General features: G+C 39.4%; 1 protein-coding gene across 2 annotated transcripts; it reads right to left on the bottom strand.

Annotated features, from left to right (window-relative positions):
• Positions 1–4,178: 4,178 nt before the first annotated feature.
• Positions 4,179–74,957, bottom strand: LOC139687978 (lateral signaling target protein 2 homolog). 2 transcript variants are annotated; one of them, XM_071585362.1, is made up of 11 exons: positions 74,787–74,957; positions 22,882–23,028; positions 22,364–22,495; positions 20,925–21,253; positions 19,684–19,855; positions 18,133–19,592; positions 10,120–10,215; positions 8,395–8,499; positions 7,754–8,043; positions 5,481–5,716; positions 4,179–4,510 (listed from the first exon to the last, which is right to left on the bottom strand). In XM_071585362.1, exons 1-11 carry the CDS (start codon positions 74,820–74,822, stop codon positions 4,373–4,375), a joined length of 3,141 nt encoding a protein of 1,046 aa, XP_071441463.1. In that variant the 5' UTR covers positions 74,823–74,957; the 3' UTR covers positions 4,179–4,372. The 2 variants fall into 2 exon arrangements, with proteins under 2 accessions (XP_071441463.1, XP_071441462.1); XM_071585361.1 differs by having other exon boundaries at positions 8,395–8,502.
• Between the last annotated feature and the right edge of the window lie 69,222 nt (positions 74,958–144,179).

Genomic DNA, 144,179 nt, shown 5'->3' on the forward strand with positions numbered 1-144,179 from the left:
GATATGAGGCTCATCTGCTTATAGTCAAAACCCATGGCTTTCTCACCTGAAAATGATTCACTATTCATTGATCAGAAAAAAATTGTTATTCAGCCTCCCTTCATCAAATACTCAAGATCTTTTTTGAATTTTCAAACGGGACTTTACCCTTCATGCCACCAGTTTTTAAAAAACAATATTGATTTGTTGTACACGGTAAGTACAACAAATCAATCTTCCCCAAAGTAGAAGGCCTGAGTCAATTAAAAAACATTTATAGCCAAATGGATACATTTACTCAAAAGTCTTCCAAGTAGCACCCTTAAGCATCTACACTGCCACTGCCAGCAGGTTTTCCACGCCTCGCATCGCCTTCCACCTTGCAGAAGGTGGTGCTGGGAATGCTACTTAACTCCCTTGTTACTGCCTGTTTTAATGCTTCCACTGAACTTCGCATGGATTTGAGGTTTGGGAAAGGAAGAAGTCTGCTGGAGCATTGTCTACAAAAATTTGGATCCTCACTCACATGGTCGTGAAGCTCTTGGAAGATTAGTGTGCAAGTTTCCTTTTGTTTATCCGAGAGTACTCATGGCATCAACTTCGCACACACTTTTCTAATGCCAATGTTTTTGATCACAAGTCGATGCATACTATCTTTAGGGATGCCAAGTTCATCAGAAACTATAAGAACACAAACTGGAATCCCCATCCAACAAAGCCTTCACTCTTGCAAGATTTTTGTCACTTTTTGAGGTTTCCTGAATGTTCGACATCCTCATTCAACATCTTCTCTACCCTCCTGAAACAACTTGTGGCATTCAAAGTCACCCCATCTACTCATGGCGTCCTAGGTATTATTATTATTATTAAAAATCCATATGTCCTGATACACAGTGTCCGGTGGCACACAAGTCCCAAATAATCACAAAGGTAAATTCAGTAATTTTACAAAAGTACACCTTAAGTGAACTTTAAAACAAAAATCTCTTTCACAATGCAAGAAAATCCCCATCTCATTAACATCAATCAATCAGCAAGAAAAAAAAGATAAATAAAAAAAATTAAGCTGTTATATATATTCTACACCACACATCAATCAAATTATTACATATATTCCTCGCATATTTTCTTAAAAGTATGCACTCTGTTAGGAAAGGGCTCTAATGCAACAATTTCAGAGTGTAAAAATCATTCGCCTTGACTGGGATTCGAACCTAGATCCCTCAATATCCAGTCAAGTGCTTTAGCCAGTTAATCTATCGAGGCGTCCTCTTAAACTCTGAAATTTTTTGGGCTTTTAAAGAAACAAGATGTTGTGACTAAATGCCGTACATACAATGTCACAGGCATTCGTAGTCGTGCGTGACGCGCCACAGTCCGCGAGGTTAAAGCCAAATTTAAACACTTAGGCTGTTTATACCTTGAAAAATTCCAAAGAAACTGTGGGAGATGCCACAACAGAAACTTTTAACGGAGTCATCCGCTAATGTGCATTTCAATGCAACAATTTCAGAGAGTAAAAATCGTTGCATTGAAATGCACATTAGCGGATGACTCCGTTAATTGTTACTGTTGAGGCATCTCCCGCAGGTTCTTTGGAAAAGGGCTCTAATATTTTTGCAGGTAAGGCGTTCCAATCAACAATTATTTTATTTTGAAAAGAAAATTTTTTTATTCGTTCTTTGTGCCTGGCATTTTACCTTGAATTTGAGATCATTTCTCCTTATAACATTTCGGTTCCCCGCCTCTTTCCAAGATCTGCCCAAGCTTTCTCCCCCTTCAGAATGCGGAACATTCCACAAAGTCTGCTTATTTTCCTTCTAGTTTGTCGAGGTTCCCAGCCCAGGGTTTTTAGCATGTCAGACACACTCTCCATCCTCCTATGCTTCCCCAGTACATATTGGGCAGCCTTTCTTTGTACTTCTTCCAGTTTTTTGATATGTCCTTCTCCATGAGGGTCCCATACAAGAGATGCGTACTCTAAAATTGGTCTTACCAGGGTCGGATTTTCCTTAGTTGTTCTAACACTCCCTTTGAGGTTTCTCATCACCCAATGAAGAGTTTTGAAAGCTTTCTGAAAGATGTACTCCCATATATAGTGGGGGAGGAGAGGGGATTGCTGGGAGAAATCATAAGGTGGCTGGAAAATAGATTAGAAGCATATTGATTGGTAGTAGGATGTTGAAGACTTCAATCGAGGGGAGGATGTTAGGCAAATGAGGAAAGGGCAGGATTAGGATAGGGATGTTGGACGGGATGAGGGAGGAAGGAAGTATTCAAAGATGAAAGATACAAGCCTGTTGTAGAAAAGGATGCTGGGTTGTGTTTTGTTACAAGAAACAAAATATTTATTTGGTAGCTGTGTCTGTTTAAACTTACCTTAACCAATAAAGTACCTAATAACAATAATTCTGTGAAAATACTTGAACAAAATTCAAGAACAATTTTCAATTAAATCTTTCTCAATACAATCCCAGAATGTGCCTTATAGGGAGAAAACTTTATTTACATTCGGATACATACCTAATAATGAATCATATAAAGTTATTGATAAACCAGGAAAAGCACAGAAAATATACAACAAAAAATGTAATAATCTAATTAGGTTAAGTGCCATCAATAAAATTAATGCCCTTGTAACTGTAATAATTTATTAGTGATGACTACAAAAGTACATTACCCAGAATACAATTTTTTCTTGAAAGCTATTAATGCCAAAAAAGGCTGTTTGCTTAATTATTCACTAACCTCAACATATTTACCTAATATAGGCAAAATCAAAACAAATACATGTCATTTAAGACAGATAAATTTACATAGCATTAAATAAATGCTTCGATTGTCAAAAATCATACACCTCTTTAAAAAAAACTCACTCTCCATCAAGAAAATCATGTCTTTCCATTAAAATAAAAATATTATTAAACCAATAATACATGACTTGTGTGCAATTTACACTATAAATGTAGTAACAAAATTATAAATCATAATTATTTAGCAAGCTTAATTTAACAAATTCGCTTCACTTGAATCTAAAATAATTACCCAGCGAACCAAAAATGAATAACATAACAAATAGTTTAACAAGGTCTGCGTCCCAACCACAGAAAATTGAAAAACATTTGAGCCAGGTGCAGCAATAGACAATCATGTAAAAAGAATGGCCTAGCATTTAGACCAAGGAATGACAGCATTACGGGTCAAAATTCAATGGGTATTACATACTTTGTGTGTACATTTTATTCAATAATAAGGCATTTTAATTTCTCTCAAATCACAGCAAATTAAGCTTATGGACTTATGTATAGATACATAATATATATATAAAATATCACAATTTCATTTTCACCATGAGTTCAGAATAGGTAGAAATTCACTGGATTTATGGACAACATCCTAAAAATGGTAGTGTTGGGTACAAACTCTATGCACTTGAATATATTTAAAAGGCATATGTGAAGACATAGTTTGTAAAGTATTTTGAGTAAATGACTGAATCCACTTCATCCATTACTATAGTGATACATTTTACAAATGAATAGGGGATTTTGAAAAACATTGAAGCAAAATTGAAGTCAATTAGGCCTCAGGATTCCTCAATGTTCAAAGCATTTTGATGATGGGAAATTAACCCATGAGCTACCGCCGGAGCTTTAATTTTCATGCAAATCAAATGAAAATGATGAATCATGGAAGGAAAAGACTCAAATGAAACTTTTACCATCCAAAGTTTCATCTGGCAATACAGACTTATACAAAATTAAAAATGTCACCATTAAAACATCCAGTGAAGCTACTATATCCACTTCATGCAAATATTGTGTACCCAAACCACCTTAAGAAGAACCTCTGGCATCCAAAGCTTTATTGCTTAGTTGTGGCTCAAAAGCCAAATCTCTCAGCAGTAACATGGGTAACTATGATGTTTTGACATGATGTTATATACATATACATATATATACATATATATATATATATATACATATATATATATATATATATATATATACACACATATATATATATATATATATATATATACACACATATATATATATATATATATATATATATATATATATACATATATATATATTAATATATATATTTTATATATATACAGGTATACATATATATGTGTGTATGTATATATACATACATATATTTATATTTATTTATATAATCTGTATAATATTTACTGTATATCATGAATAAATAAAGTTCTTATTTTCAGTACTTTTCAGAAGTGACATTTCGTAGATTTTTATACTATCTGTAGTAAAATAATAAGTCTCAATGTATTAATTAATATTCTCACAAGCTATTCAGGCACAATGTTATCAACATAAACCCCAACAACCTCCATCAATAAATTTTACATGAGGCAGTGTTCTCAGGAGCGAGAAGGAATTTCTTCAATAGTAAATGGAGTCACCTGATACATAAAGCATCTGTTGCAAACACGAACTGGTTTCACATGGCCATAACGTGGTAAAGGAACTGAGTTTGAACTGCATCTTGCACAAAATACCTAAAATAATACAAAAAAATTAATTGCTTTGAAAAGAGCACAACAAGTTTATGCAGGCTGGAATAATAACTTCAGACATTGATCAATGGACAACAGACACTCAAAATTTTCATATAATTGATCCAGCATTTACTGGATACCATAAACTTTTTCTGAGAATTAAGTTTAACTATTCGTACTTTCAAAAAGAATGTATTTACCCTTACTATTAAAGCATAGGATTCATCCATTCATAGCATCCAAAACTTTAAACAACAAGCTATATGATGTACATGAATCACGAAACTTTATGTTGCTTAAGACTTCAGCATCATAGAGTACAAAACATCCATAGCAAATTACTCACATAATAAAACTGATTTCTGTTAAAAGGTATAAAATGAACATTGGGTTTAAAATGATATATGTTTTGATATAGTAATACTGGAACTTTGGCTAAACAACATATTCATAGGAATAAAAGGAATAGGAGAGACCTTAATGATAGAAGGATTGTAATCAGTACTAATGACATATTAAGCATAACATGAACAGTTAATTCCAAGAAACCCTGTGAGATGCCGCAACGGTAACTTTTGATAAAGTCATCCACTATATCCACATATGCATTACAATGCAAAAATTTCTGAGGGTTAAAATCATTCGCCTTGACTGGGAATCGAAACAAGATCCCGGTCTTAATATTATAATTAATTTTTTTACTCTGAAATTAATTTTTTAATAATTTTTATACTCTGAAATTGATGCATTGTAATGAACAGTTAACTTTTGTGTGTCTTTCACGAATAATTACTTTTTTAGCAAAGCAAATCCAAACAATTAATAGCAAAAATGTGATGCAAATATTTATATAAACAACCTTCAATTCTGTAATAATTAACCATCATTAGTATCAAATATATTTGGAAATTTTTTCGCAGAATTTTCATGAATTTTGAAATGAGTGAAAACAAGAATTATGTTCTCCCACCTTTCCACAGTTCCGGCAGTGGTGTCTACGGCGGACAACAGTAAAGACTGCCTCACAAGACATACACCTTGGAGCCAATTCATCTGGAACCCAAGGAGGAGGCAATTCAACAGTTCTATTTTCCATCCTCTCTCCTTCATCTAACCCATTCACTGACGATGATGGCATGGATGACAGGAGGGCCTCCTCTGCGCTTTCTACATGAATGCCATTGGGAGGTCTTGCTCTTGTATGATCTGCCATCAAAAAATGAGTACAGAATGTTTGATTACATTGACATTACATGACCCATGCGTGAATGCAGAGTTATTTCAAACTTCATAGATCCACCGCCACTGGAAACAACCCAGACATTTTTTTATTGGAGAGATTGTAGACCACCCAAGAGACTGTCAGAACTACACTGATCAGAATGGCACAGGGACGATAATTACTATGGACGTGATCAATTAACACGGCAAAAAAATAGATTTGGGAGCCAAAAAGTGTCCTACTGACAATCTTTGACGGCTGAAATTTTAGAGATTTCTACATCAACCAAATATTGGGAATTTACAAACAGTTAAATCAAGTTATATACTTATTAAGTTAATAGGAACACCTTTAATGACAAAAAAAGCCTACAATAACTATGCACTAGGAATCATGTCTGAACTTTTACCACAGAGAGCCAGAAAACTAACCATGAAATTATCTCACCTTATCAAATACGAAATTAAACCTTAAAAGGTGAAAAACATAATGTATAAAGAGTTTTCTTGCTCCTAGAAGAAAAAATATTCCACAGGCTCCTATTATTTAAAAGAAATGTAGTAACAGCAAACAAGAGCAGGTCATAGACCAGATTAAAAGCCCATAAAATATTATTTTGCCCTCTAAACCAATATAGAAAAATCTATTTATCTTGAATACTTTTTTCAACCTACATTCTTGTTCAAGGTATAAGTTAGGCATACATTTTTTGGGGAAAAAGGCAGTCTTAAAGTGGCATTTTATTAATATTTTAACCAAAGAAAATCCACTGTTAAATTAGTCCGCTCAGATACACTTTTAATGAAACATGAAAATTGAGGTCAGCTCAAAAATAAACACACATTACACTCATTTCTTGTTCAAAAAAATGCCTGGCAATGCTATGAAACATTGAATTAATAATCATTTATAGATAATAATCAGCAGTAAAAAATAACAGTCGTTATCGATTTTGATGTACTCATTATAAAACATACCATTTGATGATTCATTTTATTTTTAAATTTTCAGGCCAGCAGAAAACAAAAGTCTGAGCTGGTCTAGTGTACAACAAGTGTAGAGTAAAAATGGCCTTACATCGATCATGGAAAGATAAACAGTACAGTAGCATTTATTAAATAAGGCCTGCCTTTATAGCATGAAAAAAATACTGATAGCAACAAGCAGCTGAACTTCCAGTTCAATTCTTGACATTTGGTAATTTTGGAATAAATTATGAGTGCCTCTGTATGACACCCAAATACAGATTGGAATTTCAACAAAATATTAGCCACCCTTGGTTTTGGAATTAGGCCCCTAACCAGGGGAAACCAGTACACTCCCAAAGCATAAAGAATTGATCTGCCCAGTTTCATACTTTTGTACTGTACTTTACAACTTACTGCTGATGTAAAAATGAAACTTCTGTAGATGGTGCCTCCAGGCAAATAGTTCAGGGTATCAGTGTTACAGTAGCATACAAGTAAGTGGCAAGGAGAAGCAATGAGTTACCCATGGAGGCTAATTTAATATAAAGATGTAAAAGTCATGAACAATAATTCCATGATTGGAGGATGCAGATATTGGAGGCTTTTGAGATGTGGGTGTGGAGAAGGATTGAAACAGTGAAGTGGACAGAAAAGAAAACAAATGAAGAACTAAAAGGGATGGTGGGGGAAGAGACATGAGTGCACGGGGAAATCCAAAGGAGGAAGGAAAAGTAAACAGTCTTTGGTATCACTAGGTAGGGACAGGAAAGTTAGACGCAGAGCATTTTGATTAGTGATTTTATTGGAATACAGAAGACTGTGATAGAAGAGAGATTTTCAGGCAGGTGAGGTAGGTAGAGGCAAAAGGGTAGGCATGTTAGATAGAATGAAGGGAGGTAGAATTGATGAAGAATTGAAGAAGGGTGCATTAAAGGGTAGGGCATTTAGTTATGTCTCGTGGGGTGAAGCTTAGAAATGTAGCAGTAGTTTGTATGTGCCCTTCCCAAACCTACCTTAAAAGGTAGATTACCATAAAAAGTGTCACCAGCATACCTTCCATTGATTCACCAGTCAGTTCTTCAATGACACCATTGGAAACTGTCTCTCCTGAACTTGAGACTTCACCATTGAATTCTTGGTTCTCTTGACCTGGTTGACTCCTATTTTCTCCTGCGGGTGGCTCCTCTTCTTTTTTCTCCTCTTCTTGGGGCGAAATTGGACTTGAATTAACTGAGAACACACATTTGAGAATATTTCTGAGATCCCCTGCAAAGTTTGTCTGCAACTGGTCAGCGACTCCGGCCACGTAAACAAATAATCTGTGCACCAGGTCTTCACTTGATCTAAAGAAAATTAAAATTGAATAAAATTTAGAAAAAATATTGCATTATATAAAACAACAGAATGATCTTTAAAAAAGTAAATTTTATAAAATTTTAAATATTTGCTATACTTTTCTGACTAGTTTAATTTTTATTAATCTCCTTGATCTTAATGCACTATTTCTTTAGACCAAATGAAGAATTATATCATTTGGCAATGGACAAAAAATGCACTATTTAGATTTTAACATTAAGCACATATAATGTGCAGGTACATGCTATAGTGGAAGTAACTTCCACACAAAACAAAACCTTAAACATGAAAAAATAAAAGCAAAGTCATTTTTGAGTAAGACTTGCTAAGAAATTTACCTGAACTTAGCTCTAGCTTCATTCCGCTTGGCAATTTCAGCAGCTTGCATAGCAAGAGCAATTTCTTCATCATCTTGGCATTCGGAATTATATGAGGATGTGTCACTGCTGAATAACAAGATATTTAACTTAAATACATTTACCAATTTGATTTCCCTCTAATCTAAAGTAAGTACTAATTCTGCATCATTTATACTGCATACACTATGTCAATACAAGTTCAGTATACTGGTACATACAGTTGGGACATAAAAGAATGTTTTGCTTTTTAAAACATTTAATTAATGATATTAATGAAATAACCTAGTTTTGATTTAAAAATTAAGCATATATAATGTACAGTTACATGCATATATGATTAGTTTCTCAACCATGTGATGCTTTGCAAAGAGCAGAGCTATTCTCTATATTTCCTTATGTGATATAAGAGAACTCCTAATGTCACATTAACACACACTAAATTCTGACTTTCTGTGTATTGCATAACTGATGGTAAAATCATCAAAAAGCTGAGTTATTCTCTATATATCCTTATTTCATATGGGAGAACACAATATCACATTAACACTAAATTCTGACTTTATTTGAATTGCATAACTGATTGTAAAATCAGCATAAAGTTCCCTATTTTCAGAGGTCACATACAAAGAAACTAAAAAGAGAGAGCATATCAGAAGCATGTTCCTATGCTTGACTCCCAATTACATATACAAATCTCTTTTTGTATGGCTAGATATATAAATTATACAGAAGTCAATGCCCTATGCCTAGTGCTGCATATCTAATTTTGTGTAATTATTTAAAACAATCAATAATGCTTTGATACAAAAAGGAAGAGGCATTAAAGGTCTCCAAAGCTGACCCTGCCATACACAATAATGGCCATGATTCAATACTTGTCAACTACAGCTCTTTGCTATCTCAATTGCTGGAAATTGAGTTCGATAAGAAACCCCATTTGTTTGCTAAGAATATATCATGTAATTCGAGATGCACATACTGAATGAATGAATATATTTGAAATTTAATTGTTTCTCAAAGAAAGTTGTTGAATTTTGATATAAATACGTAATACATATTAAAAAAATGAAATTCAGAGGAACTTCTTTTTAATGTTTTCTAACCTTTTTTAAGTTCTGGTGACTCGACTACATTAATCATGGCTGCTGTGGCAAGGTTCAACTGATGAGGTAGAAATGGAAGGCTTTCAAACTTGATACTTCTGTAGAAATGCAGGCAGGCACTACTACTAAATCATTCATCGATTTCAAAACTAATTTCATTATACTCCAACATACAACATGTATTTTGCTAGATTTTAACTATTCAAATATGATTTATGATGGAGAGAGGTGGCAGTACATGAAAATTATCACGTTTGAAGTGGATTCGATAGTGAAAAGAGAAAAAGGTTTCAAATGCTGGCTTTCAAAGGGAAGATGAGGCAACTGTGGTGGAATTTGGAGTAAGAGGAGAAAGGAGCTAGGGGTCAGAAACGAGTGATTGACCATCAACTTAAGATAGACAGATGGACATATGAAGAAACATAACTCCATCTGTGTACATAGAACATGGATTTACAGTTCCTTGAAAAAGGTCAAGGCCAAATATGGTACAATATCTAACCTGATGAATTCTATACATATATATTTTAGTTACAATATTTCCATAACTTTAATAAAGATACCAAAATAGTATAAATTAAAAAAAGTGAAACTGACTCACCTATCAGTACTGGCTGTACTGTGGCAACTGGAGAAAGAGGAAGAGTAGCTTCCACCAAGCTCCTGAATGTGAGTAGGCAATGGTACAGCAAGACTTCTAGAACAAAAACAATGGACAAGAGTTGATTTAATGTAAGCATACATTATTAAAACTACTTGGCTTTACCCTGAAATTGATCAGGTTTTTGTCAACAAAACTCTCAGATCATAGCATTTCGCAAGCCACATTAATTCTTTGCGAAGAGGATACTGACATGTTTGTGAGTTAATAATCAATATTGCTAATGAAAGTTTCCTCTCAGCCACTGACAACAATAAAAAAATGTATGATGTAACAGCTGTCATCCGTTAGGATTTCATTGAAATAATAGTAGATACTTGTTCACTAAATGCATCAATCAAGCACTTAGAAAATGTTTATGCTCATTTATGTCTGGGATACATAGACAGTATATTAGAATTAATATATTGAGATGCATAGATAATATAAATGCAATTGCTTCATTCCCTACTGAATTTATGTGCCTTGATCAATCAAGTTCATCACTAATGAATATTTCAAAAATCTTGAACAAGTTAGAACTCCTTCACGTAACATTCTTTTAAGTTGAGAAGGAACCATCACTGAAAAAAGAGGATTTTTCATTGTGAAACTATACATTGAGTTTTACTTACATTGATGATACACGTCCATTTATATACCAATCATGAGGGAGAGGAGGAGTGGGTGAGAGAGGGGGGGGAGAAGGAGGCAAAAGAAAATGGAGTTGCGATTGGCGTTGATGGGGAGGGGGGGTAACTTGTGGGGACTGTGGTGCTATATATATATATAGGTCAAACGGGGAGGTCATTAAAAACACGGGCAGAGGAACATAAACGCTGTTTTAGAACTTGTGACCTCAAGCAATCACACTTCGCTAAACATCTATGGGAAGAAAACCATGGGAATGATTACAACCCGGAACTGTTACACAATAGTGAAAAAGGAATGAGGATGGACAAGTGGGAAGAGCTTGAAATCAGAAAGAATTTAAAAACGGGTCATTTGGTTAATGATTTATTGTTTGAATACCTCTCCCCAATCCTGGAAGTACCCCTTTCCCTCACAGATTGACCCGACAAAACCCCCCTACCCCACCCCACCCCACTCGAAACCAACCTAGCACCTGTCCTGACGCTTAACACCCTTCTCCCCCCTCCCCATCAACGCCAATCGCAACTCCATTTTCTTTCGCCTCCTCCTCTCCCCCCTCTCTCACCCACCCCTCCTCTCCCTCATGATTGGTATATAAGTGAACTGCGACTGATTTATTTTGTACCTGATGATGACGCTTGAGCGTTGAAACCGGTTGTATGCTAATAAAGGACAGTGGAAAGTTACTTTGTATTCTTAATTTTATTAAGGTAAAAAAACTTTATTTTACTACAAATGGAATTGAATTAAAATGACTTGGATTTCCTAAATTATACTCATCAGACCAGGATTTTTAAAGCTTTTTTATCATTTCTTTTAAGGAAAATAAGGGCATTAATTAGATGAATATACTCTAATGAATGATATATTATCATACCGATTAATGAGACATGAGAAGTTATATATATTTCAAATGGGGAATAAATTTGATTCCGTAATTGTATGCCAAGACATTCATTTCTATACAATTGTGTATGAAGAGTTGGTTAGTCTGATTTTACTCTCCCCTTTCTTTTCAATTAACCTTCTGAGTAGCAGTGATAATTTCCAAAATATGGCAAAATTGCACTTGCATAGAATTATTATCATTATTAAAATGTCCTCAAAATTTCCAGAGCAAGCAACATTTTATTTCACGTACTTCACCCACCATCAATCGATTTATATTTAGGTATAATTTAAATTGCAGTTATCAGTCAGATCAGTAAAAGTTACCATGTTGTTTATATCCTAATCATGTGAATACAATTGAAGAGGCCAAGAAATTCGGTAATTTTCCCCTCCTGTATCTGTGATAATACAACAGTGTGCACCTGAGGTTAATTTTTTAATAGTAGAAGGGAGCTGAATATCATGTATAAACAGGCAATAGATTTGTAAACATTGTAATTTTAAATCATTGAAAAAAACCAGGAAATAATGAATTTTTAAATTATTTGAAGCCCAAACACTCTAAACTCGCATCTTGAACAGCACAAGCTTATAAACTCAAATCAAACCTAAGCAGAAAAAAAAATTAGGTTCCCTAAGTTTGAAGGTGGTATTTGAATACATTAAATTATGAACTTATGGATAAACAAGGAATATTTTGTGATTATCAGCAATGGAAAATGCTCGAGATATGGTTAAGAAATTCATTGAATTGATATGTGAACAATTTAATCAACATCTATGAATATTTAACATGCTGGCAAAAGCCTTATAACATGCTACTCTATTACCACATATACGTTATTAACATTGATGCATTTAATTTTTAAAATATGCTAGAGATAAAAATAGAGAGACTCACTGGTATGAAAATTTGGTGCTATTATTGACACAATGAAGAGAATTTTTTGCACTGTGCCAAAATAATATTGGAAGAAGTAGCACAGGACATGAAAGGGACTGTAATCTAAACTAAGTTCAATGAGTTTTTATTTAAGCAATATATGGAACTGGATAATATTGTAAAGAGCGACAAGGTTCAACAAACTGAATTTTTAGAAACAGCGGGCGTGACACTTTATGGAGAGTGCCACAGATCTAACTCACTGTTGGGTTTTTCTGATCATCTACTGGAATGAGTTCCCCATGGCACACAAATGATATTTAAACTTAATGAGTTATATCATGAACTTAAAAGTTAACTGATAAAATACTATTTGTAACAAAATATTTTTCAGCAATTATATGAAAATGAGTCAATAAAACAGTAAATTCTACTCTTCTGCAGATTTAGATGTAATAGAATTTGATTTACCTAGCAAAATTATGAGTAATGACAAACATGTTCTTTTTCATTAACTCGCAAACCTTATCATCATCCACATGTCATCAACCACAAATTACACAAAATAATGGGTAAGATGGGATTACTGAGGTTGATTTAAAACAATTAAATGACAATTGACATTCATATTACAATTAAAAAATTTTACATGAATAAAAACTTAATTTTGGCATTGATTTTAATTTAAAATATCTTGTTTCTTAGTTACTTAATGAATACACCTACTAATGTAATAATTCAAATTAGCAAAACAATATATGCCAATTGACAACTATGTGATGTCAATATTTGTATACTTTCCATGCACCTATGATGAAACACAAACAAAGTTTTTTTTGGAATCCCAAAAATTATAATGGATTTAAGGAGAAAAGTTAACACAGCATCAAGAAGAAGATATATAATCTCTCCCAAAAACATCATAGTTGACCCTTCCTCTTATGCTGTGTTAGTCTACGTGAAAAGTATCAAAAGTGAAACAATATGATCACAAATTCTCACAATTATTTTGCTCAATGTACAGTAAATGCTTCACGGTGGCTATTGATTATACCTTTTGCCACTGAGAATTACACAGCAGGATGTTATAACTCCACATGCAGATTTCACATAATTTGTAGCGCCAAAATAATGATCTCATTATATTCCATAATTGTTATAATATGTAAAATATAAATATGTAGAGTATAAAGTTGTAGTTATCAAATGATACAGTGAGAAAAAAATCACTTAGTTTATTTTTAATACACTTTTTATTAAATGGAATGAACTTCCAATTGATTATTGAAACCAATGCCAATATTTATTTGCCCTAATCAAACAAAATTCATTTCCCAATTTATGCATGCTTACTTTACATCTTGTGGCTTCACAACCATTATTAGTTTTATGACTACCAAAATTTCTCAAAAGATTCGCTGAACCCAAGAACCTATTTACTTGCAAAAAGAAAACAATAGCAGTGAAATGATGAGTCCTTTGATATTTGCTTCCATGCTTATGTAACAAACAGAATTCGCCCACGATATGCAGGAACCCCATCTATATAAGCCATTACAAATTATTGTTTGTTGCAAAATTACACAAATTCAAAACTCAGGTTTCAATGCTTGAGCATTATCATCAGGTGAATGACAACCAATCACTTAATATTGGTGCTAAAATACTGAAACATAAGCAATGCTTTATCTATTCTTTTGGTTTTGTAAACAATAGCAAAAATTATAATTATCATATGAGACAGATAATGTCATTTTCCAATAAGATGATTTTAAATAAATGCAAATTACAAGTCCATAGTCATACACAGGGAAGAGTAATACGTTAATTTAATAGTATTTATACAACTTGCACAGCATTTGCCCAAATGTTATTTTTTTAAATAAAGAAGTGGGTGAATGGCTATAATTCATACAGAGAAACCAATAATTAATTATGGTTTGGTATACTTATAAGTATGGGTCGTGGTAGTCCAGGGGGTAGAGCGTTAGACTACTGACCGGAGGATCCCGGGTTCGATTCCCGGGCAAGGCACTCTGGGCACCTGCAGCTCCACCCAAGCTATGTGATTTTTCGGGTACCAGGTCTTCCTGGGAAACCATAACCGGCACAGGGAAAGGAACTGGCCCCCCTACCCTGATGTGAGAATTTTCACACACCGTATAGGGTGATCTCTACCATAGGGTACTGGGTGATCTCTACCATCACCGACCTTCGGGTTGATTACTATCTCTACCATCACCAACCGACCTTCGGGTTGATTACTGTGTTTATACTTTTTTTTTATACTTATAAGTGATAAATTTCTGATGGATCTTTCCAACTATCTATCCCACAATGCCTTCTCAAGTATATTATTCTTCCAATCCACGTATGTACTATCTACCTCCTATCTTGCCATCTAAAATACATAAAATTTTCTTCCTCCTTCCTAACATTCTACTACCTTTTACAGCCATTAAATTTCCATTAGTTCTCATTATCTATTCATTCATATTTTCTAACTGTTATGATTTTGCCCTGGCAGCCCTCTCTTTTCCCCTGCTATGCCAAGCAATTTGCCATTTCTCTTTCTTTTCATCCCAATAATTTTCTCCGTTCTTCACAAGATTTGCACCTCAGAAACTTCATATGTGCACAAATATTCTTTTCTCATAGACCATATTTCACAACCTAACAATGCTAGGTTCCCTATCAGATTTTTATCCAATCTTTCCTTTTTACCTTACATTAACACTTATTGCTCATTCCCTCCTCTTTTTAAAAGCTATTATTGTCAAGACAATTTTCTCTTAATACGCTCATTTCTATCTACAAATACAGCCCATGTATGCAAAATTTTCTAAATGCTCAAATATATGCCCTTTTACTTCAACGCTTGAATTAAAATTCCTACACGCATTTCTAGAAAATCTCATTAATTTCATTTTCTTAATCAATCTTTATGCTGAGCCTCTCACAATAATCCAGAAAGCCACTCTATAAGAATGCAATATCATTTCTCTCTGGGTAAAGAATGATCATCTGTAAATGTAAATGGAATGATAAATAATACATATTTCAATGAAATTAGTATCATAAAAACCTATTACTTTCATTGCTATCTTTGTTTGCTAGAATGTAATGTCCAAGGATTGTGTGAGGCATGAAAACTATTATTTTGCCAGTTTAAGCTCCTACCTGCCCAATGTCTCATAGAAATGTTGGTTCACACTAATTCGGTGCAGCGAGGGACCAGCTACACTTTTGAGAGGTGTGAAACCATTCCAAGCTATGTAAATGTTAAATTTTGAGTGCCAATGAAATGGACTTTGCTTTCCTCCCTCCCCTATTTTATGATGAGATAATGGCTAACTTAAGACTTTTGAAAGTACTACTACTTCATACTTACAAACAGCAAAATTATACCTGTCTAGGGGGGGGACAAGATGGAAAGAGATTTGAAAATAAATAAACCATATTTCTGTATCTAAGTCTGCCAGATTTATACAGTATACTACCTTGATCAAAAATTTCCCGGAATTTATTCAGAAAATTAAAAATATAAGTTTATTCATCTAAATCTATATTGTCCCCTTCAAAGTAATCCCCATCGACTGCAACACACTTATGCCAGCGCTTGATCCAATCCTCGAAACATTTTTTATATTCGGTTTTCGGTATGTCCATCAGTGCTTCCTGCGATTTTTCCATTACTTCCTCTCGGCTGCTAAAACGCGTTCCCCGTAATGGTTTTTTAACTCGATTGAACAGAAAGAAGTCACAGGGAGCCAAATCAGGTGAATTCGGTGGCTGTTGGATGGTATTTGTTGCATTTTTCGTCAAAAAATTACGAATAATGATAGCACTGTGCGACGGTGCGTTATCATGGTGCAAAATCCACGAGTTTTCTGCCCACATTTCTGGTCTCTTTCGGCGAATTGCTTCACGCAAACGTCTCATAACGCCCAAATAATACTCTTTGTTTACTGTCTGGCCTTCTGGCAAAAATTCATGATGCACTACACCGTTGTAATCCATGAAAACCGTCAGCATTGCCTTCTTTTTTGACTGAAAACGACGTGGTTTTTTTGGTCTCGGCTCATTTGGTGAACGCCATTCACTTGCCTGATGTCTGGATTGCGTGTCGTACTCATAAACCCACGTCTCGTCTCCAGTAATGATCCTTTTGATGAATGTGGGATAGGATTCAGCCTCGCAAATCATGTCTTTTGCGACGTCAACACGGTCTCTTTTTTGCATGAAATTGAGGTCTTTTGGAACCAACTTTGCTGCTACACGACGGAAACCCAAATCATTAACCACAATGTCTTGGGCGGATCCATAGGCAATGTTCAAGTCCTCCGCTATTTCTCTGATGGTTAATTTGCGGTTATTGACCAACATTTCTTTTACTTTATCAATTTTTTCACCGACTTTCGATGTCGATGGTCTGCCACTGCGTTCATCATCTTCGATTGACTCACGACCACTTCTGAACCGCTCGTGCCACTGGTAAACGACCGTTTTTTTTAGAGAATCGTTGCCGAAACACTTTTCCAACATTTCCAACGTCCGTGCGCCACTAAATCCGTTTTTTACGCAAAATTTAATACAAGTTCGTTGTTGCAAATTTAAATCCATTTCTGAAATTGTAAAAAATCGCCAACACACACAGACATAGATGTACTCTTGGCTACGTAACTTTTGCAAATGTCAAGTTATGACACTAAGATTTAAAGGGAATATCAACAACAGATGTACCAATTTAACAAAAAAAACAGAACTCAAATCGGAACGATGGGAGCGCCACACGGTGGTTATTCCGGGAACTTTTTGATCAAGGTAGTATGTACTACTCCAGCTGTAGTAGCCTTTACTACTATACATGGTACCCTGCAAGCCACCGTTAGGGTGAGTGGAATGGGTAAGTAAAACTGACAAAAAATACTATTTCCCTAAAGAGGTCGTATAATGTTATTCTGATCCCTTATCATTCATGGCAAAAATGAGACATTTTCAATCTATCTGTTCTACACGTAATTCTCTAATTTTATTTACATGATCTCTCCTATTGCAGTATGATGGGACTGGTGATACATTTTTAACATCATCGCTAAAGAGACGCCATTCCAATTTATGCAAGAGATTTTATCTGTAATTTAACCTTCCCTCCGTGAGTGTTTCCCAGCCTAGCTACTCCAATATTTTGGATACAATACAAAGTTTTTCATAACAACGTTTTACAAATCTAGCTTCTCTATGCTGCACATGATCTAGCAAATCAAAAAGTGATACGAAAATTGAACTTCTTCCTAACAATGAAAGTTAAAGATAGATGGACTCGCAAAGGATTTAAAATAATGACTGATGCTGTACAATCACAGCAATTTTCCTCTGAAATCTTTGGTTGCAAATGTTTGTCGGTGTCCCTGAACATAAGGTTAATTCTCTTTTTACACTGAAAATATTAGCTGTGTACACAAATTATTATCATAATATGGATCTTATGAAATTAATTATATAGTGTTACTAAATAATTGCGTGTTAATTTGAAAGTAACATACCTTACAGCATTTCCAGAGTTTCCTAGGGAAGAAATCATGGGTGATTCCGTCTTTTCAGGAATTCTAGGACTTCCTTTAACACCACGTGTCTTGCGCCCACTAAGAGATTTTTTCCTAAAAGATGCGGCAGCTCGACTCCAGGTCATTTCTGCAGATGGGCGTGGCCTATTTGAGTGGGCGGTTGACCCACTGCTTCCACTACACACAGAGCACTGACCCTCCCCCAACACTTGACCTCCAACCCATTTGACACTATCATCCACACCTGTAACACTAACCAAACCTATCCTTTTTTTACCCTTTTTACAATCATCCTCCCCCATTCCACTCCTTAAAACTTCACCATTAGACCTGCTGATAATTTCACAGGGAGCACTGGGATTTTCTGACGTCCTTGATGGGAATTCTTGGGCATTTGAGGACAGCAATGTTGAATCACATGAGCAAGGAATGATGGGAAGGGACCAGATGGGATGCTCATCTGGATAATGTGTTGAAGATGAGGGCAAGCATTCGCCCCCACTATTGTCTTCCTGGCTTGCTAATGGACCATCTGGTGAACGATCAGAAAGGCTAGCCGAATCACTGGCTGCCACCCCTGAGTCAGGAGGTGAATGAGGAGGCTGTCCTTCAGCACGTGCTATCACAGGGGCTTCTGATTCTGAGAGTGAGGGTGATGCAGATGGAGTTTGGGATGACGTGGTGGATTCTTGTGAGCAATTGTTTGAGTGGAGGAGGTTCGAAAGACTGGCTTGTACCGTGTGCATCGCATGGCGAGCTACCATATCCTCCTGTGCATCAGATTCGGGAAGGGAGTCAGGAGCATCCACAAGGCTATAATTGGAAGATGCAGCAACCAGAGCGTTCATGGAAACTTGATTTGCCATTCTGTAACCGGTCACTGCTTTGACTAAGGAATTGGAGGATGACGTGGATGCAGTCGCTGCTGCTGGAATATTGACGATTTGGGAGACCGAGTTATCACTCCCCTTACGACGACTGAAGCCTTCCTTTGGTGTCAAGTCCTCATCATCGTCACTCTTATCATTTTCCTCCTCCTCTTCTTCATCTTCCTCCCCAGATTCTCTCATGTTCGAGACTGGGGAATCCCAACCATCCATTTCTTCCTCATTGGCCCAAGCTTCTGTGGCATTAGTCACTGTGTCCTCTTCTTCCTCCACCACGTCCTTCCCCTCAGCAGGCATCACACCGGACGAAGAGTAGAAATCGGAGATGAACTGCTTGCAATTCGGATAATCATTGTAGAACTGTGTGATGAAGTCATCCATATCAGGGTATGGATCCAAGGCACCATTTTCATTCTGACCACCAGATTCTGCACCCACGGGATGGCTAAGGTAATCAGGAGGCTCTTCAGCTGAACACAGGAGTTTTTCCAGGGTGTACAGCTCTCGCTTGTTCAAAGTCCATAAGAGTTCCCTAATTTGGTGCAGCAAGTTCTGGAAAGGAAAAATTTTTAACATTCAATCTACATAGTTTTGATGGCAGAATATGAAAATTATTTTTTCTTTCGTCCCATGGGGTTCGTACCCTGAATGGTCTGAACATTTCAGACATTTCTCCAAAGGGACGGTCGATGCAGAGGGGACCATCAGCGAATATTAGCAGGCCACTAACTATAGCAAGTCGAGGAATTGTAAACATAAGTGCTGGGTCATAGTCATCTACCATATCCTGAGTCAGCAGCTTCATTTTCAGAGCCCTTGAGAGGAAGAAAGAAGTAATATGAAATTAATCATAGGATAAAAGTAATAGGTGAACACCACTATTATAACCGAACATTGCTATTTTTAATGGGGAAAATGATTACAGACAGAAAAGGTTGGGTTTCTGGAAATATCACTTATTTAATTAATCAAACATATAGTATTGTTACAACAAGAACATCATGAAATATCATTTACTTGAGAATCCTTATGCAGAGATAAAAATTCCCTCAGTCTCATTGAATCGGTCAATGGCAATCGAGGTGAGGAGGCAGATTTTGCTTATCCCAAGTTTTTTTTATTTATAGCGATTAGCTTCAAAGAGTTTTTACCTTAACATTGTTACTCTCGTTTCATTCACAAAGCACATGGCGTAATGCACACTTTTTTATGCAACAGGTTCTGCATTGAGTTTTTGCATGGCCATCTTACCCCGAGATGATGTGATTTATTTCTAATAAGTGCATTAATTTCCAACGCAAAATTTGCATTCTCTACTTTGCATTAAAACTGTATTTTATTTACACATTTTTCCACTTAATTTGGTATTTTAAATTAATTTCATGTTTCACATTCATTTTTACTTTCATATGTCTAGGAAATTGGTTGCAGAGTGTGCACAGTTGCAAAACCATGCACATAAAAATCTAACTTCATTCTGATTTCATTCAGAACATAATATTTGGCAGTTCACATAATTTAGAGATGCATTGTTTAAAAGAAGAAGAAATACAAATGTCCAACTGATTGACAAATTTTTGTTGAGGATTTACCCCATAGCCTTATAAAGATATAACTGACTTTTGCAATCCTTCTTTCATGTTGATTTATGTGAAGTAAACTTCCAAGAGCAAAACACCCAACATAATTGAGGCAGAATATTTCAATAATATTTGGAAAGCATGAAATACACTCAGACTTCAACATTTAATATTCAAATATAAGGAAGTGACAGTCTGCTTTGCCAAAAAATATATTTAAGTGAACAATTGACTTATTTCTACAAAACTCATTATGAATTCTTTATATACATAAAAAATAATTATAAAAATGCTATATACCCACCTTTGCAATGTTTCAGAAAAGAGCACAACAACTGCCTGTTGCAACTCGTATTCAGAAGCACTTTTAACAGGTACCATTGCACTAACATAACAAAGTTCAAATTCAGCAAAAAGTTTATCAAAGATCCGCAATGATTCACACAAATGCTCTCCACTTGGGGTTTCCACAACAGAGGCTAAGTCTGGAGGTGGTCTACCCTTGCTTCTAAAACACTGCTCCCTTAATTGATTCCTAATGTTTTGCAGAGATTTTGTTAATGCTTTTGCTAGAGGTCTCATAGAAGCACTTTCCGTCTCACGGTTCAATATACTAGATCCAGCAGCAAGGCACTATAAAAGGAAAAAAATGTAATTAACAGTGTATAGGAACATGAATTAGGGTATATAATGTTCACCGAACATAAACTCACTATTAAAATACTGAAATAAAATAGTAATAATTTTCCAGCATGATTTTATTTATAGATGTAATAAATGATGAACATGTACTGCAATGCACAAAGACTACAAATCAGATTTTGTTCAATACCTTTTCAATTCTTGATTTCACTCTTTATTTCTTTAGATATTAATGCATTTATGTGACAAAGATGTTTCCCAGATTTTTTTGTAAAATGAAGAAATATTTGTTTTATCAATTTAATAAATTTATCTATTGTTAAATATATTGGGAATACTGAAAGCCTCACTGAACTATCCCCATCCCATTTTGTACCCCACTGCCAGTCTTATTTCATGAATTAGTACCTTCCATATAAACTCCCTCTCTCCCTCCCCATAGACCATTCCGAATAAATACCTTTAAAAATGATAACTGATGTGCATAATTTATAATCGGTAATTTGACAATTACTTAAAAGCTGGGAGCAAGGAAATACTTTCCATAATTGGGGGGAAAAGCATGGTTTTATTTCACAATGATCACTTTTCTTGGTTTCTTGGTTTAATTTTAAGTTCAATATGAAGAACTTCCACCAAGTGATGCCAGAAACTGTTTTATTTATCAATATCGGATTGATTTTGAAACATCAGCTAAATCAGAGAAGGTTCTCCAGTCATGCTCTGAGTAAGTGGGGGCAGAAATAAGATCCCAGTGTGAAGTAATGGTGAAAGGTGAAGGAAAGGTAAGCGGTGAAGGAAAATCAGGGGTAGGTGTGACATGAGGCGAGGAGAACAAGAAAAAAATGACACATGCAATGGGTTTACCCTCATGCTAAGACTAATTATATGGACACACTGAGTCAGCACACACTTAAAATTGTCAAAGACAGAGTTCAAACCTGGACTTGGATGATTGCTAAGAGCTACTGAGGATAGCAGACCAAGAAAAACCAGAGGTACTAAATTATATCAATACTGTATAACCATTGACTGTATACTACCGATTATACTGTCTTTCATGAAATATTATATTTGAGCAATGCAATAATGGTAATGTACCTCAGCTCCAAACCATAGTTGGCCTGCAAGATTTTCTTGCATCACATCATCAGGGAACTTAACCCTGAAATCTCGATTTGCTCTTTCTCCAGGGATTATTTCATCCATTATTCGATTGCAAATGGTGAGAACCTAGAACGGAAAATGAGACAGGGATATCAACCTGCATTTCATAAAAGAAAACTTAGACAAGGTATGAATGAATGTGACCTAAATTTCAGGTAATTTTAAAGCACACAAACATTTTAAATTGCAAAGCATGAGTACCTAAATGTCAAAGTCATATATATATATACATATACATATACATATACATATACATATATATATATATATATATATATATATATATATACATATACATATATATATATACATATATATATATATATACATATACATATATATGTATATGTATATATAATTATATATAAATATGCTAATATGCCAACAGACATTTACAAATATAGATGAAATATTTTAACAGTGTACTAATGATAAATAAAAACCATCATTACCCTATCTTGGCAGAGCCTTAGGTGATTAACAAGCATGGTGCATCGTTCAGGATCTTTACGCCCATCAAAACTGTCCAGTTCTGATGCCACAAAAAGGAGTGCTTCATCCGCAAAGAAGAATTGAGCCAGTAGTGAGGGGTCATCTTTCTGTTAATGAAATAAAAATAAATTTGCTTAGCTATCGATGAAACAATGTGTATTTTTATCAAAAAAATCCAGTTATCATTGGTTTTAATTAAGATAGGGAGCTAGAATGTATATATATACATTTGTAAGGGTACTAATTCAGAGTATATAAAAGATAAGACAAAGATTTACATTTTTTGGCCATGTCAAGGTACACCCAAAAATTTGAATCCATTTTATTGTGTCTCTGGGTTCAACCCAAAAGTTACAAAATTTTCTCCTTTCTCCTGCCCACCTTTCACTGGCCACTTGATTGTTTCCCCCTCCATAGCTCCTTACTCCCATGTAAGCCATTGTATACATTCCTTCCATGACAATCCCATCACTCCAAAATGTACAGTAATAAATGATTCTATGTGATACAAAGAGGCATTTTAATTTTATTAAATAAAAGTGTCTTCACCAAGGGTTTTTGTATGCAACCCATACAATGACTACATAAAATACTATGCAATACTATCCTATATTATTAGATATAATATACTAATCAAATTAAAATTTTGAAAATCATAAATGTGGTCTCAATAAAATTAGATCCCTTAACATTACTATAATCCCAAATATGTTTTTGTATGGAATAACTTTTTCCCATAGCCGCACAGGAAATATGTGAGATAACATAAATCAGAGCCAACATATGTAAAATAATTTTTATTATGAACATTTATGCCAATTTCACTGATTTAATTTATTATTTAGTGACTATCATACAATTGTATAATTTTCATTCTAGAAGATATTGTCACAAAACGATTTATAAAATATGATCGCTCTTTTGAACTATATTTGCTTTTGTTCAACTATTGGAAATACATGGAAATACGTGATCAAAAATTTCCATTAGTTCAAAGACTATTACGTGTCGGTAGGGAAATTTTAACACTTTATAGTGTTCTATCATACTTCCGTGACAGGGTTCGCGTGTGTTGTTAGTCGCATAACAAGTTTCATTCCCCTCCTCCTAAAACCCTATCACCTTGACTACGGCCACTTACTTACCCGCCTTTAGCGATTATGATGAAAAGTAGATAAACACCTTCTAAAGGAAGGTCGGCAGAGCCTTTATGAAATACGAAATAATCAACGTCGAAGAAACCCATCACAGACCGGGGAAAAACGCAATTCAGTGCGGAGAAACTCTTCATGAACCAATGCGGAGTTGAAAGCGGGTGGATAATTATTTCCGATTACGTAAAATATTTCATATTTCCCTCAACATTTTATTGGTCGGTACCAAAATAATCCCACTATGCTGGCCGGCAACGATAGATCTAATTTCAATCTGCACAGGAAAAATAGCCATGAATCCTGGTTATAATGATAATTCACGTACTCTTTCCCATCAGCATTCAATAATAATGCGTACTAAATGACGCCACTTAAATAATGAAACGCAGGGCACCATTAAAACGTGCCGTGGCCAGGTGCGGATCGTTGTTATTAAGCATGCGCCATAAATAAATGCGAAATAATTAAGGCGGACGAAAAACCTCCAGTGAAATTGAACGTGCCATTATTGTTACTTTCAGAATGCTCTTAATAGGAAAGAGTGGAAGGAGACCGCAAAAAGATTTCGGAAATTTCGTAAATGACTGTTGCAATCAGTGCAAAAACAGGTTTGGCGGAAGTCATGGAATTTTTTCCGGGAGAAAGTAATGAAATGAATGCTGAAAATTTGTATGCAGTATATCTTATCTGCTTATCAGCAATTGGCTATTGTTGTACATATATGTGTTTTAAAAAGAAGTTGCCGTTTTTAATATGATAACTACACGAATAGAATGAAGTTTAAGCATCAGAGAATTATACTCGTGGCTTGGGTAGTTGCCTGACTATTAATGTTGTATTCCTAAAAAATGTTTCGTTTTTCGAGAACAGCCGTTTTAATTTATGACGCGTTCTTACTTATTGTGAGCAGTTTTCCAGTAAAAACGGTGTTTGGAGGAGTCGCATCACATTTTCCCAGTATTTGTGGAAACATCACTGTGAATCGTCGTTGGGAATCACTGCCGTGGACGACGACGCTAATGTTGTACAAACAAGGCGGAGCGAAATTCGCGTTAACCTAAAATCATATCCAGGCATACATTCGGTTTAAAATCTCCGAAATAAGCTTAACAAGGCGGGATTTAATAAAGAGGCACCTTTTTACCATCAAACTAAATGCGCACGCTGAGATAAAAAACTCACAAGGGTCGGAAGCTAAGAAAAACACAAGGCTCTTTCTCGTCGTGACGCAACGTCGAGTTTTCACTTTCACTTCCTTCATCTTCCAGAGGGTCATCGCTTACGCTCAAATTAAGACAATAAGGTCAGCAGCCGAGGAACGTTAGTCACAATGAATCATGTTTCTGACTCCGATCCTCGGATGGTGTTAAATTAATGCAAGAGTGCGACGGATAAACAATGATCACGAGAGGAACGTTCTGAAATCTATCGCGAAAAACATACATTTTTCTTAACAATACCATAAAATTTGGTATGAATTTTTCCAAAAATCACATTAAACAGGAGAGGAGGGCGGGTGGAAACCCAACGGGTTGAGGTTTATTAGGTATTTTATCCAAGGTTCGTCCCGTCCTAGAAAGTGATGCTCACTCAGTTGTCCAGCTTGATTATAAATTAAAAATATACAATATTTTCTTGTTAACTCCTGAACTCTGGGTCCGCTGACCGACTGATCCCTTTCCCTAGAAGAGTAAGCAAAAATGCATCAAAACCAAGTCAACGGGAGAGGCTGATACACCACCAACGACCAACGGAGTACAAATCAAATTCTAAGAAACTTCGAGGGATGCCGCAACAGTAACTTTAAGGGAGTCATCCGCTAATATACATATTTTTTAAAACTAGAAATCAGTCGCAACTAATGAATTAAATGATATCTGATTGGTGCAACGTACGTCACAAAGATGACATCTTGACAACATCTCAACGAAATAACATGTTATGCACGTCTCGTGTATATTGCCAAACGAATCAAAGACGTTCGAAGAGTTAAAACGTTTCCGGGTAGCCAGCAATGCGCCGATGCATTGTCGATTCTGCACTAGAAGTTAGGGCGTGACTGCGGATGACTTCACTCATTGGTAGTTAATGTCCGAGAAGTGAAACAATGACGATCACAGAATGAGAAAAATACACCAAGGATGCCCAACATTTTAAATTTCAAGAAAAAAAGCAGCTGCTTCGGCGAACATGAGTTTCGGGACTCGAGGTTTCATCACCGCTGTCAAAACCTCCCGACTTTAATGCATGGCGACTTCACATAATTTCCCGAGATGGGGGAATAAGGGTGGTGCAAGAGGGAGCTAAACTACGTGGAAGCGGTTTCGTGCAGTAATCCCACATCAAGCAGTCGAGAGTGTTCTGCTAACGTGGAGAGGACGGGGGTGAGCAACCAAAGTGGCTTGCCCTATTTTTCCACGTCATTAACTAGACGAAAAGGGTGGGGGGAGGGGGGGGAAGGCATTAGACCATTGGGGTAGTCCCGACCCAGAGTGGCTTCGAGGAAAAATGGGGTGTGGCGCCAGCCTCATCGAAAACATCAGTCGATTGGCTGTTGCCGTCAAAACAGCGTAGGGAAGAAGAAAAGTTTCGTTTGGATTGGACGTCCTCTATGCCACTCATAGACCCCACCCATAACTATGATTCTCACAACTACATTCGATAGCTATACTGATGCGCATAATGTATTACGCATTACTTAGATAACATCACTCTTGGCGCAAGCAGACTTAGGCGTTCATCGAATGAAGTGTTTCCTCGACAGTAAGAACAAATCCGAAATCCTTGAGCACAAGGTTCCACTGATTCTTTCACCATTTTTGCTACCGCAATAATAATTGTAAATATCAAAGGTTGGCACGTCAAAATAAACACCATTCAATCATTCCAGGCTATTTGTTATTTCATTCTTGAAAAGCTGATACCAATCAAAGAACGTTAGATGCTGAATTTCATCCAGTGATTTACAACGTAAACGATTAGTAGACTAACAAGAAAACGAAAATATGCAAAACGAAATAAATGAATACTTTGAAAAACATATCTTGATCAACTTTTCACTAGCTACCGAAGAATCTTTTAGTTTCTTCTAGTAAATTAAGTATCGCAAAACACTAGAGGGATGTAAGTTGTTAAACTTATGAAAAGTTTGAGCAAAAGAATAGAAGCGTGAAAACCACAGATTAACTTATTAATTAATCAACCTGTTGTGTTACGTATGCAGGTAATACCAGGAAAGCGGGAAATCATTAACACATTTTTAATGATAGCAACTCTGCAATGCTGGACATGTCCTCTCCTCCAGGAATTAATTTTTGTGCGTTAAACTTTGGCAACAAATTAAGAACATGAGGGGGGGGGGCAGAATTCCTCGATAGGTTAATAAACAAAGAGAGTCCATTGATTATGGTAGATGACTCGCAAGGACAAAGTACATAGAGTAAGCGTTCAAAAAATACGAAGGAGTGGAAGAAATAAAATCGAAACACGTTACGATTGTGGGATGCCACCAGACAAAGAAGTCTTAAGACGCGAGGCCAGTGAGGCGGCAGAGAAAAACGGAGTGTCCGCGCAGGGCTTCCAACTATGCAAATATAAAGCGTGTTTGTACTTTTCTTTCCAAGCGGTGGAGCGGATGGAAGTTGAGGAAAATCAACATGGAACCCTCAAAACGCTGAGAAGTTGTTCGGTTGAAGATAGAGGGACGACTCTCGCATAAGCCACCAGATAATACAAAGGCGGTTGCGTAATAGGAAACTTCCGGTTCATCGGTTTTAAAACAATGAATATGATGTTTAACAATAGGAATTAAATTGCTGTTTGGTTCACAAATTCACAAAATAATAATTCGTGGAAAGTAATTATGTCATTTATTGTGCAAATACATTTAAGAGTTTCTTACATAATTTATAAAAAAACCGCTTCTGCGGCAATCTTCAATTAGCTGGCTCGATCACAATGAGCTGCAGTGTAAACTTGCTGTGTCTCTACATCTTATTTGAGCAATTTTCATGGGAACCATACCAATAAATATCATGCACAACGTCACCCGAAAAAAATTGAGACCCTTAGGAAAAAATTAAACGAAACAAGGTGAATAGTTTCTTGAAGAACGCCTTTGGTGAAAGGGTTGCGAGGACACGGCTGTTGAAACGCGCTCAAAATGGATTAGAATTGGGAAAGCCGCATTTAAAAAAAAACAGCTGTTTACAAAATACAGGGTGTGGCGCTTAAATCCGGACAAATTTCAATTTGAATTTCTCGCCGTATCGTAGTTCCACTGGAGGTCGCGATTGGCGTTTTTGATAGGTTTAGGCATCTAGTAAAGAGTCAAACTCAAAATGGCCGATATGTTACACACAAGTGAGGAGTAAAGTCGAAGAGCCGCTATTATCTACAGCGTTCGCCCAGTGAAATAGTTCCATTCTTCTGGTACCCCAGAACAACTGTCTACGATATTATGGCTAAGTATAATCCTTCGGAGAAGTCTGGGGAAGGTTTCGCTAAAATGGCGGGGAAATCTCGTTCGAGAAGACGCGTGCTTGTCCGAATTTAAGCGCCGCACCCTGTATATCAGATGACCACTCGCGAGAAATAATCATTGTTCTTCTGGTAGAGTCTTCATCGATAAAAAACGTGTTGAAAAGGAAAAATTATACATGAAAACCTTCATAAGAATTTAATAAAACAGTTCGTACATCGCGGCCAAAATTTAAAAGAGGAACACAAGGCACTTATGTGAGGCGTCTTGAACTTGAACAACCGCTTGTGGCCTTCGGTTGCAATATAACCCCAAACTGATTGGGATTACAAAAGGGAGGGGTATTTGCAAAGACAGTGCAGTACAGAAATCATCGATATAAAGAAACACACATAACTCTTAAGAATTTATTCTTTGCTCCGTAAATATCGAGAAGGCGGTCTGCAGAGTGCATTGCGACTGATTTATGTGCGTATTGCAGAAAATTGGGTTAGACAGGAGTATTTGGGAACTAATCAGAAACCTACACTTTCATGTATCTAACTGCACAAGTGAGGGTAGCGGGTGGAGAGTCGAGATGGGTAGTGTTAGCCAGGAGAGTAAGTTTGCCTATTATCACCCCGTGTTTTTCATACACTCGCGAAAGAAATTGTAAACAAGGCATGGGGAGGGCTGGAGCAGGAATAAAACATGCGGGGAATTGATTAAATCAGTTCAATTTGCGCACGGGGTTGCAATCATTGCTGAGCTCATTACAGAACCAGCGGTAAAGAGGCATTAAATGAAACTCAATCATAAGATAAAGAAACTAATGGGGTTCTCAAGAAATTTGAAGGTTGAGTATTAAGGTAGGGGGGTCTTACACTAGAGTAGGTGGAACTCTTCACTTATTTAGGAAGCGTTTGAGAAGAAAATATCTGGAGAAGGCTTTCGGGAAAATTGACGGGGATAAAATTTTCCGTATCCCAAAGAAAGTTGAATGAACCCAAGGACACGAAAATCATGCACGCTCCGCAAATAGACTAGACGGTAGTAACTCGATTGGGTGAGAGCAAAAAGAAGCTAAAATGAATGAGTTAGGCAGGGTTACTCATCACTACCCTTGATACTGAATGCGCACATTGAGAAGGCAGTGAAAGAGATCGAGGTAAAGGTATTGGCGCACGAATACACCGAGATGGAATAAGCATATTTTCTTTGCGGACGACATAGCTGTACTAGGTACCAGAGAATAATAGCGACCTGACGAAGACAGAGATACAGCCAATAGAAGCTGACTAAGGGGGGGGGGTGTCAAAACTCGTGATAAGCAAGAACAAAAACAAGGCAAAGGTCTGAAGTCGAAGCATGAAAGATAATCTTGAAATAGGACTAGGGGAAGATATACTAGAACGAATGGGGTAAACGAGGAATTTTGCTAGCGAAGCAGCAAGATCACTGAGGATGAAAGGAGAAAGGGGCATACAACAATCGCCGCGATACCGTTTTTCGTCGGGTAGTAGGTTACCAATCGACTCTACTCTTGGTCGCCCGTCAAGATCTTCGGCACGAGTTCAGCGCAGATATTTCGCATCGCCAAATTTTCAGCGATAATGATGTTCACTGTCATCTTATCAATACGATCTGCGATCATGCGCACACTCAACCGACGCGACGGTCTGAATTCACGCACGTGCCAGTAAAAAATTGTAACCGATACTTTTTATACAAACCTAGTACGATGTAGTAAGCAGAAAGGTGACGATGTCGAAGAAGGCTTGTGATGAAAAGTAACAATTGGTAATACGAAATAGTAGTTCTGTAGACAAACGAAAGCTTTTCACAACAACTGATACGCGGAAAATTGATGACACGAAGATGATACCGACCACTTGAATATTCTTAAAAAACAGGACTCACATTTCTTAAACGTTTATGCTTCATCATCAGTCGTGCAAGAAGAATGTTTATGCCGCACGTGTGTGTGTGCTCGTGCGAGGCAGGGGGGGAGGTTTGTAATGATGCCAAGGCGTTGAAACGCACATTGTGTTTGCAAGGGAAAACAATTGGAAATTAAATTGACGCCGCGCTGCTCCATCACGTCACTCTTGAATACTATATGTTCATTTAATCATACATGAAGTTCACTCCTCTATGGCTGAGAGTCGTGAGCGATAGGATCAGCGGACAATGGAAGATTGGGAACGATTTAGAAGTGGAGCAATGGCGAAACTAAAATAAACAGAGTAACAAATGAAGAAAAGCATCGAAGAGTTGGCGAGGATGGATGGCTATCGAAGACACAAGAAGAATAGGGAAACTTACGGCGCGTCTCTAGAGGTTTAACGAGGACCATGTATGTACGTAGAATGTAAGGATGGCTCATGTGTGCATGAATTGAAAAGGATGAATGAGCAGTACAAGGTCTGTCCCAAAAGTAGTAGGACTGAGTCGATTAAAAAAAAAATTATTGCCCGAATTGATACATTCCCTCGTCTTCGAAGTAGCACCCATTAAGCGTGCGTCCACACACCACTGACAGCGGGTTTTCCACGCCTCGCCTTTTGGAAGGTGGCGCCCGGAATGCTATAAAGCTCCCTCATCTCGGCCTGTTGTAACGCTTCTATCGAACCTTGGTGACGCCCTTTCAGCACGGATTTGAGGCGGGGAAGAGGAAGAAGTCTGCCGGGGCATTGCCTAAAAAATTTGGATCCTCACTCTAATGGTCGAGAAGCTCTTGTCAGATCCGCGCGCGAGTTTCCTTTTGTTCCTCCGAGAGCACTCGCGGCACCAACTTGGTACACACCTTTCTCATTTCCATGTTTTCGGTCACAAGTCGATGCACATCATCTTCAGGACTGCCAAGCTCATCAGAAACCATGCGAACACTTAATCAGCGATTCATGTCCAACAAAGCCTTCACTCTTGCAAGATTTTCGTCACTTTTTGAGATCTAAGGGCGTCATAAACGTTCGGCGTCTTCAACAGCTTCTCTACCCTCTCAAAACAACTTGTGCGACCCAAAAACACTCAATCTACCCATGACGTTATCGCCATAGTTGCATTGAGCATGCCACGAGCCTCTTTCCCGGTTTTGCCCAGTTTCACGCAAAAGTTGATGGCGTAGCGCTGTTCCAATAGCCGGTTCATGACGGAGCGTAACGAGTTCACATTATGGACGTTTCGCAAACGAACGATCCGCACTCCGCAAAGGTTGGAAGCCAACTGCCACCGACCCCCAGCCTTTCCTGAGACTCCCGTCTCTCGTATTCAGCAAGAAAAACCGCCGCCCGTCCGTCCTTCTATCCGGGAAAAAATAAGTCACTAATTTTGAGACTGACCTTGTTGGTGATACCAGTTCAATAAATAATGAAGGGATGAAAATAAGGTCACGTAAGTAGATAGCTTGGAGGACTACAAACCAATGCTCCGACCCCATGATGATGATTTGATGAAAATGGGAACAGTATTAAGGGCATTCAAAGAAGAATAGCGTTTCAGAAGAAGATTTTACAAAGAGAAGTTGATGACAAGTACAATAAAAACGTAAAAAAAATTGGAGAACGCTTTGCTTTGGGGTGTGGTTTTGTACGGCAACGAAACTTGGGTGTTCATGCTGGAATACATGCAAGGATCTCATGCTTTCGAGAAGTGCGTGGGGAGAAGAATGGAAAAATAAAATGAGTGTAAAGGAAAACAAACAGGGGAACGATAAACACAGTCGGAGAAACGAGAGGGTTGTCGGAGGAAATTCGAAGAAGGCAGGAAAAGTCTTAGGAGGATAAATATCTTTAGAATGGAATGTTGCAAACCTATAATAAAAGGGGAGAAAGAACGGAATAGACATTTTCCACGAAATTAAGGGAGGTATTAAGTAATTTGAGCTGTAAAAGAGGATAATGTAGAGCTGGATTTTAGGGTGTGTAGCGTTGTTTAAAGCCGGACTTGGAAGTGTAAGAGTGCTTCCAGCGCACATAAAAACCTTACTTCCGACTGGTTGACCAGTACTAATAAAAATACCTCAATTCTTGTGATCAATTGAAGAGAACCGGTAGGACTATAATTCCAAACGTGCTAAGGAGTTCATCCCATTTATTCCGACCCACTCGTAAGTTAATTAACTTTGCAGGAAAATTCTAACATGCTCAGTGTCAACATTTTGATGAGAATATTGATAGAGTGACATGATATTCCAGATAAAGCCGAAATACGATCCATAAAAAAGGTAGTCATATCTTAAACTTAAGGATAGTTTCTTAATATAGTGGCCGTGCAAAATCCAGGGACCACTGGTCTCGTTCGGATTTCCATCTTCGGACAAACCAATTCCGTCTCAAACAAGATCACGTCTCGACATCGCGAATGAGCCTTTCTTGGAAGAGCAGGAAAAATTCTAACGTCGTACGGGATGAGCCAAAAATGCATTTACGCAGACCGAAGGAATTTCACCTCACTTCCTTAACGCGAGCGGGAAAACCGGTTTACGTTCAAAGTCCTAGCGCGGAATGCTGCGTGTCACGTCTGCCATTTAGTGAGGAGCTCCTTTATGCGAACAAACAAGCCAGCCGAGATCCAACAGTGTTCTGGATCGAAAATCGCTCTGCATTTCAAAAATTGCACGGGGTAACATAAGGGCCAAATAACTACTTGTATTCCATGGTGTTGCTTAGGAATACCCCGGAGAGAATATCGACGAAAAGTCTTCCCTAGCAACGCATCGCTTCGGCCGAATTCGGGAGTAAAATGCGTTTTCGGAATGCACAGGCGGGAGCGATCTATTTCAACGGTAGTCTTCTTCGCTCTGGAAAACTGACAAGCCCGCTGAAGAGACAATTTACTAAAAAGAAGAATAGACACCCGAAAATGACTGGAACCGCAAACGGCAACAGTCATATTTCTAAACGATTATTGCGTATACATGCAAAAATGCATTCTTTAAAATACCGCACTAAAGAACACTTAATCTTTGCTCCATTCGATAGCTTAATTAATTTCCTCTGCCATCGGCTCTTACTAAAAGTTTCCACGTAACATTACTCCTACTTTAATTTGTAAGAAATAATTTGTCTGATGATCTGATACATTTTAAATGCCTAATAATTTAAACATTTAAATAAAACTATTGCTTATGACGAAATTTAGTGCAGTGTGGGAAGACGAGGCCAAGTGGAGAGCGGCAGGGACCAAGGTCGAACTAATAAGAGGTTCATTTTTTCACGCCAATGAAAAATCAATGTGACCCGCCCAGAAAACACAGACTCGCATGATTTCATTGAGCGGCACAGATATGCACGGATCGTTGGAACTTCTGTCCGTCTCTCCAAGGGTGGGAATATCTTCGGGATGAACGATTTGGGTGTAGGGTGCATTCCTTCCTCGAGGGAAGCGTTAATACAAAACTTTCAGCATAAACTAGCCTAAGCTTTGACATAAAAATATCAGGGTCAAAAAGTGAACGTTGAAAAAAATATTTAATTTTTTTCAGCATAATAAAATCTTCTTGGATCTTGGTATAATTCTACATTCTCAACCGAGTAATTTCTGCACTCAAGAAGCACAATAAATCGCACAGAGAGAATGAGCGCAAATTAAGAACCCTCTACGCGCAAGCCTTGTATCAGAAAGTTTGACCGAGTAACACTTCTCTGACCCTTTCCATTGAACATACAAACGTGTTAACGAAGGATTACGGAAAGCTCCTGTTCCAATTTCGACTTCCCTACAGGCCCACGGCGAGATTTAAACCATAGTCTATAAACATGCAGCCTAATTCGATCGCTCGCTAATACCCCTTTTCACTATAATAATAATAGTAATACCAATAATTCGGATTTACTCAGGCGAGATTGAGACTGTGGAAGTCCCTTCTTCCATCTAACTCATACTACGTTTACATAGGATTTTTGTGATGCCTATCAGCCTTTCAATTATTCTGATGGCTATTTGACAATTCCATCAATTTAATTAATAAATTACTACCCTCAAACATATCACTCTGGTTGTACGATTTTACCAGAAATGGCGGTGCTAGAGTGTGCATTCCTCTTGAGTCCGATAAGAGGTTACAAGTACAGCTACAGGTCGAAATATTTCTCCATAGTTGTGTCTCATGCATGCTGCGTGACTTTGCTCGTGTGCTGTACATGCCTGGTGTGGATACACCCCCTGCCGCGCATCTTCAATTTCATTGTGAAGACGTGGGTGCCATCGAAGGGGACAACACTAGGCCATATTAGAGAGAAACACGGGTAAATTGAAAATATTTTGTCTTAACTCCGCAATGAGAAATTAAAAATGAACACCACAAGTGTTAACGGCAATTTTAAGCCAATCTGTTTCTCTGTTACTATCGAATCTCACCCAGTCACGAACTTATCAGTGAATTTTACAACGCCAAGTATTCGTACACCCGAAGGCGAGGGGACAAACAACCATTTTCTACTTGCTTATCTAAAGGCGTCCTTCATCCCATGAAGTGACAAAATAAAAAGCAAATAAACCACGGGAAAACGGTATATTTGAAAAGGGAATATTAGAAACAAAAAAGAAAGAATATTGGAAACATCGCGTCAAAAAAAATTGATAAAATTACTGAGCCTTTTAATTAAATCTCCCTAAAACGGATTAAAAACAGAAAAATCGATTTAGAACTAATTAAATAAACAAGACTCCATTAATTTCCACTCACATATTTTCATTTAAAAAAACCTGATTAAAAAAACAGTGTCATCATCAAATGAGTTTTATTACGAGGGTCATCCGGAAAGTAGTACCCGTTCGTGAAATAAAGACACAAAAGTAAATATTAACAAACATAAAAAATTTTATTTGAAAGAGGATACTTTAAACTACTTCTCAACATAATCTCCAAGCAAATTAAGGCATTTGTCATAACGTGTGACAAGTTTCTGTATTCCTGCTGCATAGTCCTTCGCCGCCAGCTCATTGAGATACGCGAGGGACCCATCTTGCACAAATTTTTGCATAATGCAGATGGTGTTTAACAATTTCATGAACAATTGTCCGAGAAACATTGGGAAAATGCTCACAGATGTCATCAATTGTGACGCGCCGATCGTTCCTCACGAATTCGTCAACTGAGCTCACCAGTTGGTCTGTAATGACAGACGGTCTCTCCGAACGCTCATCGTCGTGTGTGTTCCCCCTCCCCATGTTGAAGTTGCGACACCACCGCCGAACAGACGACTCGTCCATTACATTGTCTCCATACACCTCCTTTAATTGGCGATGAATATCACATGGGCGAACGTTTCTTGCATTGAGGAATTTAATCACTGCCCTCACTTCACAACTGGCGGCGTTCTCAATTTTTTTAAACATTGTAAACAATCACAGAAACAACACAGGCAATGCTAGCGTCACGCAACTTGGCTCAGAGAAGGCAGACAAGCCACTGAAGCTATCTGACCTCGTCCAGCGGCTACTCGCGTCGTCAGCACTTCATGCGGCACGAACGGGTACTACTTTCCGGATGACCCTCGTACATAATCGAGTTTGAACTAAAAACTGTCCTCGGCATCTGATAATTAAGAGTGGACATGGATACAAAGACATTTTTACCCTATATATGACTTAAGTTACTCAAATGTAACGAAATAATCGATGTTTAAGCTTCAAGAAGTAAACTTTTGCGTTGCTATAACAAATGGATTTCACTTTGTGGCTTCGGAAAATCCGATGAATTAAATAAAACTGTTCGTTTAAAATAAACTCGAGTAGTCTTCCTCCATTAACGGTTGGGCAACCCCGGCCCATCATATGCACTCGTCCCGGCATCATGGATTCGTTAGTTCAGGAGCAACAGCGGGATGGGAAAAGATTAGTTAGATTAGAACTTGGAGGATGATAAGGTGTTTTCGATCCGAAATATGTAAAAAATATTTACGCGGAGAAAATAAACAGGTTTCGGGCGCAAGTAAGAGTACATGCTCACAACATTATTGACCAAGGAGTTTCGACAGAGAGAGTCGAATGAAACCGATTTGATTCATGACGACTATCTCACGATCAAAAACTCGCGGGAAACGGGAAAAGGCAGCAGTACTTATCAGGCTGGGTGGAGACGACCGACAGTTGAGGTCTTTTGCGCCATTAGGGACGGTTGGGTAATTTGGTGGAGGCAGGATGTTCAGGGAACGAGGGAAGAAGGGTAAAAAGAAACCCGGCGTTTTCATTTGGCCACTCTCAACAAAGGAGTTCTCGATTCAGCCTTCCTCATGACGGATGGGGAACTCCCCTTTTAAGTGCTCTCTGCACGACCCCTAAAACTTGGGATCGGGACAGTACTGAGAAATTCAGACACCGCCAGGATTCGAATACCTGCCACACACCTCTTTGGCAGATCGCGGGGTAATGTCGTCGATATCAATTCGAACCCGGGTCATCATGGTGGAAAGCCGGTTTAAACAAGCTACTGTACCGACCCGATCCCCACGGGAAAAGGCGTAGCATCTTATCTGCGGTCTATTACGGGATGTTGGCGTGGGATAATTCGCTAACAGTTCGCTATACTTAACAGGGCGTCTTTTGAGATGGACGTGATATGCGTATCTCACCGCTTCAGTTTCGCAGTTCCCAACCGTCCGGAGGGGCAGTCGGAGAATGAAGGGGAACAATGGGACATAACGGAAACTGTAACTTCCACGAAACCGTTAACGCAAGAAAAACGTGAGCTTCAGGGAAAGCGCCACCGGCAAGCAACTCTTGGAGGAAGTGCAGAAGAGCGCACATACGGCGGAGCAGCCTCCCCGCTCCCGTTCCATGAATCACGTGATCATGCAACGGCCGATTCGTCAAACCATCACTGTTATATTACGACGGCCTGATTTAAGAGATTTGTGGAAACTCTCCATCGCTTTGATATTTATTTCGTATCACCACCCGCACGTTGCTCAATTCCAAATCTTCGCTTTGTTCTCCACGCGTTTCCTCTCAAGCCATTTTCACTCGTAGGCGACTTTGACTTCATGATTTCTTATTCCAGGTATTCTGAAAATTTCAATACAGCATTCGCTTGAAGTGCGGTTTATAGCCTGGGACGATAAATTAAGTCTCCCGAGCTATTTTTTGGATGTAATCCTTTAAGCTGTCGATTTTACCATGAGCACTCTCTGAGTAATAAAACGTTCATTTGAACAGGTACTTACGATTCGGATGCTGAGTAAAACGGATAAGTAGCTTGATTTTTCCTCATCATGCTATTTACATGTGTATCATGTGCTGTTTGATCATTTGAAAATAAAATATAATATGAAAGCTTAAATTTGTAGCTATACAGGTATACCACGGGTGGAGCTGAAGCTAAGTTACACCTTTGCGTGTATTATATCACGACGATCACAAATGAATATCCATCGTGATCTCTACCAAGGCGGTAATTTGATATAATTTCTATATGCTAAGGCGTTATAAAATAAAGCTAATGCATTTATTTATTTAAAAAAATTAGGATGCTAAAAAAAATAGCTGGCAAATTCACGCAGTACCGCTAACGTCTCCTCATATTATTTTTTTCGTCATATTTAAAAAATACTTTTTAATCCCAAATTATTTTACTTTTCATTCAGTTCATCCCAGGGCCACATACTCACCGAACACGTGTTTGTAAAATATGAAATAAGATTACAGTCGATGAAGTATTTTTTTTCAATTTTGATCCCATTACAACTTTGGTTTACTTAGTAATTGCAAATAAGACCCCAAATTAACTCTAGAACACAGAAACAAAAATCAACAAGTTGAATTAATCGTCATCGGCGCTGCATTTTCCACTCGTGACAAGTTACCACGCGAAAAATTGCAAACATAGTCAGCGGAATAAAAGGATCGCAGCAACGCATCCGAAGTAAAAAATTGAAATATCTCCGTTTGAGCTGACTCAAAATCATTTTAGATAATTCATAACGCACAAAAATTGTCCGTAAAAGACATAAAATTATGGAATATGATTGAAGTTTCTTGCGGCGTTAAGACTGTCACGTTCAGACGCGACTACTCTTAAGATATGATACGTCATCTTTTTGTATTTTTCAAACATAAAAGAGTTCATTAAGATGCGCCCTTTCAGAGCCAAGGTGTTTATGATTATTAATTCGACATGATGTTAGTGCTAGCAGCATATCCACGCATTTTATTTAAAACTGTTTCTTGTAGGCATTGGAGATAAATGACACAAAGGCGCTTATGATATAAGTGTTGATGTGCTTCATAAGATTGAAATGGAACAACAATAGAACATGTAAAATAAAAGCTAGCCAAAATGCAAGCAAGTCAACACCTATTAGATGGCCCAAGGCGATTGATCGTGATGTAATAATCAGATTCTCAAATTCAGAGTGATGACGTACGAGTGATGACAGAGAAGTAGGTTAGCATACATTTTATTGGCTGCGACATGGCCAGTGTTTCTCATCACGTGAGCAGATGGGAGGTACAGTTTTCGTATTCATATCGGTTTCAACAGGCGAACACTGCAGGTAACAAGACGATACGGGGAAAATCACCAACGTTTGCAAACCCCAGGCACTTGCCTGAAACGTGATAACACTATGTGTACCAACAGCGTGATTTCAGAGGTAATAAATGTCGTCATTCGAGTTTATTACCCGAGTCCAAACAACAAGGAGCTCAGCCAGGACAAGGAACTTCTTCGGCATTAACTTCCGAGCACCTTCATACACAAAACACTTGCATATCGGTACACCTTTTATCTCAAAAATGTTTATTACGTGACCAACGACCAAGAAACTCAAGTGAAACCTTAAGATGAGGTCGTTCGAAGGACGTGAATCATTCTGCAAAAGCATTTCGGTTTCCCTCTGCGGCGGGTGAAGCACACATATGATTGTGATTTTATGGACTAATGTAGTCCATTACACGCATCATTACGTGGACACTCTTCGGGACAAGAAAATATTAGAGCAGACCGTCACGGTATTAAACTATCCCTTAAGTTATTATTCAATAATACAAATCTCTAAGAACTAACCCAGTTTAACGCTTCAAAATAAGTATAAGTACAGAGAAATGATGAAAAATAATCAGTTTAATCCTAATTTCAACGCACAATGTATTCGCTATGTAATGTTTTACCAGAATTAAACATACATCAGTTGCTTTCTAGACACCTCTGGTGGCCCTGGCACGACTGAAATTAGATTTATTTTACGTGTCTCACGGTTTGAATCACTCGAATTAACACAGCACTCACATCCGGAAAATACCATAATCTGCCACCATTGGGTTGGCGGAAGGACGATGACTAGCCCGGGCGGCTCTAACTATAAGAATATTGCCCTGATTTTATTTTATACTAACCAATGAAACAGACACTGAAAATAAGATTTCTAATGATGAACACAGTTACAACGACATTACTAACGACTGATCGGTTCAAATAAATCTATTAAACATTTTATGATTTTAAAAAGGCATTCATGAACTCTTTATTCAAATACCTGCCCGTTCAAAAACACCAATATTATAAGTGCACCATTAATTCTGAGACATAAATGAAACAAAAAGTTAGCCCTATACTTACAAACTTTCCACCGATCACGCCCAATACCATAACTAATGTATTAAGTAAACCACGCGATTTTACATCGGTGGAACAACAACTCTTTTCCGAGTTAACTGCTCCTTCCTTGAATTCCTCATATCTAGATCTAACCCCGATGTGAAGCCTTGGCGAACGGAGGAAAGCATCAAAAATAGAAATAGGGATGAGAGTAATTCACTGGGGCCGACACGATCTTGTCAAAACAAGCGCTACGGGCCATTGCGCGCGAACTTCGCGAAGAAAAAAAAATCCTCTTTTTTTCCAAGTCGTCTTGAGAGCCGCAGACGAGGAGCTCTGTTATTCTGGCACATAGCGGGTATATTTTGGAATAATTTCTTAACTAATACGACCATGCAGCTGAATTTGATTGCGGGCTTCTATGACCTCCGCTCTATCGGGGTTTAAGCTTTGCATATGTAATTTGAGGGACGTCGTGCAAAAGTATTGGCATGCTTACCTAATGGCAGACCTCTTATCATTTCATCTACATCAACACAATACCCCGCAAGCCGTCTCGAGGACGGCTTGATCATTTTCGGAGAGTTGGCAATAGTCAAAGAGACCTTTGGGTTGATTACTCCAGTAATAGGAAAAAATGAATGAAGGAAAAATGAAAAATTAATAGGAAGAAATGAATGGAAAAATGCTATCCTACTGGCTACAGAAAATATTTATTCGTCACAGCATCGAACTGTTTTGACAATTGCAATGATCACTGAGACAGAAAAAACGCTGACATTTATTTTTTCAATCAATCTAGTAAGTTACCGAAAGGTGTTGCTCCAATTTAGAGACGGATGGGCTATTACAAAGTAAAATTCATGCCATTAGACGATCGGAAACCTACGAGCGAAATATTTTCCTAACGTCCATCTAGAGCAAGCAGGCAAAGCAAAAAAAAAATAGGAAGCGGTAGGCGAACATTCTCTGAATGAATAATACAACTAACATTACTTGAAACCAATCCATTGCCGCAATCATGAATATTTACTGCTCCAGTTTAATGAGCAATATATTCCGTAACTAAACCAGTAATAACGTTTCGAGATAACATCTATCGGGGATTAAAAATGTTAAAGTGGTTGTCAACATCAACAAAAACCTGACTCCCGTCTAATATTTTGCAGAGCTCCGCGGGGATGATGGATAAATCCATGCGTAGTGCTTGCATATATGCTAACAGCAAGTGAAAAAATAAAAAATAATCACCAAGACATGGAGTAAACAAAAGTTTTCCATGAACTAGGCAAAAATAGCAAAGAAAACAGTAACAATCTGATCACCTGATAAAAACTCCAATCAAGCATTAGCACGAAAAAATATATCCCGCTATATTTCTTCAATTCCACCATTAAGGAAGTCTGTTGAACGACATCGACACATGATTTACAAACCTCGAGTCAGCTTCAAGGTAATACGGTATTTTACCACATCAAGAGCTTCTAGAAATTCCCGATTCCAGCGCCCTTACGGACGCATTATAAAGAACCTGCTTTAATTGCGAAAGACTTGAAAGAGATGAAACTTATTTTAGTCATTTAAACTAAATTCCACACATCTGAATGCATTCATAGAAAGGGTTTGATTCATAGAAATTTAATGACCATAACTACTCTCCATTCAGCTGATGACTTTGACGTGACCTCGTGGCGGGAATACAACTGAAGTATGCAGGCTAGGAAATGCTCGACTTTTTGCAGTTTTCAAAATAGGTTGGAAACGAGGCGTGGGAGCCGTTTCAAATCTCAGATATTATTTTTCGGTTGCATTCCGATCCCTTCACCGATGAATGCCATGTATGGAGCTCTTCAAGTGCACACAGTTCTCCATTCACTGGACGGAAGGTTAAATTGAGGACTTTTTGGCGTCTTCCGTTGGAAACAGGCTACTGCTGGCATCGGGATTCTCGTCGTCCCCTCCCCCCCTTGCCTTCCACTCCCATCCTTATACTGGGCTTCGGATTCTGAGCTGCCGAATAACCTTGAATGTTCTGAGACGTGACAAATATGCAAAGACCTGCTTTCAAATAACATTGATTCTTTCAACCGTCCTGTTTTAATTTTTCATTCAACTAACAAACAAAGTTCCGAATAACCTTGAGTTCATCGGAACGGATGATGCATAGTAAAAGAGCGGTCAAAACGAAATTCTCTTCGAAATGAAATTTGATTCCAACCATGAGAGAATCGGAAATAAAATGTGTAGCGTGTCAACACAAACTATTTAAAATGAACCCATCGATTGATTAGTTTTACTTCATATATTTTCGGTTTTGAATTCAAACGCGATCTCTAGTAGAATCGAAACCAATTGTTTCAAAATATAGACAAGACAACGAGGAAGGCCTACTTTCCACACGTATGGAAGGAAATCGGAAGTCAATAAATTATACCAGAAAAGTAATTCTTACTTATAACAGAAACACAAAAACAGATTTTCTTCGATTCGACATCGCTGCATAGGTAAGATTGACACCGACTTTTAATCATGAACAGCATTCTCTCAGTCATTTTACAATGTTCACGTATTATTCAGAAAATAGCAATTAATCCATAAATTACGTTATTTTGATGGTCGACACTAGCAATGTGGAATATTTTTTGCACCGAAAGATACATATAATTTTCCTTGGATTACAGGTACATAAAGATATACCTGTACATAAAGAAATATATACAGAGGATGGCGTAAAGTAAATAAAATAAAGGTTTCTGGATTTCTATCACTGACGGGAGAAGATTATAAGGAATGTTATACGCTTGAGGATATATTACGAATTTTTTGCCATGTAAAGCGATTGAATCAAGAAAATTCCAAAAAAATTGCGAACACATTAAATATTACCGTCAATGTATTCAGATTACAAATAATGTAATTTAAGCTGAGCCATTCGTTAGTTATACCAAAAGTCGACGCATGGATATACTTCCGTAATCTTTGTTAACGCATCAAATTTAGTGTCTTTTCTCTGCACCAACACGAAGGGTCGACACAGACAAGCGAGGTGCGAATTAAAAAGAGACGAGAGGGTGCCAGGCTGTCATAATTACGCAAAACAGTCTACGTGACGGTGGCCGGTGGGTACCGTCTCAATCAAAAGGCCATTGGATCATTATTTTCCATGAATTTGGTCATTAGCAACGAGACGGTTTTTTTTCTCTCTCGCCCACGGTAAAGAAGAAGAGAGATTATATGGATACTTTGATAGTCAGGGCAGAAGCAGGGGAGGGGCCTGATAGGGCGTGGGGTGTCGTGGTAACAGGATACTCGGTGCGAGAATAACCCCTAACCTGACCTAAGAGCGTTCCACACAAGGGAGTCAAGAAAGGCGAGTGGTGGATGGATGGAGGCTTGGCGTTCCAATAGGCTTTAACAAGAACAGGTAATAGAATCTAGAGAAACAAGGGATTCGGTTAGGGCAGACTAGATACACACATGGATGCATACAAAATGAATAGAATATGGGTAAAAGATAATTAAGGTGCGTACGAAATCTATGTATTTATATATTCCATTCCACCTTAAAACTTACCCATGATGATACGCTACCAGCATTTGGTAAAATAGCAGGGTGATCATAGAAAGATCAATTCATTCACGATATCCGTGATAATTTGACCTGAAATGCAAGTCTGATTTCGGTCGGGGTATTTTCACTTGATCCAAAAATCGAATTTCATTCACGGTTCAACTCAAGATTCAATTCAATAAAATTAAGTTATAAGTTGGGATTTTTCAAAACTATAACGTGGTATCACAAGAAAACTGACAGACAACGACGACGTAAAATAAGAATAAACAATCAATAAATGAGAGGACATTTTCTCCTCATAAGACGTAATCACGATCAATGGAAATATTTTACCGAGTTATACATACGGATAATTCCGATCATCCAGCAGGTGTTTTATAAATCAGAAAAAAATGAACAATAATTATTTGAGTCTATTTTTAAATTTGCACTGATTTGAAATGTTTTTTTTAAATTTAGACTGAACGACGCCGTCCACGAAACATTCTGCTTACGCCAGCGAACTAATTAAACAAATAATTTTTAAATAACTAACCTTTTTCGCGGCTCGTGTGAATGTGAAAAAAACGTGTGAATGAACTTATTCATTTTGGCGTAACTCGCGCTACAAACATTAAGTGTTCAATGTCAAGATTAACCACCTCATAAGCAGCGAGGGCTGCATTACAACTCGATATGACTAACACACCTCTGCCAGAGAAGCGGAACTGTGCAGAGAGAAATGCTCGCTTAGTAATATTTTTTTGACAATCAAAACGACGATCAATTAAAATAATGCCTACTTCCCCATCATGTAAGAGTTTTACCGGGTCATTAAATTTCATGCTGATTCCTTACCATACATATTTGGCAAACATCATGCCTACTAATAACATTCAGTTGAAACGGAAAGCATCAAAGGTCATTATAATGAACTCGTTGGAGCAGTGTTAGGAAGAGTGGATTCCGTACAATGACAGGTGGCTAGGACCGATGAGTACCTACACGATTCGAATTTTACCTGAGAGCTTGAGAATGACTATTGTCAATTTTCTTCGTCGAGAAACCTCGACTTTTCAATGGGTAAGTATCGAATTAAAGAGTAGTATATCTTTCGATAAGGGCAGAACCCGATGTGCTTTGGCTCGAGGTATAGATCAGTGCTTACGTTATGAATAAAGAAAGAAACATGATGTAATTGCACCACATAATCTCACTGATCGCGGGGTTACATCAGTCGCGCTCAGTAATGACTAAAGACATGCTTATATTAGTATTCAGATGGAATTGGCTGCACTGACTTTCAGGCTAGGCAGTAGTACGTAGTTTATGATCCGCCCAATGACATTTTACAATGTCGAAATTGAATTGGTTGTTCGAATATATGAGTACTAACATATAAATCCAGACGGTATTCGAAACCAAACCTTTTTACGCTATGCTAAAGTAATCAGAAGATTGAAAGAATTAAGCAAAAAAATAAAACACAAAGCAAGTCACGTAAAAGACGACCGAAAGCAATCGATTCTCGAGCTGTTAATGGATGATGATAATGATATTTTGCTGTTTACCACCAACTATTGCCATCTGCCGAAGGAGTGGAGTTCACACCAATGTCGCAAGTCCAACGGAACGTGAAGTCACACATTAGGACTAAGGAGTCAAGTTAATTCCTCCGTGCTTTCCCCGATGAATCCTCCACTCGGAAAATCGAACGATCGCAGACTTGACTGAAGGCATCCAGATATCCATGCCAGATTAGAGCCACAGATCCCACGATCAACAAACGAGTGATACTTTCCACTGGATTACCCCATGCCTCCGATGGCTATGCACGTTTGATTGATTGCTCTATTGACAAACTGCGAATTTATAAATAAGAAAGACAAAACGAGAGGGCACATTCACGGATCAAGACGAGTATTTTAACAACCTGCATACTGAATCGTGTGGGGTGTGGTAGTCCAGTGGGTTGAATTCTGGACTACTGACCCGGGTTCTCGGGTTCGATTCCAGTTGATACCTTTCGGCACCTGGAACTTTATTGAGCTCCAAGCCTGATGTGTGAATTTTACAAGCCGCATAGGGCTTAGTATGAAGTGAGAGATCTTCTCTCACCTATTCAACCCACCTTCGAATTGATAACTGTGGGATGCTGAATTCAAAGATGCTGGCGCAGTGATCCATTTGAAGTTTTCTAATTAACCATAATTTTTAAAAGTTTGTAGGTAGTCACCGCCGCGCCGAAATTCGGGAAACCGTTTAAACCGTTTTTAAGTTGGCATTCCATGGCTGGCAGACATAGGGTTTGTCTTAGATATAAGTTTGTTTTACTACGCTATGGTGAGTTTAGTGCGTGCAAGCCACTGAATGCCAACATAACAAACGAATTTACCGTTTCTCAACTATCGATGACTGCTCACAAACTTCTAGAAGTGGTAGTATATTGGTGAAACAAGGATAGCGGTAAAGAGCGAGAGAGAGCTAGACAAGATTGAGACCTTGGAGATGTTAGTGTAGAGTAGGTTGGAGAAAATAAAATGGAAGATCACTACATGAGGTGCTAAACAAAGTTAGAATGGATAAGTTGCTCCCGGATACCATCCGGTGCGAGGGAAGGGACACTGACAAAGGCTACTGAAGGGACAGCAATGTGTGAAAGGAGAAGGAAACCAACGAAGTAGTTCGGGACAGGAACGGCTTGAAAAAACGCCTTTGTACGGGACTCGCTGGTTGGCAGAACACCGTATACTGATGATAACGCATCAATTTCAAACCACAACTGGCAAGAACAATCGGCTTGACGACCGCACATGAAGAAGGAGACATTTCAGGTCGATACGTGGTCGACGGGAAATCGCGGTCCCGAACAGATAAGGGCGTGCATGCGACGGGGTCGTGATTGAGGGGGGAGGGAAGAAGAATGGAGGCGGACTATGCACAAGTGGTCCGAGATGGACAGACCACCCACGAAACGGCCATCGGAGAATCACCCGGCGGAGGAGCGCTTTTAATTAGCAGATTGATGCCTCGTGGGCCGCGGCATTGGAGGGAGGGGGAGGAGGAAGGGAAAGGAGATGGAGGGAGGAAAAATGACTCCTATTCCGTGCCCACGCGCTCGTCATCAGCCGGCTGTGTCAACATCAAACGACCGAGAGGTGAAAAGCGTCGGCGGAAAATAAGTCGGCGGAGAGAGAGGAGGGTGGTGGAGGAGATGAGAACGAACTGGTACAAAAAAAAGGTACATCCCGCCACCGAAATGCTTTTAAGAAACCAACACTGGACGATAAAAATAAGAATGCCGGCGCTGCCGAGAGAGCGCGGACCCGGGATTGCGGGTGGGGGTGGAATATAGAGAGCGTAATTTTTTTATCCGACACTCGAAACGCGACAAAAGGCACTAATTACTCCCGCTCGGGACGAAAATAGGAGGTGATCACTCTCACCAAAAGCCCTGCCGCTGAGGGCACGATGAAAAAGTCTCATACCTCTTATTTTTTTAAAAACATATAACTTGCCCAATTTCACCCTCGCAAAAGACCTCCCAACTACCTCATGGCCGCGGTTGATTATGAAGTGTCCCCTGATGATAATTATCAACCTTAATTGGATGTACGTCACGAAGGGGAAGGAAAAGGAGAAGTGGGACCACAGCCGAAGGACGGCTATTCGACACTCATTGTCCACGGTCTATGGATAATATGATCCCGTGATGAGCCTTGAACTGAAGTGACCAACGTTTATCTTACATTTTGCATTTAGCCTAATTGTAATTATTTCCCCGGGAAGGTACGCAGCAAGAGTTAACACCGGGGGTCTCACGGACCAAGCGGTCAGCTATTATTCGTGGATCGAGGTGCTTAACTTAGCTGCCACCCAAATGACCTCTAGAAAAATAATTTCTGGACCAAAATGTTTTCTAAATCCCCACGCTGAAAAAAACTCCAAACAGGAACATGTGCACTTAGCAATAGGCGAACAGATTTAAAAAGGTAGTGGAAAATTCCCACTGGTCGCCGAGGGCAATGGTTTGTTTCGTGCCGAGCACTCGTCATTAGCGTGGGAGGATAGGGAAGAAGAGGGGAGGGAAAGAGAGTGGAAAGGGACAAACCCACTTGATTAAAAATATCCGCACTGGGAAGAAGGGCGGGTTTCCCAAGCTCCTGAATGAGAAAGATGCTGGCCACCCCTGTTTTTTTATCGTGGACGGCACCGTGGGGTGGATTTTGGAGGAAAATAAGCGGAAAGGGATTGATACAAGAGTGGGAGTGGTTGAGGGCAAGGAGGATTAGGGTTGAGAGTATGCAGAAAGAGAAAGGCCTCGTCTAGCCGGGAAACTGATTCATGCCAACCCATTCAATTTTCATCCGCAATTAGCATGCAACATTACCAGTTACCTTCAAAAATCAGACGATGTATTGACGAATACATTGAAAAAATAGAAATCCAGTCTTAAGTCAGTTCTTAGAGAGATATACTACTCTTCGACAAAGCAGGAGAGATTTTATTTGGGAAAATGGAAATAACATTTCATCCCTATTGAAGTCATTTCTCCAATTTTTCCATTTGAAAACCTATCGACAAAGAGTAGGAATAAACTTAAGATTGATACCATTTACCATACAACAAAATTGCTATAGTGTCAAAATAAAACTGTAACTATCGAACTCAATGAAAACTAATGTGTGTTACTGTTTAAAAGGATTTTAAGTTCTTGATAAAATAATAAGTTAGGATAGTAAATATGGGCGTGGTAGTCCAGTGAGTAGAGCGTGGGGCTGCTAACCAGGGGGGGGGGGGCTGGCTTAGGTGATGAAATTGATCACATTCAGTTCCACCCATTCTGTGCTGTTTGTCGAGTACCTGGAAGACCACAGAGGGCCCGAAAAAGGAAATGACCCTACACGCAGTATTGTATGAATTTAACACGCCGTTCAGCTAATCGTTAGTACAAGTGAGCTTCGCTCCTATCCTCCCTGAACCTCGCATATCAAACCAAACTTCGATTAGTCAACTGTGGTTCGTTTTTTGGCCCATTAAAGACATATGCAATGCAAGACAATGTTGTTGTACGACTTAGCACACCCATTCGCAGATCACGTAAGTGCCTCAACATCGGTAAGGCAAATAACGCAATTGACACCAAAAAAAATGATTCCAATTAAAGGCAATATTACCAAATATGTATGATCTATTGACCACTTAAAAAAAACCTGTAAAACTCTTAACTGTTGACTTCACGCCAACTTATTTCTCTTTGACTGAGTTCGTAAATCTCAAGAGTATTCGTCCAAATAACTCACTGCAAAGGGAACTATACTCTTAATGAATCAAAGAATATGATTTCAAGAAAATAAACATCTTTTCATCATTATTGGGCGAGAATATTCAGAAATTGGAAATAATAAAGGATTGGTTCGAAAATTAAGAACTTAAAGAGTTACTATCAAGCATCGTCCGCGAAAATATGAGTCCCTGTATTTATGACCTCCTGTAATTTTGCATTGCTGATCTAATGAGCCATTGTGATTCGAATGATTAGTTTCATTTCAGGTATGAACTCACTATCTCTAATTTAAAAAAAAAATCAATCTGGATTTTTTTTTAACGAATATGAGATGCAACAGAGATCGGAAAGTATTGATGGGAGAGTTTTCATGATTCTATTATTTTCGAAAATCGGAAATCTCCATTGCTGAAACTTTTCGAATGCGAAGTTTCTATATCAGGGGGGAAACTAAATTTGAGAAAATGATAGCAGAAATGAGTTGATTTTAGAGCTGAATAAATAGAAAAAACAGTAATATATTAATTAAGTCAAAGATTTTTCAGAATTGGCTAAAACAGCTCGAGTACAAGTGCATCGTAAAAAACATGACTGACCCCAGTATTTTGAAGAATTCGCAGACTGCTCGCAAGAATGATACAGGGTTCGTCCGGAAAATAAGTGTACCGACTCCTGGGCTGGGCGCGCCGCTCCAGGCGCGCCCAGCACCGCTCTGACGGGCTGCGATTGGAGGGGGATATGTTGGCAAGCGACGCTGAAAAAGGCAGTCGGCTCTGAGCCGTGGTGTAGTGAGGAGCTCTGTTAACGCGAACCTCCACGCTCGACCCACGTCACGGAACGCGATGCCGAAGCAGCGTTATTCCATCAAATTTGCGGTAAAGCTTGGGAAATCGTCTACCGAAACTGTCGGTATGATTAACCAGGCTTACGGGGAGTCAGCCATGTCCAGAAAAATGATCTTTCGGTGGCACAAGATGTTCGTGGAGGGCAGAGAAGAGGTCGACGACGAGTCTTCGAGAGGTTCCCGATGATGCCTTCGCGGGAGCGTTCCAGGAATGGGAACGCCGCTGAAACAAGTGTATCGACTCACAAGGGTCCTATTTTGAGGAATATTAGCTTAAGATATGTAAAAGTGTAATAAATTTTTTTTCCTGAGCTCAGTACACTTATTTTCCGGACGAACCCTGTAGATGACGTGAAGACAGATAACAGGGTTTTCTCTTCGAAAGCTAACAACCATTTTAACTTCACCAAAAATAGCGACTTCTTTCTGTGTTACAATGGCGCATTAATCAGTGGTTATATTACATTGTTTTTGTCCAGTTTTTGGATTCCCAAAGTAAATAAAAAGGAAACATGATGCGAAAATTTAAGTATTTGCTCCGAAAGTGAAAAGAGTATTAGTCCTTCCACAGCAGATACTCCCCATCCTGGTTAAGGACTTGAATAAGCCAAACCGCTGTGTAGTAAAACAAGTGGATGGATAAAATATCTTGACGACAGCGCCAGCGGCTTGACTGTGAATCGGGACATCGATTCCTCTGCAAGGAGCGAGACTGGAGTGGATATTTTGACTTGCGCATTGTAATGAGCAACGAGCAAAAGAATTCGTAGCACTTACGAAGCAATTAGCCCATTTTTAAAAAAGATTTAAAAAATATGGATACGATCTCATTAGGCCTATTGTCGTCCAAGATTGATGAATAAATCAGAGGTCACAGTACTCATGCGGTGGAAATTATCTAAAGAAAATAAACTAATATTTAATCCATAAAACGCATATTGAAAAAAAAATTGAAACACCGAATGTTCATTCTAATTCCTTGGAACATTTATTGATGGCAACCTCTGGCAGAAGATTTTCTCTCTCACACCATTGATTTGAAGTTAAACAATTAACTTTTTGATGCATTTATTCTTCAGAATAGATAACCTCTTACGTTCCCTGTATCTTTTTGGAATTTCTAAATGGATTTCTAAAATGGACTACCAATAAGTGCAGGTAACCTACTTTAAAGGCATAATACCTACAAAAGGATCACTATCGTCGAGTAAGGAACAAAAGTTTACAAAGAAAGTCAAATCACTAAAACTTCGGAGAACAGTCTTTGGTTTCCCGCTGGGTAGTAGCGTTGGTAAGCACCTATTTTTTGACGGCCATGTCTGACATCATATTTAGGGTTAATAAGACACTTCACCTTGAAGACGATGGTGGACTTAGTCCGAGAACTCATAATCCAGTGCTTTCATCGGGAAGACCTTTGACTCTCCTAAACACCTCGGCTTGTGTGGAGAACGAATTCGCGCAACGCATTAAGAAAAGAGGCACGAGTAAAATAAGGATCCATACTTAAAAAGCCAAAGACGTCACTTTGTGGGACTTACTAATCATTTTCGAAATAAAAATATATTTGTTAAGTCCACTTTAAAATTTCACTAACCAACCTATGTTTAACTTAAGGTCATTACTTAGTGGAGCTTGAGAGTGAGTTTCAATTTGGTACCAATAATTTTCTTTGTAATGTGAAAACCGCGAGGTGAAAAATGAAAGAGGATTATTGATTGGAGAGGAGAATGATGTGAGGACGTATAGAATGGTCTATTCGAAGTTTGGATCAGCATCTGAGGAGCACCTGGCAGAGGTGGTGGGTAGGAGAAATATGACGGTTAGGATTAGTTTGAAAAGGGAAAATAGGATTGTGTAAAACAACTCGCACTCTGGAAAAGGAGGTATGGTGAAATTATGAACTAAACGGATAGTTTACTCTATTGGTGACTCACCTAATATAATGCCATGATCAAAATATCAGTTGGTTTCCTATTTTGCTAGAAGAATTTTTACATGGATTCCCTCTAGACGAAGCAATAATGCCTCTATTGTGTTCGTCCTTTATACGTGTTCCTATCCCTTTTCCTTATATATTTTTCTGTATATATGAGTATTTATTCGCCGTTTGGCGGGATTTCGTGTTTGAATGTGTATTTGGCCAATGTGGCTCATCTCTTTCTTCTGGCTATGCGTGCCACGAAACGCACTGTTCTTTTCCTGTATGATGTTGTATGAATTCTAACCACTGTCCTTTCCTCTTGTGTATTGTCTATTTCTCCTTTGGTGGGTGAAACCCCCCTGACGCCATCTCTTGGCTAAAGAATCGGGGCGCTTGGCGACATATAAGACCCACGGATCTCAGGGTAAATTACATATCCTCGATAGCTGCCTTGATAGCAGGACGTGCCTGTGTTCACCGAGTGTCTAAAATCGCCGGCGTCCGAGGCTTCGGTCGCCGGGGTTTGGAGAGCGGCACTGCCGGACTCTCTCGGAAATCGAGGTTCCGATCGTGTTTTGTTTCGAGCGGCGGTTGACCGCCTAGTTCATCAAGAAGCGCGCAGTTTGACTCTCGACTTCTTCCGCCGGGAAGGCTGTACTTTTGTTTTGTTTAGTGGATCAAGACTGACCTTGACTCCTGGTGTAGAGCTTAGGCTCCTTTTGTTTGCTACCGCCGGGTGCGTGTGGCGGGGAGGGAGCGTTCGTGAGTGTTTTATTTCCCTTTAAAGTGCTCGTTTTTTTTGTTGCGCTTTCCTTCTTCATGCTAGTGTGCTGAATTTGATTTCTTCAAATGGCTGTGCGCCGTTTAAACACGCTCGCCTTGCAAGTTGACGAGAAGGCGAAGCCTCCTACCCCGTTGGAGGTCCACCTCTTCACGTTAGAGTCGCTGGGCCTCACACCCGAAGAGATAGTGGCGATCCAATTTGGATACAATCGTCATTTGATATTCCTGAAGTTGGCAACCGAAGCTACAATGACTAGGATTTTAGACAATACTCCGCGGAAACTACCGTTTCCGTCTTTAAGTGACCAGAGGACGACAATAACAATTGACGAGACTTCCGGCAGCCCGTGTAATGTCAGGGTTCTTTGTCTCCCCGTGGAGACCCCATTGGAAGACATAACAGGCGAGCTCCAACGCTTTGGTAAAATACATCGCTCGTGGGAGAACAGGTGGGAGGGAGAAAATATGGCGCGGGTGCTTACTGGCACCAGGGTTGTGCGGATGACGGTCGAGAGAAATATCCCCTCGTACCTCCACATCGGCGGCAACCGGGCCATCATCATCTATGAGGGTCAGCGCCGCACTTGCGCCCGCTGTAATCAAGAAGGCCACGAGCGCAAGACCTGCCCTCGGAACCAGGTATGTAAGAGCTATGTGGAGGCAATGACGATGCCCTCCAACCCTAACGCCGCCGTGGAGATGGACGAGCCCGAAGTGGCTGTGGAGGAGAGAGCGCGGTCGCTTCTACTCATCGAGGGTGCGGTCCCGGCTGCTCCCGTTGGTCCCCCGCATCTCCCTTCAATTGGAGGGAAATGTCAGCGGGAGCGAAAATCGTCAACGGAGGAAAGGGAACCGAAAAAGAAGAGGACAGACAAACCCAAGCTCCTGGTCTCGAATACCGTTCTACAAATGGTTCACATACCTACCACCTCGCCTAATATCACACGACCTCCAGCCCCCGTCTCCGTGAGCTCGTCAAATGAGGAGGGATGGTCTTTCGCCCCCCCTCCCCCCGCTCATGCCATCGACGCCCTCGCTACGCAATCCTTGCATCACGGGTTTCAAACACCCCAAGAACCTCTGGTGACAGGTGAGGAGGATGCATCTGATTGCGATGTTTTCCAGTCCCCAAGAGCTCATCCCTCGACCCCTTTATCATTGACTGTAAAGGAAGCGTCACCGACCCCGGAAGTCGACCCGCATACAAGTTTCCCAAAGTCAAAAATCCCACATACCCCATCTTCTTTCCCCATTAAGGACAGTCAATGTGTCGACGATCTTCCCAGCGCTTCTCAAGATACGGACCACAAGCAACTATCTCCCCTGATTTTTCCCGACCACAACCCTTCCGCAGATGAGCCCCAGTCCGCCACTCCGACCCTCCCCGAGGGTGCGTCCTACCCCTTGGCGGCCCCCAGCGGTGCTCCTTCGAAGAAGGCCCCCTGTGGAACGCTGCCGAGTTACCTGGTCTTCGTGGAGACCACGGCTGGCTCTTCCTCTTCGGACGAGGCCGGGGGGGAGGGATGTGGCGAAATGCCGCGTCCTCGCTCGTCGACCCGTTGGACGAGGCGTCCCGGGAAACGGCGAAGCACTCGTCGCCCGGGGTCGAGTCGCGACCGGAGCGACGCTAGCCACGATCAGAACTCTGGGAAGTGATGTCCGGTAGCCACCCGGTGCCGGACACACTTCGTCCATCGTTGAAGAGTTTTTTTTTTTGCTGAATGACTGATTGAATCGATAATTTCAACCCTGCCATTGATAATTTCTTACAATGCATAATTTTCCATTGCTAGCTAAATTCTCCCTCCTAATATCTGTGGACCTTGTCTTCCTTTCTTTTTTTTCTTTCTAAATGTTAATGGTCAAATTCACGAGTATGCGTCTGTATGCATATGCTTATGTATGTGCGTGTGGATATGCATGTGTGCGTATGTATGTACAAGTGGATATGTATGTGGTATATGTATCATATATGTATCCATGTATACACTTATACTAAAGAAAAACATGATGTACCCATAATCTGTGACCTGATATTATGCATAATGCTAACAAACTCTGTAATATTCTGAACCGAATAAAATAATTTATATCATAGCTCAAGTGGTTAAGAGCATCCGCCCGGCAAGTGGAAAGATCCGGTGTTCGAGTCCCGGTTGAGGAGATATTTTTACTCTTGTGATCCGTTCAATTCCGCCTTCCCCACCTCTATTGTGTTCGTCCTTTATACGTGTTCCTATCCCTTTTCCTTATATATTTTTCTGTATATATGAGTATTTATTCGCCGTTTGGCGGGATTTCGTGTTTGAATGTGTATTTGGCCAATGTGGCTCATCTCTTTCTTCTGGCTATGCGTGCCACGAAACGCACTGTTCTTTTCCTGTATGATGTTGTATGAATTCTAACCACTGTCCTTTCCTCTTGTGTATTGTCTATTTCTCCTTTGGTGGGTGAAACCCCCCTGACGCCATCTCTTGGCTAAAGAATCGGGGCGCTTGGCGACATATAAGACCCACGGATCTCAGGGTAAATTACATATCCTCGATAGCTCAAGTGGTTAAGAGCATCCGCCCGGCAAGTGGAAAGATCCGGTGTTCGAGTCCCGGTTGAGGAGATATTTTTACTCTTGTGATCCGTTCAATTCCGCCTTCCCCACCTCTATTGTGTTCGTCCTTTATACGTGTTCCTATCCCTTTTCCTTATATATTTTTCTGTATATATGAGTATTTATTCGCCGTTTGGCGGGATTTCGTGTTTGAATGTATATATATATATATATATATATATATATATATATATATATATATATATATATATATATATATATATATATATATATATATATATATATATGCATTTATCTGCTAGTTACGAGAAGAGATATTTTCCCTAATTACTTTATATATTGCACTGTGCATAGAAAGAATATTTTTCACGAAAAGAAAGTAATACTTCTTTCACGCAAAAAATCGCGACAAGGCATCTGTAAGGGAATTCAACCAAAGAGATTAGTTTCAATGAGATATGTCGAAGATATACCACATCAAGACCGGAAATTGAAATATCTTTCTTTTAATTACAGGAACCGCGCAAAAGAGTAGACTTTCTAAACCCAGAAGATGCCGGCACCAGTCAATATACAAAAATGAAACAACGTTCTTCCCTATTTATTCAAACACAGGAGAGTTTAATACGCGCATGGTCGTACTATTTACATAAAAAGGACGACTATAACATCAAGATATGTAGAACAAGTGGAACGAAAATTAATTTACAACCGCGGAAACCCTACGTGATGTAGACGTCCACAAAAATTAATCTCCAATGGTAAAATCACTCCTCAGTCACAGAAGGCAGCCACTGTTAAAAAGTGAAATCGACAATATGTATTCGAAGGTTTCATTTAAAAAAAATAACTGTAGCCTTCACACACATACACACACAAAATAAGTTCGCTCTTTCATTTCGAAGAGTTCCAACCGAACGATCCTTGGAAAAAACACTTGACTGCGCAATAAAAAATGAATCACTGCCACATAAAAAGGTCAACGGCGTAGTTTTTCTTCGTTTGGACGGAGATGCGTAATCCCAGTTTGGCCACCCGTGTCACATATACATGATAAATGGCTGAGAATCAATTACTTTGATATTACTCGTACATGGGCGCACGGTAGTCCATTAGGTAGAGCGCTGTTTCAGACCGGAGGGCCCGCGTTCGATTCCGAGTGACGCCTCAGCAAGGCTTTCCCAAACTGTGAGATTTTTCGGGTACCAGATCTTCCTGAGACACCACAGGTTCAGGTAAAGGATCTGGCGAGGTTCCCTATCCGGAAGTGTGCATTCCATGAACCGTTCGGTTTGGTACGAGTTGAGCTCAACCATTAACTATCGAACCAACCTTCTAGTTGATTACTTAGATGGCTCTTAACATGCATAGAGAAGACTTGGACGATAAAGAAAATCCGTCAAAAACGCAAGAATACGAAAAATGGACGCCTGTTCTGCTCATTGACTCTCATTTACGAGCGTCACACTATGGCCCGAGGCAGGCAATAGTTATTTCTCTCCGCAAAAATAATAGTGAGGAGGTTTCATAAAATGGGAGGATTTGAATTTGGATAACTCATAAAATCAATCCCTCACTTACAATCAATTGTGGTTTACAGAAAGTTAGATATGGATATCGAGTATTAACAAACACCTCGTACAACATGTTAATCGAAAAACGAATATAATTACAAACAAACTGAACGAACAAAATTCACAAGCAAACTGCGGCTTACTCTTCCAACATCACCCCTCAATGAATAGGGTTAAATCTTTAAAACCACATTGAGGCACAAGTGCAGCTTCAAATTTCCTTGACGCCTTCAATGACAACCTCCGAAAAAGCGTTAAGCACGACGCATTAGGTTTTAATACACGAGAGAAACGATGACTTTATCGCTTCAAGTCAATTCGAGCACAATAAAAGGCAACCCGCAACCGCTGATAAGCAACATTTATGTCTGACGGTGGAGTCAGCGTTTTATGAGGATGAACAACAGCCGCATGGGTGCGCATTGAGGGCGGTGCATAATGAATGCATGGCGCGGCCTCGGCTCAAACCGTGACGTAGGCTCGCGTGAATCATCCCGTCTGTGCCGCTACGACGAGCGGATTGAAATCCTTCCCCATATTTAGACGCTTATAAAAGAGACAACACAACACACCTCTGACAACTCCGGACAAAAAAATCGAAAATAGACCAATATAAATACATCATTTAATATCCCGTTAAATCGATAGTGAATTACGATTCCTAGTCGGTTTAGAACCAAGAGGTGGAGACGCGTTCTCACACGGCAACTTAGCATCGGCTGCCACCTGCCATTCTAAAACAAGAACGCCACGCTAACCGCGGGCAGGGAGAAAACCACTTGTTTGGTCGATCGTATCACGTTGTAAAAAAATACCCCGGGGTATTTTCCTCCTTCCGACACCGACGAAACACAGGAAGAATTAAACAAAGAATCGCCCAGAGAAATTCCGAGAGAAAGGATGGACGGAAATAATAATATAAGCCCAACAAATTGACAAAAGACATAGGAATAGTATATGTTCCACAAGTTACAACGTTATCATAAGAAAAAATACCTAAGCCTGTTCGAATTACAAAATAAAAGCCCGCAAATGCATAGCACAATCATTTCTCTTTAACTTTAATCTGCAAGAATCGTTCAAGGCCAGCGTGCGCGATATATCGATGTTAATAGAATATTCAGCTGCAATGGTAATAGAATATTAATTCGTTTTTGCGATGCAGATTTGGTGCCGGTGATATTCCATTTTGAAATTCCAACCGTCGAAGTAACACAATGAATAAAATGATGAGGGGGCACAATTCGGGCAGTGCAAAGCCTTGGGTGATAAAAAGACTATCCACCATCAGGGCAGGATTTAAGAACAAGAAAAACGAAAGCACGTTTTTCCCATAATCTCTTATTCACTAATATCACAGTATTACCCGAAATAATTGCTATTTCTCTCTGTAAAATATTAGTCCTATGCAGGTTAGGAACTTCTGCATTCCGCCATAACATTCTAAACACTTAAGCCAAACAATAATAAGGTGGAGAGGGCAAAGATCGAGGATAGCAGGAAATATCGATACCCATATAGATGGGAAATATGGTCACGTAGACCTACAAAGGTTTCAGAAGATCGAACAACATTCAGGAATGGGGATATCGGCAGAAGGACGATATGGCCTGATACATTCGTACGCAAAGATTAACGACGATATTTCACGCGAACATTTCGGAGTGCTGGGGACACGCTCGCAGGGCGAACACGTACGTGCGCACCAAGGGAAGCGGGAGGAAGAAAAGGCGGCGAGTCGAAATCCAAGGGCATCATTTTCCCGCACCAATGCCGTACTTTAAGGGCGTACGTCCGTAGGTTCACACGCAATGAGAAAATGGGAGGGGGGCACTGGCTGGTGGTTGCAATCATCAAGGGGGGGGAAGAGAGCAGGCATGTGTGGGGGGGTAGTCTCTCCGCCTCCTGCCCTCCCTCTCGCCCCCTCAAGTGCTGAACCTCTCCCCTGCACACATCGCACCTTCATCAGCGGTGGAGTGGGGCGGGGGGGGGGGGGCGGGTAGTTTTGCGGGGGTGAGGGTATCGGGGTGGGAGGGAAAGGTGTTGGACGACGGGGGGAGGGGGTGGAAGGGCCGCGAATGAATGACTGGCTAGGTGGGGGAGGGAACCAACGGTGGGGGAGGGGTTTAGGTCTGGGGAGGAAACGGGTGGAAAGGGGGGGGGAAGGGGGGGAGAGAGAGAGAGAGAGGGATAGAACAGCTGAAGGACGAGTGAAGTGACAGAGACACGGGCGGGCCGATGACGAATTGTTTGCAATGATACTACGCCTGAGCTGTATTTCCATTTCCAATATCGACCCCTTGTATGAAAAACTATCCCCGCGACGAAGATGTATCGAGCAATATGCACGCATGTCTCGGTAGCATGGCCCGTTTTACCACACATAGACTCTGACGTGAAGGATATAGGATATTCACCATGTATTTACTCAAGGCCTTAGCGGCTGAAGACAGAAAGATGCAGTGGGCCGGCGATTCACGTGGTTATTGACAGAGTAGCAAAAAGAACATTTCAATAAAGACAATCCTAACTTCGCAGTTACCACGAGTATTACTGGGCATGAACGCAGCACACACAACCAACGAACTTATTAGAAATGAAACTACTTGGTTACAATTTTAATTATGGATATCCATCATATCCATTAAGTCAAGGCTGACGCTATCGTGTTGAAAAAAATGGGACTTGGCGTCCCGGATTCGATGTGAAAAATTTTCCTATTTCATGGAGACAATTCTTTGAAAATTCCATTGAACGAAATACCAAAAATGTATCAGCTAAATCATTCCGGAACTACGAGAAAAATGAACAAACCTATGACGTGTGCTGACATTACGATAGATTCGTGCAGAGGACGTCGACGCAGAGACCTCCCAAGTTCCATGTAAAAATAAATAGCCTTGAATTTCTCACGATTGAATAATCTAAGAAGGCTTTCCGTCCTTCAGTGAGTATGAAGCAGATTAGGGATTGGAAAAAAATTAGGTATATTGAAGCAGTTTAACAGACTTAGATAGGTCAACACCTAAACAATATTTAATAGGATTGCGATAAGAAATTACGGATATTTGCATTAAGGGAGGCAATAAAATGCTCGCCGAAAAAATTAAAACGCTTCCTCATTAGGTAACGTGAGGAATTAGGAATCGCAGAATAAATAAAGGGAAAGGTTATTTTCCTCTTGCTCCCGATAAAATCCCCGTGAAGTTACCAAGCTACAAACCAGGAAATGATGTAACGGGGTTCGACACTTACGTTTAATATCATTAGTCCGTGGGATTGGGGGACCCCTTCTCTTATACAATATTAGTAACTTCAGTAACGTACACATATAATTGATTTGTTTCATGATTTGAGCTCTTTTTCAAAATACACACTCCTATGAACTACGTCCCTAATTTAATAACAAAAAGTAGATACTTTCGTGGCAACTAAAAATTAAGAAGGTTTAGATACGCCCTTGGTGCGCCTACGTCTTACCACCTCATCGGGACTGAAGGGTTGTTAGTCAAGTTTCGTTGAATGCTAACAACAACTTAGAACTCAACTAACTCCATTCTAAATTTTTACAAACAATAAAAAGTAACAGTTTCACGAGCCAAAACTAATATTGAAACTTAATTGTATACATAAATTATAGATTCAGGTGTGATGTGCTGGACCTGTTCCATAGTAACAGAGACAAAAACTATTGCAATTTTCCAGTCCGATAAGTTTTGACGTACGACATCGTTTTCAAGTGAGTCTTTCACTGTAGAGAGTCGATACATATATTGGACTCTGTACAGTGAGAGCTTAACTCGAAAATGATGTAGTACATCGAAACTAGTCGGAAATAAATCTTTATTAAATGGAAAATGATAATGGTTTTCGTCTCTGTTAAATTTTAAATGCTCTCCACCTCTGACGTAACACCGAAATAACAGTGTCACGACAGAGACAAGCACCTGTATCTACATTACCCTGCAATTCAACCCAGGGAGTCGCTGAAGAATGGTTCATTGTGAAGTTGCATGCTTACGAGGATAAACGCTTTCTCCCAAGAATGTCATAAATGATGAAATTAAATGGAAAATGAGCACCTCGATGTCCAGAAGGACAAAAAGGACGAATCCTCCGGAACAATTTATTGTTTTGAGAGCGTGGCGATCCTTCCTCGTCCGTCGCACGAATTTTCCAGCGAAAGCGCAACCAGAGTCGCTTGTTCCATCCGCGCACAACCATGCACCAAGGACTCCCGGCTTCCGCTTACGTCGCGAATGCAACAGACCTGATTCAAACATTGAGAGAGCGTTCCCCACGAGTGGCATAGGCATTCCTCGCCGCTCCAAACGCGTCTAATTGACCCGAGATTTTTTAAGATTTCAAAGAAAAACCTTACAGGAAATATGAGATATCGTGCGTCCAATGGGCGACCCGTGAGCTGATCGTATAGCCCGTCGAAAAGTACAAAATTACCGAGCTGACTGGCTTTACTCCTACACTTGGAATGTTAACATTAGACGGGAAGTGGGTCCGAGAATTGGGTCATCTTTTCCCTTTTTAGGTTAATCCTCTCAAGTGGAAAATTCTGGGGAGGTTTCAAACAAATCATGGGGGCGCACACACCAGAGTGTTGGCAGTAAACGTCCTCCTAAACTCCCGTCCTCGACCGCTATCTCCCCGCACTATCGAGGGGTACCTTCATTAAACCTCATCCTACACTCGAGGAGGACATCCCACTGCATTTCCTAATTCCATTAGGACTTATCATAATATCATATCAACATCATGTCCACGCGAGACGCTCAGAATAGACGCCCGTAGTTTTAAAAGGTGTCAGATCTCTCTGCCGTCTCATCCTGACTTCGCTGGACACCCCACGGACGTAGAAATCGCGAGAAATCCCAGACACAATCGGCAATTAAATATTCTCCCGTCAAAAAGAAATCCGTCAGGATTTTCTCTTCCCGGTTTTAAACATAGCGAAGGCATGAGTTCATCGCTCGAGATGAATTCAGTGAGATATCAGGACAACGTTCAGCAAGACATACTAGGGGTGAAACTTGAAATTCCCTAGGACTCGTTTAAATCCCACGTCCCTGGAGACGCCTTTTCTGAACAGGCTTTTGTGTTAGGGGTTGGTTGTCACTTGGATTCATTTCATTTTTAAGAAGTTAGGAATCTGAAAGCAATTTGATGATACAAGGTAATGAAGTCTTGTTTCCCTTAACCTTTGCATTTCCTTTGGGGAAAGATTGGGCATTGATGGAGTTTCTGAAAGGATGAGGTCAGAATGTTAGACAAAGAATCAATATTGACCAACGTGGCCAAAAAAAAATCCTCGCGAGAGAACGCCCGCCGAGTGGGAATTGGGTGGAAGACGAGGGGGCGTGGACGAGGTGGGCGAGATGCGCGCCACGGTGGGTGGGCGTCGGGAGATTTCCAGGGGGAGGGGGGGAGGTGGCGGCGCACAAACGCCTTCACTTACGGAAACGACGAATCGACCACGTCCGCTAATCCAACCGACGATCCGACGCGAAGGGTTTCACGATCTGAATGCCACTTGATAATCGCACTCAAGTGCAATGAACCCAGGCATAGGTTTTTCGCTACTATATGCGGATTACACCGATCAATTTGGAAGAATACTTTTCCTGCACAACAGCACTTTGATGCATCAGAATTATTTATCAGAGATGACGTACGTAAAACTATCATTACAAAAGGGTTTTTCTCCCATAACAGAGGAATTAACAACGAACTTTCCACACAATGCATATTGTTACACGTATAACGCGGTTCGCCGTATTACGACGAAGCGCATTGAACCAATAATAAAAGTTCTATGGAAAAGTGCCTCTTCCTGTACTTTGCATAAATACCCTTCCACGAAGTAGTCCGATACCATAAAGTTAAAAAAAAAGTTTCGTCTAAAATAATTATAGCATTTTGTTAAGTGTCAAAAATATTTTATTCTAATGTATCCATTATAAATGGATTGCTTAAAGACGGATTTTCATCATCCTTACACCGCTATGTTTAAGCATACTTAAAGTCATCGACTTCAAAATCAAAACAAGTTGAAGCATTTTATAAGTCCATAGTTGTTCTCTAATCTAACGGAAACAGATTGTGCCGAGGAAAAAATATTTCTCTATCGGCGCTTCAAAAGTATATACTATTTATAGCATGGCGTGTTGGTCTAGTGGGTAAAGCGTTCGGGCAACAGAAATAAGTATTCCAGCCTGGAATCAGGGTAAGGCCTTTGAAAAACCGCAGCATTTATACAAACGGTGTAATTACTAAATAACAGAGCAATGCGGTAATCCCCAGAAGTCGCAGGGAAATTAACTACCCGAAATGTTCAAAGTTCATAAGCCAATACGGCCCACAAATGGCAATTTTAATTAACTTTGGGGTTAGCAAATTGATACGACATAATCTCACCCGCAAGTACCGAATTTCGTGTTTATTACTGTGATTATTATTAAGAGTATATCGGGTAAGTGCTTGCTGCCCTTTGTCGCGAAAGCTTCCCATCCCAACGCCACATTGTTAAAGAAATTTCCATATTAAAAAAAATCACATCGGTTTTTTAATCTAGTTTACGGACTGTCAGTCTGTAATATAGACTTACAAACATTAGAACTATGCATTAAAACACTGGGAATCAATGGGAAATTAAAATATCAATACCTATATTAAGTGCATAAAATATTTCAAAAAAGGATAAGTAAAGTATTCAAATATGAGAATTTTGAAGTCGAATGTAAACGGCGAAGAGAAATCGGTTAGACAATGTTATTATCACTACTGTCACAGATATTTTCCAAAAATACTACGAGTAAAGCGTTCAGACAAGCCTTAACACGGGTCATGAATTCAGTTGGTAGTAGAATACTGTCTTTCACAGATATCTTATGAAAGACTTATTTAAAATTAACCAGATGTTGACAGTGAGGAAATATAATGGCGTGGAAAGAAGCAAACGAAGAAGGAAGGTCAAAACAGAATTGGGGTGTGACATGAGTGGGGAAAAAGGATGACAAAACGACGTGAAAGAACTTCTTTTTAATTCAGAGTTGTACTAGCAGCCTAATCCACTATCTGTACCCAACAAACAGTTAAAATGTGTGTTTCACTGCTAAAAATATTCTTTTACGTTGAAAGAATTTAAGTTTAAGGTTTTGCTACAAACAGAGAACAACACTAATAACTATAATGATTAATCAGTCATAATCAACATATTGAAGTTTCAACTCAGTTTTAATTACATATTTAACACATAGATGAATGAGTATATTACGATAATATATTAAAAAATATAAAAATATTTGAAAGTTAATTTCTATCGTCAATTTCAAATATCCTCATTGTTGCAAAATTGAATTATTGGTCATTTGAACGATGTGAATTTTCGACAAACCACACTTAGTCTCAATATTTCCGACGTGCGAATCAAGCATGTTACATAAGGTTTGCAGTTGACTTCTGAGCTGATAGCAGTTGCTACTATGCAAAAGAGCGTTTTAATAAACGCTGGATTTTTTTTTGCTGGAAAGTGCTGGCACGCCCTTTTACGTATTGCACAGCAGCTATTTTAATGGTTTAGCATTGATCACGAAAAATTATTTTATAAATAAAGACTTCTACTAAAAGTCCAGCAGTCAATTTGCGAGTAAAAACTCGCGGTAGGATTCCAAACTCTCGGGTGTCATCATTTAATTTTCAGAGTAGGAACTATCGAAATTCCTTACATGTTCCTTCCTCCCTTTCCCGTTAGTGAAGTCATGTACCACGACCTATTCCTGGTTTTATCGGATCCCGAACAGATGAAGATTAAGAGTCCTAATAGGTAAATTAAAATTTTCTTGTCTTATCTAGAAAGAAGAAAAACAAACGTTCAGTGTCTCAGTCGAGACCTTCCGAGGTTCGTGACCTCTCTCAAGTCCGAAGGTCACATGCTAATGAAGCAGACATCCATACTTTTGACATATAGAAAATAAATCGAACTGATCGAGAAGGAGAAGTCTGGATGACAAGTAGCAATTTAAGAATGATTTTATATTTTATACCTTCCTGGCTGGAGACAACAAATGCAGTATTATTTGTATCGTGAGGCTGATTCCTTAAGCATTCCTTAAGCTGATTCCTTACTCATTTAGAGTTTAAATTCAAGAATTACTCTCGATTATGATTTCAGTAGTTCGAAAGATAAAATAAATACGAAAAAGCATTCGCACCATGAAAGCGTTGCAGCAAATGAAATCGAGAATAGAATGGTAACTCCTCAAACAAGCACACGCTGTTGAGTTCTCTGTCTGCAGGAAAATGTCCACAGCACGGATAACTGCAAAACTATAGGGTGATTCTTAATTTGGAAACTGTGAAAGTATGCGCACTGAAATATTCTCACAAAATTACAAAAAATATACCGTTTTGACTCGTATACATCTTTGCCAACTTCCAACCCCTCACGTGCTCCAAAATCTGAGTGACGCGAGTCTTTTTATCGAACTTACTAGAAGAAAAGGGGGAAGGCATTGAAGCCGGCCCGGAGGAAGGAAAATGCGAACAAAAAGAGGAAACGGGTCACTAGAAAATCTTAACATTGGGATATTCAGGTAATTCATCAGTTTTCCTGAACTTAAATAGTTTTTTCACACCCCTTATTAATCACTTGCAATGCTTGTTTGCCATCTACATTGCATTACTACAGGAATCCCTACACTGTACCAAATTATACATGAATAATAAAAACTCAATTAATAATGGTAATCGCTAAAAATTAAAACTACAATAAGGAAACGAACAATAGTCTCATTCAACTTTGAACGTTACATGAAGGTAGGGTTTCTTTATCTGGCAACATTAAAAACATTTTATAAAAATTATTCTTAGTTTCATACTTATACAGTGAAAGTAAAGACGATTTATAATTAGGGATAAATATCAGAGCACTTATCCATGATTTTTCACAAATTAAAGGCTGGTTTTGAATATTCTCAGCTGATTATTATCTATGAATCATAAAAACTTGTTCTTTCTCAGCCCTTACTCTGCCCGTCTTCCTTCGTTACCCAACCTCCCTTCATGGTGTCATGAAAATTTACTGCTACACTCTTACTTCCTTTACCCCGCGTCCCCCAATGTCTTCCTTCTAGCATAGCCTTCAACATCCCGCTGCATTTCAGTAAAACTATAACGTGCAAAAGAAATTGAGCAAAATACGAGAATTCAAACGATCTTCCATGCTTTGAATTTTCCCCCAAATAGTCGGAATCTTCACACACAAACTGCCATCAGTTTCCACATCCTGGGGGCTACACAGCGCTTGATAAATACTATTAAAACATTTCGAAGAATTTTGAAGTTTCTACAGGAACAGCCCTACGTGACAGCGCTCACGATAAGGAGCGGGACGAAAACCAAAGATTAGGATGGACGGAGGACACTAAAGATCAACCATTACCATATGCATGCGGGGGGCCAAAATATTCGCTCCCGTGCTCTACCAGCTCACGGTAACATGGTCGGGGTGGAAGCGGAGGAGGAGAGGTGCTCGGGGAAACAACAGCGCTGTGCGAAAAGCGCAGCTAATTATCGTCTTCTCCGGTCCCACTCTCTCAACAACAGTAGGCCCTAGCGAAGCACCATTTGGAAGACACGGGGGCTGCTCTTAGCATTTCACTTTCATGGCGGAGCGACCGACAAATTTAATGACCAAAAACGCCACACTTTCGGCGTATACCGACCGACACGAAACGGAAAATTTCCTTTAAGGTGTTATTACTCTTTCGATTTCCTTGGTTTCCCAATTCTGTCTACCTTAAAAAAAATGGAGAGTTTCCTTGGGTTGTAGTTCGACAGAGATTGTCGCGTTGTCCGAGTTACTTTTTGAATGGGAGAAGAAGGCGAGGAAAATGAAATTGACGGAGAAAAGTTTGGCGAATTGGACGAAATATACACCGGAGACTAACTCTTACCCACGCACATAAGAAGGGAAAAACGAATCCTTTTCTGGTGACACCCTGAGAGTATGGATTGACCCTGGCGGTCACGTACATTATATAAGACGAATGAAAAGAGGAATATCTATCTCTCCAGAGGGAAAGTGAGACAAGAGTGGCAGAGGAGTCAGAGGAAGGCCAAGAACTGGCCATCACGGGCGTCAAACAAAGGGTCTAACGAAAAACAATGACGATATATCATCAATCCCGTCAGATACTGAGGACATCTCAATGGCAAATTACGCGAATAAGCGCATGCCAGATTTCACTTCGAGGCCGTCTGACATCACATTCCACTTATTCCGTGTTACGACAGAATATTTTTTATTAATACACATCAAGCCGTGGCCTATATTCATCGCTATTATGGCTTACCACCGCCAAAATCAATCAAGCCGAAATCCTGATGTTAAACAGGACAAAAAACAAAACATGACTGCAAAATGGAATATCTAAAGGAAAAATTTTTATAATTTTAATTGAAGATGTCATTTTTTCCACGGACAATAAGGGATCAGAATAATCTTGTCCGACCGCGGTAGTGTCATATTCGGGTAAATATTACTATTGGTATGTATTCATACTCTGCCACACACCCTGGCGGTGGCTTGCAGGGTACTGAAATGACTAAAATAAATAAATAATATAGAGAATTGTATCAGAATGAACCAGAAATGGGGATGTGAAGTTTTTAAACCCTTCTCCCACTCCAAATGCAACCAATGCATCATCAACATTTTCTCTACAATGAGGTTACCTTTGAAAAATGACTGGATACTACAACTAGTGTTGATACATGTACATTTCATTTAACTTCGAAGTTGAAGGGCTTTTATTCATAAGTTCTTGAAACAATATTATTCGCTAATATGTAAAAATGTACTCGCACCTCGCAACACATTCGAAAAAATGTCTGCAAGGGGACCCCTCATCCATGTACTCCTGTAGAAAAGCAAAACAATATGGCAATTTTCAAAGGGGGTTAAAGCCCTGACAGACTTATACGGTTCGAGGGGGCGGATTCAATCATTCACCAATTTACTGATGAATATCGACGAGAGAACCATATTTGCTAGATTGAGGGTCTCTTTACTATTGACATTAAACAGCACAAAGGATATTATTTTGCCACATTTGTCAACGTTTCCGAGTACATTGTCGGCCACTTCACCTGTGCTTTCCGCCCAAATTCCCTCTCTCCCAATAAAGGACGAACTCTTGATAGCGTTCGGGGCGCCGCTCCCACCCGCGCACCTTCGCCCCACACCTCTCCTCTTCCTGGATCTGTCCCTTCACCCCTCCTCCCTCCGTCTCCCTTGCTCCCCCCTCACCTTTGCACGCAAGGGCAAGACATGCAAGGACAAACGCGCAATCTCCCCCCCGCCCCCCGCAGACCCTCCAAGCCGCCGCCGCACACACCCGATCTACAACACCACTCCCACCCCACCTCTCGCGGCCAAGTGAGCCCCTATGAGGGAATATTTCGCCATGGCGGTGTACTACACCTCCCATATTGGCATTAGGGAGCGTCCATTAGCCACGCGATACATTTTGGAACAACTTTAACCTCCTCTTCCGTCCTCGACCGTCGTATCGAGACTCTTTATCAACCAGTTTGTCTCGTTCATTGTGCGCAGAGGCACTGCGGACAAACATTAAGTTTCTCAGAGCGTCGTGTGAGTCAAGTATAACGTTTTCACCATGATGATAATATATTCTGTCGGTAAAAATGATTTATTAATTGCCAACCGCATTGACGGCCCATCATAAAATGAGCAATAAAAAATTCTCAAAAATACAATTTACAAGTTGTAGTAATTCCAAATAATAGTGAGTACAATATTGAATGTTGAGGTATATTTTCTTTGAATACGCAAGACGTGTGGAGGAGCTTGATTCCAAATGAAACCATACTGAAAAGTTTTCAAAAAGGGAATTAATGCTGTCAGCACACGCGTATTGCTTGCTAGGAGAAACTTTTCAGTAAATCAGAATAACTTTTACAGCAAAACATAATATTTTGCGCAGCGGTCTCCATCTTTCGAGTTTCATTGCAAAAGAGACCGAATGAATTCTTGGTTAACAGAAAATTGAGAAATATTTTGGCTTTGTACCTTGCGGAATCAGGCTTGAGTCAAGTCTCAATGGTTGAGAGGGAGAGTATGGCCATGTCTAAATGTACAGAAAGACGAGGGGCACTGATGGGGGTGCTTAAACTTGACGCAGCGACTCGGGTGAACACTTCCGTGCACTAGGAATGAACGGACTTCAAAGTTTGGCGTCGTGATTCTGCCATACATTTTTTTGTTTATGAATATATACTGAGGATACACCAAAAATATTTTCATGAGACTCGCTTGGACAAGGGGCTTCCCTCTACGATACGAACAACGGCAAAACATTTGCATGGCATACGTAGTTATGGCTGGAACAAAGTAAATTGTAACCAGTGTTTTCGATACCGAAGTCACACTACCGAGTCATGCACGAATACGCAAACCAGCACAACAGCAGATATTTCAAAAGTTTTGTGCGTCGTAAATACAATAATGGTCCAGAGAGAATGGGAAATGGTGCGTAGCCTTTCACTCTCTTCAGGCAAAACATCGGGACTCGGGGACAGATGTCTCCTCCCGCCTCTGGATAGATTCGCGCGATGGATGGGCTCTCTCTTCGAAAAACCTTGGAATAATTTTCTGAGCACGATGCAGAATACCTCTTCCGATAATGTCCATTAGTAAAATCAATGAATTCATTAGTTGGGCAGCTTTACGAATGCTGAGAGATGAATAAAATCTCATCAATATTTTCTTTACCCCACATATAAGGCGACAAAAAATTAAGAACCATAATTACGGTTATTGATCAGGTGGTGAACCCAAATAGAAGTTCCACGACAATCATAAAATTTCAATTTTTTATTGATGTTTCACCAATGAGCGTTGATTTCTGATAGTCTAATGACGACCGCGAATCATTGAGTGAGACTTATAAGGATTTAAGAACTTTTTAAGGTAAAGAAAAAGTATGCCGAGATACCAAAGGAATGTCGACGCATAAAACAAGCTTTAAATAGAATGTTCCTTTATTGAAACCAAGAATTCAGGCCAATACAGCAACTAAAACCAGTATAAAAATGAGCAAAAATGAGGAAGTGTACGATACCAATCTCCACTTTGTAAACGCTAAAAGATCATGAGATAGAATTTGAAAGAACTATTAAATAAACAATCATGTCAATGTTGTGGATTACCATAAGTTGCTTCCTTAAAAATTACAAAATTTTGTCAAGTACGACGAAAGGATCCTTTACTATTGAAGTAATTCACGGTTCAGGTGCTTATTCAAGGGTTTTAACTTGTCTGTTAACTAAAATAAAAATTAGCAATAAAACAAATTTTCTCCAGGGCGGTGGGAATGAAAATGAACAAACCTTATACCACAAGTTCGCCATTTAACGCTAAATGAGATGGAAAAATTGGACGATAAGGTGCAAATTAGTAATATTCCGAATTAAAGAGGCAAGTATAAACAAGAACCAGTTCAATGAATAGGGGCAATTAAGCAACTATTTACGCTAAAAATAGCTAGGGCGACAATCGACCATCTTTAATTTTGAATAAAAACGGGCTTCTTTTTCAGCGAAAAATTGAAAACACTATCGCCTGATGTGGTTTATACTACTACTATCGAGTCGTTTATTACTGAAGAACAGCAGTCGGTAACACCCACTGTATAAAGGTAATAACGGCCCATATAATCTGCTGCAACTTTCACCAGCCCCTATATTTCGGAACGTCAATACTCATGAGAAACCTCTCAGATGAAAAATGACTGCATCACAAGGAAAGGAGCGCCTTTGCCGACTTCGAAACGGCAAATGCCCTTCATTAGCACCACATGGTAGGTTGTTTTATAGTGTAAAGCACGAGTTTTTGCTTGTGCTAAGCACCCAAACCCAGCATAGCCAACGCTCTCTCACAGGTCACCTTAGCTTAACTCGCCGCGTTTAACGTCGCACCTGTACCCGGGAGCGATTGTGACGGCTCGAGAAAGCCACGCGACGGCTTTTCCGGTTCGCAAGATTCGAAGAGGTCGTTCGGGTTTCCGTCCTCTGGGGTGGCTCGAGACAAAATAGGTCTTGACGACGGGACAGCGATCTTTCCCACCCCGGCGCCTGTCGAACCAATTATTCGATCCTCCTACGGCGAACACACACGACACCGCGCAAACATTTTGAAGAACGAGGAGGAAGACAACAAATCATCAACTCAAACCGAGGCAAGAGAAGGCGGAGTCGGGGAGACTAGCATTCAAGTGCCTGCGAGTTTGCTGTAAGCGAATCCTACGGTGAGCTCGCTTGACCCTTCTGTGCACATCCGATAAGTCATGCGGGGTGCGGGGATATCAATAAAGACGGTGCATTAATAAAATGAAATTGCTACACTAGAGTGATAAACGAAAAATGTTGAGCCGAGTGGACAATAAATGAACCACCAATGCTAGTCCCAACAAAAAAATGTGAATACCCCAAGAATCGGGCATGATACGGTGCAAATGGAATACTGTCTGAAATAACTTCATCAACATCAGGTGACTTCGAATCGTCGGTAGAAATGAATGATTCTCCAGTGGAAATTCAGTATTATTTCATAAAAAATATCATTTTCACACACTACGGTAATGAGAATCGATCTCACGACGAATACTAAAGCTGGGAAACGATTTCGTTCGATGCCCGCAATTGACATGAATATGTACGCGCGGGATGATCATAAATGGGCGGACGGCCGAAATGAAAGTGAACAAAGAGAAGGGTCGGGCGGGAGGCTCTCTTCTTGAAATTGCGGGCGTTTTTTGAGCAACTCGTGACTTATTTGCTCCAGCGACGATTGCGGCGGGCTGAAGGGGAAGATCTTTAGTGTGGAGATAAAGAAAACAGGAATAAGCTCCATGAAACACTTGCCCATTATCTTTCTCCGTCTCTTGAGAGAATATCACTTCTCTCCCGCGACCCCGGAACACTGCTCGGCAATCGCCAAGGCGATGGATGACGTACCCGGCTGTGAATTGATGGGGAAAAGCTCTCCCCGTGACACTTAGCCTTCGGGACTACGCGTGGACAATATCAAGCGCACGCACGCTTCAGTCGCCCACTTCTCCTCAGACAATCCATAAAAAGCCATCGGTTGGGGGGGGGGGGGACTCGACTTATCCAACCTGGTTTCAAATCTCACTAGTATGGTCCCGTACTTGGGGATGACGGAAGAACGTAACGAGACGAAATCGCAGCCCTTCCCTCACTACTCCGGTCAAGGAAGGGAAGAAAACTCAAAATTAACCAAGTTTTATGGGTTCCCGTTGTGCTGTGCAAGAAGAAGGCATGATGATGTAGCCAACTTCATTTCCGAGGAAGATGAAACTAAGGACGAGTGAGCACGCGACTTCCTGTAATTCTTTACGCGTATTTCCTGTGAGGTGTAGTCTATATAAATTCCACTATGAAGCCGACGATTAGATCAACAGGAAGGAGATTGAAAACAATTTCGGGCGTGACCCACGATGTACAACGACAATAAGGGGAGAAATAAAAATATAAATCCAACGGAAGACGAATTGTGGTCGAGGCAAACAGAAAAACAATTCGGATGATCACGGGGAATGAAATCGAGGAGATGGGAGAGATTTCAAGAGATCAACACTTCCTAAAGATTTCTTGGGCCTTCCAATTACTACCGTCAAAATGTCTTGGAATCGCGAAAGCAGTCGAGGCCGACCGATGCAGGAGAGTATAAACAGAGACTCGTGACGTCACACAGCGGAATAGAAAGTGGAACGTCTGTCCGACATGCTTAGTGCTGTCGAGGGAGGGGGGGGGGAAGGAGGCCTCTGGTTGAGACGGTGGTGGTAGGTGGACGGTCGCGGGCCGCCGTTCCATAATCCTAATTCTTCTACTTGATTACAGGAGATTCAAAGGCCAAAAATTATGTCTCCAACCGAAGCAACTCGGCTAGATTCAAAAATTCGTAGTCGAGCGAACCACGAAGATGCTAAACTTTCTGCGGGAGGAAATAAAAAAAAACTTGTTTTGGGTTGATTACATTGCAAGAAAAGAGAAAGCATATTATGTAATTTTCAGAATACAAAGCTGAAAGGATTTCTCGTTCAAGAGACGGTTCAGCCTTTCTCATTTGGGTGGAAGTCATACGAAAGAAATTTACATTTTTGTACCAATCCGTGCAATACGCGACGAAGCGAATGCAACACGGCACACTGGCAATTTGCATACGATACTGCGATCCAGTGATTTAATTTTAAGCGATAAGAAATCAAATTTTTAAACAAAAAAGTTTTGGCACCCTAAATGTAATCAATACAATTGTTCCTGCGATTAAAATAGTCATTTAAATAGTAGGTGATCACCCAAATATTAAACAAGGGTGGTTTTTTAAAATCGTGCACAAATTTTCCCAAAGAAGTGTTAAGTAAATTAATGGAGGGTTATGAGGATTTAAATCTTGAATTATGTAGCCAAATTTGATACGAACTGTCGTCACAAAGAAATACTCGCTTCCCAACATACATTGAAAATTCCAGTATTGCAATCAATAAGCGCCGTACTTCAGATTAAGCAGAAAAATATGCAAAAAATGGTCAATAATGGAACACGCACTAGGCACAGAGTAAAATGAAATTTCACAAACACGATATCATCAACAACAATATCTCATAATCTGGAGGCCACTATCCTATGTATTAATGGAATTCATGGCAGATACGCCTGAGGAAATTTTAATTATAAAATCATGTAAATAAAAGGTGTATCGCTCAGGTCAGATTTCTCATTTTCTCTGGGCTAAAGTAACCATTGATCTGCACTGCGAAGAAAGTATTTCAGACGAGACAGTTCGCGACTTCCGCAGTTACCTGAACCAAAAGAATACTAAATGTGTGTCAAGATAGGGGAAAGTCTTCGATCGCTCTAGATAGTGATACGGGGCAAGGTTTCCTTCAGAGAAAACTGGGAAGAGTCGTATTTAAAAGATGTCTCTTACAGACCACCAGCCACGTTAACAAGAAATGTTCGATTGGGACAGCGCGAATCGAAACGTCGCATTGCATCCCTGGATTTTAAACAATTGGGAAAACTGACTTCCGCTGAGACTGAGTTTCCGCAGAAGGTAATCTAGTACTTACCGGGCCATAACACTGAATTACCAAATATAATCGATGACACTGGGTAAAGAGGAAGTAATGAAGTATTCCAAGATTCACACACTTAGACAACATACAGATTTATCATAAATATCAACATTGGGAAAACAAAAATTAGTAAAAACGAACAATCTGGAATATGTAGCCTCTGTATGAGTAGTTCAATTCAATCTCCATGCCAGCGTACAATCAAAGGATTCCAATAGGGAATATGAACCAAGTAGATAGAATCGGGAATAAAAAAAGTTACGCATACATGGTACTTCAGTGTAAATCTGACAGTGGTATTTAAACGAGAAACAGGATAAGGGCAAATGTCGGGCAAACTCGTGTTTGATTCGTACAAATATGTAAATATATGCTATTACAATTTTTAGCCAATACTATTGAAACATTATTGGACAAATCTATCTGTATGGACTGATACAAATATAACCAAGTGACAGGCAACCATAATAATACACGAGACTAATATTACCTGAATTTTAATAAGTAGATACGAAGACTACGACAATAAGTCTAATTGCATACGATTACATATTTAGAAGGCAATACACAATTTCACGTAATACGTGATTAAGTTAAATAAAATTTTTCTGATCGTCGACTAAAACGATGGAAACATTAAAAAGTTTGGATGTTATTGACTCATTACACAAACAGATTAGTGCAGGGAAAAATTATTCCCAACAATAATTATCAGAATAAAGAATGGCAATCATCATTTAAAACATTCACGTCATAAACTACCTAGAACGTACATGATCAAGGCTAGGCTATTTCATACAAATATTACGAATGTGAAAATAAAAACAAAGTTATACGTAATATATTAGACCGTCGATAAAACATCCAAGAATATACACGCGTATTATGACAAATATTTCCCTCGTTACATAAGTTTGAAATGGTGAATAATAAACAACAGCCTTATTTGTTATAAACTAGGGATGACGACCACCATGTTCACAATACCTTAGGTTTGTAGAACCATTTCCTGAACGATTCCATCTTGGCCAACACCTCACGTCGAACAAATTGAATATGAATTAAATTGTAAACGATCACACAGCCTAATAATTATTGCAAATTTCATTCTTCAAATTCAAAGCATCAACACTGAGTTTGCACTGAAGTACGAGACTAACTTGCTTCTGAACCCAGCAAAACACTTGCGCACGAAAATCTGTGAAACATGCGATGCTAGCGCCTTACCTTGCGACAAGAAGGAAAGTTAAAACAACTGACGCCCGCTGAGCAACGAAGAGAGGGAAAATCAAAGGCGCATGCGTTGGTATCCCCCAGGGAATTGATGAAACCAGATTCTGTGATGAGGGGATGAAGTAGCCAACAAAGGTGCGCAAGTCGAAAAAAATAAAGCCAAAAGTGTAGGCGGGATGGGTGAAGCTGCATATAAAGTTCCAGCGAGTTACGCCGTGCAACGGGAGTACAGCAACGGAGAGCATTGAAGCAACAGTCTTGAAGGAGGAGCTCTTCAGGGAAGACTGACTATTTAAGGTGAGTCTCTCAGTAGACATATCCAAGTTGATAAAACTATTTTTTAAATGATCTCTTTAGAATAAAATGGTCCACAAATAACTAGAGAAAAATTGGTGGGATCCACATTCGTGGTAATAAGGAGAGTTGGTTTTTAAAATGTTCGCATGGGGTTCCGATGGAATTGTTGAAAGCCAATTTTGTAGCAAATACTAAAAAATCGCCAAAAAACAAAGTTTGTGTTTAACAATAAAAATTATTGCGTCACGTCTGTATTAATGTGGCCTTTGAAATTGCACGAAGAAATTTGGTGGGAAGCTCTTTATCTTTTTTCCGCGCGTACCAAAATTTTCCCAGTGGATTCTGTAAAGTCATATCGGTCACAGCATCATAAATATTTAGGCGAAACTGAAGAAAAACGTCTTATGATCTTGTAATAGAGTGAAATAACGAATTTGCCATTCTATTCTTCACATATGGTAGTTCTGGTAATGTGAGAGCATTTAAAAAGACACTCAGAGATGGGTTTCTATCTTCGTCTTTAGCCATAGATTAGATTAGAGAGATTTAATAATTATAAACGATTATTTTCAATTGCTCTCCCTATTATTTATCTATCAATAAGTTTCCCATAAATTCCTGAGACCGGGTTAGAGTTTGCTGATTTCTTTAAATGTAAAGGTTAATAATCTTTTAAGGATTTAATGGGATGGATTTAAGGGTTATGATTTAAGGATTTAAAAGCTTATATTAATACTTAGAAATAAAATTTATATCTACTTATTTCGCATTCCATTAGTTACCTTTTTTGTAAAAGACAATGAAATGCATATAGTTAAGATATAGTCTTCAACTACGAGATGAATATTTCGTTGAAGAGGAGCGCATTTTGAGCACGTCTTTAATGAATAGAATAAGGCTTTAGGATCCGATGCAGGGAGCACGATTCCATCCCCGAGAGAGGCTGGGTTTTTCTCTAATACTTGACCTGCATTCGAATGTCATGCGGGGGAAAATTTTGATGCTGGCATTCGTTTGTCCGGTGGGACTTCGCTACGAACCAGCTCAGTGAACAATTATTAAGTTATCTACCAATATTTTCTAGGCACTTAGATCAGATCTGTACTTAGAGAAAAAATGGAATAATAACCCTATGGGAACGCAGTCATACAGGCAAGTGGATTAGCGTTAGGTTTCAGTTTGGGATGTTAATTTCAGCGTCCCTTGGAACCATTTCATCTTTCACGATAAATATTTCATCTTTTTCATCCTATTTCTTGCTCCGCGCATATTTCTAGTGTGAAGTGCCTTAAAAAGAACTAAGAATCTTTCTTCGAAATTCTCACTTTAATAATTTAATTTAGAAATTTTTTAAAGTACTTATATCAAAAATGACATTGAATTTTTACTTTCAAAGTGACTCAAAACATGAAATCATTAGCATAAAACTTGAAAACTGAAAGTTTGGCTGGGAATACATGATTTCTTTGACCGCACATCGACTGTTAGTCAGTATTTGCCTCTTGAAAATTAAATGGTACCTCATTCAATAGCGGTTTATTGAATCAATAATTTTTTTGTTGGACTAGGAACAAAATTTAGTTATGTCTCTATAACTAAATTTTGGCTAAGGAGCCTTAAATATGCCGAAGGAGCAATTATACGACACCTGGATAGTTTTTCGAATTGAACTTTGCTAAAACCACTTGTTCAGACTTTCCAATTTTTTGCATAGTATGTTCCGCGAAATGGAATGTTACCAATTAATTAAAATGTTCATTTTATATGGAATATTTGCTAGCAACAATATTGGTTCCTGCGCTTAATATCATTGCCTTTATTTGTGTGCAACGAGGCTCAAGTTCTTTGGGTCCGCCATCGGGATAGGAAAAATCATTGTTTCCTCATATAAGTATTCCTTTGAAAGTTTGTTCCTTGTTTTTAAACTTGAACATAGAATTTAACAGCAAACTGAACATGATGTACACTTTCGAGTGTGTTATATTCATCTTTTGTATTAAGGAGTGAACGGAAAATATACCCATTTATAGCAACATGGTATTATCGATGTTTTTGACTCAAATTTATTTCACCATAGCAATAATTTTCGAGCTGAATAGTACTTGCATAGTGACATTATGTTAAAACTATATCACTTTCCATTACTTATATACGGCTACGTCACGTAATTATAGCTAATTATTTGCTACCTTTGATTAGGAGTTTGCATTAGAAGGACATGGGGGTCCGTCTAAATATTAATTTAATTAGACTGATGATATATTAACGCAATGAACGGCTGAGTTGTTCCATTTCGCTTAGGTAGACAACTTTAAAATTTTTTCAAATTATTTGTAGATCACCAGGAAAATTAAGGTGTAAGATAATAACGCCAATTTAGCTAGAGAAGAACGGATGGAGGGAGAACAAGAGAAATCCCTTAGAGAAAAAAGGATGGGTGCCCATCAAGTTTAATGACAGCAAAGCACACTTGTACAGGTAAAAAAGGTACCATCTTCCCTATCTAGATGAAATACACGATTGAGAAATAGGTAAATTAATTCGAACAATCTGAGTATCAAATTAAGAACAAATGAGTTTTTGAATTTGAGAACAAGTTTTGAATCGTGTTAGATGCATTCCTTCCAAGTAAGCATTTTTGTTAATTGTCCTCCTTTTAAGTTAGGTTTTGGATGGATACAAACCTAACACCCCTACATTTCTTAGCCTCGGAGAAACAACCTGGAAAGCCACACTACAACAAGCTGCTCTTCCATTCTGCATTCCTTCTTCCAACCTTTTTTCCATCCAACGTGCCGATCCTTTTCCTCCCCCTTCCTCGGTGGCCTAACCTTCTCCCCTCTATCTCATTCTTCAACATTCCATCGCTAATCAAAATACACTGCACCCACCTTTCCTGTCTCCTTTGGATTTCCTCCAATAATTCTCTCTCCTCCCACACCATGCCTAGCACTTCCTTTTTTGTTTTCCGTTGAGGCCATTTTGTCTCTTCCATCTTTCTAGACACCCGAACTCAAAAGCCTCCAATCCAAGCCTATATTTTTGCTTCAAATTTCCTCGCTGCATAAAACCACGCTCCAAATCGAAGTTTTCACTTATCTTTTCTGGATATCCTTTCTCAACGTCGCTGTGATGAATTTCCTCTTAGATGAAGCTTCTTTGTCTAACGTATTTCTTCGTCTTGTGCCCCTAATACTTTGAAAATCTTGGTTCAAACCGCTTCCAAAATTGGTAATTTTCTCCATCTACACTAGTTTTTGCCTTCCAAATTTAACTTTTAACGTAGCCTTCTTCCTCTAAGGCCTTAGTTTTGTTGAAATTAATTCTCGTCCTATATCTATCACAATGAATTTATAATGCGCTCAGCAATTATTGCAAACCTTACCGGCTCGCTAAACCTTGATCATTTTTAGACCTTACTGATTTTATTAATATCCCGCCGACTTTCATTCTTATCTCCAGATATTCCCATGACTCTTTTACCATTTCCCTCATTTATGCGTTGAACAGCAGGTGATAATGGACACTTACTCATGTTCTATCACTGGCTATCCTTACTCTCCATCCGCCGCATACATAGCCGTCGCCATATCTGCCATAAATACAATTTACAGTTGAGTCGCCTATCCCTTCAATATACTCCTTCCTCTATAATATATTCTTTATAGCTAACCAATTTCCATTAACGAATGCTTTATCGAAATACACGAAACAAGCAAATACATATATTCAACAGATTCAGGTGAGATGTTTGTAGTGGAATTTCGTCATTATGAGAAAAACAAAATACACCCTGATTGTACTCTATGTGTCTTTCTATTAGTGACCTCGCCATCGTTAAGGCATCACGCATGTAGATCTCTCCCCTACCTGAACTCAAAATAATCATCCCTAAAGTATGCATTTTCCCTGCTCTGCATCTCTTCTACACCCTGTGCATCTTCACTCTTTTTGATAAAACTGAGAACAAATTTAGCTTCGTGAGGAATCAAACAAACTCTGTAATCCTCAAATTTGGTTGTTGCTCCCTTTGTGAATTTGGAATACCACGGATCTGACGATATTTTCAGACCTAATTCCTCTCCCATAAATGTTATATTACAAAGCAAACAATTCAAGCGTACGAGTTATAAAAAAAAGCTTCCTTCCACGTTTTCATAAACACTTGAAAGTCGTTCCGCGGAGATTTTTTCTATTCCCAGGGTTTGTTTGATTTCAGTTATCTTAATGCCCCCTATATCTCGCAATCAAGTACGTATGGACTTACCATAAGCTATCCTCATTTAAGTCCTATAATCTTTGTATGCACACACTTGCTGGCCAATTGACTCTTCATATACAACCTGTATTTCTCCCATCTCTCTTGATCCTTTCAATTAATCATTTTCCTGCCTCGTCTTTGTTGAAGTGAAGGGATTTTCATTTCTAACTTCTTGATAGTGATTCCACCTTCCTGCACAGCGTACCTATTTATCCCTTCCTTTGCAAACTTTCTATATCTTCGTAGTCCTTAAAACCACGCTTCTTTTGCCCTATTTGCCCTGCCTTAGTTAATTATTTATCTCGTTGTACTTCCTTCTACCTGATTCTGTGTTCACATGAATTTCCTTATCTCATCTCTCTTCCTAATCATCTCGTCTGTATTCTATGGTTTCCTTCACTTTTTCCTATTAACTGTTCCTATAGTTTCGTTTACGGCTTTCGATAGCCCTATTTTGGTACGTCCCATTTTTCTTCTAGCGTACCTGTCTGACAATGCTAATTTTTCCTACTGCGTACTGGCAGTCCTTTCTTTTCGCCCCAATAATGCGTATACATACCATTTCCTGATATATTTCCTACTTTAACCTCTTGAATCCGACAGCGAACTTTATTAGCATTAAATTATGATCTGAATCCGCATCAGCTCCCAGGAAATTGTGCGATTTAATTACTCTATTCCTATATATTCTCCTAATTATAATATCATCTGATATCTCTCCGAGTTCTCTTTCAATTTCCTCGCATTCCAACTTCTATTGCGACGTTTAACCCAAGTATTCGTTATGATTTAACAATTTCTAACTATTGTTTTCTCCCGGTGGCAATTTCATGTTCCTAAACTGTGGTCTCCTTAATTAATCCCAGCTTTCCCTTTCTACATCGCCTCTTTCCAATCACCCCTCGTGATAAATTAATGCTTCCAAAGACACACGTAATTTTTATTTTCAACAAAATAATGCTACATTTGTTACAGGCTGACAAGTGTCAAGTGAATGAGAAATAGGTAAACTTGTAGCATCACAAACCACATTATCGAGTTTACTTTTCTACCCACCTAGTAAGAAGGAATACTTTCACCGATTAGGATAGGCACCATAATTTATTCGGAAGACGCCAACAACGTATTTGCCTGCCAATTGATGGTCGCGAATCTCTGATTGAAGCGCGAGAGAAAAATAGAGATTTTTTCTCGGATTCATATCGACAAAGCGTCATTTTTTGCCCTTTCCTGTTGCAACCCTTCCATAAATATACCGCTCTACCCGAATGACGCACTCATACAGTTCAACGAACCATTTCCATGTAGGTAATTGGAGATTACCTTGTTGCCGTCCTTCTGCTTTTTTTCCTACTTGACCGGAGAAGGTCGTCCCAAGGAGGTCGACCCTATTGGTAACGGAGGTCAAGTAATTATTTTTTGAATAACTTCCAAAGTGGTAGAGAATTATTTTCGGAAAAGGTAGGAGGTGCCCTTATTTTTCTTTTAAAATAAAGGTAAGGTGACGATGATGATGAAACCGATATCAATGCTCATTAAATTTCTTTGTCATTAGAGGGCACCGTAGTCATCAAAGGAAAGAGCCAACGAACATATTTTATTTTTTCTTCCTTAATTTCGTTTGCTTTTCATCCCTCTCAAATGTTTCTCGTTAATCGGTGAGATATTTTTCTTCCAGCAGGCGGTGCTCAGGACCTGGTTTTGATTAACCACCAGCGACCTCACTCTTTCATTTTTAAACAAATCGTGTCGAATAGGATAGATATATAGGCTATTAATTCAGGGTCAAAAGGACAAAGATAGTCACGGTTTATGGAAGGTTTTTTTGCGGTCTTGAGGAACAACTGAAAATAGTGAGGCAAATTCTAGGTGGTATAGGTAATGTTAATAATTCTCACAGCTTCTTTTATGGGTACAAGGATTACAATGGAGTGATTAAAATATTTTAACGAAATATCTGCCTCGGATATCTTAAATTACGACGCGGAATGTTATTTTGGGGAGATTGTTCCAAGTAAGAGGTAAAAAGGTTGAGTGCTAACTAGGAACCTAAATGTTAGAAGATTACAGATGTGTGTCTTCGAGGAGGTGTGGGTCATCTAGCGGAACCCCTAGAACAAAAAATCACATCTAGGTACTCAAATGTAAAGATAAACAAAGTTTAGGTTTCTTTTTTGGTCTTAAAAATAATATTAGCGACGGATTCGGAATATAATGCATCCTAAATTGCAGATATTGTGTCAAAACCTCTACATTATCATAAAACATCCATAATGTATCCAATGCGTGTAAAGGAATACCCGTATCATTCCGTACTCTGCATAGTTTTGGGGTTCACAAAGGAAATGGTCTAATGGCACCGTTTTTTACAGAACGTTAGAATAAATGAATGCCATTAGATGGGCAAGAAAGTCAAAAATGTCAAAATAGCTTTTCAACCTTATTATATTTGGCAGAATTAAATCTATTTCGGACAAATCTTTTTGGAAGTTAGGCAGACTATAGAGAGGCGTGCACACCAACGCGTGCTGTTATCAGTCAACAATGTATTCCAAGTTCCTTGCCTTAAAATGCTTTCGCCCAGGGTTAACAAACTTAAATTTTGTAAATTCAACGTTTTCAGATTTTTTTTAGATTTTCCCTCACCCATCTTAACTGAGTAAGAATCCTTTTTTGCCGAGACACTATTTTCTTTAATTCTATGTCATTATTATGCTATTTCACGTTGCTATTGATATGGATGGAGCCCTCCCGTGACCATACTACGTTCCCGCAGCAACTTTCTCTCCATGCAGAGAAGCTAATTTCCACGCGCCCCGGGCTCAGACGTTATCAAAATTGATTGCATTGAAAGTTGACCATTCTTTGACACCGTCGAAACAATGAGATGTCAATTAATTTTTTTTCCGTCAAGATAACGAATATGACCCATTTTCGAGGCTAGCTTGTTTGACCTCTTTTCCGCACACGGTTCACGAGCATGGTGGTTTGAAATATTGGCGCTAGTAGTCAATATTTCTGCTATATTTAAGGTGTTTCGCAGAGAAACAGTTATCACCCGAGACAGGATAAATCGAATTGCCGAAATAAATCATTTTATTCCTCTATTAAAGAGCAAACAGGGCCGATTATTTCAACAAATAAGTGACTTATATTTAAAAACAATATAAGGAGAGCAATCTTGGCGCTTGAGGTCGTCAAGGAGGGATGGAGCCAAAAGTAGTGGAAAAAAGTCTCTTCACATACACCAAACAGCACCACAGAGTGATATTTCAGTTCGGAACGTTTCGAATTTTCGAAACGATTCCAATGTAAAAAAAATCAGAAATATTACATAATGATAAGCTATGGTGGATGACCCCAATTTTACCAAACCACTTTCCGTCATTAATTAGAAACGAATGCTAATGTTAAATTGAAATTAAATTTAAAACACTTCGCTTTTCCACAATAAACAAATAATTTCTTTTATGTGGAAGAGCGAAGTGTTTTAAATTTAATTTCAATATGAACAATTTCCACCTAGTGACGCCAGAAACTGTTTTATTTAGTAAATGTTAAAAATGAAATCCATTCAAAATTCGATCGGTTTGAATCCATAATTAAGGGTATCTACTAAAAAGGTATTATCAATGAGAAACATTTATCTCATTTAAAGTTTAAGGAGATGTAAGGCATAGCAGTTTTATAAAGCGTTAATCTACAGGCCTGTACATCGCCTGTATCATAATTCGTTCCTTTTTTATCGCCTGGAAGTTTAAAATCTCGTATTGAATCAAAATACAAATGTCTCTAGGTGTATAATTTCTACGCAATAAGGCATAATTGAGAGAAAATTATTAATTATTAGCAATAATTATTCTAAATGTGTAGAAAAGCACTCATATTGATTTAACAGTCATAAATGCATTATTTTAGGGACTAATCGATATTTACAAAACATTGATATAGGTTTAATATCTTAACTCATCAAATGTAGTAATTTCTAAACGTAGTGAGAAATTATTTCACGCGATTAATTCTTTTAATACTAATCATAGTTTCTTTCAGACATTGAATAAAATTTCGACGGCTTCAATACAAACTATCATATTTAAAGACACTTATATTAAGCAATTCAAACGTCTGGAGGAAAGTCACACAAGAGAAACTTTTCCGCAGCCACCGATGCAAAACTATAGATATGAAAAGAAATCAACACAGAAGGAAGATGGAGTTATCTTAAGTACACAATCACCAAAGTATCAGAGGGAATATTTGCAGGAAAACTGTTGTTACCAGGCAACCTTGAATAGCGACAAAAGTGAAGAGATTATGGAAGGAAGTACAAGAAAACAAAGACCAAAAGTTGATGAAACCACATATTAGAAGTCATATGTGAGTCTAAGGAAGCCAAAGAAGAACCGATTGAAAGTTGCTGCGAAGAAATAAACAACAAAATGAAGAAGGGGGGTATCGAAACAATACACAAGGGTTCCTTCTAATACAAGATCTAGAAGAACGGAATGCAGTGAGACTTTTGACCAGACATAGGTACCGAGAATAAAATACGGCAGAACGATGAAATACCTCATGAGACACATGGGCAAATCAGGAAATGGTGCCGACAAAATCAACGGAGATGCGATCACGGCTCTCGGAGACAAAGCCAAAGGAAGCCTGTTAGGAATGATCAAAAATAACTTTGAAGGTGGAAGGTTGCCGACGGAGTTTGAGAAGAGTTTAATGATTGCAATAGCGAAAAATAGGGGACCATGAGTTGTGATGGGAACCGTATGTGGAGACCCGTCTACCAGATTTACAAATGCCAACATGAATACCCAACCAAATGTGAGCGGGGATAATTTGCTGGAGCAATAAAAATTTTTTTTCCTACATTTTAATACATTAATTTAGTTACTCCAAAGGCATGTAGAACTTTCACATAGAATTTGGATTACCAACTCGAATTCTCCCGCCAAATTAAACGTTTAGGTAATTTTGTTCTCGTGGTGAACCATGGGTTTAAGAGGTCTGAAAATAAATCCGCAGCTGATAATCAAATATTTTGAATATTCCATTTTAATTATTTCCGTTAGATGTGAGTTTATTCATTTCCCGTATACTATTACTAATCATCAGGCTCTTTCTTTAGTTTAGGAATTAGAAATATTAACACTGCAATTCGTTTTCGTGTGGGGGAGGAAGATATCTCTTCCCTCTGCGTGTTATTATTTATATTTACAGAGCTGGTAATTAAAAATAATCAGTTAGTGCCTCTTTCTCATTTACTTTGCATCCCTGTAGCGACTTGCGTAGTTTTCTAACCGAGAAAATTTTTGAATATTTTCGACGACAATAAAATCATGATTTATTTGTAGCACTCATTTTAAACTGAATTACTTCAATGGTTACCTAATTTAAAATATAACGATCAAAGTCGAAGGACCCTCAAGTTAATTTGATGAATGAGGCTCCAGGCCCGTAAAAAGCATTGGAGTGTGAGGAATTCTCACATCAAGCCAGTTCCTTTCCCTGTTTCGCCTGCGGTTTTCCATATAGATCTCTATCGAGGAAATAAGCGTGCTTTGGTTTACTTGGGATCGTTCAATAGGAATCTGAACCCAAAACCATCCCCAAATAAATCATGTCCTCTATCATCTACCCAAACCAGGCTGGGATGCCGTCTTTTGTGGCACAGTGTTAATTGTCCATGTTAATATTCGTGAATATATATATATATATATATATATATATATATATATATATATATATATATATATATATATTTTTTTTTTCAAATATGAATTGAAAAAAATCATTATTTGAATAGGCGTCATGTATGAATCCACCCACTATTTTTTTTCAATCTCAGTCAAAAGTAAAATCATCTCTCAAATGATTCGTAACTCAAGTCTCGAAGTACAATGCATTTTTACGGCGACTCTTGATGAATCGAGCTTCAAGGAATGTAGAAGCTATATCGACACCAAAGTTAAATTTCAGCAGAGGATTTTATGTTATCACTGGGCGAGTAATTTCAATCCATGCTATAATACCTAAACATTTACATTCATCACCTCAATCAATTTCACCCCATTTTCTTCTTCTAAAATTTTGTACTCAGTCCCATTGCCACACAGCATCAGCCACCTTTCCTTGAGCCCTTCTCACCACACCAATCTTAATATGAACAGGAGTTGTCTAATTTTATGCCTATTGGGTCTTCATGTAGTAAATCCTAAATCTCCCGGTTTCGTATTTCCGGGTTATCACCTTACATACATGTCCAAACAATGCAATCCTCTAAACCACTCTATTAGTCAAGGAAAAATTTGTTTCAAATTTATTTGTAAATATTTTAATATTTTACGTAAAAAACATACAACCGAGACTTTAATATACGCGATCCACATCGATTTAATTCGATAAATCCGAATATGCGGCATGTCAAAGAAAAAGATGATACGGAATTCGGTTGTTTGCTGCAAATTAATAGTGTTAAAACTTTTCTCTTCTTTAAATATTTGGTTGTATTCCACCAATTTAAAAAAAAAATCAGTTGAGTCCTCTGTGAAATCGGTATTGCTGCGGACGTTCTCAATAACAGTATCTTGTAAAACGTAGACCAAAGTAATGGACCGGAAGACTTGTTTCATAGGTGAGGCTGGAGGTCACTTAGTTCGTACTAAGATATATGGCGGGTGTAGCTGCACTCATTAAGGTAACGGGGGTTCATCTTTTGCCGGCCCTTCTTCGGTTTCTCAGGAAGATCTGGTTTCGGAAGAATCACAAATCTTGGGAAAAGTTGATAGTGTTCAGAGTTAACCCAGATTATGAACACAGATATTTCAATTAGTTTTTATCATGAATATTTATGATAGTCTGTCAATAAAGACTGGTTTTAACTGGACCCACTAAATGCCTACGGCTGCATTGTTATGCCTCGCCTGATACGAAACAACATGACATGCCGCGCTGTATTAAACCCTGCTTTAATTCCACTTTCTGCATGTTTTCATCACTTAATTCCGTCCAAAATGCCCATTTTCCCTTCCCCTACCTCGCTTGCTTAACATCTTCTATCTCGCAATCTTCAACATTCTTTCTGCAATCACTATGGTCTGCATCCAATTTTCTTGCTTCCTTTGGATTTCTCCCATAAAATTCTTAACCACACCCACCATTCCTAGAACTTCCTCGTTTGTTTTACCTTTCCGCCCATTATACTTTTTCCATCATTTTTAACGCTCACATATCAAAAGTCTGGTAGCAGAGTATTCTGTTTAATATGCTACCATTCCCGTTAAATATCCTCAAAAAAAAAGTCAATTCTCTTGCATAAATATTGTACTCCGATCTCAAGCAGTGAGGTGCAACCTTGAGATCTTATCGATATGCCTAAACGACAGGATACGCTTTCGCGATTGATAAGATCTGATAAGATTGATTATTTCATGTAATAAAAAACACACAATTATAAATTCAAAGGTCGGTTTTAATGGGTGAGTTGAAATCTCACCTAGTACGTATGAAATGTGACTACTAAGCACAATGGATTTGCCCAAAATTCACGCATCAGGGTAGAGGGATCAGGTCCTTTCTATGTGCAGCTGATAGTTTCCCAGGAAGATCTGGTACTCGAGAAATCGTGCATCTTGGGTGAAGCTGAGGGTGACCAGAGGCGTCGAATCAACCTGGGAATCGAGCCCGTGCCTTCTGATCAATAGTTCATCGCTCTGGGTATTAAGCCAACACATCCCTAACGACGCAATGAAATTGAAATATAATTCTTGAGTTGTTTATTGCAAAATATTACTTAGATGATTGCAATGAGAAGAAATATGTCTTTCTATTTTATAAATTTGCGTAAATTCATAAAAATCACGGAATCATCCGAACTTTGTCCTGAAGGTGAAAGTATAGAGAGCTTATTGTAATAAATTCTACTCGTGAGATATTAACATATTAGAATGGAAGGATCAATTACTTTTCCTCTGCGGTCTGAGGTTTCCAGGGAAGATCTGGTACCTAGAAAAAACAGTTTCAGTGAAGCTATATGTATCCGGAAGCACCAACCGATTCTCCCTATAGAACTCAATTCCCAACATAAATTCATGAAAATCTATGTAATTTCACAATTTATATGTAATAAAACATATCGACATCTACAGTAACTAATAATGTATCGAAATTAAGTAAAATATTACTTATTTTTCATTGTTTGATGCGTGAATTCTCAGGTTTTAGTTTCTTGTCAATGGGTAGGTTTATAAGATCATGGCCATTTAGCACGTAAGTTTGGCAAATGTCCTCCACCAATTTCATCTTTACGTAAAAAACAGAGTTCACTGGGCGATTTCAAGTGAGCTTTAATAATCTTCAGGGTTGCACATTTTGAAAGAAAAATTACGTTTGCCTAAAGTGTACTTACTTCATAGGAGTGACCTCGTTGAAATATAGGTTCTATTTTTCGCAGATTTTTTTCCTAGAGTTAAGTCCTAGGAGACACCGAGGACTTCATAGGGACACACAATTTTTCAATTAACCAATTCATTGATGAGAAATTTTAATTATTCATGAAAAAGACCTCTTGAAAATACGCTAAGAGTTTCACCAAAACCAAGGCACTTGGTTTCGAACTTCCAGGCCGTGAGAAAGTACTCTTAGGTGATGATAGACATCTTTAATGTTCTAATATATTAAATGTCACAAAATGTATGATGACTACATAAAATTATTTTTAAATTTCGGGAGAAAATGGTGGCAAGGGTTCGACCATTTTAAAGATAACCGGTTCGCCTTAAAGGCTGTATCTTTCGAAAATACCTGTTTGGCAAAGAAGCATGAGAAAGGTCCATTAGAGGCACATTAAAAGACTCAGAGAAAACCTCCGACACAGTATAATACTCCTGGGTATGAATTTTTATTACCAGTTACCATTCCATCCATCCTTCATTTTGTGCAATATGGCTACTCCTTTCGTGACTCTTCGTCGTCTACCCAACATTAGAGCCTCAACCACAGTCTTCAACAGTCCATTTCCACTCAATATGTCTCGTCCTTCCTTCTTTCCGTTGAATTTATCCCAAAAACCCTCCCTTTTTCCTACTATGTGAAGAACGTTTTTTCATTTCTTTTATCTCCGTCCGTTTTACTTTTTCCATTCTCTCCCACACTCACATATCAGACGTCTCAATTCCACGCTTATCCTTTCTCCGCAACGACTAAGTTTCCAAGCCGATTACTACGCTCCACATCAAAGCTTTCACCAGTATTTCCTTCAAATTCTTACTAATGATCATTTCATCAAATTTTTCCCCTTCGAAAAATTGTGTTTACCTGACTCAATTCTTTTAATGTCAGTTCTAATTTGTTCCCCTTCCAAAACATTAGTATATGAACTTTTCCACGGAAAGTTTCAGGAGGAGTGTGGAGCTGAAGATGACCAATTGTAATGTAGATTCAAAGTACCTGTTTAGTTCCGTTTTAGTTAGGAACTGAAAAGGTAGCCGAGCTTCAAAATTGGATAAGCCAAAAAACCAACTTTTACGAGTAGACTAGCCTTAATAATAATTTTAATCATTTCTTCTCCAACTTGAAGAGTAGTGTGATCGCTCAATTCCTAATTGGCGGCGGTGGCGGTCTATCATACGCACAAGTTGTGTGTAAGTGTTCGATGCTCATTTTAATACCCTCTTGTTCAATATACTAGAAAGCTTCTGCAGATGGTAAAATTAATACTTGCTTGAAACTAATTTTGGCGCTAACATATGTATAAAATGAGTGTACATCGCAGTGGGTTCTATCAGTATTGACCCACTGATACGTCCTATTCAGGATTTTTAAATGGATTTTTTTTCCTTTCCCTAATCCCTTTCTATGTTCACCTGGAGATTTCACCTCCTGCCGCACACCTTTTACGTAGATCACTGGCCATTAATGTAAATGTAGATGGGTTCTGCTGCATAATGTTGAAAGAGGAAATTTTGGACAGAGTTTTGGGGGAGGAGTTGAAGTCACGAGATCATCAGGGGATACACCCACAGCCGTCTTTATATGTTCGCGATATCTTCCAATTAGGACAACCTGAAAAAGAAACTGCAAACAAGGGGAAATAGAAGTTATTGTTACTAGTAAATTACTTTAACATTTAATTTCTCCGCCTTTATGAGAAATCAATACATATTTGCATGAAGATCACAGACTTTCCCTAAATGATTTTCGTTTCAATATGTTTTAAGTGACCTGGTTGGCTTTTCAGTATTCCTAGAACTGAAAACGTGGAAATATTTAAACTTTCGGCTAGTATATTGCTCTGGTCCACACCTCTCCTGGTCTAGTGAAGAGAGGATATGTATGTTGGGACATTCGATGCCGCCTAATTTCAAAAAACATGATTGTGTGTGCACCTCAGCCTGTAGGCACTAACCCAATTCCTTTCAAAAATTAATTCCCAGAATATCCAGATGAACATGTGCACACGTTCATCTGGATATTCAACATACCTTTCGAATCGATATTCAATTTGTGTATGAAGTACTATGGAGCGAAATTTAAACTGCAAGTGAAATATATATATATATATATATATATATATATATATATATATATATATTTAGATCAAAATATAAATGAACAGTAGACAGCATTAAATAATTTTCTTTTTCCATTTTGAAAACTAATGTTTTTTTATATTCCGTTCTGAATGAAAATTAAGGATTAATACGGGTTCGATTAATAATAATAAACACTTGTCATTAATTAAACACTATTTAGTCGGAAAGGTGAAAAAGTAAGCATTATACGTTAATTGATACCGGAGAACATCTGATGATGGTCATCAGAGACCCTCCCTCTCATTATAAGGTGTTAGGCATTATATTTGACATCTTTGTGCGCCTCTGCACATGAAAGGCTCAATTTTCAATATCATTTTTACCTATTTATTTCTTCATCTATTGCGTCAACTTTCAAAACAGGAATACGTTTTAAATAAACTCTTCCATTACTGATTGGAGTGCTATTCCTGACCAACAACTGGAGTGGAAGAAAGTAGGAAATGGATTTTACATGTTTTGCCTAGATTTTGCAATGCATTTTCAGAACAAGGTTAAGGCTACCCTTTTTTTAAGGAATTGAATATGAAATTGAAAATTTGATGTTAATTTGAACACAAGTGCAAACAACTTTTGGGTGACATGATATGAGCAAAGGTATAGAGGTACAAAGGGACGGCGGTTAGGGTGCAGGTCTTTCGTTACGGACGTGATCTTCTTAGAAATAACATTATTCTCGGGAAGAAAGTTTCAAGAAACAACCAATTCCTCGGAAAAATAAAATATTTTTGCCTAGAGTGCATTTTTCTCGTCCCGTCAATCATCGGCGGGACTCATTACCATTAAAGGTGCGGCCGCTTTGTGGCTATCTGTTGCGCAACAAGCGCTGCGATAGGTCTTTCGATCGAGGGCAGTAGCCAGATGGGCACCCAATGGTTCCATAAATGAACATTGTTGGCAACCTGCAACATGTTCCTGTCAACACAGGGTGGACCCACAGTAGTTCTAACCATCTGACTGTCCAAATGCACATAGATGGAAATATTAAATTAGTGTTCATGGCATCGAAAAGAGGGGTAACGTCCGTGTTTCTTCCCTGCTCCTGCCACGGTCGACAAACCTGCCCGATTAAAGAGAAGACGTCAATCTACGGGCCATCATAGTGTTTTTCACGTCTTACATTTCTTGAATGATAGTTCATGGAGTTTGTTTCCACTCCTAATTACGCTCAGGTCTTTTACTCTTCACGTCACAGATGCTATTAGGTGTTTCATTATTTGATACCATTACACCGCGATGAATGCATCATGAGCAGAGTGTTGCCATAGTTACCACATTGTGCTCTTGTTTATTATAAATGCCCAGATTTGAACTCCACCCTTGCGAGTTTTTCAGTGACATTTAGATTCTTACTTGGGTGAAATGGATGTGCATGAAGAATAATTTAAGGGCATCACAGTGTTGCATTAGTGATATTGAATCGTAGCCTTCCCTTGCAGTTGTACTGAGAAGGAAGCAAAAAAATAGGATGCTCGGAATTCTCTTCCTCCTCTGATCCTCAAAAGCCAACTCACTCCTAAATACACACCTATCTTGGATAGCGAAATAACATTGCAAGCTGGTGGCTATCTTTAATACATACGTGCCTGCTCGTAACTGTTCATCCGTCGAACACTTTAAATAGTCCGCTCCTTATTAATACTGGCTCTGCTGTGAGATTTATATTCCATGGTATTTAAATTATTACTGAAATTAGAAATATGCCAATTTCATGAATGCAATTGAACATATATTAAAAATTATATCGATAATTTATAGGAATTGGATGAATTCTCTGCGATTTCGGTTACAGATATATGCCGAAATACACGTTCCTTAGCCCTTCGTGAATACTGTCTAATGCGGCAAAAAGGAAATTTTTTTAATAAAATGGATTCACAATTTTATGGTGGAAATTAAAATTGGACGAATAGCAAACATAGCGCTTAGTTTTCTACTTCTCTTCCTATATATTTTTATGTTTTGCGTTGACCAGTTTTTTTGTTTTCTTTCAAAAAGTGCGGGTATTTCATTTCCCAAAATTTCCCTAAAAATTTTCAGTAAAAATTTTGCAATGATAAGTCATAAATGCTTGTAGTGGATTAGTCGGACGAGACAAAAATAGTCGAGGTCAGTCCCTTCAACCAACTGATTGCTGGTGCCTGTTGTGTCTCGCTTCTTTCCTCCGGCGTCCTCTCAGCTAAGACGCTCGGAATCCGTGGAACGGCTGCTGCAGATCCTTTCTTCTCTTCGCTATTATTGCTATTATGGCGTAAATATCGTCTTTGCACCTTCTTGAACGCCAAAGGAAACTTTCAAAGCGTTGCAAAACATATAATTATAAATAAACTCTGCCTAACATAATTTCCTTCTTCAGTTTCTAAATATTCCTTCCTCCATTCATGCCGTCTAAAATGCATATTGTTTCCATCACCTTTTTACTCTCAGGGCCGGCATTCCGCTTTACTTAAGAGCCTTCTTCATCCCGCCACCTCTCAATCCACTCCTCGCATTCTTCGACTCAACCTCCCCCCCCAACCTTCTTCCCCTCTTCTCCCTCTTGATCTAACACTACTTCGTTTGTTTTCATCTTTAACCGGGCTGCCCTTTTCCTGCCTCGCCCACCGCATAGAAATTCCCCACGTGGGGGCGGATGACGAAGGCAGAGATTCCCTCTGCGTGGGGAACTCCTCAGTTTTTCGCTCCGACTTTCGTCCAAAAAAAGCTCTTGCGGTGCCCAAATAAAGGTTTTCCGTCCCGCGAGCGTGGGATTCCAAAAGAACTTTACAGAAGGCGAGGAGAGGAGTGGGTGGCGGGCCTAGGGGGAGGAAAATAATAAACACGAGGCAAAGACCGCTTCAAGTAGTTTGACCTTTCTCGCATCGAACACCCCCTCCTCCCAAATCCTCCACCTCCCCCAGATACACCCCATTTCAAGCAGTCCACATTCATTTCAGCGTTACCACTCTTCATCGGCTACGTTCAGTGTGAGTGGGAGGGAGGCTTAGTTGTCGTGGGGGAGGAGAGAAGGGAATGGGGGCTGCTGCCCCCCCCCCCCCTGGGCGCTTTGGTCAGACGGCTTTCCACGTGGGTTTCCGGGGGGTGGGTGGGTGACGTGGAGTCCGTAGAGGGAGGGGGAGTGGCGTGGCGTTCAAGCATTTGCCACGCCGGTGCTCGTTCGGACCGTAGCGACCACTCTTCGTTATTGGATTGCCCCCTTCCTCTCCCGCACCCGGAATCGGGCCAGGATGCCGCCGCGGCGCGCGGATGCAATCACGGCGATGAGCCCCTTAAACGGAAACGATGCTCACCGCGCGGGGTGGATCTTTATGGGGTTAGAGGGGTTGGCGGCGGGGTTAGGTGCGCGCGTGCGAGAGGATTTCCATCCGGTCGTGGGCTCCCCCCCCCCCCCCCGGTCCATTTCACCGAGGGTGCGTCTCCATAATGGACCGCAGCGGCTTTCATATGATATCTACCACTCGCGCGGTGCACGTGGGCGATTGGAATCGGGACTCCAGAAATAATCCGGGGGGATTCGAAAGAATGGGGATGGGAGGGATGGGGACTCGCTACTGCCGGCGAGTCGATTCGAATTCTTCGCATTTCAATTCAATGCGCTGGTGTTTACTCCGTCGCGGACTCGGGTGGAAGTCCACCGTTAAACTCGAGAAGAAAGTGCGCTCTCTCAGTTGGGGCTGGGTTGGTCTTTCCTATCGCCCGTGCCGTTCGCCCTCCCCCCTCGACTTACGCGTCGGTTGCGACCGCGGTGAGTCAGTCGTGTAGGAAATCAAACGAAGCAGTGGGGAGGGTGATTCATGCCCTATGAGATTGCTTTCAGCAAGCTTCCTTAGCTACTCCGTCCTTCCTCGGGTGCCATATCCGATTCTAGCGACATAGTATACGTGAATTATCAACGCTTCGCTTTCAATATCAATTTATCGATTTTCCATCAATCCGATGTCATTTTGTTTCACTGCGTGATTTTGAGTAGGATTAGCTTTAAATCGTCCATGAATAATTTTGAAGATAAACTTGGGATCATTGTTAACAAACGCATTTATTACGTTCCGAGAAAGAATACTTTTGTTAAGTTTACAATGGTGTTTGCACAGTTATGTAGTAGATGTAGACGTTAGATACATAAAATTACTAACTTAATCAGCCTGCTAACCGAAATCTACATCGTCAGTTAAAGAGTGATCAGCGGTTTCTTAAAATTACGATCAAATTAACCAGAAAAAATAATAAGAAATTAATCATCCCTTATTCTATTTTTTAACGTTTTTCTGCTGACCATGCAGACCTCGTTCTGTAGGAAGGAGAGTAATTTTTACATATCTTTATAAAGTTTATTAAACTTATCTGAAACGATAGTTTTATGTTTAAATCAGCATCTGATACTTAATATTTTATTGAATGGAATCAACCGAGTGAACTTTATCAAACGGTACCATACATATCTACCGTTTCACATTATATCTATAACCACTAATTTTGAAGAACTCTTAATAGACAAACTCACCAATAAGTAATGAAAGAACAGTGACTTGGACTAATTGAAATAATTGCAGGAGACGCCGCAACTGTAACTTTTAACAAAATGATTCGCTAGTATGCATTAAAATGCAGAATTTATAAACTGTAAAAATCAGTCGTCTTCACCGAGATAATTTTAAATGAATCATCTTTACACTTTGGAAATTCTGCAGTTCCTTAGGTTTCATTTACGTATGTAGGTTTAGTTTTCCAAGAATGATTCCTGCCACCTTGGCTACAGTAATAATACATTATAAAGAAAATGTATATCATCTTGAAGTTAATACTGCAAAAATTCAATGGGTACCCAAATTGACTGGTATATCCCAAGTAACAGGGATGTTTTCATTTTTAACCTTGAAAACCCTTGTCATTTATCAACATTACCTATACTAAACATAACTTTTTAATGACCTAGCCAGAAGATTGCCGTATATTAATCGATTTTTGCTGCATTTATTAGAAATAGGACCGTATATTTTTTTCATCATTTTGCCGTCTGTAACTAGAAATAATATCCGTGTAGGTGCGGAAAATTAAACATCCCTCTGATATTTTCGAGGCACTTGAAGTTCACCGCTGGCTAATTGTGTATAAATGCGAAGAAATTGAACTTTCAAGAGAGAGAGAGAGAAAATTGATCTCGACCTAAGTGAGGGAATTTTGTTGGCCGAAAACTAGGCTCTCGTCGCAAAGACCGTTGGATGGAAAATTTTTCTGGCGCTACGTGATGTGCTTAGTGGAAAGGGCAACTGTTTATTTGGGTTCTCGACTCATCGCTTCCCTTAAGTTAATCTTGACTTCCCATTTCATGCGTGAGAGATAATTTATCATTCATGCGATAATCTATCTTCTTCTGGATTCTTGTTCTTTGCCCTTTGTACATTTTCCCCTCTTCCTGTCTGCTTCCGTCGGAAATGTCCGCGCAGGTCAAACTCTGCTATCGCAACCCCGCCAACATCTATTTACCGGCAGGGTTAATGATCCTCGTAGTCTGAGCGTTGTTGGTCGATCAAGACGCAGTCAACACTAAATACCGGGACGAAAGTATGAAAGAGAATTATAAATGCTACTATTCATGGGATACATATTTCCCGGTTTTAAAAATTCACGTTTTGCAAGGAATTTTGGAAACCGTCATAATGATATAAGATTATATTATTAATCCCAGCTATGATGAATATTTTTGGCTGAAACAAGCGAATTTTGCAATAAATTCCGCGTGCTTTCTGCTTGATTCCCACACAAAAGGAGACCAATCGATCGAATTAAAATTCGGTGACCCGTTAATTATACTTGTCATGAAATGAACTCAAAAGGGCATCCAAGGAATGATGTCTGTGTCGGGAATTGAACAGGGACCAACATTCATCTGGGTTAATTCCTATGCTCCAAGTCAAATAGCTGTCTCCAGGATCATGAAATGATGACAGGAACCCTAAAATTCTTTCGTAAAACGTCGTAGGATTTAAACTATGACATTGGAATGCCATAGTTAATGAACACAGATTTAATTTTCAGGAGGTTAAAATTACAGAGAAAGAGGCGACAGTAAAACTATACTAGGACTAGGAGTCCGATCACCTAATCCGATCATCCTCTTGGGATGCTATTTCGAGATTTATATCCAGCCCCTAAGTCGCCACAATAGTTAATGACATTGAAAATCTGTCATTTTTGGAATAATAGATGAATTTTTGAAATACTAATTTCGGAATAGTATCTGAAATTTTTGAAATACTGATATGAGCACGAAGAGTTGATGCCTTGTTTCTGGGTGTTCGTGAACGCTTAATGGAGAACGTTCTCTCTACGACGGCGTGAAAAATCTAGGTTGTTTTACTTAATGACGGCCAAAGTATTTTCTAGCCCGCAAACTTTACCTATGACCCACTTTATCGAACCATACTTCTTTTACCAAGAAATTACTTGAAATCGTTCACCACTCCTGTGGCGTTGGAGTCGTGGGAGGTGGAATGATCACCCTTATCGCTTCTCGCTGATGTGCTCTCGCTTGATCTCCTAAGAAAGCTTTCTCTACGCATTTGTTTCCTCAATTCGAGCATCATATTGCCTCCCTCCTCCACGATGTCGACCAATGTGAAACGTTACGAGACCTCAAGTTGCATTTCTACCCACTTGGGATTGCGGTTCGATTTTGAGCGGTTGTGGTGAAGGGTTTGACTTCAGAGTTTGCGATGGAATGAATATCTTTTTTAACCATTCAGAACCTTCGGAGGAAATCGGATTGGAATTGAATCAGATTGCAACTTATTGAATCCGATTGCAACCGACTTAACTTACTGTACATAATTTGTCTTCGCACTCAGCCGTGGGCACTGAAGTTTTACATGGGCATGTTCACTGCTCATAAACCGACTTAATATTTCGGGTAATATTTTTTCATAACGGCATGAAAATGCAAGAAAAACAACCTGCCATTGAAACGTACATATATACTAAATCTTGGTCATTTTTCATAATTTAAATGTCTTTTTATTTGGCTAATTATAGTGCCCTTACAAATTGTACACATGTGAGTTGATGGCATCTAACAGTGACCCATTTTCACAGGTTAATTTATTACATTTTGAGCATAAGTGTATCTAGGTAGCCATTACCTGGTTCTAGCTAAGGACCAACTGTACCAGGTAATAAAAGGATAATTTTGGGCAAGTGCCAGTCAAGAAAAATAAATATCACTCTGAATATATGTTGTAATGAAATTTTATTGGAAACATTATCAAAAATATGCATTATTTCAGCCACATGCTTCATTTAGATAGCATTAGCAAAGTCTCAAGTGATAACATGGAAGTGATGACACGACTGTTGCCACATATTTTTCAATTTCTGCTTTCGTATGAACTGATAATCCTGAAATTACCACTTAATTAGCGTCATACTCGATGCTCTAAATTGGGGTAATACTATATTGTAGAGAAATGCATTTATGTTTTTTAAAGTAAAAATTAAATTTGAGTTGATTAAAGCATATGTATTGATAATTTCACTCAGTACTTTTGGAAAAACAAGTAATGGAATTGTCTTTCACATAGAAGCCAAGAAGAGAGGCGATTCTTCCTCTTTTCCTTGAGGCGTACAATAGCAGTTCATTAATAGTTCTTTGGTTGTTGTGCCATGGATAAAAAAAATGCTGTTGTCGTCAAGGAGTGCTAACTAACGCGGCAGCTGGAGGTATACCTACTTATTAATTATGGGTAATTAAACTGGGGTGTTGATTTCACGGATGAAAAGTGGGCGAGAGGAGTGGTGCTGATATCAGGGGTCTGAATCACCTACCAGAAGGGTGTAGTGTCTCTTGAAAATGGAAGAATGCCGCCGCCATACATACATATTCATTTGACCATCCATTTATGTACTTGAAACGGATTGAGGACGTCGGTGACTCTCTAATCGACATATAGGGCATCGCATGTGTCTTCTCGTGTTGTAGATTTTTACTTAGTGAGATGGAGGAAAAATTTTACGCAGTCATATACGCATGAATTAGTAAAGCCAAGAAATTATTAAATTAATCCCTTGAAAAAATCACAAATTTCTAGTAACCGAATTGAACATATTGATTATCATTCCCCAGCGGTTATCCGTGATAAACACTCGTTATCTTCGAATGAAAACACAACCAAATAGTTTAACTAATTTAACTCAGAATCCGGCATAACTTCATCAAATCGGAATATCCTGCTAAAATGCTTCACTAAAATTACTTTTAGAGTTAGGAAATCGAACAGATTTTGGCCATAAACTCCAGTAGGTCAAGAAGTAAATCGTTTGGTAAGTTTGAAATTAATTGGCAACACTCGCCGTTTCATTGATTAAAGGTTATATTTGCATCAGCATCAGCGGACCAGAACTTATGGAGTAATTCATAAATTTGACCTTGTTAGTGGCATGCCTCATTTCTCTGCCTTTGCCTTCCAGGAAAAGGAAGAATTAGCGGCAATAGTGTTACTGTTATTATCGAAACAAAGGACGAAAGTATTATCAGTTTCTTTTCACGCCAACTCCTCTGAAAGACAGTTATCGCTGTTCCCATTTTTGCCCAGAATCCCAGCGTGGTTGCTATACGCACGAAGATTATATATCTATATAAATATATGTATACATATGGACATATAATACATACATGTATCATATATATATATATATATATATATATATATATATATATATATATATATATACACACACACACATATAATACACTGTACTCCATGGCTACACCGGCGGCTTTGGACAACGGAGCGCTGTTGACGGAGATAAAATTAACGACACGATATGGACGACGTGTACTGGCTTCTTCTACTGGTGTATATGTCTCTATGTAGGACGCTGACGCCTCACTTTAAAAGGAATAAGTGACCGAAAAGGTAGCGAGCGTATGCATCCAGGCTCTCGCTGACCATAACGAGGGTGACGAATATTTTTGGTCATGTCCTACGACTCACGTTTGTCCACCTCCGTCCATGTTCCTATTTGATAAAACATGACAAGTTATTTAAACACTCGTATCGCAAGAATTTTTAACAAGGTTTTTTAGGTTTTTACCGCTATATCTATCACAAAGCGGGACTCAAAAGAGAGGATGGAGTTGGATGCTGCAAGTGAAGTTGGCAGATATTAATTAATTCACATGAAACTTAATCATACCCTAAACCCATTCGCTTTGAACGGATAAACTTTCAAAAACACGAAGAAACGTGTTTTAGTGACCGTTGATAACCAAGTAATTTGAAACCTGAAATACTTAAAAAAATATCACCAGCTCTATATAAAAATCACTGAAAAGAAGAACTTTCAAAAGAAAGGTCAGTACTGAAGTAGGAACAAGTTTGGTATGCCATGAAAACTTGTAGCGGATGAATAATCATACCATACAAGGTTAAATTAGAATATAATTATATATATATATATATATATATATATATTTCATTATAAACATTATAATATAAAAACAAATTGGCCAAGTACAAAACGATAAGGCGACTTTGTTACACTAAAATTGCAATATGGGGACTGATATACCAAACCTCCCTACCAAAACAGCGGTTTTATTCGTCTTTGTATAATTGGGAAGAGGAATTGAATAGGAATTTGAGTAGATCCAGGTTTTAACACCGGGAAAAGTGACTACAAGTAAAAAGTGAAAACCTATAGAACAAATTGAGGAGGTTCAGGCGTGATGTGGTGGAAGTCGAACATAACGAATAACTGATTGTAGCACTTTTCCACTTGATAAGATTTATTTAACGACCGGTTTTCGAGAAATTACATCTTCATACCGACCTAATGATGATAAAATACATCGAAACCCGCTCGTAAAATAAATTTAATCAAGTGGAAAAGTGCTACGATCAGTTATTCACCTATAGCACACAAAACAAATATTAAATTCATTTTCATAAACGAATGCAAACAAAAGGGAAGTTTACTTTTGAAGTTTTGCATCATGAACGTTCCTTGAAACAAAATAGATGACAATTCACCGCTTTCAAGGAAGAAGAGCCATCATTTCACTTCCTCACTATATGAATAGAATAGCGTGTATGAGGAGAAAAGGAAAAAATGAGTAAATATCCCCTGATAACTCTTGCATACCCAATAAAATTACCCATTTTAAAGTCTCCCTCGTGTTGAGAAATATGGATTTTTTAAAAATGGTAGAAATAAATTATTAAATGCGTTAATAATTGAATTATTGTTCCATTAGTACTAACCTTGAAAATAAATAAGTGTCCATTTTGATAGAAGGCGGTACGAATACTACCGAAATGCGTCTTGCTGGAAAGGAATGATTGGCGTTTGCGTCTCGTTTAATAAAAACTACATATTTTATATAGTGGGTTTTAAATCAAAGTATGAGAACGAGATGCGACAGGAAAGCGTCGAATGTTTTATTTATTCATCCATAAATGACCACAACCTTAGTTCAATAATGTCTGAGGCCAATAGTATCCGTGCACCAAACAGCCGCATTCTGAACAAGATCATTCCGCGTTATTCTTAATTTGATTTAATTCGATCGAGAGATTAAGAGTTCAACGGGGTGCGGTGGTTATGGCTAACAACATATTTTTTTCAAAGCTTACATGCGCATGATCTCAGATGCTGTGAATATGCCTAGAGATGATTTTATGTCTGCCTCTCCCACAAATTTTCACTTCTACGAAGAACAACAAATAGCGATTCCATGAAAAAAATTCCACCTGTAAACTGCATGCGGACGGCACCAATTTGAAAACCCTCTCCCAAGACCTTTAGCGCTTGCGGACAGACACAGAACTGCTAGCGTGTCGAAAGGAAAAGTTATCGAAATACGCTACTCAACGCGATCTGCTGGGCATTCGGATAACCATGACAACATCCCTTTTCTGGGGTTTCAACTGAAATTTGCAATTTGAAATTACACACTGTCTTGAAAGATATATGAAGCGCGCAATTTATGGAGCTGTTGTGAAATTTCTCAACAAAATTTATCATTCGAGTAGATAATTTCAAAAATAGTTTTAAAAAGGTATGAAGTGTATAAAACCTTATTATTTCTTTATAATTTAACTTGGATGGTTTTTTCAAGATAATAATTATATATTTTACCATTTGTAAGTTTTCGATATAATTTCTTTAAAGTACGTGTGTGTGTAGGGTAAGGTATTTAAGATGAAAAAAAACAAACAAAAAAGTGAACGGGTTAATCAAATATGATGATACTCATAAGAACCTTCACACGACCGTTCACGTAATTGATTGCGGGTTAATGCAAAAAGTCATCATAATTTCGATCAATGTCCGTAATCTGGGTGTTCGGAAAAACACACGCGCGCCAGAGACTGAAATTTAGTGACTAAAGGAACATAATGTGACTTGTGTGGTTAAGAACCACAAATCACATTATGTTATGAATACAAATTGGTCAAGCACAAAACGACAAGGCGATTTTGCTACACTAAAATTGCAATGTCGGGAGTCTAATCTAATAAAACAGCGGTTTTCTTCGTCTTGCTCAAACAGACTGAACATCCAAACTCATATCTAAGTTAATGGTAATCATTGACACCTTTAATGTCATTGCTAGTGGAAACATTATTACAGGGTCTAATCCAACTCAATCCTTAACAATTTTTTTCCTAAAATAATTTACAAATGACAATACTGTTACAGGTTAAACGATTACCAATTCACACGTGGCAGTTCATTTCCTCATCCAATCAAATTGCAAGCTCTAAAATAATTGTGAACATTAAATAGATATTTAGAAAATATAATTGATTTGAGTACATTAATTCAATAGTGAAAAAAGGGGAGTACAAAAATTATTCAGCGTCCATTCCAGGGCATTTGGTATACAGGTATATATCGGAATCTTGTGAATGATCCTTCGTAACACATTCTAATTTTACAGTACACCAATCAAAACAAAAGTCTACCCATGTAAAATACGCTTCTGACCTTAAGCGAGTATATTTGAAAAGGGTGAAACCGGTAAAAAGGAACAATAATTTTGAGATAGGAGAGTCGAAACTTGACGGTGAGTAAAGATGAGAGTTTAAGGAAAACCCTGTAAAGGAGATTGAAATATACCTATCACGTCTTTACCTTTCGGGGTAGAAGAAAGCCTGAAAAAAGCTTAATTTTAAGCAATGGGCTCGGGCCTTATTAAAAATTAAAGATTTCTTAATTTTTATTCACATATGTTTCCGTAAGATAATTCAAATAATGTATATCATTACAACTACAGGTAAATTGATTGCGGTACTTGAGGTATACATGTATATACTTCTCTACGTATGCGACAGAAGCTATTAGGAACAAGACGGGCTGTAATTAAGGCTATTTGTGATAATGACAATATAGTAGGCTACTTAGATTGAAAAAATAAAAAAAAACTCCCCTATAGCTCTGTTGGATATACAAGCCGGAGGATGATTTTATACATGGTGCTTTTCTTATTATTTCCTCTTCGCAGAGTTTTTGTCGATTGCAAACACATAAAATATCTCATAAGACTTCGGAAAAAGTATAATGGATTGCGCTTTACCCTCATTTTTCCATCTACATGTTAGCCTAAAATGCTTCACTGCTCCAACCGTTAAGGAAGAACTTGTTAAATATAAGGATACAAGAATAGGGCTAGGAAGTTTAGTAAATCGATTATGGCGATAACTTCTAAAACAAATAGTGATGGTCAACTTCTAAAATAATTAGACATTTAAATAGGCACACGCTATGAGCCAATATAAAATGGACTTGTTTTGTATCTCACCTTAAAAAGGACACCTGATGGTAAATACCTTTAGCTAATATGAAGGATTATGGACAATACATTAATTAATGGCAATTACAGTGATGAACTCAAAGGCTGGCTTCCGACAGGTTTGCCCTCGAAAGGGCAAGGCTTACCACGTAATAAACCCAACACCACGCACATAATAATATAAGCACGACCTGGATTTCGATTCTGATAATGATACATGGAAATGACTTGCACAATGGAAAAATCTATCGGCAGCTATTGGTAAGGTTTGCGAATTAAAGACCTAGTTTAGTTTATGTTATTTCCATTTCCATAGAATGGAATATCATAAAATTTAGTGATAATACTTTTTTTAAGAATTGGGTTGTTTGAATTATACACAGTAATTTATATTGAGTTTATTTATGGTAGGGCAAAAATTGATTTTAATTATATGAGCCTGTAATGATAATGGGTTATGAATCTTGCGGAAAAAAATTTCTTAAGTGGGATTGTTGCTGAAGTTCATTTTCTGGCATTCTCGCGTCAGCATCATAGGACCGAAATATTCATAACACATTTTCACTAATATATTTTATATTGGAATAGATTTAATTAATTTTGATAGATTGCCATGATGCATTGTCCAGCTCCAAATCACCAACAGTTGTCTCATGTCCCAGAGCATGAAGGAGGGGGGATACGTCGTTGAATACATCGCTGAATGCCTGTCTTCTTTCAATATTTCGCCCACAGCGAAGGAAGCGACAGCCATGTCTCCGATCCCCAGGAGTCCCGCCCTAGCTCCGTCGTCGGCCCGAAGGACGCGGAGCCGATCCTCTTTGCCCGTCGCCAAAGTCTTGCTTCTTCTCTGCCTCGGAGCTCACGCCCTGGGGCAAACGTTCCAGTACAGCCGCGGCTGGACCAACGGTCGCAAGCGGTCCTTCCCCGAACCCTTGCTGGAGGAGATCGGCGGAAACAAGAACGAGCCATTGACGCAGCAGTCGCAATCCACGTACCCGTCGGACGCGAATTTCCTGGAGGAGGCCGTGGTTCCCGTCAAGCCGAGGGGCGCAGCGACGGAGGGCCGGGCCTTGTCCGTCGGCAAGGGGGACCAGAGGAGACTGGAGGCTCTGCTGGTGGTCCTCGGGGGAGGAAAGGAAGATGGCGGGGCCGAGGGCGTCGAGGTGGACGCGCAAAAGGGTGGGGAGGCGGCCGTAAGCAGGCGGAGGGGGGTGAGTCAATTGCTCTACAACTATGTACATCTGCACAATACCCCGCAAGCTGCTGAAAGGGCGTGTCGCGTGGGTATTTGGACACCACTCATAAAACAATAAAACAAAATGCAAAACAAACAAAATCATGCCAATTCTCTCTCAATGCCAACTCTCGACACTCTTTGAGTCTGGGATTACCCAATACTAATTATGTGTTTATCAACGCAGTACATAACAATCCCAATCAGTGAACCATTTAAAACTTTAATCCACCACAATGTACTTGTTTTTAATTTTGACACTTGCCTCGTCACCACAGGATGTTATTACTGTCATTGTTAAATATAAGTTAACGTGCCAGAATTATACTTATGTGTACATATATATATGAACAGTATTCAACCCGAAGGTCGATTTGGTAGGTGACGGTAGAGTTTACCCAGTACTGAGCCCGACGGCGCGTGAAATTCACACATCAGGGTAGGGGGGCCAGTTCCTTTCCCTGTGCCAGTTATGGTTTCCCAGGAAGATGTGGTACCCGAAAAATCACATAGCTTGGGTGGAGCTGCAGGTGCCCAGAGTGCCTTGCCCGGGAATCGAACCCGGGACCCTCCAGTCAGTAGTCCAACGCTCTACCCCCTGGACTACCACGACCCACACACACACACACACACACACACACACACACACACACACACACATATATATATATATATATGAATATATTATATATATTTTATAAATATATATAATATATGAATATATATATATAAATATATATGAATATATATAAATATATATAAATATATTATATATATTTTATAAATATATATAATATATGAATATATATATAAATATATATGAATATATATAAATATATATAAATATATTATATATATTTTATAAATATAGATATATTTTATATATTATTTATATACATATATATATATATATATACTTTTGTTAACTAAAAATGAAATATCATCATATTTCTCATTCAATACTCTCAATTTGATGCTTTCTAGCTCATGAACCGGATCTATGGGTCGCAGATAATTTAGAAAACTTTGTAGATTTCACTAAAATTTATTACAATATGACCTGTTTCATGTCATATGTGACATAACTAGTGAATGATACAAGTTGATTTTTTATTTTCTTTGATTCACAGGCTTGGAGGAGAAGCTCCCTGAACGAGATATTCTTGAGGCGACGGAAGAGGAGATCAGCAACGCGAGCCGACTCCTTAACCTCTGGGTTAAACTGAAGCGCATGAGACGCGGGCAAACAGGGTTTGCTCGCGATCGCGACGGCGGAAAGGAGACCAGTTTAGTGTTGAATATCGACGGAAGGTCCTTAATCAGATCGATGCCAGAAAATAACTGTTCAACTCACCAAAATTACAATGCACTCCACCCAAACGTTTTCATTTCAATCCAACTTGAACACATTCAGCAAAACCAACACACATCCATGCTGGGAAGAGGTGATTTAACGTATGAAAATCCATTTTCATCAACGTGACTCATTCGGCAACATTCGGCGTGGTAATACCGCTTTCCAACAAAAGTGAATAGATCAAACAGGATGTGATTTCATTTCATTCAAACAAATCCGGACGTGACTAGTCCCAGAACTCTATTCAACCCGTCTTTTCAGGGGTGGCCATGCCCTCCCCTAAAAATTTACCTTTAGCATTTATTCCACGGGCACTGACGCACCCGAACATTTTTCACCCCCGTTCAGGCTGAATTTTGAACAATCCCAGCTTTACCACCGCAGGCAAATAAAATTATGAGTTTTCGAGGAACAATTAGATGCCAGGAGTTGATTTTCTTGCAAACGGCTTCAAGACCAGTTCAATCCACCATATTTCAACGCAGGCATGGCCCGAACTAATAAATACTGCGCTCTCTGGGTCGCCACGTTAACTACCCATGACCACCACCCAATCTAAGCTAAAAGAAGTAATACCTAAATTTTAGTGGGCTATTGGTGATAACCATGATATTTCGAAAAAGAGGCACCACCTTATCATCTCACTCCCTGTTAAAACAATAAAATATCTGTCTCTATGGTCGTCATTTAACATTGAATCAATTCTTGAGTTACTTTTAGGAGGTTGGAATAAAAATAAATCCTCAATCCCAGTTCCACTCAGCCTTTCCCTGTCTGGATGTAAATATATATTGATTGTGATTGCCGGCCTTATCATACCCGGATGGAGCTTCTGGACATCCGCAAAGACCGACTTTAGTCGCTGTAGTAGTGTGATCATTGGACCTTCTCCTGCATTGTGCGCGGCTTTGTACGGACTCCTAACATGAGGATTGAGCTGCCATTATAGAATGGTGCCCTCTTTAAGAGACCTTGAAAGACCCTTGTAGGGAATCCATGATCCCATTCAAAGTTAAACATTACCTTTAAACCACAAGTAGCTTGTGTATTTGACAGTGCGATTGCATAAATAAACAATAAAAATAAATTTTCAGTTTTATGATTTCGATGTGAATCGTGATGCCCTACATTTCCATTAACATTAAAAATAGCTGTAAATTTGAATTTCAGAAGTGCATCAAGGTTTCGTGGCAACATTATGGACATCCTCTTGCTTCGATAACTAACAGGTAAGTTATATTTATGCCAGGTGAGGTTGGTTAGTTGCTTATTAATTAATAAAAAAAAAATAACTGAGATATGATACTTGAAATAACTTTATCAATGCGGATCATTATGTCAATAGTGACAGATAGATAGATAGAGGTATTTATTTGGGCGAAATGGAGACCTAATGGTCCCTTCTTCCATTTAACCCATCGTCGTACACACATTATATTAGGCATAAAATTTATAATTATGTGCATATATACACATAAATACATATAGACAGACACAAATTCATTACGCACAGATTTGTGCATTGAAAAGAAAATGAAAAAAATGCATATATACATAAATATACATATATAAATTAAGGCTACACCTACACATACACATATACAAGTAAATGACAGTGAATAAAGAGAAAAATAAAATAGGGAAAGTCTGAGCAAAGAATAAGCCTTGTGGGAAAAGCTAGAGAGAGCGTGGCATTTCTCACCTTGTAAAACCCACGCAGGGAATCACCCATGAAGAGAAGGGGGGTGTGAGGAACCTGCGCAAACCCTATTAATTAGAGGAAAGATATATATGTATATATATATATATATATATATATATATATATATATATATATCACAGGGATGTGTGTATTTCTACCCTGATGTGTGAATCTCACACGCCGTATAGGGCTGAGTACAGGGTGAACTCTACCATCACCTACCAAACCGACCTTCGGGTTGATTACTGTGTTTATATTTTTATTTATTTATTTATCTACTTAATTGGGTGAGGTTGAGACTAATAGTCCCTTCTTCCACCTAACCCTACATTACAGACAATACATTGAAGACAATCACATACAACCAAGCCCTAGATAGAGGGAAATCCACCTAGGCGGGAATCGAACCTGCGACCTTTGGGTTGGTAGGCGAGGACGTTACCACGCCGCCACCGAGGCCGGCGGCGGGGTAACGTCCCACGGGGCCCACGGTAATGATGCAATGGTACAAATACGGCTGATGTAGCATTAGTATGCCTCTTCCTTATAAACATAAATTGATACAAAACTTGGACTCTAATTGGATCGTGCTGGCTTGGAACATTTGCCATTCACATTCTAAACATTAATTTTCAAAGGATGGGAAGAAAAGACAACCGGGTGTAGTATACTTTAATTTATAACGCTTAATGGGCTATTTGATATATTACGGTAGATTCTGTCATCTTTGGTACACCTTTAATGTGCGCAAACCATTTAATATAGCGTAAATATCAGCTCTTAAAACGATATTTTGTGTAAACTCCAGTTTCGCTTCTGTTCTGAGGAACCGGTGAAAACGGTAACCGGTAACAAACGAAGTTTTCGAGGATCTATGGTTAGAAGCAAATCTTAAGGTTATCATTTGTGTTTTATAAATAACCACGAACTTAATGAACGGTGTGAAACTAACTAAAAGCCCAAAATTCATTTGAAAAAGTAGGGAGAAACTGAAATGTATCAATACAATTACTTGTATAAAAGGAGATTTATGGGGATCGAGACGGGGCGGGGGCTAACGTACTGGATTCCCACCCTGAGGGCGCGGGTTCAAATCCCGGCGGTGTTGAATATTTTTCAGAGGTATCTCGATCCCTACTTGAGGTGCTTTGTGGAGGGCACTTTGAGTGAGTAAGCCGTCCGTCGGATGGGACGTTAAACTGCGGACCTCTTGGCGTCTTTTGTAAAGAGTAGGCTAATGCCGACACCGGGTTTCTCTCCACCCTTCATCCTTTCCTATCCATCCCCTATGGCGCAAATGACCTCAGTTGTCGGTCGCCTCCCCTAAAAACTACTACTAGGAGATTTATTTGAGAATGAACCCACGAACTAAAGTCTCGGCTAATGTATGCAATGGAATTACACGGTCCCTTGACTCATCGGTTCGGAGTCATGAGGACACTATCAGGATGCTATAAATACCTAATATGACTACGTCAACACCTCTTGTCTCGAGGGAGCTCAAAGATAAATTCATAGGGAAAACGGCTCAGCCCTGATGACGCGAAGTCTAGCGTTATGGATGAGAAAGAAGACCGCGGGTCGAATGGTATCCGTATTACCGAACCTTGAAGAATGTTGATTCTTATCATGCTCCACCGGAAGCTGCGCAGTGGCAGTCAGCGTTTAGGAAAGATACGGGAAAGTTTCTTTTCGCCGAATGGGACACCAAATTAGCAATTCTAAAATCCAAGAGAACGACGGTGGGGCATAGGAGAAAAAGGCACGTGAGCACAAAGGTTCAATTTTCTTTTCACCCACAAGGTGAAAAAATTCTCCGAAAAGGTAAATACGTGCTGGGAACTTGTTTGCAAGGCAAAGTAATTTTTCCGTCGCCTGTGCAAATTTCCCGATGTAACCCGAAGAGTCTAGGGAGACCGGCACCGTGATTAGCGGTCGTTTGTATAATACTAACGTATATGCTGAGCGGTTTGGGGAATTTTTTTTATCTCCTCTCCTATCCTCCTCTTTCACGTCGCCCCCTTCCTCAAAGCCCTATCACCAAAGCCTTTCATCAACCTCTCGACCCGTCACGACCAAGCGTCCTTGAAATTGCACATCCCTTGCCTCTTTGCATATACATACACGCATTACACACTGGTTTCCTTTCCCCGCGGACGAAAAACAAATCACAATCTAGTTTTGCTCCTTGAATTTGCCTCGACCACAGTCATTTATTTTTATTTGCCGGGAAATTTTCGCAAAGGAAAGCTGAAGTTGTGCCGGGCGTGCATTAAGCATCCACGCTTTTTTGTTACCGTCCAATTGCATGCAGAGGGCGGTGCAGGCGATGCTGTCATTGTGTAGAGTAATTAAACACCACCGTAGGTTTATAATTTCGTGCCCTTACTGCCGTGGCTCTGTTGTACATGTAGCATATTATCAAACTTCCTTTCAACCTAATCATCCCATTATTTGGAAAAGCGAAGAGTTCCTGTTGCGTTTTTCTTAATTTTCACGTCAGAATAAGGTAACCATTAAAATTGAATGCACCAATTGTGAGAAATGATTATGAAAATGTATACCGATAAATACTTTGGCCTCATTTCAAGTCCAATTTGATAATAACATAACTACAGACCAGAAAGAATTCTGAGTTGATCATGCGACCGTGTCACTACCTATCATTTAATGTTTACTCTTTGTTCAAAGTACTGTAGCAGGTTATTATCAAATCCCTGAAAATATTACTTTATATATGCCTTCATTATTTCTAATAAATGAGTGAAGGGTTCATTTGGGACCGGGACCGTGATAGTAGGCAGTTAGTTTTTCGATTTAGATGCCTTGCCGCCTCACGTCGTACCGTAACTATCCGCCAATGGAAAATAATCCCACTATAACACAGGAAGCAATACCCCATACCAATATCTCCCTTCAACTTAATTTTATCGGGGCCTGAGCACCGCACCAAATTTGACTGCATATCCCCTGCCATATTGGACTTCCAAATGCCCGCCCTCTGAACATTCAAACGCGACCTGGGTGCTCGTAGTTCATATCTTTGACGCGTGGGGGAGAATGAGAACGCTCAGTTCGATTCGAGAGAATATTGGTCACGAGAGTGCTTTGCTCATGATACGAAGAGATGGCAGTAGCTGCTAAAGCGGGCTGTGTATATCGGATTAAGAAATAAAAAGAAATTTAATTTTGCTAGAAATCCTAATCTCAATAATTCAGTCATTATTCTGCTCTGTAAATTTAATTTTGGGGCCCATAACTTAACATATGTAAATAGGGTAAAAATGGTAGAATCAATTAACATTTCTCTAATCCTCCTTTGTTGAATTCAATTATTAAATAATTCTTAAGGACGGTGTCCTAAACAGTAAATTGGTCAAATTTCAATGTCGATGACCAAGATATAATTTCATATTTGGATCGCTTGAAAGCATTTAGTGGACTCAACCTAATTCGTACACTTAATACGTAATGCTATTTAGATAGAAATACTCGCAATGTTTTTCCCAAATGTTAAACATTTAAATTTTTTACAGAACATCTTCGACCATTAACCAAATCAGCTGAATACTCAGGGTTTTTGCAAGGATATCTCCTATGCTAGGGACCCGTTGTCCTCACACAGGAACTAAAAACAAATTGGAAAAAATGCTTGCAAACCCTGAGTGTGTGCGTGTGTGAATGCGATTCGCGAGAGTGATAGTTATCCCTTAACACGCCCTAGTGATCGAGTGGCTGTAAGTTTGTTCCCTTATTTATTATTTTAGCATTGTTTGTGTGTAATTGAGCTACACGTGGGTCACTGTTTCCCAAACACACCCAAGTGACCTAGTGTATTTCCCTTCTTCCCCACTTTGTTTTTACCTCCTCCCCGTAAACAAACATAGCGCCGAACAAGTTTACGGTCTCGGTTATTTTTTTGCCATTGCTTCACCATCGTAGGTACGTTTATTTTCAATTTACATTATTATTGCACCCATGCATGGCCTGTTGATTTTTCTCCCAAAATAAACTAAAGGGAAGGTTTACATTAAATTTCGTCACAGTCTACACAACATTTTCACGGTCATATGACTTAGCAAGCAGAGACAAACCTAAAATGCAAATATAAAGGAGTAAGGCACGGTTGATCCTTATCATCCATATATGTATTGTGAAAACTTAAATGGCAATTAACGAGGTCAAGTAACAGATAAGAGTCGACGCACAAATGAACGGAGAAATATCAAGTACCTACCTGTATGTTGCGAGTTGCATATGACATCTAAGCAGAGAATAAAGAGACCCGACGAAGAAAATTCTAGTTCATAAGGAGAAGGAAAGGCATTTTAAAAACCCATGGCTAGCGAAATTAAATTGAAGCAAATAGCTAGCTGTAGAATTACGGAAGTTCAACTCGAAGTAAGAGAGTACAAGTAAAACACGGAAGGTTCTCGAATGTCTAGAACATTTAATAAACCACCGCAGAGGAGAAGGATGCGGGGACTTTCGCATTCGACAATCCTCGATATGGCAGGTGCATTTTTTTCAGGGTTTCTGAAGGCGTCTACAAGTAAGTAGAGGACAATGGTCAATTTAGATTTTCCGAATGTGGGTCAATGCGTGGTTTGGCATTTTCACTGGATTTAGAAAGGAATTGACGATTTCTTGAGACGAAAAAAAGGAAAATGTGTGGCATTAAGAGATTCGATTCTTTTTTCATATGTAGAAATAGAATTTTAAGCGATGCATTGTAAGATCTTAGTTAATGGTGCGTGAAATCTCCAGTGAAATTGGTCTCTTGGTACTTACGATCATATTCATTTCATTTTTCCTTCTAATGGGACTTCGATTGAGTTAAAAATTTGATCGTTGGAGACATAATAGTTGATATATCTCCTTTTTCTCTTCCTATATTAATTCAAGGACAGTATTCCGATATGATTGAACGATGGCTCATTTTGACACTCTTTCTTTCTGAATTAAATAAATCAGACCTACAATTCAGACCAAGAGTGCAGCCTTGTGCGGCTGTTCGAAAGGTTACTTTAATGCATAATATATTCAATGGACAAGTCCTTAATGTTTCAACTATGAATATATTTTTTAATAGATGTACGTACATAGTTTTCCGAACACTACAGGAAAGAAAGCAACAGTATATTGGAGACAACACTGCCAGCAGCATCAGCCTTGAAGCGAGGTAACGCATCATTAATACATATGCAAAAAGCATTTTTTCTGCGACGATGGGACACGGGCAATTATGAATACAGAAAATGAAATGATGAAAGAAATGGAAATATAGTATTGAGATGAAGCGGATCAAATGGAGTGATGTAATAAATAATGCAGAGGCTCTACGAAGAGTGGAAGTAAGTCTGATGAAAATATCAGAATGAAAGAAAGGAAACATCCGATACTTTATTGGACACAATGCTCTAACAAGGATAGTTTTGTGAGTAAGAATGAACGTTTATAAATACAGAGAAGATACGATGTAAATTCATGACGGACGTGATAGTTAATTTTTAAGCAAAGAATAAATATGTATACGAGAAGAGGCCAATCAATCGGAGAATTGAGTGGGGAGTTGCATCCTCTAAGTACGAGATATATGTACTTCGTATATTAGACCTAATGCCCAGAAGCGATATTTGTTTATCCATAGGATAACTAGACAAATACAATATTTACGAAGCTACTGCTAGTTCAACGAAATTACTGATGACGTGGAAATGTAATGGGAATCGAAAACCTAATGTAATGAATCCGAGAAACTTTATTATGCACATCACGAAACCAAATCACTGGCTGGTTTCATCTGAAAAATTGATTGGAATTATTTTTTTATTAAAATTTAAATAATGTGGAAGTCAAAAGATTTCTTGGATCAGAAATTGTCAAAAAAACAAACGGAAAAGAAGGTTTTTATAAAATTTCAAGCTGCCACCGCTCATACTAACTAACACCTCAAAATAGAACAGATTATTATGGAAAAGTTGTCGGGCATTTCAATTAAATTCTGAATCCACAAATTAGAGTAGATCAATTGATAGAAAATAAAGATGGTTCGTTTCAAACAAAGTATAACCGATAACTAAATAAATTTGTAGTACTACTCACTTTACTCAATCAAAATCGATCATGCTTTTACCAAAGACAATGCACACTTATGAGATGGTCGCTCCAAAGAGCGTGTACTGTAGGTAGAGTCAATGGTAAATGCATATAAGTCACCGGAAACTTTCATTTGTGATATAAAGACTTATTGTGTCATGCTTCACACAGAGGAGAGAAATGATTGTTTTTGAAATTACAAATTCACAGAATTATTTAATTATATTGAAAATTAAATACTCAAGGAATAACATATTTGGCCTTATTAAATATTAGAGATCAGAGTAACCCAAGACATTCACACTATACCAAAAGATGTTGAAAAACCTTTTCCGCTTATTTGATTTTGTAACAAATTTTGACTTAATAAACCGAATAAATATTTTGGAAAAATAAAAATTTTCATGAGTCTATTGTTCATGGATTGAAGAGACCACTTCGTCAATTTCACATTGCATGTGTTTTATCCAAAAACTAAAATGAAGATTGAAACTCCAGTTAAAATATTTGGGTCAAATTAGGTGACCATGGAGGGGGAGAAGTTGGGTTGAAAGCTGGACTCAGGAGGCGATCAGTGAAATTGTGTTCTAAGTCAAGTGAGTGCACCCCGTATTTCAGAAGAAAAAATCATAAAATGTAACAGCATTACCATTTTCAATAGGCAAAACGGTGTTAATAAAGCAAAGGTAAAAATCTTACTCATCATTTACGAGGTTATTCCTTATTACACAAATTCAAATGAGGGTGAATAATAAATGACGAGATAGTACTGGAATAGTTATGACAGCTGGTGGAAACAGAATTGGAATAGAGATTATACGACTTCTCAATTCCTTCCATTCGGTCAGGAAGTACTGCAATACCCAAGGGATCTCAGGCACACTGTTTGCCAACGATATTCTTTGTCAAGGAGTATGAGTTTCTCACACCAATGTACTAAAGCCATTACTTAAGGCATGGAAACATGTAACAAGATGCTTTCAAGATTTCCCTATAACAATCCGATACTATGAATGGCTATTTCGGGGTTGGTGAAGGCAAGGGTGCAAGTTAATAGACAATGCTGCACACTGCGGAATGTGCAACCACCGGTGACCGCTCTTCCAATGTTTCGCCTTGCTTAAGCCCGTCTTCCCGACGGTGGAAAATAAAACTTGGACACGTTCCCCGCTGCCATCAAAGTTGGACGTTTTTTTTTGATATTTCTTCAAGCGGTTTTCACCGATAAACCAAAGCTTTTCAAAGAGCGAAAACCTTGGGGCGAGAAACGAAAAAAAAATCCACAAGTTTACGTTTCTCTGGAAAATGCAACACAATTGAAGCCTCGGTGCACTCCGTCGTTCGCCGGAATGGGTTTTCGGTAAGAGGGAAGAAGGAAAGAAGCAGGGCCGCGGAGTGTGGGAAAAGAGTTGCAAAGGTTGAGAAAAGAATAATGTCATTCTCAACGACCAAGAGCGCAAATTTGCGTTGCCCACTGTTTGTTTGTCCACACCTACTCGGCTCACTCTAAATACAAAAGAACAATATTTTCTCGGTAGTAGCGACTCATTTTGCCCATTTCCAATGCAATACTGCTGAAAAATAGACCTGCAACTTGCTCTTTAAATTACCTTTATTTTCACTTCAGAGCTGCGATTGTGTAGGAGTAGTGTGGTTGTTGGCAATGAACCGAAGGCATCTTCTTGCGAACTAAACATTCACCAAAGGTTTTTGGGCCTTGGTGACATGTTATTTATTTTGTTAACGGCTCTATCCTACGAGGCATAAACTTGGGATAGCACTTAAGAATATACTGGGGGTATATTTGATTAAATATCAAATTAGTTTGCATATTGACATAAACAGTGTTTATTGAACAAATGGTTAATAGATTAAAACTCGTTTGCTAATACCTCATCAGATAAACATTTCTTGTAACATAAAGCATATTTTGTAAACTTAAAGTAACATAATAAATATAATATTGATATTCAGTTGGAATAATTTGCTAGATTTTCGAACTATTTTTAAGTAAAAAGCGAATAATAAACTATAATTAAAATTGAAAATTAACTAACTTTGCTTTTCCACATTGAAAATTTTACTTACGACCTAGGTTTGAAGATGATGGTCTGGAATGAAGATGATAGGTCGCAAGATGTCGTAACATAACGAAATATAGGCCATAAATAAAATTTTACATGTGGAAAAGCCAAGTTAGTTTTTTTTCAATTTCAATATGAAGATTTTCCACCAAGTCACGACAGAAACAGTTTCATTTTGACTATAATTAATTTTAACCTGCGTATTCGTACGAAAATATCGTAGCTACAAAAAATTTTGAAGTTCAATACCAGATATGTGAGGCCAATGAAATTGTCTTTTTCCTAAACTGGCAACTATTTTAACTTTTAATATTGATTATTTTTCATTGATGTAACTATGCAAAACGAATTTGAATGAATTACTGATGAAAATTTGTAAAAATGTAAATTTCACCATTAAAAATAAAAATCTATCATGAATGCAACAATTTCAGAGTGTAAAAATCATTCGCCTTGATCGGGATCGATTGAATGATTTTCACACTCTGAAATCGTTTCTTTGAAATGCATATTAGCGGATGACTCCGTTAAAAGTTCCTGTTGCGGTATTTCTGCCCTTGACTTCATCGCAATAACTTTAAATACACATTTTCTTGGGGTTTCATGTGAATTAGTCCCCATCTTACTAATTGGTCTTCTACTACCTCTACGAATATATGGATTCTTTAAATTAAACCTTCATCCTTCTGTGACGGTCTCTGTGGCAGCGGCAAATTTTCTAGCATATTTTTTTCAAATGACCTCTTTACAGTGGTCACTGTTTGCAACTGCCTCGGATCGTTGTTACATTTGCTTCAATTGATTATTGTACTAATTACATAATTTAAAGTTAATTGCATCATTTTTACTATAATGGGGAACTTAAGCTATAGAAATTGTTAATTGGTTTGCAAATTAAATAATAAAATGGATGAAATTTTTGCGAAATACCTCAATCTGTAGGGACGAAATACTAAATTCAAGATTGTTTGATACATAAGATGATACGTTTGGTGTTAAATGGTTGAGAAATATTTTGAGAAAACAGGATGCCTTTGTTGATATGAAAGAAGATAATAGATGATATTTGCAAAAGGGGGAAAAAGTAAGCTGGAGAAATAGAAAAGTAATTAGTATAATGTTATAATTTAGGAGCAAAGGTGATTGATCGGGGAGATTTCAAAAGCATTGAATGAACAGATATTGGAATATTGTTGATAAATATGTTAAATGAAATAATATTTAGTGGTGGGGAGAAGTGAGAAGGAGAAACTTGAAATATGCCATTGTAGATGGCGGTAAAGTTATGATATTTCTTTATTCATTCTCTTTCATGAGAATAAACATATTTTCACTGCTCTTAAATGCAATATTTTCATGAATTTTCTCTAACCATTTGGAAAATACGCCAAAGAACTCTAGTTAGCTCTACGGAGCACTATTCACAGCTTGAATCTAAACAAAAAGTCCAGACCGCTGCAGCCGTCATGTGCAAGTCATCGGGTTGCATTCCCTACGCCATTCAAATTCTTAGCAGGAATTTCATGCTGAATGATATGATATGAATATTGACATGAACATTTCTGGTTCCTAAACAATGTTATTCACAAGACCCTGAACTTACTTTTTTCCAGCAACTAACTAATGGCTTTTGAGTGCTATATCATAAAATCCATTATGGGCGTATTTTTTCACCTGGTTGTACAGTTGACCCTAGACTCTTTGGTGGGTGATCTCAACTTGTTTTCTAGGGGCCTTAACGCTCATACTTGCGAAAACTACTCTTGATCCTGTCGGCATTCTAAACCTTGGAACTCTCGTTGCCCATCACACAAAACCTGTACACTGTTTATGACTCCATTTATACTTCCTTCAATTTCTTGAGAAACTCCTCCCCGGTTGGAATCCCCCATATTCACTTTAAAGAGCACATTGCATTTATGTGGACGAGTGAAAGTCTGTGGGAAGGGTTTTTAAACTACTTGAAACTAGAATCGGGATTCTGTAGGGAAGGCTGGAGGGGACGGGTAGGAGGAGGGGGAAGAGGCAGATAAAAAAGTGAAGGCGGCGGAGCGAGAAAGAAAGCCAGATTTGCACTGTGTCATTGAAACACGAATGAAGCACTCATAATATGGGGGTTTCCTCCTGTTTGCTTGAGGAGACTTCGAGGTCAGGGAGTGAATATTACGCGGAGCAATTCCAAAATTCCTGCATAACTCTTAATGAGGTAATTGATGGAAGGTTAGACGGATAAAGATGTTGGAGCATGCATGGGTTTAGGAGGGGTAAATATTGAAAGTAATGCTTCAGGCAATGAGAAATTGGAGGTTATAATGGAGGATGTTGGAGAAATGAATGGAGAAAAAATTCAGACTCCGTAAGGAACGAGAGTACCGTCAGACGGTTCACAAATACGTTTTAACAAGAGTTATATCAACGAGTAATTCTGTCGGTGCCAGCGAGCCTCGAGAGTGCACCATATTGAAATTAGTAGACAGTTTGGAGAATCTAACTCCTGTGCCGCTTAAATTTGTGTTAAGCAATGAATATGGGCGTACGGCGAACGAGCAACTTTATTTTTTGCGGCAAACAGATTCCTTATTGCCTAGTTATGTTTGTAACTATTACTAAAGAAGTGTATGGTGCAAGATAGTGGATGAAGCAAGATATCTGAAATAAATATGTCAAATCTGCCCACAATTTAAAAAATACAAAATCACTCAGGAAACGTGTCCTCCGACTGTATAAGGTGAATTATAATTTGAACTGTTCTACGGTAGGAGATCAAATAATCATCGAATCATATCAAATATATCTCGTAGAGGTATTTTAACCTGGTCGTTGATTCGTTAGATTTCAAAACTTCATCAGGACAACGAAAGCTATGCCGCGTTAAATAAATTCATGTGAAAGATTGTCATACGCTAACTCCGTTAAGAAGCAGTATCGCGAAGTATCGCCGGAAAGCAGTTGGCTTCAATTTGCATTCTTATTTAATCGTGCTTTTTATTACTTTGCTTCACTGATACAGTGACATCGACTTTCGTGATTATCGCTCGTTTTCATTGGCATCATGTCAAATCACTGCTGCTACACACAGCTATCCTATTGCTCTAAATAGTGTCGTTGTTTGTCGAATATTTATACAATACTAATGCGTTGCGTAGAATATGGTTTAACTTATACATATTGCTGAAAATTCATGAATTCCGATGACGTCAAATGAAATGCATTAAAACAGCGCGCGCGCTGGTATGCTTTTCTTTGAGCTTATCAGTCTCCAGTTTATGAAGCTGCGCTCAATTCCGATGCTATTAAATTGATAACATAAAATTCTATGATGATATCAAGCGGAAAATGTAGGAGATGAGGTTCCATCTGATGCATGTGACGTTTTGAGGCACTCGTAGGCAACGTCGGAGGCATGCCATTTACAGAAAGTGATCCTGGGCCCTGAAATTGAGCGTTTTATCATGAATAGTTCCAGGGGAGGCCGTTTGAGGGCATGAGCGGCGCTCCCATCTTTCAAGGAGGGATCAGGGATGTGCTTGCTCTTACTCCTTGGGTCTCCCACGAGACATAAGGGCCTCGTCCTCGAAATGCCGTCCCGTAGATATGTCTCCTTTCCCTCCCGGGAGATGGTGACACATGTGGGATCTCCCAAATGCTCTTTGCGTTTCCATCTTTGGCTCATGTCGACCCCAGTGCTCGTTTCTTCGCATCGCATGCTTGTTCCCCGCGCTCTCCTTAAAAGACGACTCAATCCCTTGTGGATCTCAACCACCCTTGCCTCACGGGCTCATCTGCTAATTCTCCCCTGACTGACAGTCGTTGAACTCTCGCCACATTTTCTACCTTTTCCCTTGAGAGTGGGTTCATAAGAAGCCGTCTCGGTTACCGATATGAAATTTCCTCCGAAAGTATCGTATTAATAATGTAACATATAATGAAATATTTTCTCTGAAACGACGAAATTTACTCGGATATATTTTGAATTTTTCTTTCGGGTGAAACTCGCGGGTTGTTACACGCTTGTGAGCGCAGCGAGAAGAGAGAGCTAAGAGAGAAACAATTGACAACTCTTGTGATACGAGGAATTGGTATTTTACACGGCCTAAGCCCGTCAAGTGGCAAAATATTAATATGCATGATTATTTTGCAGCGAGAAGATCATCTCATGTTGAACTACAAGAGTATTAATGATTTTAAGAAAGGAAATATTAATACCAAAGAAATGATAGTTGAATATATCAATTACATTTGTTTATTCGAGGATTATATTTTGTCACCAAATTCCTTCTGAGCCAGATGAGGATTAATTTTCATCAAGGGTGAGGAAAAATATTTGAAAGTACAAATATTACAGCCAGTAGTACAACCAAGAAAGATATACATACCTAATAGATGCTACAGAAATACTGATTTCGAACTGATTAAGATATCATTACAGTTAAAATATCACGCTATACAAAATGGTATCCATTTATTACTTTTCCAGTAAAGATCGAGTAAACTTGTAAGAACAGCGAATAGACGCACTTTAAGACCGTAATTTAGATTGTGAGTTAAATGAAACTTTACCCCTCGCAGAGTAATTTGTTCGTCAAGGCCTAGAAGTATATCCGGCGAAGAATGAAATTACTTAAGTGCTGTCCGTAAAAAAACATTATTCCTTAATTTTTCAATCGTATCGCCCACCCAGCGTTAGGCGGTAGACAGTCGTGACTTCGGTACTTATGTAATTTGGAATCTCAGGTGAATTTGACCTAGACACACGGCTGGATTGTTTCCCACCTGTAATAATATGTACATCGAACAATGTTGGATTATCGATAGTAGTATGTACTCCAGTGTCGCAATAAATTTAGTTCATATTTAAATAAATACATTCATAATCATTGCCTTGCGAATTATGATTCTGATGTGAGTCAGATTTTTCAATAATTTAGGTTAAAGTTATACAAGATTCTTACTTAAAGGAATCATTCTGCAGGAGAAAAAATGATATAACTCCGTGATAATGTATATATGTATGTATGTATGTATATATATATATATATATATATATATATATATATATATATATATATATATATATATATGCATGACAAACGCTGCATGCAAAAACCATACAAATATCGGTAGAAAAGGCGTAAAGTTTGTTCATCAGACCGAAATGCTGCTAATTTACTTCCGGAGGGATTAAGCGAAGGAATGGTTATTTCCATTATAGTTCAAATACTAATATTTTCTTTTCAACCTGCTATAAATATATTCACTCACCACATCCCTTTTCTTCTTCCTGTCCCCAAAGCAAAAGCTGCACCTTTCGTCTTTTCCCCAAAAGGCGTAGGCATCGCTCTTTCTGTCGCTCACGCCAGCAGAACATAGCGGCTGAGATCTTCATTTCCTGGAGACCCCCAAGCTCGACCGCGATGTCGCATGTGAGTGAGCTAGTCCCCGAGGACACTTCTGGGTTCCGAAGGCGGAAGATTCGGATGGGTTAGGATGGAGACGGCGGGAAAGGAGGGTCGGTGGGTGGGTTGAGGACGGTTTCCCGCATTCCGGGAATAAGCTTATCGAGAGGATCGGGAAAGGTTGCTTGGGGGATAGGAAAGGGGGAAGGGCGGAGGAAATAAATGATGAGATCACCGTGCCTTCAAAAACAAAGGGAGCGAGCGATACCGGGAAGGCAGACGGGGGAGGGTAGGGGGAGAGGAGGAGTCGCAAGGGGGACGAGCAGGGTGTCTGTGAGTTGCGTGGGGGAGGGAATGGAGGTGGGAGAGGGGGGGGGCAGAACAGATTCCTACCTGGGGAGAGTCAATCGCTTTAGGAGGTATTTTAGTGTATTAGATCGAAAAGAGACGCCATTTTCACGAGTTGGATTTTGGTCGCACGACAGAGCGTGATGGAAGAGGTCACAAGGGGAGGGAGGAAGAGGTAGAAGCGAATGGAGTATGGAAGGGGTGAGAGAGAGGGGGAGGAGAGCTGCAGGGAGAGAGGGTGAGCGAATTACGTGACACCCCATTAATGGAATTAACGTGTGGTACTCTTCGGAGATGAGTGGGGAAAATATTAGCTAATGGGTAAATATTCTGAACATGAGTATGCGTATGGCTACGTTGAGATTTTGTAGGGCTAGATTGCCTGGAGGGAACAGTGTGCGGCTATTGACTGAAATACCTCGGGTTCAAATTCTCATAACCTGAGACAACTCAATTAAGGCTCCTTGGTTACTGTTGTCCATCCTTGCGTAAAAAAAACCTTTTGGCTGAACGTGTGAGGAGCTAAACGAGGCTACTCCATCTCCCAACTACGATAGTGGGTTACTAAGATAAGTCTCCTCTCTACGCGAGAAGAAAATTCATACGGCCAACTGCAATGATAATGAAACGGTAAAAAAATAATCCTCTCTGCTACCAATCGCTAATTACCATCGTTTTTCTCTCAGCATAATTTCTCTAAGAGCCACCGTGACAAAGTAAATAATATGGCAGGTCGAACAAGTGCGTGAACAACCTGTTTTAATTGTGAAATATGTTTTTTTACACTCACACACTCAGGAAATGTACGGTTGCCAGTTGGATGAAACAATTATTTTGTCTAGGTTTGCCTTTAAGGTTTATGTCACCATAGTCATTTAATTGGACAAGCGATTATTCAACTGGGGAAATTAATGGGAAAAGATAAAAATTTAAGGAAAACAATCATGTAAAATTCAAGTTTTGTGGATGGTTTCAAAAGCTTTGTTTTGTGAATTGGGAGGAATTTTTCGATAAATTTAACGTAAAAATGTGAATTTTGTTTTAATCTGTATCTAATGTATGTCACAGACGAGGAAGTGATAGAAATAGTAGAGGAGGAGAGATGGTCGTCGATCCAAAAGAGGCAGAAAGGGTGGATGCAGAGCATTTTGGTTGGTGACGAAATACTGGAGACTGTGATATAGAGGGGAGGACGGTAGGGAAAGGAGAAAGGGGTAGGAAAAGGTTAATCAAGATGGACGGAAATTAGTGAAGAAGAAAGTATGAGGAATTGAGGAAGGATTTATTGTAGTCGGATGTCAGGTTGTTTTGTTAGGAGAGGCAAGGAAATGCCGTTGTTCATTGTATTCATTTATTTACGTACCCTGCAAGCCACCACCAGGGGTTGGATACTTACCAGACTAAATTTCACCCGAACATGAGCCTACTGCGGACGGACAACGTTATCATGATCGCTTATCGTTCGTGGAAAAAATGACATCTCAAATCATTCTGTTCTACATTTAATCTCTCTTATTTTATTGACATGAGCTCTCCTACCGTAGTACGATGGCGGTAATAAAATATTTTCAACATCACATACCAGAGAGACGTCCTTCCAATGAATGTAAGAGCTTCAATCTGTAATTTCACCTTCGCTCCGTGAGTGATTCCAAGCCTAGCTGCTCTAATATTTTGGATACGCTACTAATTTTATCATAACCAAGTACAAATATAGCTCCTCTCCGCTGAACGCGATCGAATCCGACAATTGATCTAACTTCGTGAGGATCCCATATACTTGCAGCATTTTCTAAATGAGGCATAAACAGTGACAGACAACATTTCTCTTTGACATTTCCATCACATTTACCTAGAAATCATCTAATAAATCCTAATCTTTTGCTAGCTTGTCCACATATTCCCCGTTTGTGTTTCCATTAGGAAAGATCGTGAGTGAGGGTAAGGCCTAAGTATTTAATCGAGTCTACACATACTATTTCGGTGTTCCCAATGCAGTAGGCGTTCGGGAGGGTATTGCTATTTTTCCAAAAATTCATCACCACGCACTTGCTGGAAAATTTGACGATTAGTGACAACATTGGACGGCGCTGACCCGGATCTGCGTATTTTAGAAGAAATTATACAATTATTACATGTTCCTAGGTAGCATCGTGGTTTGCACATCGGCCGGGGAGGTCAAGATCCGTAGTTCAACTCGTTATCCTAGAAATGTTTTTCTGCTTGGGATCCGAATCCTGCGTTGTTTCCCTCTTTAATCCGCTTGATTCTGTTTTTAATGTGTCACCTATATTATTTCCTTTTCCTTTAACCTTTACTCTTGTGAGTACACTTTCGATGTTAGGTTAGTTCACCACACACAAACAAAATACATGCATGAAAACTCACATAACGTTTTAAGCATATTCACAAGGAAAGAGGTGTAAGGAAAAGGAATAGGTGATGACGAAACGATAATAACACTTAGACGACACTAGTAAACTATAAACGTAAACTAAGTAAAAAAGAATCCCAAAGCGTGGGTTGATTATGTGTTTTGCAGAAGAAGACACCTCTTCCCCCACCTTGCTTCGGTCTGGCTCCCTCTACTACACTGATGTGAAAATTTCACGCCCTTTGTAGAGCTTCTTGCGAGGTGAACTCTACCTTCCCTTATTATTTCAACCTACGGGTTGATTACTGTGGTGGTCATCAGGTAAAAGGGGAGATGATTCGAAAATACTTGAAATTGGTGACAGACAGCGGTCTTTCGGAATATCATGGCCGACATTATCCGCATCGCCCGTAGAAGAATTCGGGAATAAGATCTGGACCATTACATTCTACATGTATAAGTAACAGAAAGGTCCTGGAGAAGAGCCGGAAAAAGGAAAAATCTAATTTCAACTTGAAAAGTTGCCGACAAATAAATTCAGCCAATAAATTTTGTAATTTGAATACCCTGCAAGCCACCGCTAGGGTGTGTGGCAGGGGGTGAATAGACACCAGAACAATTTTGACCCGACTACATATATTTTTACCCCTTCCGCGGTCGGACAATCTTATTCAGATATCGTCCGTGGAAAAAATAACATTTAAATGTATCTGTACTGCAATTAATCTCTCTAATTTCTTTGAAATGATCTCCCCTACCATATTACGATGGGGAAAATCATACATTTTCAACATTATAGGTTAAAGAGACGTCCTTCCAATGTATGCAGGAGCTTCAATATTTAATTTAACCTTCGCTTCGTGAGCGATTCCCAGTCTAGCTCCTTTAATATTTTAAATACGCTACTAAGGTTATCGTAACAACGTTTTACAAATTCTAGCTTCTCTACGCTTCACGCGATCTAATTCGGCAATCAATCCAACTTCGTAAGGATCTCATATACTTGCAGTATATTCTAAATGAAGCTTAACTAGCGAAAGATGGCATTTCTCTTTGACTTTTTTCATCAAATTTACCCAGTTCTTTTCTAATAAATCCTAATTATTTGTTAGCAAGTCCACATATTCCCATATCACGTATGTGTTTCAACCAGGAGAGAGTCGTGAGTAAGGGTAATGCCTAAGTATTTAATAGAGTCTACACATTCCATTTCGGTGTTCCCGATGCAATCAATAGTCGTTCGGGTGGGAATTGCTCTTTTTCCAAATATTCATCACTACACACTTTTTAAAGTCAATTCTAATTGCCAAGTGTCGCACCAGCGTTGAAGAGCATGAAGGTTATCTAATAAAGCTGTTGTGTTCAGTCTGTGTGCATCAAAACACTTATCCTTAACGGTAGACTACCAAATAATAATAATAATATTTTTCAAATGTTGCATAAGAAACGTATTTTTCACATGTGATAATGGATTTAAGAAACTTTGAGACCACAGGTAGCACGGAATTACTGAAGAACACAAGCTGTAGAGGATATATTTACTGCAAAAATATAATCAGCAACGTTCAATTAATGCAATATTAATGAAAAACTAACGCGAAATAAAATAAGATGTCTTAATTGATTAAGTTCCGGCAAAAAACATCAAAAAGAAGTTGCGGAAATTTATTAATCTAATGTCATCACAGATTTTTCGGTTTGAACATCAAACATTGACAAAACCTCCTCAAACAGATAGATTTAAGATGCCTTTTCCACGGACGAAAGGGGATAATAATAATATTGTTCGACCTTGGTAGGGTCATGTTTGACTAAAATTATTCTCGTGTGTACTCAACCCCTGCCACTCACCCTGGCGATTGCTTGCAGAGTATACATAAATAAATAAACAGAAAAGCGTACGCCGATCCATGAACCTTAACCTAATCTGATAATATTTGTTGTCTCAGGCGTAACTTTGTGGAATTTGCATAACATATTGAAAGATAATGTATTTCTGAAAGAAATACTGAATAACGAATTTGGTTATTTCCAATTCAGTCTTTCGGGGTGTCGATATTGTCTCACATAAATTGACAGTAGATAGGCGGACATTAAATAGAGTGATATAATAATTAAAATGGGTGAACGTTGAACTACCGAAGTTACTTTTTCATTTAGAAAATTCAATGCTTTTATACACATGGAAATAATATCAATTTGAATGATAATCAAGTTTGGCATAAGCCGGCGATATGCTTTCCGACAGTTTTGAAAATAGCAGAGGGAGTTATTCAGGAAATAAATGAACCACAAAAAATAATTGACTCATTAAAAAACACTTGTAAAATAGAAGATTAACAGATACACGCAATTTTTTACATTTTTAGGGGCTCAATTTTCCCGAACACTGCACGCTAACTTTAACGAAATATTTCCCGAAATGAGTTCGCTTACATAACTCCCCATAGGTTCTTGTATATAGTGGATAAAGAAAGAGTGAAACTTTTGGCTTCTTTGTATAATAATTTCCTATTTATAACCCAAAAGATACTTTCAAAATCACTTTCCCTTCGCTCAGATTTTCCGGCCGGGAGATCGGGTTGGATCGTTGGCTTGTTTGCCAGCTACACACTCCGAGGGCGAGGCTTTGCGTCCAGACGACGGAAGATTTTATCAGAGATATTCCGATCTACTTCGGTGCCATACGGAGGGCACTTCAGGTGGAATACGTCGTCCCCTGGATGAGACGTTAAAATGTGTGAGTCCTTGGCGCCTTCCGTCAAAGAGTAGGCTGATGCAGACGTCTGGTTTCTCCTTACAGTTCTCCTTAAAAACTCAAACCTTTGCCAAACTGTCCACATATCCCCTTTATGTCACAAATGACGTCAGATGTTGGTCGCCGTCCCCCAACCAACCGGCTATCTACACGTCTCAATTGTTCCGTGGTCTCTATGTTTTCCCATTGTGGAATCTTCAAAAGAAATTCGGATTGCGCACACTCCAGTCGTGGACGGTATTTTAAAGGAACCTCCCCGAGCGGTGTTTCTCTCCATCCTGGTGCTACTTTGATGTAGCGGAGGGGGGTATGGGGGTGGTGGGGACCCCCGAGATCGCCATTGGAAGAGAAAGGGTGCGGGGAGTGTGGTAGGTGGGGTTTGGGGTGGGAATCAGGGATGCTAAAGCGGAAACGGGAGTAGAGGGAGGGAGAGGCGACGGCAGATCCTTTGGGAATGATTGGGGGGAGGGGAGGACGAGGAGGGGTGCGAATTAAGGGGTGCGGAGGGAGGGGCAAGGGACGGAGAGAGAGGCCGTGGCCACCGCGGTGATGAAGTGGTCCGCTGATCCGCTCTGACAGACGCTTACTTGAGGGCGTCGCGGGGCCCAGATCCCCGCTCTTAGAGCAGCCTCCCTCCCCCCCCCCCCCACACATGCCCTCCCCATGCCCTCGCCTCCTCTTTAAGGGCGGACGACGTCTCCCCATTCGCCCGTCGTCGCATCAGGAGAGGGAAGGTTGGCGTCGCGGGGGATGGACGGTCTTCCACGGGCGACGCAGAAGACGTCGCCGGCGTGGGTGGATCGCAGGGAGCGGAGGTCGAGTGGGAGCAGCGTTGCCGCCGCCTGAGAGGATTTTTTTCACGCCGGCGCCGGTTGTTTCACCTCGTCTCCTCCTCGTGGTGTCCCTCCGTTGTTAACCGTTGACCGGAAGTTTTCAAGTCCACAAGAACGCAAATATTTGATCCGTTTCTCCTCCAACTGTTCCATGCGACCGAGTAGCTAAAAGAGTTAACAGAAAATTTTCGAAGAAATTTTTTCAGCGGCTTTAAACTTTTTCTTATTTCGCCCTTCATGGCGAACTAACTTTCTAATGCACACTGAAGTCAACCGTTTACCTTAATTTATAATAAATGGCAAACTCGGAAATCAGAAAAATATTGGTCGCTAAATTCAGAGATGTAATATACAGTGAAATTCTAATGTAATAGCTTGTACCATACGCCTGAAATATCGTAAGATACACGAGATGATCTTGCATATCTTCTATTTCGGAACTTCGGAAATTTGAAAGAAACAGAAAGATAATAATCTTTATTAAAGTCACAATCACAAAAATAAAGACGCGATGATTACTTTAAATTTCAATTTAATTCATCAATACTCCAGAAATTTCAAAGGAAAAGTACCATTTATCTAGCGGTCAACTACCAGGTTTTGCGACGGTAAATTTTTAGCGCAAACGTGGGATCATTTATTTTCACCTTAAACATAAGTAGATCAATAGTTTGTGTTGATGTATATGACTTACTTTAGCAAAATATTGGACTATATTGCCAGTAATAAAAGAGACTAATATATATATATATATATATATATATATATATATATATATGTATATATATATATATATATATATATATATATATATATATATCACACAGCAATGTCAAATAGCAAAATATTTGCCCTTCACTCAAAGTTAGCTCGTATTTATTATTGTATTTTAAATTAGAGCATATGCGTCATCCTTAGATGGCTATGAGCTGAAACTAGACGTATTAAATAAAACCGTTTCGTGGAAAATACACAGTATTTATTCGCAAATGAATTTCCACGTAGCCAAAGCTGATATCATCGAGTGTGGTGGATCTTAAGAAAACTTTCTGGATTATCTTACAGCACATTAATTACTTTAAAAATTTACATCTATTTGTGTTCAATGTACGCCTACTATGGTTTGTTAAATTTTTGAGGATTAATACTTCACAACGGAAATTGTTTCGCAAGGAGTAAGCATTTTTGAATGGACCATGATTTGTTAATGAAAGTCTTTTAAATAAAATTTCAATGTTCTCTCCTTACAATTATTCCACTATGAATATGTGTGTATGCACGTATCCATGCATGTGCATTTAAGTATGCACGTGCTCGTACTATCTATATACTTAAGCTATAATATTCAGAGAACATATATTTTTTAGTGCGCAGCCAACTGATGGTCACCCATGATTTGAGAATTTGGGAAGAATGCAAAAGGAACATCAGCTCTTTCTTAAAACTCTTTCTTTCATTTAGCATAGGCTTTTCTCGAACGAAATATCAATTCGATATTAAATTACAGGTTTTCATATCCTATCCAGTTTTTTTCCGTTTCCTCAATTATTTTCCTTTTGCCTAGTTTCAGGAACCCATGTATGTTTTTTTTTCTAGACGTTCTAAATATATTTTTTGGCAATGTATTTACTCCAAAATACATGACCACCATTTATGACTCAAGTTATGTCAACATACAACATTGGTGAATGGAGTTTTTTAGTAATTCATTTCTTAATCTTAATTTCCATTTCCGGTGAGATAGAAAATATACGAAAGGTGTTGAAATAGCATTCTCCCTCCCATGTATGTAGTTTACAAGTATTTTAATACTTAATTAGTCTCAAACGGAATAAAAATAATTTTCTTGACATAAAGTAGGGATAAAGTGTTAATAAATAAATCATAAGCACTATTCTCTCTTAAAAATTTCAAAGAATTGATTACGAGTAAATTATTAAGGAATAACTTTTTAGACTCGTAAGTTATTACCATAGAGATATAGCATGGAGAATTTCTATATCGTGTTTGACAACCAGTCGGGTAAGGGCTTGCTGGAAAAAAAAATTTGACATGCTTTGAATGCTTTGATAATACTACGTAATTATCGGAAGTCCACTCGCTTTGACTTTCTACCAACAAAGCCAAATTACCAAACAATAGGTCACGAAACAGTCACTGACAGAAGCATATTATTTTCGATTTTATCATCCAGAGTTTCATGTTGCGGAATTGATATCAGGCCAAGACCAGAGATTGTTTTACCTAATTTTCATGGATAACATCGCGGCACCATAATGGGAGGCAAAACTACAAATTGCTTTTGCTCAGTCGAAACCGTCGGTATTTTTAAAACATGCGGAAATAATTATCGAGGGAACTTCTTTATCTTTGTCGTCCGCAGAAAAAACGCTATGTATATTAAATAAATCGATGACGTCAAGAGGGAAATGTACAATTATACACACGACGGTTCTCAGGAAACTTAATCGTGAAAGAGTGGCTGTGGGAGACGAAAGTTCTCTCCCCTCCTTTTGTTCTAATCACTTTTCTCCCCACGCCCCTTCAATTTGTTGTTTTTCATCTTTCATTCTTCGCAATTACCCCCAATCTCTTTTAATCTCCCCATCTTCCCTTTCTCTCCATTTTGTCTTCCACCCTCTTATTTTCGGTGGCAGTTCATCGCATTATGTCGGTGCCTTGTTAGCACGTCCCCTTCCCTTCTTATAGACTCGCTCTCGCTCGCAAACTACATCCAACAGTAGGCGACCAATGGCTTTCGTCTGACGCTGTCATTCTCGAAGGTTGCCAGGATACGAATTAAGCTTTAGTAGGCATGGCAGGGGAACGGTCTCCCCCCCCCCCCCTTCGCCCCTCTCCCCCGCGCTCCTCTCCCTCACCCCAAAACCCCTTCCGAGATCCTCCTCCGTCCAACTCTCTCCCCCCTGCCGACCCCCTGCCCCCCCCCCCTTTTCCCCCCTCTTCCTCCCGCCGTTTCATCTCAGTGTCTGGCTTTTTATTGGAGTCCTTTTCCCTCTCAGTCCCTCACAATTCTTTCCCGATTTCCGAGTAAGTACGTACCTAATTTTCTACAATTTATGCCCGCACCCTCTTTGCATATAAATTAATATTGCATCGATGTTTTGTCTATCAAACCTTGCTTTTTGGACGGTGCCTGTCGGATAGTTCACATCCCTTGGATCTCACTTTGGTATGAGCTATTATTTGCCCTCTATCGCCTTCTCCGTCAATTCTTCCTGAAATTTTATATACATTCATGTCGTTCGGAAAGCGTCACCTTTCTCGCTCGCTCAGCATGATTTTCTATTATGACCTGAATCATTCTAATACCTCTCTAAATATACCAACACTCCAAACCCTTTTTTCTTCATCTTCAGATTTCACTTAAGAACTACCTTTCTCGACCCACTATATTGAACACTTCGCCGTTGGCCTATCTCTTATCCAACTCATTATATTCACCCTTTGACTTGACCTCATATCAAAAACCTTATGCCTAATCCACGCCATCCTCTTGCCTAAAAGATCTGGTTTCGAATCCAAATAAGTTTACTCACCATATAAATCTTAACCAATCTTTTGATGACTCATATGCTTAGCTAACCTCTTGTGAGTTTTCTTGTTTTCAAAATTCGATTGTGATTCCGTTTCTTCTCCCCACGCCCCAACAACTATGGCCGTTTTTCTCCAAATAAGCTCTATTTAGTAGAGTGACCAAATTTTACAGGGTAAAAATATGGGAAATGAAAAAAATTTGACACAAATAACGTAATGAGGGTAAAAAATAAGAGAAAATTTTCACTTTCACGCACTTTTAATGTTCTACGACCATGGTTTCGATGCTGCGCATCATCATCAGGTGTCGTATCGAAACCATGGTCGCAGAACATTAAAAGTGTGTGGAAGTGTAAAGTTTCTCTTATTACTTTTTACCCTCATCAAGAAGGTATTCCACAAAGTTAAGCCTTAAACTATAACGTTAACAAATAACCTAGTCAAAGGACGTTATGGACTTCCCACGGGCAAAGCGAGATAGAAAATGTAGGTTAATAGATAGCATATATTCCCCATGCCACCCGCAGCGTCTAGGGTATAATTAGTTCTACTCAATTATATGTACTATCACTAACCTCGTGTGTTTTGTTGTCAAAACCCTTTCTATCCGCACGACCAAATAAGAATGCCATTAAATAATGTAGTGCTCTTAACAATATTGCTTGATCTGCTTTGCCAGTTTTTAAGTTTCCCCGTACATCCCTCGTCTCTCTCTGTGGGAGGAACATCCCGCTACCTGCAGCGTTGGGTCACATTCCCCACCTATGTCCTTGGCGGTGGTGACCGTTGTATGTTGCATGCTCTTGTGGCGGTGAGATTTCGCCTTCTTAATTTTCAAATTTTAGTTTGCACGTTAATGGACAAATATTTACTACATTCTAAGGTTAAACCGTTTGTTATTTGATAGTATATGTATTTGCATGCGTGTAAGTTGAAAGGGTTTTTTTGCGTGAATGTGCACGCCACTGTGGGTATGGGTTTGCACGAATGTGTTGATTTTGTATGTGGCTTTGTTCCCTTTTACGGGTGGTGACCTTACTAACCCCCACCACACGCCCTTGTGGCGGCTAGCGGGATATGTTGTAGATGTAGATGTTGGGATAATGCGTAGCACTGTCATTGTTTTGGACAGCTCAAAACTTAAGAGCGCGAAATGAAAGACGGCGCATAATTAAAGTTACCTTTTCTCAGTTAAAAACCTTATTAAACCTGTGTAATTCATAATAGGGTGAAGAGTGTATTGTAAGTATATGAAAACGTTTTAGTTAGTCCTCTTACATGAGTGTTTCCGTTTATATGGTTACAACTAAATTTTATTTGCATGAGCAATACATTTCTTTTCAATTAAAGAGAAAAAAACCAGGATTAAAATACGTCCCAATGGCTTATTTTCGTGGAAAAAACCATATTTCAGAAAGGTCACAAAATGTTCGGGTCTTTTCATCATCCTAATCTAGTCTAAATTTTACTCGCTTCTTGGTCTAATTTGCACTAAGGAGTGGCTATAATGGTATAATTCTCGATTGATGATCATTTTGATTGGTGATGGAATGTTGAAGACTGCGATAGAGGGGAGAAAGTAAAGCAATCTAGATAGGGGGAGGAAAAGGATTAGCATGCTGGATGGAATAAAGGGAGGTAGAAAGAATACGGAATTGAGGGAGGATTTATCATAGTGTGAAGTGTCAGGTTGAGCCTCGTTAGGTTAGGCTTAAAAGTGTAGCGGTGTTCAGCCCGTGTAACTACAGTAAATGTCCGACATGCAAATAATAATAATGACACTATAGATTTTAAAAATTAGTTAGGTTGGTTTTATCAAGATTAATGCCTGCACATTGAAGGTGCATTATAATTGCATTTCACGTGAATATTTTGGCACTTCTTTATACACAATATAGGAACAGCGTCATATTATTCTAAAAACGTAACACGCAAGTACGAGGCTTCTATTTTATGAGTAAGGTATTCTCTGAGCTTTCCTCCTTTCATACGAATTTTTTGTTCTTTCATTAGGTCTACTAGAGAGTGCTAGAACATCGGCCTGATAGGAGTTTAAAAGTCAGCGTACAGGATTTGAGATAGGGAATTGAGGCAAAAATTCAGAAAGTTGTGAACCATCCCTCATTTATTATTAAATATGAAATAACTAGGACTACCGTTGCACTGATGGGTTTCGAATAAAGGATTTACGTCAAATATAATTTTGAACGAATTCGATTATTTGAGGCTCTACATTTTGAACATTCATGATCACCGAATAAATAAACTAAGTATTTTTTCACCCAAAACAATCACACACACACACAAAATTTAGCATTTTTTTGTGTGAAAACCTACTAAGTTTATTTATTCAGGGATTATTTTGAATGGTTCAAATTTTGATTATAAAATGTGATTCCACACTCAACCTTCATGTATGAAAGAACTCCTAGGTTTCCTAAAACACATGCGGAGCTTCCTAAAATCGTATCTTCAGTCAATCATTGCTCATTTCTCCTTTGGATCCTTTTCAATTCACGAGTTGTAAATGTTACTACGGCTGATAGTATGGTGCCATAAGTCCAATGCATCATGCTTAAGAGCAATAAATATTCGGTTGGATTTGAACTATGTTAATCGGCTAATCGAAAATCACAAATAATTTTAATCCAAAAATTGCAGAAAGAGCAATATTAGTATTCTCAGGAACAAAAGAGAATGTATAAAGTAAATTATGAATGTATCAGAGGCGGAAAGAATGTAAATGAACAGGGTACTTGAAAGGAAAGAAATAAAAGGGTATGCCATCCGAAACGTTAAAATATCTAATACATAACCTATGGTAAGATCAATGGGCGTACTTGTTATGGTAAGATCGCTTCACAATATGTAGTAACCAGTGGTCTTTGTCAATGATAATTTTAGTAATATAGTACTATTGACGTCCCAATACACACGCACACACCAGCGGTGATTTACAAGGTATCATGCAGATGTAATCTCTCTGATTTCGAATTTTAAGTCCGGCGATTTCGGGAAGGGTCCTCCTCAGAGAGGGCTCTTGACAACCATTTCCAAAGTACGAGACCGAGGAAAGATTGAAAAACGAAGAGGCAGCGGCAATCATCAATTTCTATCGCCTTTTCGTACCATGACCGCAGAATTCCTATTTCAACCCTTATAACAACAGTCTCGCGGAATAATAAATACATACTCAGTCATACAAACAAGGAAGTGCTGGGCATGGTGAGGGAGGAGAGAGGATTATTGGGAAAAATAAAAAAGGAGGGAATTCAGAGCATTTTGATTGGCAATGGAATGCTGAAAGCTGTGATAGAGCGTAGAATGTTAGGCAAACGAGGAAGGGGTAGGAATAATCGAAGATGAAGGGGGGAAGGCAGCTGAAGAGGGGCGTATTGTAATGTTGGATCGCCGGCTAGGTTCTGTTATGAGAGATAAGGAAATTATTACTGCACCGTTTGGTAGTTTGTAAAATGCAAAACCTAACTCAACCGATAGATTACCGATGATAACAATTAAGAAGCAGTATTTCTCATTAGTTGAGTCACTTAATTATTATTTATTATCCATTTAAAATTATTAAACAAACATACCGCAGGTTTCGGTAGCCCCATCGATACCCGTTCCTGCCAGGAGCGAGGCGGTCGGGGGTGGGGGGGGGGCTTGAACCAAGCTCCGCGGCGACCCGCGGTTCGACGGCCCTCAATCGCACGTCTCCAACGAGACGCGTCCTCTTTCCGACTCCAGCGCCCCGTTCCGGGCACGTCGTCGGGGGTGGGTGGATGAAAATCCCAGCGGAACCGGAAGGGGGCGGGCGCGTAGGCGGTCCTCTTATTTTGTCGGGGGGGGGGGGGTAGAGGGAGGGGATCGGGGATGGTCGGAGAGGAGTGAGTGTGAGATCGCTGCGGATGGATTATTCATTCCCTCGCCGCGCTCCCGAAGAGAGAGAGAGAGGGAGTGGGGACGAAGCTCGCCGTCCGACGATCGCTCCGACTCCGTCACCGCCGACGTTCCGGGGGGAGGAGGGTGTAGGGTGGGGGGGTGTTTAGAATGCCAGGGGTGAAGAGAGGATTGGGGGGAAGGGAAAGAGGCCGAGAGAAGAGTAGGCGGGGTTTCAGGCCAATGAGAGACGGGGGGAAGGGGAATTGGGGGGCGTATAATTTTGAGGGGTTTGGGGGGGGAAGGAAGTGAGGTGCTGTGTGCGTGTGTGTGTATGAGTGGTTGGGAAGGGGGGGAAGAGGAGAATTGTTGCGTGTTTAGGGTGGACGTTTTCAGGGCGGGGTGAGAGGGAGGAAGTGGAACAGAATACCTTTGCCGACTCGGTTTCCCTCTTCCCTCCACGCCCCCTTGATCCTTCCCCTAAGTTTTTATGGGAGGGCTTCCTAATTCCCCGCCGCCGATATATTCCACCCTCCATCCCTGACCCGTCCGAGAGGGGTTGATACACGAAAAAATTGTCGGGAGACGGGGGTGGGTGAGCGGTGGGCCGGGTGGATGGGCTGCGATAAATAAATTAGCTCCCTTTCCTTCTGCCTGCCTGGTTACGGACTCCGTAAATGGCGTGTGTCGTCTTTTTGAATTGTGTCCTCGCGGACGTTTTCGAATTTAGGGGGGCCGCCATCGAGGAAGGATGGCGCGTCGGTTGCCCTGGGAGATGGTTCTGATTGTCGTGGCCTGGGGCGTCGCGTGCGTGCTGTTGTTGCCTCTGCCGACCCCCCCCCCCCCTTGGGACGGGGGCTCTCTATGCAGGGTGGGGACAGAGAGAGAGAGTGGGGGGGTCGGGCAGGGCGCTTTCGCCCATCTCAAACCCCTCCACCCCCATCGTTCCGACTCCCCACACCCCCCTTCCTACTGCCCAGTCTCTCGCGGGTAATCGAGTTAGGCATCGAAGGAGTGATCGAGGACGGATTAGTCTGCCGGCTTGGTCGCTCGCAGCAGCGGCGATAGTCGTGCGGAATGGGCGCGACCCGGGTAACTGGAATGACTTGTCTTGGGGGCGTTAAAAAAAATGTCGGTAAAGTATGGACGGGCTTGCTGAAGGATGGAACGACCCCAGAAAGGAAATACGACAGTTTTTGGACACGCGGGGAGTTTCGGAATCCCGTTGATTTGGACAGGTTTGCTACACGACCCGTCGTCCATTTCTTTGACCAATCGAATGAACATTGAGGCTGAATATTTTCCAGTTAGAAAAGAGAATATAGGATGGATTAAAAAAACTTGATTACATTTCGAATTGCAAAACCTGATTAGATGTCGGTAAATTATAATACAGACGAGGGGAACGCAATGGGGGTAGGAATTGACGACCAAGGTTTCCCTACATGCCTGCATTGACAACACAGAAATGTGATTTGGTGCCTCACATAAAATATAATGAATATGTACTCCAATATTTCACGATTACGAGAAAGAAATTCTTTCGTATACACTAACTTTTGGAGATATTTTCAAGCAGGGAACATATTATTATTATTATTAGGTAATCTACCGGTTAAGGTAGGCTTTTGGATGGACGTAATTACTAATTAAATAATTTGTGGCCCCTAGCAAAACACAACATCCTACTCTACATCAGGTCCCTCTTCAGCTCTGAGCACTTTCTTCCTCCCTTCATCCCGTCCAACATCCCTATCCTGTTCCTTCCCTTTCCTCGTTTGCCTAACATTCTCCCCTCAATTACAGTCTTCAACATCCCGCTGCCGGTCAATACCCCTTCAGCTACTTTTCCTGCCTCCATAGGATTGCTCCCAACACACCCCTCTCTTCGCCCACCATACCAAGTACTTCCTCGTTTGTTTTCTTCTCTGTCCATTTCACCTTCTCCATCCTTCTCCACACCCACATTTCAAAAGCCTCCAGTCAACGTCTATCCTCCTGCTTCAATGACCACGTTTCCGCGCCGTACATAGCTACGCTCCATATCAAAGTTTTTACGAGTCTTTTCTTAACATCCTCACTCAACGTCCCCGTCATTAACTCCCTCCTCCTTGTGAAAGCCTCTTTGCCTAGTGCAATTCTTCTCCTAACGTCCCAACTACTTTGACCGTGTTGGTCCAAAACACTACCGAGATACGTAAACTGTTCTACCTGCTCTAGTTTTTGCCCTCCTATTTTAATGTTAAGCTTGGCCTTTTTCCCTCTAGAAAATCGCATAACTTTTGTTTTATTAATATTGATTCTCATCCCATACCTGTCGCACTGAATTTCCAATTCACTAAGCAATGTTTGCAGCCCCTTGCCTGACTGACAAACTTAAGCTTGGTCATCAGCAAACCTAACTGATTTTACGAATTCCCCGCCCACTTTCATTCATACCTCCAGTTCTTCCCATGCCTCTTTGATCATTTCCTCTGCATATAGGTTGAACAGCAACGGTGATAATGGGCAACCCTGCCTTACACCTCTTCCTAACACTGCCCAACCGGCCTACCCGTTCCCCACTCGCACCTCAGCAGTCTGAGACATGTACAGGTTGCGGATTAGCCTCCTTTCCCTCCAATCTATTCCTATTTTCTGCGGAATACTCATTAGTTTTTCCCAATTCACTCTATCAAACGCTTTTTCGAAATCTACGAAACAGGCAAATACCTCCTGGTTGTGTTCTATATTCCTCTCGATTAATAATCTCATTACTGCAATGGCATCACGCGTACCTCTCCCCTTCCTAAACCCAAACTGATCATCCCCTAAGTAATCATTTGCCCTACTCTCTATCCTTTTGTTTATGATCCTGAGAACAATTTTAGCTGCGTGGGATATCAAGGGAACATATATAAAAGAGAAAATAAAAGGTGCAAGTCTTGATGTGCACAATAATCAGGGTGGGGGGTCATTTTTATCTGGCTTTATTTTAGGTCGGAGGTAATCAAAGTGGCTTAGGAATCCCTGAAACAAAAGCTGACCTAATTTTTGTATAATTTGAGGATAAAAGTACTACAGTCACAATTATTCTATTGCAATGTCAGCCGTAGTTCTTAAACGTGGGAGTGATGCCCCACGCGGTCAGCTGCCATCGGCAGGGTACCACGTTTTCTACTTGTGGCGTCAGGGGCGGGTACCTCGAATTTCCTGGCCGTAGATTAATTAGTACTTCCCTCTTCTGGATTTCTGGTTCCAAATGCCTCCACTAGGTATCGTATAGGGAGGTCTCTCAAATACGTTAATAGTTAATGCACGTTTTTATCCCCATCCAGTTAATATACCTGAAAAATTCTCTCCCGAAGAAAATTAGCAGTCTTTCAAAACTAAGTTTGCCACCTTTTTCTAATGTCGTCACGTATCCAAACATGAACCATGGGAATCATTACCTAAGGACCGTAATGCTATGCTTAAGTGGTGCGAGATATGGGAGCTAGAATTATATTTGAAGAAATGTGCTTCGATGAATTTTTGGAGGAAGAGTATTTCACCCGAAAACATTCACACCTTATGGGAAACCAACATAGTAACAAGCATCGGTTGAATATTTGAGTTTTACGAGAACAAAGGTCATGTCCTGGGTAAAACACACCCATAAATTTGCAGAATAATAAAATAAAAAGGTAGGATTCATAAAAAGGACACTTAAGAAATGTAATGAGAGGGTTAAAGACCTTTTCTACTTTACGTTAGTTAGGTCTCACCTAAAGTATGCTGCGGGTGTATTGGATCCCCTCAAGTTAGGCTTAGTTTTGGAACTAGATTGAGTGCAACGTAGAGCTGTTAGATGTGTGGAAAGTTGTTATGAACAACGTAGCAGTGTTATGACGCTATTGGAAGAATTGGGATGCCACAAGTTGACCATAGTTTAAAATACTGATTAAATTTACTGCGTAAGTTTTGATGGATTACTTATCGGAGTACAGGTATATCAAAGACATATAACCGACCCCGGATTAGTACAGAGGATCAGATCTTTTACGTAAAATCAGGGAAATAGTGGAAAGGATAGATTCAAAATGTCGTTTTTTCCTCGCACCGTAAAAGATCAAAATAGATATGACCTCAGGCACGAAGGGAATTATTAGTATTAGTATTGTATTCATTTTTTCGGTATACTGGATGAATTTTAAATGGATCTACATTTATAACATTGATCGTGCATGATTTGAATATACGCTGTTGTTGACTATTCTGGTCTGTAAATACGACGTGCGATTAACGTTGTTTGAGTGCATGATCAAACTGACATTTTTGTTGAGCTATGGAGGCGCCATCATTCACGTGTAGTGAAAGATGACGGGTTTGCATACATGGCTGGTGACCTAACACCCCCCACCTAGACACGCCTTCGCAGCAGCTTACGGGTATTGTGTAGATTAAGATGTAGACTTCATTTTTATATTTTTACGTCGATGTTTTACTCTCTTTCCTTCACCCCTTAAATACCCACTCTCTCCTCATCCCTTACCCTTTCCAGCTCCCCCTGCCACTCATATTTTTGGTGAATCGAGTGGTGCATGTGCAAAGGGAGAATACGCCCGATGGTATTTGGCATCACTTGATTTTATGTTTTTTCCAGGATACCTGAGTTTCACCACATCATCGGGTACACCTGTATACTCGTATTACAACCGTATGGTAGGAGAGATCATGTCAATAAAATTAAAGAAATCATGTTTCTAACCAACATATTTGAGATGTCTTTTTTCCTGCGAACTCGAGGGAATCAGAAAATCTTTAAACCTTTCTTTTTTCATTCTAAGCAGTCTGGAATTTTGTCATTTTAGTTTGGTTCATTGTCCTTTTCGGGCATCTAACCTTGGTTTATTGCCGTTTTGTTAATGCGAGATCATTTTTGTTACTCGTAGCTCGTCTCACATGAGTACAGAATTTATTTCATATTTAGATATCGTAGTGGATGTACTGCTAGTTATCACTACCTCCATTTTCTGATCCTTCCCTGCCACACAACCAATCGATGACGCGCAAGGTGCAATTTTGATGTAAGTTATTCCTTATGCCATTAATCTTCCCAAGCTACAAGGCCGAATGAAAACATAGTATAACGTAAAATATTCTCTTTGCACATGAAAACATTAAAGAGCCACTATCAGCTCGTAAAATTATTCAACAAGCGAATTAAAATAAATTATATCATAATAGTTAATACAAATACAATGAATGTATTGTAGAGTGATTTTAGTGCAGTAAACATTTCACCCAAGTCATGATCATTCATGTGGTTAATATTCATCTATATCGAATTAATTATCCATTATTAGAGACCTAAAAATTATTACTATGATTAAAATCCATAGAATTACCTATTTTTTACAATATTCCCCATTCCATAGTACGGAATCATAGTCTCCCTCCAAGTTCATAATTCATGTAAATTAAATACCTGACGATTTGGATGTCAAATTTAAGGTGAAATATATCTATCATAATAGTAAATTTTTAGGGCATTCATCATATTTGGTGAGTTAAAATAGCACATATCAAATGGAAAGAAGGAATCTATCAAATGCAAAATAGTGCACTTTACCGACTCATCTGCTGGAGTACGACGGAAAGAGGTCAACCCTACGACGATCTAAAGAATGAATGGATAGTGCGACACTTAACGGGCGTTGTTGGAGGAAAATATCGCCAACTGACGAGTGGAGTGGACAGGGTGGGTTGAGGCGAGAGAAGTTTCTCAGTCACGAGGAGGGAGTTAACATCGAGGGGCGGAGGGGAGAGAGAAGATCGCCGGGGAAAGGGTGACCGCCTTTGGAAGGCCTTGGCGGGCATTGGGGGAGGGGGCGCGCTCATAAGTCAGACAGGGAAGGAAGGAAGGAAGGAAGAGGTTTGGGAACATTCACAAACCAATCACACCCTCACGCCGACGAGCGGGCACATGGCCAGAGGACGACGTCCCGCTGAGGTGATGTGCGTCGGGAGTCATTCGATTAGCTCCGAGAGACTCTGCCTACATCCCTTACCGCTGCCCCCCCGTCGCGCCGGTCCTCTCCGCCCCAAACCCCCACCCTCACCACCGCCCTCCGACAGCTTCCTCCTCCCGTCCCATCCAACCCTTCAGAAGGTCCCCTCTCCCCTTCACTCCCTCCCATCCTGCATCCACCTCCCTCGGGACGGGAAACCTGCCGTCGAAGTTAGTCATCGTAAGGAGAACGCGCCATTCGCGCACTTATCCGAGAAGGACGCAACAAGCAACCAAAAATCTAGGCACTGGAGAATTAGTATTAGGAGTTACGTAATCCTGATGTTGTAGTCAAGCATACCAATTGTTTCATGATATATACTCGTAGCCATGTATGTGTGTAGATATGCGTTTGAATTGATGTGTACATGAGCTATATATATATATATATATATATATATATATATATATATATATATATATATATATACATATATATATATATGTATAATATGTATGTATGACTCATACTTTGCATTTGTGGTCGGTGCCCTAATACCCTCGGTCACACTGCTTGTTGGGAATTGAGTAGATGTAGACGACCGATGAGTAAAATATTTGTAAATATGCTGACATGCTCAAGTTTACCCTCTATACAATAATAAAGAAAAGAATAGTCTTTTATACATGGACATTATAGGCTGCCTTGGACAAAAATTGATATTCTCTAGAAATTACACCAATGCCGTGTTAAAATATTGGGTTGAATTTTAAATTTGAACTGGGGAAATTCCACGTCGGGTGTTAGATATCAATGAAAAAATGAAGAGTCAAATGTTTAGACGAAATATAAAACTGTCAGTAATTATGATCGGTCAACAATGTTCAATTAAATGATCAGAAAACGCACATCTCAATCTTCCCTTTTTTTGAGCCGGGTTTTAGGAGCGCAGGCGTTTGAATGGATGATATTGGAATCCACATTCAAATTTTCTGAGGTCATTGCCGTTAACATGCACTAATGGAAATAAAATTAATGACCAACCAACGATATATTACCCAACCAAATCAATTAAAACTCGTTTGGCTTGAGATTGAAGGGCCAATTCATACTAAGCTTCATGACAAAATTCTCTCTCCCTCCTAGAGTTGCTCAGGAAGATATCGTATTCGAAAAAAATCACACAGATTCGGTAGTAGCAGAATTTAGGGGAGGCGATCGACAGCTGAGGTCATTTGCGCCGTAGGGGATAGACAGGAAAGGATGAAGGGTGGTGTGAACCTGGCGTTGGCATCAGCCTACTCCTAACGAAAGGCGCCAAGGGGTCCGCCGCGTAACGTCCCATCCGACGGACGGACGGCTTATTCACTCAAAGTGCCCTCCACAAAGCAATTCAAGTAGGGACACCGCCGGGATTAGAATCCGGGCTCTCAGGGTGGAAAATAACCCGAATTCAAGCCTGGAACTTCGTATTTGCAGAGAGCATTTGGACAGAGCATTCCAATCCGCCCGAGATTTTACCTTAGCTGGGTCACAATGATTGATAAAAATTTCGAACTAAGGCATTCTGATCCGTAACACCGCGCTTTTCTCGCTGGACTGCCACAAAATTAACAAAAAATAGTATTATGATAGGAATATGAACATGAACTGTGAACAAAATAATGATTTTCTTCCAAATTCATTCTGCTCTAAACTCCTGATCGATGATTTAAATTTTGAATTTGTCATAAATGAAAAAGAAACACTTTGTTCCAATCCACCACTTTATTACAGGTACGACTAGTTTCGACGCTACGGCGTCATCCTCAGGTACCTGCCGTAGCGTCGAAACTAGTCGTACCTGTAATAAAGTGGTGGATTGGAACAAAGTGTTTCTTTTTCATTTACTAAAATGAACTTCCACAAAGTTGAGGCTGAAACTATTGAACTAATTTGAATTTGTCGTTTAATTGCCTGCCTGGAGGACCGCTATCGAAATTGAGCATGCATTCGTCATCGGTACTGTCAGTAAAAAATTAGACGGTGAACAATTTTCTCATCACTTTATACATTAGATCAACTTTGAGTCAACATAAGAAAATTGTAGTGTCGTACGCCTCGTGATATTTTCTGATTATGTCATTAAAATACATGTATGTAGACTAAATACCTGGTTAGTGAATTAAAATGAGAGCGTTCTACGAATCATTACTATAGCCTCATCATTTCATTTATTAAATCAATTTTTAGGGGTACAGCGTGTTTAGGGGTACAGACCTTGTAGGGGTAGGGCTATAACTGCAAGGAGAAGACCTCCATTGCGGATGGGGGTGGACGTACAGATGGGAAGTGTGAATTCGGGGCAGCCATTGCGACAGGAATCCCTGACTGCCGCTACAATGACTGCCGATTAAATAAACAGTCAGAAAATCCTGTTCACGAGCGAGGATAGAGAAGGGAGGGAGAGAAAGAGAGAGAGAGGGATGGGAGTGGTGCGGCCGGGATGTTGCGGGAGGGATGAAGGGAGGGTGGGAGGGAGCTCTCCAGGGGGGTGGGGGCCAGAGGAAGTGTCGGCCGGTCAGGTCGGAGCGGTCTCTGCGGGCGCGCCGGAGATGTACGGCTCCTCGCCCGCGCTTTCATCTCCCGCGTCCGGATTCAGCAATTCCGTGGCCTCGGGCGAGAGCCCCTCCCCATCCCGCACCCCCAATCGCCTGGACCCGGCGATTTGAAAATATCGCCTCAGGCCTCATCGCGTCGGGAATTATTGATGAGCCGGAGTGGATGCGGGAGATTCCGACGGAGATCCTGGATGGAATGCCCGCTGGCGGTCTCTCTCTCTCTCCCTCTCCGCATGCATATCGTCTCCGGGATATACCACCCCTCCCGGCATCCTACTTCGCTTCCCTCCCCACCGCTCTTCTCCCTCTAACTCAACGCTTCAATCCCGATGCTCGTCGTTCCTTTTCCCTCCCCTCCCATGGAGGGAAAAAGAACTGCCTCCCTCTTCCCCATTTCCCGTCCCCAGCCGTCCACTCGACTCGGCAAACGCGACGATATTTCCCGATTCCGCACTAGTTTTTTTGCGACGGCGAGAGGGGGAAGGCGGGGGAGGGGGGGGGAGGGAGAGCAGGAGTAATGTGTGACGGGTGGGAAGTGGAGGACCCTCCTCCGCCGGATTGATCCGGTCCGCGGAAGGATAAAGTGTGCCCTTCGATAAATCAACCCATACCAAAGGTTTATTTTGCGACGATCCGCTCAGGGTTGGAGCATTGGCAGCTTCGTTCAACCCTTAAGAGACGTGGCTTTTTGTAACCTCAGTAATTTGCAAAAGTCAAGGTGGCAAGTAAAGACAACTGTTCGCTCTTGTTTATGAAGCTGTAGTTTATGTATATCGAACCATTGTTCCATAAAAGGTGCGATGCTATGGGTGTTCTACATTTACCATGACGATGTGCAGGCATAGTTAAAAGGGTATAAAACAATAGGCTTGAAAATATAGGAAGTTCTAGTTGCCTCTTTGCTGTATGATTTGGTATTCGCATGTGTTCTGTCGTCAATCTAAACTCGAACAACAGCTCGGACATGTCAAAAGACTAAGAGCAAAAGGATAGGGCTCACAGAACCT

Source organism: Hetaerina americana, unplaced genomic scaffold, assembly GCF_022747635.1.
Source record: "Hetaerina americana unplaced genomic scaffold, ioHetAmer1.1.p SCAF_2, whole genome shotgun sequence".
Taxonomy (NCBI): domain Eukaryota; kingdom Metazoa; phylum Arthropoda; class Insecta; order Odonata; family Calopterygidae; genus Hetaerina; species Hetaerina americana.

Bases quoted from the DNA above. Each gene is read 5' to 3' on its own strand.
- LOC139687978 (XM_071585361.1), bottom strand. From the start codon at position 74,822: ATGGAATCGTTCAGGAAATGGTTCTACAAACCTAAG. The intron at 19,856-20,924 runs GTGGGTATATAG...CTTCCTCTCAAG, and splicing joins TTTTCTGAAACATTGCAAAG to GGCTCTGAAAATGAAGCTGC. The intron at 19,593-19,683 runs GTACGAACCCCA...TTTCCTTTCCAG, and splicing joins AAATGTTCAGACCATTCAGG to AACTTGCTGCACCAAATTAG.